Raw genomic sequence first — 144179 nt, forward strand, 5'->3', positions numbered from 1 at the left:
TACACAAAATGGTCAAAACCTTAAAGACTTTGGGATTGTTAGAAGCGAATACTTCCCACACATGTCCTCTAGAAAAGATTAGTTTCCCATGAGTGCCTAAAGAATAGACAATCAATAATTTCTTTTTCAACAAAGGGAGTCATTCATATTCCTATAGCCCTTTTTATTTAACTTTCCCTTGATACACCCACACCATTTGCTATGCTCACATGACACCTCATTGGGATTGATTTGAGGACTTTACTACCAGGTCATGCACTATCGCCTTGGGTGATTCTTCTTTTATGCCAGTTCATGGACGTGGCACCATTCCCATCTTTCTCTCCTCCGTTGACAAGAGGTAATTTTTTGATGTTTTTTACATTCTGGATTTAGCATTTAACCTTTTGTTGGTGAGTTGCCCTTACAGCTAAGGGTGCGAAGGTGATCTTCTCTCACAACAATTGATTACTATTCTGATAAGGAGACTGGTAACATCTTGGCTCAGGGAGTCCAGGATTGTGGCTTATATAAATCGACCACTTTTATTTCTCATGGTTCTTCTTCAACTCTTTGGCATGCTTGGTTTGGCCATTTGAGCTATCAACTTCTTCACAAGCTTCAAAGGATGGGTTGTGGTTGAGGGTTTTCCAACCATCACGGTTCCAGATTCTGTCTATTCCTCTTGCTTATGAGGAAAGCAACACCAAGCTGCCTTATCAAAGGAGGCAACACATAGATCTTCGCCATCACTTGCTCTTGTTCATGCAAACTTGTGTGGTCCAATAAGTATCACGTCATTGAGTAAGGCATTGTACATGCTTTTGATGGTGGAGGACTTCTCCATATCTACTTGGGTTTTCTTCTTGAAGACCAAGGATGAGGTCTTCTAGCGCTTTCGTGATTGGAGGAGGTGAAGAAAGAGACTAGTTCTTCGGTCAAGTCTCTCAGGAAGACTGATAGAGGGGGTGAGTTTACATCCCAAGAGTTTTAGCAATATTACAAGGATCGGGACATTTGGAGACAAGGGGGGTGAGTTTACATCCCAAGATTTTTAGCAACATTAGAAGGATCATGACACTTGGACACAACTAACCACAACATACTCTCCATCACAGAATGGAGTTGCAGAGCACTCCTCTTTACCTCGACGTTGTTGGGTAAAGGCAGCTTCTACTACTGATTCAGAATAGGTCTCTTATAGCGACTCTTCTATTGCTGTCTATATTCAAAATAGGTCTCCTACATCTACTCTTCAAGATAAAACTCCATATGAGGCTTTCCATGGTGAGAAGCTCTCTATTGTTTATTTGTGGGTGTTTGGTTGTTCAGTGTATGTACATGTGCCTAACGAGCATCGCTCTAAGTTGGACCCGATGTCTCAGCATGTGACTTTTCTTGGATATAGTTATGTGTCCAAAGCATATCACCTTTATGATTAGTAAGCCAAAAAAGTTGTTGTAACTTGTGATCATTGATGTGGTGTTCACGAGATGAGACTCCTACATCTTCAGAGGGGGTGACGAGACTCCTACTCCTCCAACATGGCAGCACCATTGCACAACTGATGTGCTCGAGGTTCCATACCTACATATAAGAGGTCAATAACAGTTTGGAGAGGCAAAGGTAGAGGTAAAGACTCAAGCTAGACCTGCAGCAGTGACATTTCAAAGAACTCTAAGGTCTCACAGCAGAAAGCCAAAGCTAGGGTTTCAAAGAGATTGGGATTGATTTCGAGCAAGCACCAAAAGGAGGTCTTCAACAAATTTATGGCACTACACCATGGGGAGCAGAGGTATACATGCCCTAGTATTATGGCACTCCAATAGCAATACAAGGTTTGATGAAACCATATCGGTATGGCTTGATAACAGGGACTTCTTAACACTCATATACATTGCGAAAGAGTAGAAACTTCTTAACAAGGGTCCTTAAGGAGCACCATACCATTGAGTGCAAGGATTGATTACATTTCTTAGATGTCAGATGCTATAGGGATGCAACTTAGACCATCAAAGTATGGATTCTTATCAGACCAAATTAACACATGCATAGAAACTAAGATAAACAAATATGTTGTAGTGTTTTAAAACAATTCTAAATAAGGCTTCGGATAGGGAAGCTTCTTGCATGTTAATCGAGTATGGAGAGAGGCATGAGATGAATGTCCAAAAACTAGTGCAGGCATTTAAGCAGATGTAAGAAAGGGTGAAGGTACATGTGACGCTCCACCATATACAAGCATTACAGGCACATAAGTTTTCTCCTCCTCATTGTCTTCTACATCCCATAAAAACAAAGCATAGGATGCCATAATGTAACAGTCGTTTGTTGGGGAAGCTTGCTTGATCATAGTAAGTCTTTGTGTAATCTTGATCTCTATGCACATCCCATTGCAACTTAGCATACAAGAGAGAACGTCTCTAGTTGGCCTACTTTAACATCAATATAACGAGGTGGGAGTGTTACTTTTGAGCATCATTGTATCATCAATGTAGATCCAAAAAAACCAACAAAGCTAGCATACAATGCATCATTCACAAGCATAGGCGTAACAATGTCGTCGTCATCTATAGGCTTCGCTTGAACCTTCTTGGGTAGTTTCATAGGTTCATGTTAGTTTTGAGCATGCATCAGGCCTACCATCACTATCAACACTCTGGTCATGCTTACAAAGGAATTCTCATGGTGTGGTGATGGTGGTTAGCAGCGCTATTAAAGAAAAAAAGAGAAAGCTATTTTACAGGGCATTGCATCAATGCGAGCAATTTTGGTAAAATACATACTTCTTGGAAAGATCCATGTGGCTATAAGAATCCACTAACCTTGTTTATGGTCACAAAGTTTACAGTGTTTTCCTCATTGTGCCTAAGCAAGGCAAAGGAGCAGCAGCAAAAGGGAGCAACAACAAACATTATTAAGCAAGACAAACAAGCACCATCACTAGCATGGAGCAAGCAGCCAGCCTCACACACTCTCACTGCTAAGTCTACACACTAAGATTTATTGATTTCTACACTTAATCTTGTGAACTTTACAATTCTTCACCAAGAAACTTGTAAACTGCTCTTTGCACATCACATTCTACATAGTCTTCAATAGATTTATAAACTTGTAAACTGCTCTTTGCACATCACATTCTACATAGTCTTCAATAGATTTATAAACTTGACCACTCTGTGATAAATCTACAAGAGAATGAAAATCTTCAATCTGCACACTTTCTTGATATAGCTTTGAACTCTACACATCAATGATGGTGCACAACAATCTTTGAACAATTTTTGTAATAGTTTTAAAATCTGCACCACTTTTTTGATGAAATTTTTACCAAAACTTGCATAAAACCTTAAATCTCTCTCTAAAGTGCACATGATCCTAAGGATCTAAGCAATGGTAGATAAATATCTAGTAGGTTTAGTGAAAGAACCTCCAATCTTGAAAGATTTCAATAAATTTTTTTAAAAATCAAGAAACATCGATCAAGAAGATTATTAAGAAACTGTGTAGATTAGGGTTTCTAAAAATGATTAAGCATTAATCCCACTATTAATCCTCTTAAAATAAAGAAAATCAAAATCTAAAAACTATGTAAAAGCATTAATCTAAAAATATATTAAGCCTTAATCACTCCCTAATCAAAACATTAAGATCCAAGACAAGAGCTATGATCCCAATGCAATGAAGGGATCATAACCAAGATGAGTGCAGGCAAGCCGCATTTGGCATACATACTGACTAAGGCACTGCCGACAAAAACGTCTGTTTCCAACAGGCCTCTTCTGGAAACTTCAGCATGTACCCTGCGGCCTCTCGTGATATCTTTTTGCTTAGCACAAACCTTAAGTAGGGCCACAAAATACTGACCAATACCCTCTTGGGTTTTCCAGTTTTTGCTGTTAATCTCCTCTATTTTTGTGCATTCCTTTCCTGTTCTTCATCACTGCACAAAAAGGCTCCTCCTCAAATTGCTACCCCTTCTCCTCTACTTGTCATGTTAGTAGTCCTCTTCTTTGTAGCAGGTTTTGAACCGAGCTCGAAGTGTTTTGACCATTGATCCATAGAGAATTCTTGGTGAATTTATGCATATTCATATACTCTCATATCTAACTATAATTTTTATTGAATAAATATAATTAAATTCTCAAGAAAGTTCACTCACATAACAGATATGATAGACATCTTGTCCTTTGGGACTATAAAAGGCACCAGCCCTATGACTATTAATATCTTCTTGATCATTTGATATGATAGACATCTTGTCTTCTTAGGGTTCATGGTACTTCCACCCTTGGGCTTTTGTGGGAGCTAGCCTATGATTTTTCATGTGTGGGTTAACACATGGCTTCTCATGGATAGCATTTTTATGCTAGTTAAACATAGACCAAGGGTAAAGTAGTCTATGGATAATGTATCACTATGGTTACACATGGTTGCCATGCTAGCGAGCGAGTTGTAACTTGCAATCCAAGACTAAGTTTGTAAGATTAATTCTCCTTACATGGTGGCATCTCTTTGTCACGTCCATTGTCAAGACATCTCTTTGTCACGTCTATTGTCAAGATATCTCTTTGTCATGGCCTAGGATGTAAGGAGCATGCTGACTTTACATTACCCTACCTCCCTATGACCTTTCGTTTAAGGTTTCAGACTTACTGGCAACTTAAACACGAGGGTTGTAGTTCCACAAGAGCTCCCATGTAGGTCGCTCATACATTTAATCTTGCCCTTCCATCTGCTTGCCTGTCACCATGGGCGGGCAATGTTATGTGATCTAGGGTTACTTCTTCTAATTATTATTAGGTTTTTAGAGAGAAAAATTTTATAGGATCTAGGGCTACTTTTTAAACAAATTTGGTTTACAAAGGTGAACATTATTGAGACTTTTTTACACACAACGAAAGAGAGGTAAAGGGCAGAGGTTTTAGCCATGGCGACTGCTCTGGCTTCGCAGCTGCAGGCTTTGGCAACCTCTGATAACGAGAGATTGTCCAGGAAAAACACGCGGCCATCCATCCTATTCGATGCTCGCCAGGCGGCAGACATCGACATAGCTACCATTTTCTCCCTCGCATTATCAGGTTGGAAATAATGTTTTTGTTTTCTTTTCTCTCGCTTTTCCTGGTCCATATTTCATAAACAATCAGGTATTTTTATTATAATCTGTGAGATTGGGCACCTGCTTTGAGCCTTGAATACAATTAAACACATACATATTTTTTTCTTCTTCTATTCAGTTTTGAATTGCTAAACAACCAAATGAATTGACTAATGCATTCATACAAGCATTAAATAATTATGTCCATTCATATAATAAAGAATAAGTTTGCTACTACAACACTATGTAATACTCTATTCCAAGAGGCACCATGCCATATTTTCACTATAATATGAAAGCTTTTTCTGAATTTGTCATACATTTGGGCTAAGGTCTACATTGGCCTTGGATCAATCAAAAGCTAACCAGAGACCAATAATGGCTAGAAGTTAATAATGAAAGCATTTGGTCAACAATAGCTAGGTTATTACTATATAAATAAGTCTTTGACTCACTTATGATTATTATCTGGAATCCGTGCGGTGGAGACGCCTACCAAAGGCGAGAGAAGGGTAGCTACAGGTGGGTAGGCGGTTTGGTGGTATGGGGCGTCAAGATGTGACGTTGGTGCTTTTTTTGACTCATAACAATTTGGACCTCATGCTGGGGGTGCTCGGGAACAGGACCTATGGTTGGGAGGATAGTGGCTAGCCAAATTCTATCGCGATATGATGCGAGCATTTTAACCCTAATAGGATTTCCAGGTATGTGGACCTAACATTGGTATTAGCGCTAGACCTGATGGTATGGAACTTCTGAAGGAGGGAGGAGTGATTATGTCGCCAAGAGCTTTTGATCTAGCAAAGGGTCTGTTTCTTGGAGCTTCCAAGATCCATGGGGTTGTGGTGATGTGCTGAGGTTGGAAGGGGAAAAGCTTGGCTGGAGAGGGGGAAGATGGTGCTGCTGAATCTAGTATGTTTTGTGCATGTTTTCTATGATTAGTTGCGGTGTGTTTTTTGCGTGATGCAGACAGGTGTGGTCGCTCTCATGACCTAGAACACAAGCATGCGCTAGTAGCCATAGCTCTTGGGTGTTGCCTTAGCAACTGTATGGACCGGTGAACTGGCTGTACTGAGTGTACGGTAGCCTTAAGAGGGCTGTACACAGGCTCTACGGATCTGCACTAGTGGTCATGTGCTAGAGGGGCAGCATGTGCAAAGCGATTTGTGGCTAGGCTACAGCATAGGCATGTGCTACGCACTCTCAGCATGAAGGTAAGGCCATGTGAACTGCTGCACTGTATTGACCCTCCTGATAAGAGTACGGGTAGGCTCCTGCACAGAGTATGGGCAGGTGGTTGTGAGGCTTCTCATGCTTGGGCACAACTCTGGAGCATGGTTTAGGTGGCCAACACTTGAGCGACCAGCTCAAACTGAAAAAAGCAAGGGGAGAGGAAGGTGCATGTGGTTTCCTCTATTTTTGGAGGTTAAAACAACTATTTGTGCTAGTATTGCTATGTTGGGGTTAAAATTGTGCTCTTGAGGACTAGCCTTGGGCACCCAAGGCAAGTCTTATGTGGTGTATTGTTAACATGCTTTGCTTTTTCTGGTATGCATCTCTGACAGCCCACTATTTGAGTAATAAAAGTGGCAAAAGGTCTATCATAAGGAAGGGATTTGGACCATGAAAGCAAGGAGGAGAGCTTGCTGTTTTGATAGCTAACTTGTACTATAGACTTTCCTCTTTCAACATTCCTCTTTATTGCATTAGATTCTAGAATTTTTACCCTTAGCTCCAAATAATTTCTCTAACTCATACCATGCATCCTTTGATGTGTGTCAACTTCCGGCAAAATAGCATTCTGACAAAACTTGAAACTCGCATTCGGGTCCCCTCTGGTTAGCTTCAAACGAGAAAAAGCAGGTTCACCACATGGCGTTGACACCTAAGTAAGTTGCTCACCTTGAGTGTATGGCGTCAACTAATCACTCAATGATCAGCCCCAAACCAGTGCACACTGCACACAGCTTTTAAGATTGTTGCCTTCTGTAAACCACAAGGCCTATTGGATCAAGGTTTCTCTACTCACCTAAATTACATGAAGAGTTTGATGCAACAACTTGCATCAATTGGAGCACCATTGAAGAGGAGGATGCCATTGCTGTCCTACTCAAAAGGGTACCTAATGAGCCATATGGGACCGTGGTCTCCACCTAAAAAAATCTCCCTAAGCTAACCTTTGAAGGAGTTGCTGCTGTTGCCCTCTTGGAAGAGTAAAGGAGGATCAAGGAAAAGGCAACACCTGTACTACCAGATCAAGCCTACTTCAACAAGGGTGCCTACAAGGGACCATCATCAAATGCAAAGGGCAAAACAAAGTGTAACTACTGTGGAAATACCAATCACTTGGAGAAGGATTGCCATTTCAAAAAGAAAGCACAAACTTAAGCTAACTTTGCAGATGAAGAAGAGAAAGGTGAGAAGGTCTCTAGCACAGTAGAAGAGGCTAACATTGTCCGTGAAAATTGGGCTTTCTAAAGCATCAAGGGTCATATGGTCACCCCTAATCTGTACCTCGTGTAAAACATCACCCAAAGTAAAGTGGTGAAAATCTATGGAATAGAATAGATTAAATCCATTACTAGAAGGATGGATAACACTTGAGGGGGAGTGTGTTGGAAGTATCAAGCATTATCCATCCATTGAGGAGCCATTTAAGCCCAATGATGTAAAGCCTAAAGCCGTAGAGTAAATCTGGATGTTGTAACTGAGCAATGTAAGAAGTCAAAAGCCCTAGAATCTACCTAGAACAAGGTGCCTAGCTCAAGTGGGGTTAGGAGGATTCCAATCACCATAAAGAGAGCCCAAATTGTAGGAGAGGTGCCGAGATTCTAGGATCATAGGGTGAAGATGAGGGACGATTAATCCACCACTAGGTAGTAATGTCTTGGGCTAAGCACATATACTCATGCCTATTTAAAGGCCTCTAATTGATGGAGATCAAAGTGTGCGCCATTATCATCATCTTATCCCCATTATCTTAATTTTTGTGTCAATAGTGTTAATCACCTCACATTTGTGTAGCTCACAATGTTTAGTGTGCTTGTCATGCAAAAACATCATGTCTAAGCACCACTTCTATCCACCCTAAGCTATCCAAACATCATAATCAATAGTGTTGTCTCTCTTTCTAACATAGTATCAATGAAACGCGTTTCTTTCATGAAAGAAACTTGGAAACGTTTCCTTCATAGGAAACACGTTTCTTTCAAGCTTTAAAAAAAATCATATCTTTGTCCCAAATTTCAATGAATGAAATGTCCGCACACTTTTTGATAAGTGTTTCTATGTTTCCATTCGTGGCTCTTCTTCAGTAGCAACATCGAATTGTTATGTCAATGACAATTGTGTCACCGTGTACTATGTTACATGTAGGCATGTGGGGCTCAGGCAACGGTAGCCGGTTAAATTCTAAATTGATTTTTCCATGAATTATGTAGGCTTCAAATTGATTCACCGATCTTTTTACATATTTTAAACGTTATATATCTGATTTTTTTAACATGAAAAAACTTGTAGGTAGGAAACCTGTGGGAAACTTTGGCCTGATTTTACGAAACCCGTCTGAAACGCGCTTGAAATGTTTAGGAAATGCGTTTCAAACAACCCCTTGACTACTACGCTCTCTAAACTGTAGCACAAAGGCATGAGTGTTTTGTAGATATTCTTGCTCGCTCAAGTATAGGTATTCTTTGCAAGTGGTTTTGGAGCTTGAGTGACCTTGGTGTAGGCTTGCCTACTTGCTGGTTTTGGATTTGAACCTTGGCTGTGGCTAAAAGATCTATAAACCAAGATTAAAATGAAAAGGTATGTCTATGAAAAATTACAAGGAGGTTAGGAGGCTCATTTTTGAGAGTGGTGTGACACCCGTTTGATAAGTTACTGTCTGAATACTCAGTGGAAATATGAGACAACTACTGTAGAGAACAAAACCCAGAAGAGAGAGAGTGAGAAGCTGTATAAACTCCTCTCTATATACAAGATTCGGTACAATGAGGTGTGGGGGACCATGGGTGGTATTTATACCACACAGCTATGTTGGTTGGCCAGCCATAAGAGAGCCGACAGCAGCCCTTGCTGTCCATGATTGGAAAAACAGCCAGTCGGCCAGTAAAGCCAAGTCGGCCAGAACATCATTAGTTGGCTAGAAGAGAACTGCCCCACGACCAGGAGGAAACGGGGAAAAATGGAGAAATACCTAAATGGGCGGGCACACCCACAACAATGGCCCTGGTGTGTACTGTACAAACATGAGATGACTGCTAACACCCCCTCTCAGCTCTTGGATGTGGAACCAACCCCAGTGAGCTGGAGTGTTGCTGGAGCATAGCCTAAGGTAGAGACTTCGTGAAGAGGTCTGTCGCATTGTCCTCCGTTGAACAATAAACAAGCAAGATGTCACCATCCAAAATCTTCTTGCGAACAAAGTGATATTGTATCTCTATGTGCTTGGTCCAGGCATGGAAGACCGGGTTTCAAGCAATAGTTATATAGCTCTGGTTATGGCACTGGATGATCGTGGGTTCCTTCTGTGGAAACCCAATCTCGCCAAGCAACCTCCGCAGCCACACAACCTCGCAAGTAGCACCACAAGTAGCTTGGTACTCTGCCTCTGTAGATGACAAGGCAATAGGTGGCTGCCTCTTGCAGCTCCATGAAATAGCTCCTGAGCCAAGGGTAAATCCATAGCCTGATGTAGATCTCCTCATGTCTAGATCTCCTCCCCAATCTGAGTCACTCCAACCTTGGAGTTTGATTCCATCCATCGTTCCCCCTCTAGTGTCATAGAAGAGTCCAAGATCCTTCGTACCCTGTAGATATCGCAAGATCGGCAATCCTGCATCCCAATGAGTCTTCAAAGGCGCCTGCATGAATGAGCTCAACAGCCCCGCGGGAAAGCTCAAGTCCAATTTGGAGTTTTAGCAACCAAATCAATGAACCAACGAGCTTCCGATACAGAGGGGCATCGACCTGCTCACAAGGATCATTCACTGTAATCTTGGTGTTCGGGTCCATCGATGAAGTGATAGGTATTGGGCTTGCTGTTCTCTATCCCAAAGGCCTCGAACAACTCATGAACATACTGCTGTTGTTGAGAGACAAAGAACCCCTTCTGGGTCTACTAAATCTCCAATCCCAAGAAGAAATGGAGTAAGCCTACGTCGGTCATCTCAAACTCCTTTGACAAGGTAGCCTTCGTCAATTGCCATGTGCTCCACATGACCGCCAGTGAGAATGAGATCATCCACATAAAGGATAATCAACGTGACCAAACCGCGTTCCTGAAAGAGATACGAGTTAGGATCTGCAATCGATCTCTGAAATCTTGTCCGTAGAAAGAAGGAATCAATCTTCTGATTCCAAGCCTTGGGAGCCTGCTTAAGACCATACAAGGCCTTCCGCAACCTGTAAACCATCCCCTTTGATCCCGGAACCTCAAAGCCTGGAGGTTGCTTAACATACACCTCCTCCTGCAAGTCACCATTAAGGAACATGGATTTTACATCCATCTGATATACGGGCCACCGCTGAGAAGAGGCAAGGGCAAGACGGTCCGAATCGTGGTGGTCATCCTTGCTATCGGTGCAAAGGTATCCTCATAGTTGATGCCAGGCTGCTGAGCATAACCCTTAGCCACAAGTCTGGCTTTGTGCTTGTCCATCGATCCATCAGACGTATACTTGGTCTTAAAGACCCACTTGACACCAATGACTGACCGTTTTGACGGCCTCGGAACCAACTCCCAAGTTTTATTCTTCTCTGTGGCATCCAGTTCCACTTGCATGGCTTTCCTCCAAGTCTTATGAGAAAGAGCTTCCTTCACAGAAGTGCACAGCAGCCGCTTTTGAGGGAGCAGTGAAAGGTCGGTCATGCAACTGCAGCAATGGCTAGACATGCCAAACTAGTGCACCATTCACGACAATCTCTATCAACTTAATCAAAAAAACTAGCCGAGGAAGAAGGGTGGAAAGTGTCATGTGCATCAGCAATGCCATGGACCTTCTCAAGGCTAGATCCAGAAGAGGCAGACAGATAAAAGGGGATAAACCAGATAGAGTCAGATTTGGAGCACAAGGTGCAGAAGTGGCCAGGTTGGACTTGGAGAAGCACCAGGGGGGGCAGTCGGCTGAGTACAGAAGCTGTCGGCTGACGTCAGCAAGGTGTAGGCAGCATGCGCCCCAAGATCAAGGAGGAATATCAAGTCGGCTGAATTAATAGATCATTTAATGTATTAATACTGGCCGACCAGCAGTCGGCCAGCTCCTACCTTGTCCAAGAAGCCTATAAAAGGCATCAAGTGCTCATAGCATTGATCATTCACTCCCACTAGGGGTGAGTCACTTAGAGGTCCCATAGGGGACCAGCAATGCCATGGACCTTCTCAAGGCTAGATCCAGAAGAGGCAGACAGATAAAAGGGGATGAACCAGATAGAGTCAGATTTGGAGCACAAGGTGCAGAAGTGGCCAGGTTGGACTTGGAGAAGCACCAGGGGGGGCAGTCGGCTAAGTACAGAAGCTGTCGGCTGACGTCAGCAAGGTGTAGGCAGCATGCGCCCCAAGATCAAGGAGGAATATCCAGTCGGCTGAATTAATAGATCATTTAATGTATTAATACTGGCCGACCAGCAGTCGGCCAGCTCCTACCTTGTCCAAGAAGCCTATAAAAGGCATCAAGTGCTCATAGCATTGATCATTCACTCCCACTAGGGGTGTGAGTCACTTAGAGGTCCCATAGGGGACAGTTTTAGGGTTAACAACCTTTTTTATGAAGGCAGCCCATGGCTGTAAAGACATGTACCCTTTTTGTACAATAGATATACTGAAATTCCAGCACTTCTCACTCTCTCTCTCTACTCTCTCTCTACCTGCGTTTTTGCATCAGATGGTGCGTTTTGCATCAGAAGGTTTTCAAGAGTGTTTAGGGCTGAAAGAAGACTACCCAGAGCTTCCGCGCGTTACATTGGTATCAGAGCATCAGGCTCAGCAAAGCTAAACACTGATTCAGTCCCAGATGATGGTGTACAGGTCCAAGGTACAGGAAAGTACACGGATTCGAAGCCCAAGGCAGGAACACAGATCGGGAAGAACTCCCAGGAGGTTTGTTGGTGGTGTTCCACAGTGCCAGATGGGGATGGCAGTTCCGTGAGCCAGATAGGTTCTAAGGGAACGGTCCCAAGGGAGGTTGATCCTCCAAGGGTGATGTGAGAGTGCCAGACTCAGTTCCAGGAACGAAGACCAAGACGGTGTTCAGAGTCAGGGCAGGAGTGGATTGTGGACTAGAGGAAGACCAGATGCATAGATCTTCATCAGAGACAGAGTGGTTTGGAGAACAGAACGGATTTTCAGAGAAAAAGGTTTGCCAGGGATGGATGATGACAGAGGGACTTCGGGACAGGATTGGGATGATGACAGTCATCCAAGAGCAGGTTGGATTCCCGTCATCAAGTTTAGCAGAGGGGGATGTCATGTGCATCAGCAATGCCATGGACCTTCTCAAGGCTAGATCCAGAAGAGGCAGACAGATAAAAGGGGATGAACCAGATAGAGTCAGATTTGGAGCACAAGGTGCAGAAGTGGCCAGGTTGGACTTGGAGAAGCACCAGGGGGGGCAGTCGGCTGAGTACAGAAGCTGTCGGCTGGACGTCAGCAAGGTGTAGGCAGCATGCGCCCCAAGATCAAGGAGGAATATCCAGTCGGCTGAATTAATAGATCATTTAATGTATTAATACTGGCCGACCAGCAGTCGGCCAGCTCCTACCTTGTCCAAGAAGCCTATAAAAGGCATCAAGTGCTCATAGCATTGATCATTCACTCCCACTAGGGGTGTGAGTCACTTAGAGGTCCCATAGGGGACAGTTTTAGGGTTAACAACCTTTTTTATGAAGGCAGCCCATGGCTGTAAAGACGTGTACCCTTTTTGTACAATAGATATACTGAAATTCCAGCACTTCTCACTCTCTCTCTCTCTACTCTCTCTCTACCTGCGTTTTTGCATCAGATGGTGCGTTTTGCATCAGAAGGTTTTCAAGAGTGTTTAGGGCTGAAAGAAGACTACCCAGAGCTTCCGCGCGTTACAGAAAGGGCTTCTTAGGCAGTTCAACCTCGAGAAAGACACAATTTCTGTGTATATGCATAGCCTTTTTGCACCATGATCTGTGCGATCTTCGAGGTTCGTCCTTTGTGGTCCACTCGGAGGGAAGCTTCGTAACACCCGACTCCCGAAGGGTGTCTAACAACCACTTTGGTACTCGAACAGAACGCGGAGTCTCCTACTGCTGTTGGGACTCATCTCCAGCCTCGGGCTCAACCTCTACAATTGACTGAGGCTGTCTAGCTGGAACAATAGACTGGGAATCATCCTCAGACTCATGTGGTTCACCAAGAAGTGGTGGCTCATCAATAGTGGAAGTTGGAACATGCTCATCAAAGACAACATCTTTGCTGCCAACAACCTCGTTCCGCTCCGGGTCATACAACCTGTAGCCTTTGGAAAGAGAGTTATATCCCACAAATACAAGCTTCTGGGACTTCGAGTCAAGCTTCCCCCTTTGCTTCTTTGGAATGTGAACATAGGCATCACTCCCAAACACACAGAAATGGGAGACATTTGGTTTTCTGCCAAAATAAGTCTCAAATGGAGTCATCTTTGGTACTGAAGTTGTCGGAGATCGGTTGAGGATATGGACAGGCATAGCCACAGCCTCTCCCCAAAGTGGATGAGGAAGATCACGATGCTCCAGCATCGTCCTCGCCATCTCCACCATAGTTTGGTTCTTTCGCTCAACCACTCCATTCTCAGAAGGCGAACCTGTTTTGGCCAGCTCCCGCTTGATGCCACTCCTTGAACCGAGTAAAAGCTTGGTCCTTCTAGGAAAGGAAATAAACCCATGTAAATCTGCTACAATCATCAAGCAGCAGCATAAAGTACAAAGAACTTCCCAAGGATGGGGTCTGCATAGGTCCACACAAGTCAATGTGTACCAACTCCAAAGGTTTTGAAGTCCGCCTAGTAGCTTGCTTCGGAAAAGATTCTCTGTGCTGCTTACCACGGATGCAAGAACTATAGCGTCCTTGCATGCTGCCAACATTGGGCAAGCCATTCACCATTTGGTCCCGAAAAGCTCACCGCAACGCTTCCACATTCAAGTGGCCAAAACGGAGTGCCACAAGTCACTGATCTGAGTGCCTGTCAGAGAAGAGAGTGCTGAGAGTTTGTAGATACCATTCTCCACTCCGCCTTCCCATACAACCTGGCCTGTTTCTTTGTCCCGTAGAGCAATAGAATGCTTCTCAAACTCCACCCGGAAGCCAGTCTTTCAAACCTCATGCACTGACAATAGATAAAAACCAAGTGTTGGGATGTAAAGAACATGAGAGGAATGCTTCCCCTCTTTGCCATCGGAAATAATCTCCATCTTGTGCTCACTATGAATCGGTATAGTGGGATTTTCGCCAATGGAAATGCGACCTAATTGTCACTTAAGATCCTGTAATAACTCTCGGGAAGGAGTCATGTGCTTGGAAGCACCACTATCGAGAATCCACTCCCGAGTATCCCTGGTAGTGAAACCAACTGTCTCCCTGTTCGAAGAAGATGAAGCATCCGTGTCCAAAATCTCCAAGTGTACAAAAGCTTGAGTCTTGGCAGCTGAAGCTGAAGAATTAGCATTCTACTCGGTACTCCGCTTAGGACATTTCCTCCAATAGTGGCCTTCCTCGCCACAATTGTTACAGGTCCGCTGTGCCTTCACATTATCATGCTTTGAATCCTCGGCCTTCACATTATCACGCTCTGAATCAGGCTTCTTCTCAGAAGACTTCTCCAACGAAGACTTCCCTTTGCCCTTATTGTTGTTGTTACGGCGTTTTGACCGCTAGCTTGTCAAGGCCTTAGAATTTCCGCCCTGTGGAGGGTTCGTAAAACGCTCTTCCTGGTCTAAGACCATAGGCACAAGCTCCTTCCATGTGATGGTGTTGAGCTTGCCACTGGTGATCAAAGAGGAGTAGAAAGCTGAGTATTGAGAGGTCAGATAAGATAGCAAAGTGATGGCCATGTCCTTTGAAGATACCTCCTTCCCAGCTTGAAGAGCCTCCTGCTAAAGAGCCTGCAACTTGTTGATGTGCTCCCGCATCGTCGAAGACTTATGAGTATTCATCACCTGCATTTACACTTCCAAGGAGATCCGCTTCATGGGTGATTCATGGGTGATACCTTGTTATACAGAGAAGCCAAATGCTGCCAAATCCCTCTGGCCAGTGTCATATGTTTGATATGATCAATCACATGTGGTGTGCAATTAAGGAAGATGAAAGAACGTGTTGGAAATTATTTCATCCCCAGATGGACTTTCCCATGCATATTCATACTTGTATCTGGCTCCATATGAAGCCCTGCATTGGCACATCTTAGCAGAGATTATTCAACATTTTTTCTACCATTTTTTGGTATTTTTAAAGGCATTTTATAGCATTTTTTTGCTACAGCCATGCTGTCGGCCTGCTATAGCTGGCCGACCAGCATCCTGAGGTAGTATATAAGGGCTAGCTCCCTTTTCCCTCAGATCATCTCTCTTTTCAGCTTCTGCAGGGATAGGCAACATCTACGGGACCTCCCTCATGCTGCTCCACATGATGTACTACCTTTTCTGGTGATATTCAGCATCGTTTATGCTTGCTGTCCATATACAGCGTTGTACAGTTCTTGCAGCATTTCTTTGTGGGTATCACAGCATAGTACCCATTCTCTCATGGTATCAGAGCGGGTAACATCTACAGGGACCTGCGTTTTCTATTCCCATGCTGCTGTTTACTGTTTACAGCATACAGGAGCTGTTCACTTGCTGCGTTTTCTTCATCTCAGTAACTTGTGTTTTCATGTGGAGCTGCGTTTTCACCTGGGACTGCCTCAAGTGTTGCAATTTCTTTCCTACTGTAGGCTGCGTTTTCTGCATAGCTTCTGCATTTTTATTGTTATTAGCTGAAATCCTCTTCATAGGTGCTGAGAGGATAGGACCCTGAGATAGTCTGCTTCTTCTATTTTCAGATTCCCACGCACACGGGCATTGACACGATCCCACAATTGTGCTTGAGCCTCTCGTTCTTTCTGAGTAGAGGGTAACAGCTCCCCGTCCTCTAACTCCGGACATGGAACAACCACAATGAAATCAGCCAAGTCATAAGACTCCAAGACAGACTCCATTATTACCTTCCATATGCCGTAGTTGGTCCTGTCCAATTGTCGATCCACCGAGAATGTGGGGAGAGCAGGGATCGTCACAGCCATCTCAAGTAAGTCTGCCATCTCAAGGGTTCACAAAGGTCTTGTGAAGGGAGGGTGGGTGGGGAAAAAATGAAGAAGAGGCTGCAAATAATATGCATGCAAGGTGGCTGTTCAACGGTGATGGCCGCCTTCTACCCGATCTCCAAGTCCCGAACAGCCCAAGCAATCTCCAATCAGCACCACAAATCAGCAAGCCCTCAAGCTCCCACTGTCTCCAAGCTTCAAGCCACCAGGGGCTTTGATACCATGTCAGAATGCACAACGGAAATATGAGACAACTGTTGTAGAGAACAAAACGCAGAAGAGAGAGAGTGAGAAGCTGTATAATTTCTGTTCTATATACAAGATCCAGTACAATGAGGTGTGGGGGACCATGGGTGGTATTTATACCACCCACCTATGTTGGTCGGCCAGCCAAAAGACAGCCGATAGCAGCCCTTGCTTTCCACGACTGGAAAAACAGCTAGTCGGCTAGTAAAGCCAAGTTGGCCAGGACAGCATTAGTCGGCCAGAAGAGAATTGTCCCATGACCAGGAGGAATTTGAGAAAATACATGGAAAAATGGAGAAACACCTAAATGGGCGGACACACCCACAACAATGGCCCTAGTGTGTACTGTACAGACAGGAGATGACTGCCAATAGTTACAACTTATAAAATTGGTGTAGGCATATGCTCACTTATGGTAGTGCTATGTGTGAACAAAGGGCACTTTTTTCCATGTGGTTTTTCCCCTTGGATATCAAGTGTGAAAGGACACACATGCAAGAGTTGACTTGCATTTTGTGGCTACCACACTTTTGGCTCTCTCTCTCTCTCTCTCTCTCTCTCTCTCTCTCTCTCTCTCTCATTTCTGTGTGAGCTTCTCCCACCCAACCCTAATGTGCAGGTTTGTGTGTGTGTGAGTCCAACACCAACAATTGGTATTAGAGCACTGGAGGTTCTGAGAATTTGGAAATTCTGTCTCTGCAGTTTCCTCTGTGAATTTCTGTCGACTGTGAAATTCCGTCGACCAGCTTCGTCGCCTCTATGTAATTCCGTTCGTCGGTTGGCTCTTTCCGCCCAGCCGAGCCGCCCAAAACCTGTGGCAATAGTGTGGAGAGGACCGCCGCTACTCAGCTCGTGGGCCGCCGGCGCCTCCCACCCAGCCGGCCGCGTTACTGGCCAGCGAACCGCCTCCGTCGGCGGCGCCCTGTTCGCGCCCCGCGTTACTGGCACCCCGTCGGCACGGTCCCGACGGCGCTTGCAGATCCGCGCGCCCGTCGTAGGCTCCATCCAGGCGTGGTGGTCGCTTTGCCCACCACTGTACTTGGACCCCGCCGGCTCATCTGTCTCCCGTACCTGCACCACGTCGGCTCACCTGTCCCCCGTACCTACGTCGGCTAGTTCCTCGCCACGTCACCTTTACATTCAGTACTTGCGCGTGCCTCTGTAGCTTTTGTACCTGCACCCGTCGCTTGCCAGGGTTGTGCCCGCCTGTACCTGCTGTCTTCACAATACCTGCACGTGGCCATCTGTACCTCATGCCACTTCTGACCCTGCGAGGTACTCTGATTTTTGGAATTTAACATTAGTTCTGTAATTGGACACTAAAGTGTCCTGAGGACACTTTAGTGTCCTGTTTCTTACCAAAACTTTGGAATTTTTCGAGGAACCTAGAAACAACATTTCTACACCTTGTTTCAACCATAGGTCGGTTAAAAGTCAAAAAATAAAGGGGATTTTTCATGATGTCAAAACACAAGCTATATTAAAAATTTGACAAAAAACTCTAACTTGAAATTTTCATTGAAATTTGAAGCTGTTTCGTCAAAAATCCCATAAAATGCCTATAACTTCTTGAATAAATCATGTTTTTCATGTTTGTAAAAGTCAATTGGTAGAACTTGGGGTTTCAAAACAACACAATCTTCTTCAGGTCCTAGTTCCTAAGCTACTTGTGAACTATAACAAAAATCTCATAATTACCAAGATGCTGAAAAAGAGGAAAATTTTGGCCTTCCAAAGGTACTTCCATAAAACTAGGGTTATGTTAGTGCAAATTGGCAATCGGAAATGATTATATAGTTTAAAACCAAGTTAATACATATTTTTTGGGGTCCCAAGCTCAAGTAAATCTTGCTACTTGAGCGCTATCTTAGTTTTTCAATCATGCTACATTTTTCAAAATTTCTAAATTCTCTCTCAACAACCATGAAACAAAGGTTTTAGGTGCCCAAATTATGTTTGTACAATGTACCTTAGCGGAATTATTCTATACAGACAAAATGTCAATTAATATTTGTAGCTTACTAAGGGGCTTTTAATATAACTTTAAGATCTCAATGGATAGAGTAAGCATTGTATCACCTTAAAAAACTTGCAAACACATTAAAACCATGTATTGGTTTGGATACAAATGGATGCTAAAAAGTGGTGTATCAAACACACACAACTTCCTACTATTTTAGACACTCTCAATTGAATTTTATTTCATGTGAAACTTGGCAAAATCTTTGACACAAATATGAAATAATTACTTGGAATTTTTCACGGGACTCAGTGATTTTTTTCTCTAAGCTTATAAGGGGGTTTTCTCAAACCTGAGTTGCAGTCTCATGCAAGTCCTATTTATGGGTGTAATTCCTTATCGTGCCAGCATCCAAATTGCAAGGTAACATTTTTTAAAGACACACTAGGTCACATATTCAAACTCCTCAAGAGGGATTTTGAATATGTCTTTCCTAGCGCAAGTAGCATTTTATTTGCATTGTCCGAAAAAGGACACTTAAGTGTCCTTTTTTGGTACCAAACTAGTGTTAAGAAGAAAAAAAATAAAAATAAAAATTTACAGCCATTTCAAGGCAGGTCAGGTTCAGAAATTTCTAGGGGTTTGCCAAAAATTCCCCTTTGCTAGAAAAATTGCAGGTGGTGCCATTCATGCTGTTTGGGTTGGAATTTGGAGGTTTTCCAAATTGAGGTCAAAATCAGCAAATTGAGCCTCTTTCAGTTGCAAAAATTTGGGGCTTTTGTGAAAATTGGCCAATTAACTGCACATTGAAGCGATTGGAGTGCATAAAAATTGAGGCTTTTCAGATTGGAGCATGTAATTGGGCATTACAACTGTGATTTGTCGCATATGTAAACACATTGTGTGTAATTGGACAATTTGGTGCAGGTTTACACTTGCTTCAATTTGCAGGCAAACATTTGCACAGGACATTTGGTTGCGTGGCAGTGCACATTGGTGCTTGGTTTGCTTGCAGGTATATTTTGTTGACATGGCTCAAAATGCTACAGATGTATTTGGTATGCTCACCCAGGAGGACAAGTTGGATGGATCTAACTACTCCCTCTGGAGTTTCATGATCCGTAATTTGTTGGTAGCCAAAGGGCTTTGGGGCATCGTGTGTGGTGATGACACACGCCCACTTACCATACAGCTAGCCACGCCTCAAAGGGGAGGTGCTCAAAGAGCTCCTGAGGTAGAACCTGCTCCCACACAAGAGCAGAAGAGATGGGACTCTAGGGATGCACATGCCATGTCATTGATACCCTTTCAGTGAAAAGGACTATTATTCCACACATTCGTTCTTGCAAGACATCGAAGCTTGCATGGGACACATTGGAAGCAATGTATCAGGTACGCAACGAGACAAGAGTTGCCTACTTGAAGAGGCAATTGGATCTTCTTTCTATGGATGAGGGTGACTCCATGGCAGATCATCTCACCAAAGTGAAAGATTTGCAGGAACAATTGCTCAACATTGATGAGGTTATCCAAGACAGACAGCCGGTCACCAACACTCTTCATTCTTTAGCACCTTCCTACTTGGGCTTTCACATCTCTCTCAACCTCTCTATGAGAGGAGGTGGTGATCCCGTCACTTTTGAAGAGCTGGTGGGTTTACTCTTGCAGAAAGAGCAAACAAGAGCAAACTTATCGAGCAACCGTGGTGGAGACAAGCATTTACAGCCAAGGATAAGGGTAAAGCAAAGAGCTTTAAGCATGGGGGACAACAGTCTAGCAAGGCTGGTCATGGACAACCCTCTTCTGGTGGTGAAAAGTCTGACAAAGGGGATGCAAACAAGCCCAAAAAGAAGGGCATATCTCACTATTGCCATAAGCTTGGACACTACATCAGTGAACGTAGAAAGCGGATTGCAAAAGAGAAAAGGAAAGAAGCAGGCAATGCAGTAGCAGACTCTTCTGATGATAAAGCACAACAATCAGCTAATGTAATTCAGGAAGAGTACACTTTTTTGGTCACATGCACTAGTGACACACCAAGTGCTTCAGACAATGATATGTCTTGCATTGCATCTGACAAATAGGATGTATCATGGTATTTTGATAGTGGTGCTTCGAGCCACATCACTTCATGCAAAGATGTATTTCAGCACTTGGTTTATGCTTCAAATGGCCGCACTGTATCATGTGCAGATCATACCACATATCCAGTAAAGGGAATTGGCAATGTCATACTTATTGCAGCCAATGGTGCCAATATATGTATGAAAAATGTATTGTATGTTCCAGGGATAAAGAAAAATCTGCTCTCCGTTTCAGCCATAAACGACCAAGGTTTAAAGGTTGAATTTGAAGATGGGAGGTGTTTGGTAAAAGACCCATCAAAGGGTTATGAAATAGTCACTTCTGGAACACGATACAAAGGCTTGTATAAGCTGGACAGCTATGACAAGCGTACTTATGATGCAAATATAGTGGCTGCCCACACTCTTGCTATGCATGATGCAGAGCTATGGCATGCTCGTTTTGGGCATGTAAATTTTTGAAGTTTGATGCTTTTGCAGAAGCATCATATGGTTGATAATATGCCGCCTCTTGAGTCTCCAACAAGACATGTATGTGAGGGGTGTATTTTGGGAAAGATGCAACGAAAACCATTCCCCAAAGATGGAGCTGTTAGAGTTGAAAGTAAATTACAGCTCATACATAGTGATGTATGTGGTCCAATGTGGACACCATCCATAAGGGGACATCTTTACTTTGTCACATTCATTGATGACTACTCCAGGTTTGCTTGGGTTTACCCTTTGAAAGCGAAAGCAGAGGTGTTTACATGCTTTCGACACTTTGTAGCAATGGCTGAAAATGTGTGTGGATGTAAAGTCCAAACACTCCGCTCGGATAGAGGTGGAGAATACATGTCAAATGCATTCAAGGATTATATGCTTCAAAAGGGCATCAAACACCAATGTACTGTGCCTTATACACCGCAGCAGAATGGTGTAGCTGAGAGGAAAAATAGATCTCTCATGGAGATGGCAAGATGCATAGTGAAAACACAAAAGTTGCCTCACAATTTTTGGATGGAAGCTATAATGTGTGCAACTCATGTGTTGAACAGGTGTCCAACAAAAGCTTTGAAAACCATAACACCATTTGAGGCTTGGTATAGCCGAAAGCCAACAGTGGATTATATGCGTACATTTGGGTGTTTGGCATATGCACATGTGCCAGAACAACTTCGAACAAAACTAGATGACAAAGCAATCAAATGCATTTTTGTAGGCTACAGCAATGACAACAAAGGATACCGTCTTTATAATCCAACAACACGAAGGATTTTTGTTAGTAGAGATGTGGTATTTGCTGAAAATTCAGACCAGCCCATGTACAGCTTGTATAAAAGCAATGATACAGGCATACAGGACATATTTGATGGACTATTACCCATTGCAGTTAGGAGGGATTCAGATCAGCTAGCCCCTACACAAGAAAATCCTCATGTAGAACATGTGGAACAGCCAGCCATTCAGCCCTCTTCTATGGAAGAAGTGGTAGATCTTGTTAGGGAAGAGCAAACAGCCATAGACACAGCCAAGTCAGTGCCAAGATGGTTGCTGAAAACTTTGCAAGAAAGCAAATTTGCAGCTCCATTCACAGGTAGAACAAGGGCTAGTTCCAGCCATGCATTGAATATGCATCGTGGGGAGTCTGCATTAGCCATGGGTGGTCTCTTTGATTCAGAAGAGCCTTCTTCTTATGAAGAAGCACATGAGAATGAGCATTGGGTGCAGGCTATGCAAGCTGAAATCTCTTCTATCATGAAGAACAATACTTGGGATCTTGTGGAATTGCCTAAAGGCAAGCATGTCATTGGGACAAAGTGGGTGTACAAAGTCAAGGAAGTCTGATGGTACTATTGACAGGTACAAAGCAAGACTAGTGGCTAAAGGCAACTTTCAGAAAAAGGGAATAGATTATGAGGAGACTTTTGCTCCTACTTCGAGAATGACCACAATAAGATCAGTGATTGCATTGGCTGCACATAAAGGATGGAAAGTGCATCAATTGGACATCAAAACTGCATTCTTAAATGGGGATTTACAGGAGGAAGTATATGTAAATTAGCCCATTGGTTTTGTAGTTCCTGGTGAGGAACATAAAGTATGCAGGTTACACAAAGCATTATATGGGTTAAAGCAAGCTCCAAGAGCTTGGTATGATAAAATACATGCTCATCTAACCAGCCAAGGTTATGTGAATAGTCCAACTGACAGCACATTGTATGTGAAGAAAACCGGTGCCGATATTCTCATAGTCATCTTGTATGTAGATGACATGCTCATTACAGGTACTAGCAAAGCACAGATTTCAGATTTGAAAGCTGATTTGAAAGCTGAATTTGATATGTCAGATTTGGGGCCTTTACACTACTATCTCGGCATACAGTTTATGCATACAGATGATGGCATTGTTATGCAGCAAACTAAGTACATAAAAAGTTTGCTAAAAAGGTTTCACATGGATGAATGTAAGCCCATTTCTACTCCAGGAGAACCAGGTGTACGGCTTACTATGCATGATATTGGAGAGTCTTTTGAGGCCGGCATTTACAGCCCGGCAGTGGGATGTCTGATTTACTTGTGTAACACGAGGCCAGACATATCTTTTGGGGTGTCTGTTGAGCAAATTCATGCACAGCCCAGGCATAAAGCATTGGCAAGCAGTCAAACGCATTTTTCGTTATCTTCAGGGTACCCTTGATCTTGGTTTGTTCTATCCGAGGGGGGGCAGCTTGCAACTTTATGCATAGAGTGATTCAGATTGGGCTGGTGATTATGATACCAAGCAATCCACCAGTGGAAATTGTTTTTTTCTTGGCAGTTCATGCATATCTTGGTTGAGCAAAAAGCAACCCACTGTTGCCACATCTACTTGTGAGGCTGAGTATAGGGTAGTCTTCATAGCTACAGTAGATTGTGTATGGTTGAGGAGATTATTGGCTGATCTTCGTGAGTGTCAGCAGACACCCACCACCATTCTCACTGATAGCCAGAGTGCTATGGCTGTGGCACGAAATCCAGTATTTCATGCACGTACCAAGCACATTGAGATTCATTATCACGATGTTAGAGAGAGGTTACATGCAGGGGAGATCAATTTATCTTACTGTCCTACATTGGATAATGTTGTAGATCTATTCACAAAGGCTTTACCTCGAGGAAAGTTTGAAGCTTTCTGCAAAGCTTTGGGCTTACTCTCATACAGAGAGTGATCTGCTACCTTGTACAGGTTCACACTTCCACTAAGGGGGGATTTGTAGGCATATGCTCACTTATGGTAGTGCTATGTGTGAACAGGGCTTAACCAAGGGCACTTTTTCCCATGTGGTTTTTCCCCTTGGATATCAAGTGTGAAAGGACACCCTACATATAATATTTTGTACTTCTAAATTATATGGATGTGACACACATGCAAGAGTTGACTTGCATTTTGTGGCTACCACACTTTTGGCTCTCTCTCTCTCTCTCTCTCTCATTTCTGTGTGAGCTTCTCCATCCTGCACCCAACCCTAATGTGCAGGTTTGTGTGTGTGTGAGTGTGTGAGTCCAACACCAACAATAGGTGTTTACACTCTTTTCTCTTTGTGCCTACCAACAACGTTTGTAGGATAACCAAAATTTTAAGCTGTCTTGCTCTGGCGTGGCCCAAGTGTAAGCTACACATGCTCTGATTGACTTTTTGTTAAATGCCATCTAGGCAATCCTGGGAGACAGTTGATTACCTGAGAGAGCTGCGAGAATGACGGGATTTCTGATTGCGTTTCTGTTTGGAAATTTTGTGCAGGCCTGGAGGAGCTTGCCACAGCAAATCCTCATTTCACATCATTCAAGAAAACATTGTTCAGTCTGGAAAGCTGCCAAATGCAGAGAGAGTTACAGGGGCTAGAATTCAACGCAAAATTGAATGAATCTATCCACACCTACATGTGCTTAGTTTCAGATTTTCTTCTTCTGAGCCCTGCTCATCAGACACTGGAATATCTGATACGGAGATACAAGTTGGTCCCTTTTTTCCTTTTCTTTTTGGGAGGTGTGCATTGTTTCTAGGGAGAGACACATTTTTTTTTGCAAATAATTTAATGACTACTTTTAGAAGTGTCTTTAACTTTTTTTCTGGGTCATGTAATCAGGATTCATATCTTCAATGTGGATGATCTCATTAGATTTACACTTCCGTATCATGAGACGAGCCTTTTTGTTCGAGTTGTGCAACTTTCAAATATCGAGTATGTTACAATTAAGCCTCCATTGTCTAGAAAACGTTCTCCTTTCCCTGTTTTCCTTTTTCTCTTAGCATCTAGAACTTGTGAAGATGTTTTTTAAAAACAAAAAATATGCAAAGATGAAGAAAATGGTGTCAAATAGAGAAATCATGTCACTATAGATAAATGGTGATGATGTACATTTGGATTCTTTAATTCAGAATAATGGTTGAATTGGTGATGAATCTTGTATTTTGTAACTCATTGTTATTGAAGTGTTTTGAGGAAGAATAATGACAAATAATGAATAATGGATGAATTGTTGATGAATCTTTGTGGTTTCATGGCTTGTTCAAGTGTTATGGGGCAGAAAAGGACTTGTTTTGCATGTACCGGGGGTCTTGCCAACAACCTGACCCTGTACTGCCATCCCCTCTCCCCCTTCTTTTCTCCCTCCATGGCATTCTTGGAAGAATAAATATAGGTGAAGGACAGGAGTAGGCAAAGAGCCCTGATGAGATCTTGAGATACTCAAAGCTTAAGGGCATACCTGCGCTTGCTGTTCACTCAGGATAACAGTGAGCAGTTTTGCCTGTATCTTTGGGGCCCAGGCGCAACGGGCAAATCAACTATGGTTCAGCTGTTGGAGCTATAGCGTATAGTTTTTTTTTTGATGTTGAAGCTGATGGTTGGAAGAAAAGACTCTCATAATGGTTTCTAGAAAAAAGGGTGGTTAATATCCTCCTAACTACCACTCTTTAACAAAAAGGAGAAGAAAATTGAGGTCTTCAGAGGCTGCATTTATGCAATTTTGATATGCAATGATGTAGGCTTGCACTTGTGTATGCACTTGTATATTTGCGCCTGTACTTTGTCCAATCAAAAATTTTAACTTGCGTCGCATGCTTTTAGGAAGACAAGATGGCACTTTCTTGAAGGTGTAAAGAAGTCTGGTGCAGCTCCCCCTCGAGAATTGCTGGTGCAACAGTGCCTTCGGGATATGGCAGTTTTGGAAGGGATTTGTGAGTCAGTATGTGTCTTTTTTTTCTTCAAGTTGTGTTGAGATTGTGCCTACTGCACTCACACGCCTCACACCCATCCACCCATCCACCCAAATTAACTTTTGCTAGTAATATATCATAGAATGAAAGGGAGCAGCTTCTTCTAACTTTGAATAATAGGGGGGTTTCTCCATCAGCATGCAGATGTGAGATGAGAAGTGGAGCTGTATGCCCTTGTGTAAAAGCAATGGGGCTATAGGCTCTAACTGCTGAAGGCTAGAGGATGCTCAAACACTGCCCTTTTCTTTCCTTTTCTGCTATATTTTCTCTACTAAATGGGAGTGAAAGAATCAAGAAATGCTGAAAGTGATTGTAAGCAAAACATCACTGTGAGCTTAGAAACAGGGTTGAGAACATAGCACAAACTATATGAGGTTTTCTTCTGCTAACTCAGCATCAAGCTGATTTTGTTAAGGACTCACTACATCGTGTCGCAAAACCAGGGAAGGAGTAGCAAAATGTGACAAAAACTTGAATTTAAAAATTTGAGTGTGTATTTTTACAATTGAGTTTGTCTTGCATATCAGAAATACTTATGGTTTCACAGAAACTGTTAATCATACTTTATTTTGTAGCTGTTTGAAATAATGGTTTCAGAACAAAGCATGCTTCTTTCATTAATAACTTGTTTTGTAGTTGAGTTCTTTTTCAAAAATTTTATGGTGGTGAGTAGCTGGTATGTGGGGTCTTAGGGTTCCTCCTGGTCTTGTTGTCAGGGTCACACTTCACTAATAGGTGGCAAGATTCCAAGATCAAGGACAACGTACTCATTTAGTGCTGCCATAGTCATGGAGGTTCTGGCTGCAGTACAAGAAGTCGATTCAAAATTAGTTAATAGAGTTCTTCCATACATTGTACAAAGCTTTGAGAAGGGATCCTTTGAAGAATCTGAGGTACATAATTTTTTTTATTTAGTAATTTTTAATGCCTTGAAGGGAATATAGGCTAAAAGGAGGGAAATATATTCCGTGTTCAAATGGGTGTTTATTTTTTGAGAGAATGCATTGTCGCACGTAGTGCTTTTTATTACATTATAGTGCTTCTTTTCGCATCCCGAGTGTGAATTTCATTTGTACCATGATGTACCTTTCTCCCTTGGAGTTGCGTGTCTCCTTCATGGAAGGATATGAATGCTTTTGGAACCATTGGAATGGTTCTGCTTATATGATACTTCAGTATGCTTGCAAGTATGGCCGTTTAGAACGGCTCTTTGCACACACACCAACCCAACCACCCCCCCCCCCCTTGTGTGATTATATGGTTCATTCTTGTTCTCTTAATCCAATTCTCACGTTTCTTATGTTTGCAAAAGAGAATTCCTCCCCAAGTGCAGATATGATTATCCTTGATATGTTTTTTAGCAACATAATGGAAGTGCTTGTTTCTCCATTACCTTCCACTCATGCCACGGTGGTCCAAGTCAAGGAACATTAGCTATTTTTTAATGGTGTATCTTTTTGGTCGTTGTGCAGGTTGGAGGCTTGATGATCATAGGAACATTAACTAATAAGACAAAGCTGTCTGAAGATACAACTGCATTATTTTTTGATTTGATCACTAAAGTGCTCAATAACGAAGTGCGGCAGGTGGAAGGCGGCAAGCTAGTTCAGATGGCTGTGATGATCATGGTTCAAATCATGCAGGTTTGCTACAGTTACCAACTTCAGATAGTTGTCAAGTTATGGCAGGCTTGTACTACAAACTTGATCTTGTTCTTCTCTCAGACTCAGTCGCTAAGCAGCTTTCCTGAAAAAGCTTTCAGGCTTACGGTGAAAGTAAGGTATGATTGGATCATGACATTCTTCTCTTTCTTGAGTTTTTGTGAACCTGGACTGCCAACACTGCTTGAAATGTGTCTGATCTTTGAATCGTTTCGGCACTACAGGGAGCTTCCTGACATCTTGTCTAGGATAAGCACTGCTTTCAACGCCGAGAAGGCTTTATCGCTTCTCATCAAAAGCCTTGTTAGACACTGGTAAATGGGGGACTTTGATTCTTCTCATACAGACATGGGCACGGCTATTTCAACTCTCATTATATTTCTGTGTGATTGCAGTCTGGTGAGCCCTCATTATGGGCAGGTGCTCCAAGAGCTTATTAGTACAGTGCCACTTAGAGGCCATGCAGAATCAATGGTGCTGGATCTTCTGGAACTAAGTGCTGAGTCTATTGAATCGCAAGATGCAATGGATGAAGGCTCCAGAGCATGTAAGAATGTTATCTGAGGTGCCTTCGTGCTGATGTGTGAAGAAAGCATTTGTAACCTTTTGTAATGCTCAAAGCATTGGTCTGGTTTTTAAAAAGGATATAAGTTTTTTTAAAAAAAAAATTTCTGGGAAGAAGATCCTTCTATTAGTTAATGAAAAAACAGCCACAAAGGGCTAGATACAACCACCATGGGCTAAAAACGAACTCGCCTCTTTAGAGGGGAAGAGACACTTCTCCTCTGCTTGGTCACTCTGTGAGGAGAAGGCTATCTCATATGGGGGGGGGGGGGGGGGGGAGGGGGGCAACCACACAGGTGGTTTGTAATGCCAAATGGGGACACCGCCTCTATCTGTGAGGAATGGGCCAGGCCTCCAAAGACTCAAGAAAGCTTCCTGCCGCTCCCGCATGCAGTCAGAACCTCCGTGTAACTTCCCCCACTGACCGCGACCGTAGAGGGAGTGAATGATATCGAGCCATATGCTCCTGATGGACTCAGCCGGCAGAGTGTGGGGACCCTCGATGGCCTCGCTCTACATCAAGCATGCCAAATGTGCCAGGCTGCTGTGCTATTGCAAATCTCCCATCTCTAGCATGAGCTTGGCCGCTTGTTGCCTGTAGGTGGGGCTGGTATTGCTGCAATACGATGGTGAGAGACCTGAAGGGCTAGCCCTCCCCCATCCTCCTCATAAGCCCTGACCACTCCAGCCTCTGTGGCCCAAGCGACAGTGCCCATGTAATGATTCGGGATGATGACCTGTCCATAGCGAATATGCGGAGAATCCGCTGCCAAATCTGCCGAGCCTTCGGGCAATCCCAAAGACAATGTCTCTGAGATTCCTGAGGGTGGCCGCACCGTGGGCAAGCTGCTGGCCGACCTCCAACTGCCAGCCAAGCCAAACTCATGTGTGCCATCAACCAAAGAAAGAGGGTGATCTTTCGAGGCCAAAAGCTGTTCCAAAGTCTCTTCTAGAAATCTGAAAGGAAGCGCTGTGATGGGCCTTGAGACTGCCAATGTGCTGCTGCCACCAGTGTGCCATCTATCTCAGGCATCTGGATCCTGCAGCCTAGCCGTGCTGTATATGCAAAGAAGGGGGCATCCAGAGTCTCTTCTTGATCCGCGGGAGCATGCCAAGTCCAGGCGTGTGAGAGGTCGGCACTCCCATATCCATAGCCGCCAGAATCTCTCCCTGGCCACCTTGGCCTATGTGCCACTCTTGTGTCCGAAAACCAATCACCCTCACCCTCTGCAAGGTGCAACCACTGAAATCCTTAGATCTCTCTAGTTTGCCATGACATCCAACGGAAAAAGTGAGCAGATCATTGTCCTCATCTGCTCCGTCGACCGCCATGAGGATATCGTGTCTGGTAAACATGCCTAGCCACACTGGGGGGGTCGGGTTTGGGATAGGAGTCAGCTACTCCTGTGGGATACCGGAGTCAATGTCAAGGCTGAGCAACCTATCCCTACCTTGGATCCCTGTCAGGCCTCTCTCTTGCACCATGTTGAAAGGTGAATGGTGATTGTACTCCCTGCATTGCAGTTTACTTAGAGTGCGATTCCCAACATTCAACACCGTTTTAATTCGGTGCGCTTTGATGAGCAATGCCACCCAATGTTTAGTATTTACACGCTACCCTAGAAAAACCTAAATCATGGCTGGCTGTCCAAATTTTTAAGTTGCAAAAAAAGTCAAGTTTGCAAGGTGTTGCAAACGTGAGAATGCAGCGAACGTTTGCTAACCTATGCAAACGAAAATGTTTGCAATTGAGGTGCGATCCAATCTCCAAGTGACGTGGCTGGAGCCTGGTCCCATGCTCAAGGCACCCCAAGATACATGCGGTTGGGCCCCTATCATGGCCACTGGGTAAACAGATCAAGGGGTTCCAGACCAACTGTCGAAGCCGCTCCTCTGAGGCAACTGGAGCTATCTGTCTGAGGGTTGGCCTGAGATGATCCCAAGCACGAAGTAAACTGGCTGCAAATCTGTCCTCAAAAGCTGGGCTAAAACCATGGACTCGCATCTTTGTGAAGATCCATCTGGTAGTTTGCGGCCAAGGGCCCCCAAGGTTCGGAGTGCGGGCTGAAATCCGGGCCAATAGAAAATCCTTTCAGGGCTCAACACCGGGAAGGAGTCCTTGCATGCCCAACAGGGCACGACTCTGGGTAGCTGGGTCAATGAGGCCTAGCCCCCCTCTGCGATGTGGCTCAATGATCACTCTCCATGCCACCTTGGCCTTGGTTGGCCTCCCATCACTGCCGGCCCATAAGAAGTTCCGGATCAATTGCTAAACTTGGCCAATACATGCCCGAGAAAAGGCCGAGCACGAAGTGATGTACCACATGGTGGCTAAAAGTACCTGGTTTGCCACCACCACTCTGCCTGCTAGGGAGAGTCTCGCCAAGCTCCAACATAAAACTTCTTCTGAATACTCAGAAGAAGCGGGGCGAGTTGCTGCTCGGGAGAGATATCAATGCCAATCTGGCAACCAAGATAACGAACTGGAGTGCCCCTCGGGATCCATTGGAAAGCCTCCTAATGCGCGGCAGAAAATCTCAATCGCCTCCGCGAATCTTTGGAGATTCCCCACATCTCTTGCAAGGAAAGCTGCTGTGTCGTCTGCAACAAACTCCGAGTCCAGCAGCTCCTCCTACGTGCGGAGGGGAAGACGTAGTCCTTGAAGCCTGGTCTCCTGGGCGGAGAGAAAACTACTCATGGCCTCGGCGACATATAGGAAGAGGTACGATGCCAGAGGATAGCTCTGTCTAACAGAGCGGGAAAGGGGGAATTTGTCGCCACGGGCTCCCTGAATAAGAACCTAGTTTTGTGAGGCTGAGTAAAGTCCCGAGACTCCATGAATCAACTCCATGGGGAATCCCATCCTGCTCATCGTGTCCTCGAGAAAGCTACAATCCAAAGTCTAGGAGTAGCACATCCTGCTGCCGCAACCTTGCTGAAGCCGTCGCCTCCCAGAAGGTAAAGATGTTCTCTAGAATGCTCCGATCCTGAACAAAGCTAGTTTGAGTGTCGTGGATCAAGTCTGGGAGAAAAGGCTGAAGTCTCATGCTGATGGCCTTGGCCAAGATCTTATAGGCTGTCCCTAGAAGAGTGATGGGTCTCCACTGCCAAATCTCCAATCTGTCACCACCCTCCTTGGGAATCAAGTGAATCAAGCTCTCTGAGAGGTAGCTCGAAGGCCATCTTCCATGAGGTCCCAATGACGAAAAAAGAAACAATAGCTCCATCTTGGCCACACAACTTGCGAATGCCGTCTCTCCTCTTGTGGGGGCCAACTATCTCAAAGAAATTCCCTGACTATGTTGCCGGCCTGAGTCTAGAAAGAGGCCCTGGCATGATACCTGTACTCCACCCTCCTCTCCTCGATGGATCTTATCTCCGTTCAAGCGGCAACAAGTTGACTCTCAATCCATTGACTATTGGGGGACCTCTCTTGAAGCCGATGTAAAGAGGCTAGACTCCTCCTCAGACTCCTCTCCTGCTCTTGGAAGCCCTCTAATCGGCTCTAGGCTGCCTCCTGCAAGAAATTGTTGATCTCTCCTAAGCTGTGCACGTAGTAGAGCTTGAAATAAAGTCCATTTCCGCCCATATCTACTCTATCCTGTTGCATATCTCGGGGTCTTGAATGAGGCTGTTCGGAATCCTCGAGCTCGCATGCCGGTTGTTCCTCTTGGGGTCCTCTAAGAACAAAATAACCAGGGCGTGATTAGAAAAGGAAGTGCCTGCTAGAATACCAATCATGCCACCTCGGCTGCAAGCCCACTCATCAACATAAAACCTGTCTAATCTAGAGAGGTTGGGGCTCCTATCCGATCTTGAGAAGCAAAGGCTCCCAGGGCTACGCCCAAACTCTTGAAGATGCCAAGGGTCCTGTCCCCTGAGTGCGAAAATCAACTCCTCCCAAGCCAAATACTCTGCTCCTTAGATTGTGGCCGGGCCACCTCCAAGTCTGTCCTCTGCTGCCTCTATCATGTTAAAGTCACCGCCCAAGCACCGATAGTCGGCTTGAGGGAGGGCGTGCCGGACTGTGCTCCAAAAGTCTTGCAGCGGCGTTTGAAGAATAAACATTCAGGAAGCGAACGCTATCCTCTCCTATCAAAATGGTAATCCACTCTGCACGCCTCGGAACTATGACTCGTGAGCCAGTCTCACTGCTGCCAAAAGCTGCTCACTGACAAAAATACACACACCTCCTTGCATCCCAGAGGGGCCGAAGGATGGAAACCAGAAAGTGTGACTCTTGCCTAGAAGAATCTTCCCGCATTGGCGGGTGCGCCCCTCTGAAAGGTGATGCTCCTGGAGCAAGGTTGCATTTAAAACCTGTTTTTAATTATTTAATACTTTTTGAACTGCCGAACGTTTCCAAACGTTTCAAACTTAAAAAACGTTTGTGTTTTGGTTTCTTCCCTTGTGTCCTTTTTCTATTTATTATGTTTGGCGATCGCTTTGTATAGCCCATTTGCGCTCATGACATCAGACATATGTGACATTGTCATTTGATTTTGATTTATCAATTGTTTCTACTATCTACTTGAATTGTCAAATTCCAATCATGGTGTATTTGGGTATGTCTAGACATTGTTTATGCTGTGAGTGCTAATTTTGAAATTCTTAGATAGGCTAAAATGCTAGAATGTGACATGTGTTGACACATCACTCCTTGTCTATCAAAGAATGTTAGATATAGACTTCGAGCTTTCTTGACCAATCTCTCTCACACAGAGACACACACATATATATGATTTTAACCTTGTAAAGTACGTAATGTTTTTGACGTACTTTATCGGTCGGGAACGTTCTATACCACGTACTAAACTTGTGCGGTTTTGTACATTTCATACGTTTGAAACTACCTTGTCTTGGAGGAATAAGATGTCTATGCGTCCCCCAACTATGGCTCTCTGAAGCTTGCCTCTGAGGACGCCTTGTCTTTGAAAGCACTGAGGCCCCCCTAAATCCTGAATGTTCCACGAAACAATCCGCATATCAATTTCCATGTGATGCGGCACTAGGAGAACTGTCCTCCACTCGAAGAGTCTTGGGCGAGGGTTTGGACGGGGAATAGTCACAATCCGTGTGGGGACGAAGGCGCGCCAGGTGGGCACTAATCTTGTCCTCCATGTGACGTCACTCTGTCCGAGCACGAGCGTATGCATACTCCGGACTCCATCGGTCACAATGGAGGTATCTGTAAGAAGGGGGAAGAGGTACCGCGGCAGAAGTATGCATGAATACAAACATCAACACCTCCAGGCTGGAGGCTACCATCTCCCCGTCCTAGCCTCCATGGGCTGAACCTCCAAGCTCCATCCTAGCCAAAGGCAAAAAATGGGTGAGAATGTCAGTGATGAAGATCGTGGAGATGGTGGGAGAGCTCGACTGCCTGTCCTTGGATGACAGCTGCCACCAACTCAAGATCCCACTCCGTCCCCGAGGCTGCACTGAAGGGGAAAGAGAAGATCATCGCGTTGTTATTTGGCATAGAGGGCTTGAAGTGGTGAAAAACCACACATACTTGAATAGGGGCTATTGTCTCCTCAAACATGTCAGTCCCTTCCCTCGGCAGACATCAGAAGAAACTATAGTCCACAAGTTGCCCCAAGATCTTGGGGGGCCCCACCTGGGGACTCTGAGGGAGAGCCCTCACCGGGGAGGTGGCAATGGTCATCTCATCCGGCTCGAAAAATCGGTGAATCAAGTGGCAGGCAAAACCCGCCGGCTGCCTCTGTTCTGGGTCTAGGGCTGCTGGGGGGCAACGAGAGTGCTCTGGAGAGGCAAGTGGGGGAGGAGGGAGGGCTCGGATGATGAGGGTGGGGCATAGTGAATTGCTGCGGGTAGAGTCGGTATTGAGGATGGGAGAGGAGAGGGGGGAGTAGGCGGGGGAGGCAACAAGGGAGGGCAGAGGGGTGGCGAGGCCGGGGAGGGGTGCTGCTGTGAGAGATCCATTGGAGAGGAAAGCTGCTGGGAAGGGCCCGTCGGGGGCTTAGAGAGGTAGCTGGCCTCGCAGAACACTGGGGTTCCGGGGGGGACTCCACGAGGGATCGGCTGCCATACTGGTGGGGCCTGAGGGGCCCGCTCCGTGATTGGAGAGGGTGTGCTACCAACGGGAAAGTGCTGAGGTAAATGCTCATCACGGTTCTCTGATAGAACTGAATCCTCTTGAGCTCTGCCAGCTTGGTGCGCGTGGTGGCGGCGCTCGGCTCTGGTGGTCGTCTGGCGGCCCGGGCACGGGCCAACTGTCCGCAACTCCCCATCAGCTGGGTTGTCTGTAGTCGTGGCCTGGTGCTCCGCTGCCTGAGGGCCTGCCTCTCTCCTTGCCCCTTGGTGAGGGTCAACACGAGAAATGGGGGAGGAACCACCGGAGGCGGTCTCGTGGACTGCCGTCGAGGGCAAGCTTTGGCTAAATGACCCATCTGCCTGCAAATGAAGCATTGACTTGGAAGGTTGGAATACTCCACGCGTTGCTGTATGGGGTTGCCTTGGAGGCTAGGAATAGATATACAGTGCGGCACAGACTCTAGCGAGGCTACACAGATGCGGAGGGATGGAATCCCAGTTGTTGAGAGGGCCGAGGCACCGGCGGGGGGGGGGGGGGGGGGGGGGACTCATCACTCTCTTGATGGCACCACCAATCATCGAGAGAAGAGGAAGGTACTCCTTCCATAGGCCTGGAAAACAAATTGTCACTAGGAAGTTGGAAACGCTAGCCAGAGGGTTAGACGTTGGATCGAAGCCGTGTTGTCTTCGAGCAAAGGAGTCCTGCGCTGTATGAATGCAAGGGGACTCGGTCTTTCGGCGTTGGCGAGTCGAACTCCACCGAGTAGTATCCGCGTCCCAGAGGGTGAATTTCAATGATCTTTGCAGGTTTGCGACTGGAGGAAGGGGGGGCCTGAAACGAAGGAAGGGGGGGGGGTTTGGGGGGGCGCTGAAACATGTAGGGAGGGGGGGCAGTTGTGCGACGGAAGGGAGAGGGGGGCGGGTTGAGGTGCGCAACTGGGAAGAAGGGAGGGGGGGCAGGCAAGTGAGGGAGCTCAGAAGCTCTCACGACTGTTGAGTTGATCAAAGGATATAAGTTTTATGATGGATATTTTAAATTTTCTTTCTCCTATAATCTGTTGTGGACAAAATGTAGCCCACCACATTCAGTCACACATGTAGGCCTGCACTTGCCGGTGCACATGCATGTATGCATCACACAAACACAAGGCATCCACTTGCCCTCCTCTCCATTGGCTACCTCTTTTGCACTTTTGGGCTACTTACTTTTGAGCTACCTACTTTTGGGCTACATGCTTCAGTTGATAGTGGCATTCACTTCATAGTCACCAAAAATGAGAAACAGGAATGAGGAATGGAAACAAGGAAACGAGGTATTTAGGGGTGGAAATGGCTGTTTCCTATGACAATATCATTTGGGAAACAAGAAATGGCCATGGAAACGGATGGGGTCCTAAAACGGAGAAACGCGTTTCTAGGGATTGAAACGGCCGTTTTTTGTGACTATGATCCATTTGCCCTTCTCTCCACAGGCTACCTACTTCTGCACTTTTACTGGGATCAGTGGCACATTCCAAGGACTTGCGCGTGGATAGTCCCACCATATTGGCAATTAGTGGCAAGTTTAGCGGCAAGTGCGCAATAATCACGCCTCACTCATTGTGGAATGGTGCACCTACCGTGGAATGATCACTTGTGTAAACATGTAACTTTGGGATTTCGAGGGAGAGACTTCTAATGAATCAAAGTGTAAGTGTTTCACTCTCATGTTCTGTGCCCATCATGGATGTTCACTACGAGAGGACACTGTAGGGTGTGGCCTGGTGGTATGGGACACTAGGTCTTGTTTTGGTGAAGCTTCTCCAAGGATGTAGCTATGGCCTTTAGCTCTGGGGAGAGTTCGGAGGATTCTATGGCTGGGAGGTGAGCCTTAAGCCTCGCTCCTATATTGTTTCTTGTTAGATAGTTCCAGGGTTGGGTCAAGGGGGACCTTACATTGGTATCAGAGCCTATATCTGACGCAAAAGGTGGTCATGGGCATGGCTAGGAAGCGATGGGTTCTCCAGGGGAGGGAGAAAGTAAACCCTAACATGGTCATTGATTACCTTTTGTGCATGAACTGCACATGAGAGAGGGAGTGTCTGGCTCATGGCGGTAACATGTGTAGTGCTGCTGTGATTTACGCATTGACTAGACAGCCAAAATGCTAAGGCAAGGCCTTAGGGTTAGTGTATGGGCTTGCAAAGCCAGCCATGGTGGTGGCTGTGCAGGGCGGCCAGGTTTAGGCCTGCCATACTTGGCTGCGTGTGCGCCCAAGCTAGCCATGCCTGGCTGTGCTGTGGTGGCACCCTTGTTCACACAGGGCAGCCAAAATACTGGACCGTCTATGCTTACAGCCAGGTATACAGAAGAGATGTGGCGGCCTGGTTCATGCGCAAGGATGTCAAGTGCAAGCACAAGGCAAAGCGCAGGGTGTTGCCAATAGGGCAGCCGGCTGGATAGCATGGGAACAGTGGGAACAGACTGGTACAGGGCAGGGAACAGGGTACTGGCAGAGTACAGGGATTGGGTGTGTATAAAAAGCGAAGAGAGGGTGCGGAATTTAGTGGGAGGCATGTAGTTTTTTTTAACAAAAAGCCAGTTAGCTTTTTCTTGTGCTTAAAGTGGGGGGCTTTTATTTTAAGCCTTGGCTTTTTGGAAAAGCACAAAATTAAAGCACTCTTTTAAACTTCATCCACTATAAATTCAGCCTTACTCTTTTGATTTGTTTATACTTGCAAGATTTGTGTGCTTGATGTGCACTGTCTTTACGCCCTGCGTAACCCAAAAGGTGCATACGTCGCCTTAGCCCTCTCATCCACCCTTATATCTTCTCTTTACCCTTTCACTTCCTTACTATGGAGGACCAACCAGCCACTATCACCGCCGGAAGCCCACAAATTGATGCTCAAGGTAATGATCCCACATAAATTCCTTTTACGGTCAAGCGAAGTAAAATCACTGTGGGCTGTTGGAAGAAGCATCTATAGTGTCGGATCGGGAAGAGGGAAAGAAAATAGGAAAACCGCTTTTTGGATTTGGGAAGTGGTTTTCTTGAAGGTGCTGAAGAAGAGCTTTACCCAATGGTCCAAAACTCCTTTGCTTTTGTCCAAAAGTCCCCAAAATCATGTAAATTGACCTTTCCAATTCACATGTACATTTGACAGTGCCTTACAACCTTTTGCGGCTTCCTGTGCAATTATCTCTTGATTTGTTTAGGCTTTAAAAGTCTCCAAAATTAGTTTCCATGGTCTCCTTTGCTCCAAAAGCTTTCATAAAAATTTTGTTTTGAATTTTTCAAATTCTTCTCCTTGAGTTGTCCCCAAAGCTTTGATACCACTATCAGGATCTTTATGACACTTGGAGAAGAATTATTTTTCTCAAACACAAAAATTAGAGCAAACCATAGACTTGAAACAAATTAAAAGCATCAACCTTATGTAAACAAATTTCTACCAAAGTAAATAAACATGAAAGCTTGAAAATATGAGAGAGATCATTGTCGACACAAGATTGGGTTCAATCTCACTTGGTTGAGTGTGGCTTCTCGTACCACCTATCCATATTTAAATACATTAAAGTTTACTTTTCAAAAAGACCAACTCCAAAAATAAAGCTTAAGAGCTTTTTGAGTTCTTGAGCATACAAGCTCTTCTAAAAATATAGTAAGCTAAAAAAAATTCAAGTCTTGGGCCTACCAAAAATATAAATACTAATTGGTATGTACAAAGGTTTGAGGCCTTAGCCTTCCAAAAAATATAAATGCCAAAATATGTAACCATAATAGGTGTTCACATGTCTCTAAGATATCTCATTGTGGTTTAACACATGTTCCACCTGCGACTAACAAATAGTCCGCCGCCCAATCATCGCCTACATCAAAATAGTATTAGTTAGCGCATACAGATGATTAAACACATTAATCATGACTAGCACACATAGTTGATTAAATACATTAATCCTGGAAAATGATATAAATAAAAGCGTATCCCACACATAAAATATCCTCGATAAACATGTCACATATATGAAATTAAATAATGGCATCACCCACATTCCCATGTGTAAGTAATGATTGCATAGATGTCCTTACTTGGCCACAGAGGTTATGACTAATAATGTCGTAATATGAGAGCTTAAGACCGTCGTAATCACAACCTTAGTCTAACTAAACTGCACTTAATGATGTTTAAGAGATAGACAAATATGTGTCAATGCAATGCAGCTATATTAGATGATGAATGCGGTTACAATGAGATCCAAATGGATCTATACTGCTGAATATGCTGCCTATATGCTGAATATACTGATATGCTGAATGAATTGCTGTCCACTATCTTTCCCTTGTCTCCTTGGAAGGAAATGCTGAAGGGATGCTTTGGAACAGATGCGATGCTGAAACGCAGATGTACTCCTGTTACCTGGGAAGGAAACGCTGAGGAGAATAGATGCGTTTGCTGAAGATGAAGTACTGAATGCTGATGATGATGCGTTGGCTGGATATGCTGCTCCCAAAGCTTCCTGGAGGAGATGCGTTGGAGAACACCCTGCTGAATGCTGCTATGATGAGCTTTACTTGCTAAATGGAGAGGCGCCTGTATATATATGCAGGAATGCTGCTGGTTGGCCAGCATAACTGCTGTCGGCTAGCTGCAATGTCCACGACTGCTGGTCGGCTGCCCCATAAATGCCTGTAAAATTGCATAAATGCCTGAAAAATACCTGATAACTCCTGATGATGCTAATGATGCTAAAATGATGCCATGTCACTGCACACCTGAATGGTGTGCACGTGACAAGAAAGCACTGGTTGTCCATAGTGTTGGTATTGGAGGTCACTCTCGGGCACTAGTTTACACAATGGAGGGAACGAGTCGTGTGCGCCAACGTGTCATCCTTGAGCCACCTGGGGCTAGTCCCACAAACTTACCTTAAGTGTTTGTGGGTGCTCCCATCTTCCCTACACACATAAACCTACAAGAGGGGCAACCATAAAATCTGGCACAAATTCTAAACCTTGAATAACCAGTTAAGCACCTTGAGCTTTAAATTTGATGCTCATTGTCATGCCTGTGCTAAACCCCTCTATCTTCTTGTCTACCGAAGTTAGCAGGGAGGCTCAAGCCACAAAAGATTGCACTGCCCAAACAGTGGCTCGATTTTTGTACTCTCCGTTTTGGAGGAGACAAGGGCAAGAGCCTCTCAAGCACTTCAGGCGGAGCAAAATAGAAGAAAAGCATGGCATGACTGTCACTTGCGCCGGCCACACTTTGCCACAGGTGATCTAGTACTAGTGTATCAGGCACGGTACCTCAAAAGGGTAAAAAAGTTAGAACATGAGAACGGTGAATCGATTAGTGGTGCACAATTTGTAGCCACCCTGGCTCCCCACTCCTCCGGCCACCTTGGACCGAACAAAACTGCCAGCTATCTTGGACCGGTTTAACTCATCACTTTTGGACCGGACAAAAGTGCCAGCTACCTTGGACCGGTCCAGCTCATTGCATTGACACCTAGGCCAGTTGCACCACTTGCACTAACACTACAACGATGCACCACTTGTCTCTTGTGCTCACTTGATGAACACCACGCTCCTCCGCAGTGACAACAGGGCCACTTGATGGTCACCCTTCGACCAATCCAAAGGCCAAGCGGCATTATACAAAAGGATATGGGATTGTGTGATGGGAATCATTCTAGCAATACTAGTCTCATCTATTTTCGTGTTCTGGTGTTGTCGCCACTCTGACTGCTCTTGCTCATTTGCATGCTCTTGCTCCTCTATGTTCTTGTTCATTTGTGTTCTTGCTCATGTGTGTGTTCTCTGTGCTAGTGAGCTATGCATGCAACCTTTAGCTCACGTCTCTACTAGCTTGTGACGACTCCTGAGGGCATACTGTCCTAGAGGGAACCCTGTGTTCACTGTGGTGTACACTGTTTTAGGCGTGCCCGTGCAAAGAGGTATGCTACAGGTATATGTGTTTGTATTGTTGTATGAGAATGTAATGGACTGACCTTAGGGCTGTAAACCCTGTTTTCATGGTGAGCCCAACTCCCACACAGACACCTGCGGGGTCGCCTCTAGTTCTTCGGACCCCAGCTCTTTGGTTGGTGTAATCATTAGCCGAGAGCTCAACGATAAGCAGAGGGGTGACCAAGACTAGGAGTATGAGCGCAATGAATTGCTCAAGACGTTTGGCTACAGTTGCATAATTTGTGGCCACTAGAAGGCACTGCCCTCTACAAAGCCGTCGATACAGGTGAGCCTATTCCCATCCTAGCATGCCAAGATCCAGTCAGGGAATATAATCTTGGTACTTCAGAAGATCCTCGTCCTATCTTGCTAGCATCGTCGTTGTGGGATCACCCTGCCCTCTTGGACCAAGCCACCTCTTTCTTTCATTCTTTCAAAGATGTGTTTGCCTAGACCTACAAAGATCTAGATGGTGTGCCGACAGACATTGGGGTTCACACCATTCCCCTCCAAGAGGGTACCAAGCCAATTAGGGGGCATTCTTACAAGCTCAATCCAAAATATGCGGAGGTGGTCAAAGTGGAGTTGGGAAAATGGAATGTACCAAAATAATCTCTCCAGTGCAACACTCAGAGTGGCTCTCCCCAATGGTCATCACGCCCAAAAAGAAAACAAATAAGATTCGGGTATGTGTTGATTTCCGTTCTCTCAATAAAGCCACAATCAAAGATGGGTTTCCTCTCCCTTTCATGGACCCGGTTCTTGAGGATGTGGCCAGTCACAATCTCTACAGCTTCATGGATGGGTTTAGCTGCTACAACCAAGTGGCAATCCACCTAGCTGATCGGGCTAAAACAACCTTTGTTACCCAATGGGGCACATACTTCTACAATAAGATGCCCTTCGGCTTGTGCGATGCGCCGGCCACATTTCAACGCCTTGTCGCTAACATCTTTAGGGAATTTCTCCTCACTTTCCTCTTTGCTTTCATTGATGATTGATGATTTCTCCAATTTCACTGGTACTCACTTATCTACCTGTATAGAAGCCTTTGCTGAACACCTATATCAATTATCCTTAGGTCCTCCAAGCTGCGCCTTAACCCTTTCAAGTGTCATTTTCTAGTAGTGCAAGGTACCCTCCTTGGTCATATAATCTCTGCACAAGGCCTTGCACCTAACCCCGACTTGTCAGTCCCTCCACTCCCTTTCAATGGTCCACCACAAAATCCAATGCTTTTGCTTACCTCAAAAAATGGCTAATTGAGGTCCTCATTCTCATTCCACCTGATTGGTCCATCATCTTCCATGTCCATACAGACGCCAGCCAAATTGCCGTTGGTGCAATATTGGCCCATCCAAGCTAGGAACATCAAGTGGACCGGCCAATCTACTATGCCAGTCGCTTACTCAACTAGGCAGAAAGGAATTACAGCACCACTGAGCCGGAAGGTCTGGCAATTATCTATGCGTGTCAAAAATTTAGGCATTATCTTTTGGGTGTTCATTTCAATTTCATCACTGACCATCATGCATTGAAATACCTTCTCAACAAACCCAAAGATGGAGGAAGTTCTGAGATTTCCACCATGTAGCATGTGAGCTCCTAGGCAGCTTCCAACTAGTCCAATAAATTTGACTCTTCACCATAAGGTACTATACCCTCTTTAGGCTCAATGAGGGTTGGGATGGATAATGTGGATGTGATTGTGGCCCCTTGCACGCCTTGGGCTGGTCCCTCCTCCATCTTGAATTCCGTGGAGTCCTGTTGTTGAAGGTATAATTTCTCTCCCCCCCAATCATGTAGCACACCTGCACCTCTTAACCAAGCTCAGCCAATGAGTAAGGAGTAAGCACCTTTCACAGTTGGAAGCCTGATAACCACAAAATCAAGTAAGAAGAGTATCCTGAATTTGTACTGTGACTCCTTCCACCAATCCAAGGGGTTGCACCTCACGTTGGTCCGCCATGCGGACACAAAAGTTGGCCAGACGAGTGTCTGAAGTCCCATTGCACGGAGTGTAGATTCAGGCATCAAGTTGACACCAGATCCACCATCCACTATTGCGCCAGGCAGAGGTTCGCCATTAATTTGCATAGTGAGCCGAGGACTTTAGCATTTTGTGATAGAGGTATTGGATGCTCCCATGCACCTTGTGATCTACTTACCTTTGTCTTGCCTTTGCCCACCACTATGAGATTCCTCTGAGGATTCTTGCTCCATTTGGTGGAGAAGGGATCCCAGTTGCTGTGTAGCAATATGGCTGATGCCCAGCAATTGGTACAGGGACACCCCAGCTTGTGTTGTTTGAAGGAGGGTCTTCATGGAGAAAGCTGATGTAGTGGTGCCGGGCAAAGGTGGGACTCTTGGCACCAGTGTATCTACCATTGGGGAAGCCTGTTGTAGCTCTTTGAAGGCTTCCAAAAATGCGTGATCCGCCAAGTTATGATGAATAGGTGAAGAGGTTTCTTCTTGTTCTTTGACTAATAGTTCTATGCTCCCCATGGCCTTGGATTGAGCACTAGTGACAGCTGGAGTGGTGAGGTGCTGAGTTGGTGTTGAGGAGAGTGGGGAAGGGGTTATACCCAAGGATGAGGATGGGATGGTAAGAGAGTATGGTGCTTCATTTTCGACTGAGATTAGATGCACAACAAGTGGGGTTGGAAACGTGAAGGCGATGGAGGTTGATGCCCGTAGTTTTGGACAGTGATTCTTGTCCTCTGGGCAGTGTCGGCAAGGAGGTGTACCTTCTGGACTTTGGTAATGGCCATACTCCCCACACCTGTAACAGAGGATTGGACGATTATGGGGAGCTGGTGGGGACAAGGTGGCCGTGGAGGAGTGTAGCTGGTGTCGGGGTAGCAGCAAAAGTGATGGGAAGAGTAGGTGGGATAGGGATGAGAGGTGGAAGGTATGATGTTGGTGGAGCGGGGTTATGTGGATAGGAAGGAGTGGTAGGTGCATAGGCTTATGTGGAAGGAGTAGGAGATTGGTGGTACACTGGTGGGGAAGAAGGGGCATAAGTTGTAGTGTGGTGAACAGTGGCTTGGGCAGGTGCAAGTTGTTGTTGTTGTTGGTGAAGTTGGCGGACACCTTTGAGATAGTAGCGATCCTTGTCTTCATGACCACTTTTGGCACAGAACGTGCAATATCTTCTTTTGAAACATTCTTGTGGAGTATGGCCCGACGTTTGGCAAATGGCACACCATACCCCTTGCTTTGCTTCTTGCTGGCCTTTTAGTGCTCCAATCTCCCTCTTTAGCTGAGCCAAGGTGCCATCCTCTCCTTGTGTCTTCTGAATCTTCAAAGCTTCCAGCTTCCTTTTGAGGATAGCCACTTGATCTTCCAGTGAGGTTGCAGCACTTGAGGTTGAGCCTTTGAACATTTGCCTTGCATTTTCTAGCTGGGAAGCTAGCTCTTGAAACTCTAGCAAGGTGGTGGCCGGCTTACTCTCCCAGATCTTTTGTTGGGTGGTCCGAGGCAAGGCTTGCAACACCCATTGTCGCACCATGAAATCACTAGGGTAGGCCGACAGGTGGGCCACCAACAGTATGGTTTTTGTCATGAGTTTAGATACTGTCTCTCCATGACGTAATTGTAGAGTTCCCAGTTCTTGGAGAATGCGGTCCTTATAGTTGCTTGGCTTAAAGGTTTGGACTAAGGTTCCCTCAAAGTGGCCCAGTCTGCAAATTGATCAGCTGGGAATTTGCCGAACCACTTATCTGCAGAACTTTCAAGTGTGGACGGAAAGAGAAAACATCTCCAAGACAACCTTTTGTATTATACGGGCTCAGTGCGAGTTCGTGGTTACGCCCTCTGGGTTGACTAATGCCCCGGCCACATGTAACAGAATGATGATGCTCATTTTCAAGCTCTCAATAGTCAAATGTGTCTTCATATTTTTGGATAACATAGTGGTTTTTAGCTATCATAGAGAAACATGAGCATAGTGTGGAGCAAGTTTTGAAGTTGTTGGAAAACAATGAGCTTTGTATCAATGATAAAAAGTCCGAACTTTTCTATTTGAGGTTCATTACCTCGGTTGGACCCCGCAAAGGTCGCTGAAATACCCAACTGGGAGGTCCTAGTGACAACCTGCGATGTCCGTTCATTTGTGGGTATATGTTTACGAATCTGCAAGTCTTTGGTCATAACAAAATAGGGTTTACACCCCTAAGGTCATCCCTTTACATGCTCACACAACAATACACACAAATAGATCGACGGGTGGGGGCCCTTCTGAGGTTTGTTGGGACCCAATCCTGCGCCACAGAGAGACACTGCTACGGACTCATACCACAGGGAGAGGTGGGCGACAGCTCCAGCTCACTGATTTCTTCCAGAGATCTATCCCAGTGCCTATTCTGACACAGGAGGGGGTTACATTTCAGCGCGCTGCGGACCTCCGAGCTAGACGGAGACCGAGAGCACCAGGCTACCAGACTCCCAGACTACATCAGAGGGAGATCACAGAGATACGGGCTCGACATCAGCACCATATCCAGGAGCGGCTAGCTCACTTACACTCACACCCGGAGATCATGCTCCGAGGTATTTTTGCCTGGCCATCGCCTATGTATCACATATTACACCCCCATAATGGTACTGGTTGGAGCTAGACAGATCTGCATTGCATTCTTGTATACCCTGCGCATATAGGTTGCATACCGAGCCTCTAGCAGTAGTGCTCCATCCATCACACCCCCCCACTAGCTCAGTACTTTCATAGTTTACTTCATGTTCATTTTGTCCTTTTTTTTTTTTGGACATCCAAAAGACATTGACAGTTGTACATTGATTTGTCTCATAGGTCGAGTTCGGCCTCTAGTAGACGTTAATACATCTTTCTTTCTTTTTTCTTTCTCTCTCTTCTCTGTCGCTCTCTTTCTTGCTCTTTGGCCAATCCCTTCCTTGTCCTTCCGGCTTCTTCCTGAGTTTTGTTCTTTTTCTTAGCCTTTTAACCAGTCTCTCCTTTCTTGATCGCTACTTCTTGGGCTCTTCTGGTCCTTGTCTTCTTGTTCCTAGCCCTTCTGCCAGGCACTTCGTCTTGGGATCTTCACGTGGACTTCTTTTCCTCGGCTCTTTGGCATCTCTCTCTTTCCTGGGCTCTTCTAGCCCTGTCTTCTTGGGCTATTTGTGCCTCTTCTCTTGAGGTTTCTTAACCTGTGTTGCCATCTCTTTGGGGTCTTTTGGCGTTCTCCTTTCTTGCATGTGGCCTCCAGTTAAGTCAATCATTCAGACTTAAAACACATGACCATCTTGTCCTAGCTGTGCTAGTCCTCATTCATTCTCAATCTCTCGGGTGATTCTTGATTGCCATCTGACCTGCGCTGCTTTTGAGCACTCAGACAATTCTAGTGCTACTACTTAGATTCTCTTGTCATTCCTCTTCCTAGACAAAGTTTCTATGCTTGCCAGTGCTTTCTTATAAGTTTCGTGGTCTTTTGTCTTAGGCTGATTTTATTCCTCCGTAATCCCTAGGCTAACACCCAGGGTGATTTTTTGCCCATTCCTTCCTTGCCTCTTCTTAGACCAGGGCACTCTGTCTTTGTATGGCCAATCTCATCGTATGCAAAACACCTTGGTGATTCCCCTCTTCCTCTTAGTGGTGCGTATGTTTACTCCAGATCCTCTATTTCTAGGATAAGTGATTGTAGGAGCTTCATCCGCTCCTGCGTAAGCAAGGGCATTTACTGCTGAAACCTTTGGCTTGTACTTGCAATCTTGGGTGAAATGGCCTGCTTTGTTGCAATGCACATAATATTTCTCTTGGTAGTCACCTGCTGCAATATTTATGTCTTGCATCTGGCACATTGCAAAACCCAGTTATGATCTCTGCATATTTAAACATGTAAAAGGTTCCTCTAAGCTTCCACATGTAGCACAGGTACTGGAAGGGGGGGGGGGAGGCATGTATGTATGTGTATATGTATGTGTGTGTGTGTGTGTGTGTGTTATGTATGTGTGTATGTTATGTTTATTCACAATGTACATTTGTATCGTATGTATGCTTTCTGAACTTGGGTAAAGTGAAATTTGCTGAATATGAGGTAAACTTGTGTGTGTGTGCAGGTGAAATAAAGAAGCTGCTTTTGGCTATTAAGAACCTTTTTCCAAAAGAACTAGACAAAGCAGTTAACAGATTCCTTGCGGTATGTATGCTTTTTTGTGACTATAAACTGAGTCGAATCATAGTTTTAACGACCTTTTAAAATCCAAGACTTGAAATAATTGAGTGCTTTTATGCTGCAGTCCCCCACGAGAGCAACATCCAATACCAAAGATGGGGTTTTGTTGCTTTTGAACCTCAGCTTTGAGGGAAGCTTACACACTGTTCTGCCTGAGTCGAATCGGAGTATCTACAGGTCCTTGGAGCATCCAGAGGTATTGATTCTAAAGAAGTGACGGTTGGCAGAGTTGACTCTTATGAAAACTCGTGCAGAGATATTGTGTAAGTTTGTAAGGTTTACGTGTACAACACTTTGCTTGAGCCTCTGTGTTTAAGAGAAGGCAGACATGTGGCCTCCAGGAAGCTCCCACCTGTTCAAGGAGGTTTGGGGACACGGGGCCCGTGTAGTTGGCCAGCTGTTCCAGAAAATTATTGTTTGCGTGTCGGATTGGTAGCCGCTTTTTGGTCTTCCTTGTTAAAGGAATGCCTTAGACATATTCTAGTCATTTGGCCTGGCTCAAAATAGGAAGATATGAAATCCATTTTTAAAACTTTTGTATGGTTGGTCACAATTTTTTATCATGCTGTAACACTACCATCCTTTAAAATTTATGAAGAATACGTGACCCTAAAGTTTTGGCGTAGAAGTATTCTAGTATTTTTGCCTCTTGCTCAAAATAGGAAGATATGAAATCCAATTCAAACTTCTGTATGGTTGTCCACAATTTGTTACCATGCTGTAGCTCTTCCATCCCTTTTAATTTATGAAGAACACGTGACCCACCCTAAAGGGCTTAGAAGTATTCTAGTCTTTTGGCCTAGCTCAAATCAGGAAGATATGAAATCCGCCACAATTTGTTACCATGCTGTAACACTACCATCCTGTTTAAATTTATGAACAACATGGGACCCTAATGTTCTGGTTTTGTATAGAACTACCTTTAAACAACTGTTTTGTGGAGAAGCCAGTTTGAGCAATTAGAAGAAGGCTCTGGAAGGCTGGAAAGGAGGAGTGTCTATGTAAGTGCCAAATTGAACACACAGTTGGCTCGTTGCAAGGACAGCACGCTGGACAACATAGACACGTGTCTGAAATTGGCTTGGCAGCAACCAGACAGGGTAAAGCTGCTTTCTAAGATCAGCAGGGGCCCGATATGGGCTTTTTAGAAGTGCCAGACAGGTGCTGCCTATTGGTGGGGAGGCTAGATTATTCTGTTTTCTGGTTTATAGAGCAATCTCCAGCTTGAAGGTATAATCAGCTCTGATCTTGGCCTCTCTTTGGTTGTACAATGGGCAGCAGCCCATTCTCCTCCTTCATCACATGCGAAACTGTGCCCCCATCTTAAGCAGCTTGCTTGTGACTCCAAAACTTTGCAGCCATCTGCTATACATTATGAAGCTTGTGGGGATGAGATGCATGTTAGTTTCTGAGAAATTTCACTATTTATGAGTTTGAGCGTGCATATGTAAATGAGATTTTAGAGGACTTATCTGTTATTTTCCTTTTATAAACAGGCTCGTGTCCGCGGGCTAGCACTCCAACAGGTGGCCGCTGTTTCCAAGAGTAATCCCAAGGTTGTGTCTTCAAGCTTTTTCAAAAACATCAGCACATTTGTTTTGTTTTGGCCTGCTTGGGTAGGACTAAGCATGCACTTAAGTGAACTATTTAGTCTCGATTGTCAAGGGAGACTATTAATTAAAGGTTCTCTGCATGGTTTTCTACACCTACATTAAGGGCTTTTCTATTGCAGCTTTGTCCCCTTGTCTCGCCCTCCACCATGACACCTACACTAAATCCTCCTTTGTCACTTATAAAAGAAGTTTCCTTAGGTTTTGATGACTTTTTTTTTGGTCAAAACATGCATATTCTTCATTTTTTTTCGTCTTATATTTGGGTAGACTAAATCCTTCATTTTTTTGAAAATCAATTATTTCTTTGAAAACTATAATTGTTCTTTCTTATTGTGTGTTGTCATCCTTTAAGAAGTAGTATCATACATAGGGCCGGGCCAAGCTCTTCTCATCTGTGGACTAATTCCATATGGTGCATGCTATGCTAACAGATGAAGATAATTTGTTCAGAGGCGTTGTTGGTGGGACTTCATGATGCTGATCTTTCTGTGGTTAGATCAGTTCTGTGTGTGGATGGCCTGGAAATGCTTATAGACTCTGGCGAGCTCTTCATGAGTCAAGCCTCAGTTTTAGTGCGGTGTGTTGAGTTGCTCGAGAAAGGTAACACCTTGTTAAAAAAAAAAATAAAAAATCTTTAGCATTACAAGAAAACCTTTCAGATTTAAATATTTTTAATGACCGCTTTTTCCTCCAAAAGTAGGCCCCAAAATCGTGAAAATCAAGTATTTGATGGTGGTCGAAATGTTGGTCAAGTCAGTCTTAATCCAAGTAAAATGGCTAGTCAATGTGGGCCAAAACAGCAGCAGGGCTTGTGCAGGGCTAAATCAGTCAGGTGAAGAGGGGCACAGGTTGCGGGGATGCAGAGAGAGAGAGAGAGAGAGAGAGAGAGAGAGAGAGAGAGAGAGAGAGAGAAATGAAATGAAATGTTATATTACGTCTTCAAAAGGCCAAAGTGACCTATGAGACCAAAGTTACAACCATGTGACATCTGATATACTGTCTGGAAAAGAAAAGAAAGAACTGAAGGTAAGTATCTAGCCCCACAATACATCAGTAGGGGGCATCCGCCGGAAGCAGCAACTAGGGAGAGTGGGAAGCTAATGCTACTAGTCAAAATGGGGTACATGAGTACATGGATACATGAATACATGAATATGGGGGAGTACAAAAGTGACGGTGAGTACAACAGTATATGGCTGGAGTCGTAATCATCCTAGGAGCTCTAGCATGGGTCTCTGCCGGATGGCTTGGATATCTGCCATAGTGAGATGCCTGGTTGGACCAGCCCGATGCCTGGTTGGATGAGACCGATGCCTCGCAATGATGCTGTGAATCCTCCGGTGTAGGCACCGTTTCCAATGTGAGGATCCGCGAACCCTCGGGTGTCTTGTCCTCCTGGGTAGTCCCTCTAAAGAAGTCAATAATCTGTCTCTGTGTGGACTCCCTGCCAGTCTGCTCTTGATAATGGACTCTCTGAGCCTGCGGATCTCTAGGAGATAAAAACCCAAGCATCGTTGATCACAATAGTCCATGACTCTAGCCAGTGGTCCAAATCCCTCTCTGAAAAGGCAATGGTAGCGCCCTCGAATCTCATAATATGCTGTGCAGCGAGACAGATGTAGTGCTCCTCCGTCTCTGGCTCTATCCAACAAATCTGACAAATCCTGTCCCCTGGAGGTATGCCTCTAAATCTGCCTGTCTCTATCTCTAACTGATGTGAGGAGGTGCGGAACTGCCCAATGGTGCACCTCAATCCATGAGACAGATGGGTATCCATGTAGCTCGGTCTAAGTATAAAGCCATCCTCAGTGGTGCGGAGAAGATGGTCTCTATAGAAAGCCATCTTCATCCCCAACTCCTGTGAGGGCTCTAGCTATGTCCTCCTAGTGTCCAACTGAATGAGGTCCTGTCTGATGACTCTTACTAATCTCAGAATGTGTCAAGGTGAGAGAGGGTGCCTCCAGAGAGTACTGGAAGGGTGGAAATTTGTCTAAACTGAACCCGTGGAGCTCAAACCAGGATGCTATCTGCGCATACCAACATGAAGTGTCTCCCTCCATGGCTAGCTGATGAGAGGACTCTAAAGCAAGTCGTGCATACCGGTGTCGGGGAAGCTCCCAGGTGCTATGAATGGACACTGATCTGGCAAGAGCCTCGACTACGATTGGTGGTGCTCCCATCTCGGCTCTAATAATCTCATGTGGTACCGGGGCACTGTGTCAAAGGCCTTGCGGAAATCCACAAAGCCATAGTAGATCCTCCTCCCATGTGCTCTGCCCTCCTCAGTGATAGCCCTAAGGGTAAAGATATGATCCAAAGTAGAGAATCTCCTCTTGAAACCGGCTTGTCCGTGAGCTCGGACCCCTTGTCTCTTTGCCCATCTGCTCAACTCTTGCTCAAGAATAGAGGCATATAGCTTGGCCAGCGAGTGACCAATCATAATGGTGCGGTAGTTAGTCGGCAGGCTCGGATCTCCAGACTTGAGTACCGGCACAATCGTGGAAGTACTCCAAGTCCCAGGAAACCCCTCACACATGGCTCTATTAAACATGAGAGCTAGCAATTCTACAATCATATCTCTAGCATGTATGACATGCTCGGCTACAATGCCCTCATGATCCTGTGCCCTCCCTATATGCAATTTGTTGATGGCCCTCCTCACCATCTCTGCTGTGAAGAAGGTAGAAGTGGGTGGACAAGGCTCTGGAGGGTTCGGTAGTGGTGGCTGCTCTGATACTGTGTAGAGGGAGGCTGCATACTCGCCCCATGTATCTGGAGAGGTAATGGTCGGAGGTGGGGGGGGTGCTCTCTAAGCATTCTCCAGGCCTCCCCAGAATCCTGACTAAAAAACAACTGATAGATGTCTCTCTCCAGCCGAGCTAAGAATGCTCTCTTCTTCCGCCGAATGAGGGATCGAAAGATGATGCGTGATTGTCTATATGTAGTAACACCTGTGGCCACCTCTCTCTGTAGCCGGGCTTTGAGCTCCCTACAGTCATCATCATACCAACTATTCTGGGGCATGCTCCCAAGACGTGGTCGTACTGTGGGCTACGTGTGTGGGAAGGCCGTTGAGAGAGAGAGAGAGAGAGAGAGAGAGAGAGAGAGAGAGAGAGAGAGAGAGAGAGAGAGAGAGAGAGAGAGAGAGAGAGAGAGAGAGAGAGATTTTATTAACGTCTTCCAAAAGACCGAACTCGGCCTATGAGACAAATCGGAGTACCTGTATGGGGTACCCTCTATCATCCCAACAAAATGAAAAAGTGCTGAACTAAAAAGCTGAATCTGGGTGTGCAATAAGTACAATGAGTGGTGAAGGGGATGGAGCTCTACTACTAGGAGAATGCAAAGCTAAATGCATGGAGTATGCAATCATGATATGCGACCTAGCTAGCTCCATCCTGTACCATACTGGGGGGATACGTCAGTGAAGGGGGTGTCCACAGCTCCCTGAAGGACATGCCTGGGTGTGCTCTGAAGCGAGCCAGTCGCTCCGCACCCTCTCTGTAAAACTGAGCTCTGATCTGTGTCATCTCTCTCTGGTATAGGCGTGGTGTCCGAAAGCCAGGTGTCCTCTGTCTCGTGCGGGCTCTAAGTGTCTCTTCTCTTTGGAGAGTAATTCCCTGCCGTGTAGGGGTTGGGAGGGGGATGGATCTGTGAAAAAATGTAGTAATCTGTGTCTGTCGCCCCCCCTCTGGAGCTGTCTGAGCATGTAATAATGTCTCTCTGTGGCGCTGTATGTCTAGAATGAATCTCCCCAGTATGCGCTGGTCTGTGCCTCAAAGATCTGGCGTAGGGAATGTGGCTCTCTGAATAAAATGGGGTCTCTCTCTCTGATGGCTGTATATGCTCTGCATCTGCATACATAATGCTCCTCACTCTCCACCTCCTCTCTGCACAATCTGCATACCCTCTCCTCTCGGGGGATCCGTGCTGCTCTGCCAGTCTCAATCTCCAATCGGTGTGATGAAACTCTAAGCTGACCAATAGCCACTCAGGAGCCGTGTGGTAAAAAGCCCTCCATGTATCTAGGCCTCTCTATAAATTCATCATCAATGATACTCATGAAGTGATCTCTGTAGTATAGTATCTTCGGTGGAAGAGGCTGTGTAGGCGATATCCATGTCTCTCATGTATAGAGCTGCCATAGATCTTGTCTCAATACTCTGTTCCTCTCACTATGAGAGAGACGGATATGTGGTGCATCCTTGTCATACTGGAATGGTGGTAGATTATCCATGTCTAGGCCATGCTGCGAGAACCAATGTGTGACCTGTGCATACCATGATCCTCTGTCTCCTGCCTCAGCCAGCTGTCTAGATGCCTCAAAAGCTATGTATGACAATCTGTCCTGTGGCATCTCTCTGAATCTGTCTAGCAGGCATATAGTCTGAAATATGGCCTCTACCATCATAGGAGGCGCAACAAACTCTGCTCGGATAATGTCATGAGGTACTGACGGTTTGTTGCGTATCATGCGTGCCATCATGAGGGCCTGTGGTCTCTCTATCTGTGTCCACCAATGGGTAGCAAGGCCTGGCGCCCATACCGTTGCTCCATACATCAATGCCGGTGTGACTAATGTGTCAAATAGCCACCCCTTCGTCCGGGGCTCCTGAAAATGCGCCTGGTGGCACTGTCTCTCTAGCATAGCCAATGCTGCATATCCTCGTGTCAATCTAGCTCTGGTTGCTGAACCCATGGTGAAGCATGTGGCTGCTGCAGAGAAGGTAACCCCTAGGTACACATATGATGTCACCACCTCCACCTGGCGTCCTGCGAGAGTGAATGTCAGTGACTCCTGCCCTGTCTCGATGTATGAAAGACCATAACCTTGGTTTTCCCAAGGTTCACAGTAAGACCCCCCTGTGTGCAGAAATCATCGAGTGCATGTAGATGCTGCTGTAGACCACGTGGAGACTCAGACACTAATACAATATCAAGATAGAGCATAATATGTACTGAGGTACCTGCTAAATCAACTCCATCTCCGCCTCCCCGTGTAATGAAGTCAGCCACCTCATCAATGTATAACCCAAATAGCATGGGGGAACGGCGGCCCGTCCATGCTGTAGGTGGCGGATAGCTTCCTGTACCATCGAGTGGGTAAAGAAGCTAGCTGTGGTAGGTCGAGGCTCCTGTGACTGAGGTATAGGTGGCTGCTGTGGGGCATGGTATAGGCTCTCTGCATATGTGTGCCATGTTTGTGGGTCTGCAATAGGTGTCGGTGTCCGGGGCTCTCTGAAGTGCCGCCATGAGACAGGGCTATCTCTACTCATGAAGAAATGAAAGATCTCTAGCTCCTGTATCTCTGCGAAGGTCCGCCTTTTGCGGCGAGTAAGTCTCCTCATCTCTCTCCTCGACTCCTGCTCTGTGATGGCTCCCAAGGCTCTCTGTATGTGGAGCGGTGAGTATAGGGCTCTGCACTCGTCATCACACCATCTGTTCTGGGGCATAGTCCCAGGTCTCGCAGGCTCTCCTGAGAGTACACGATGTGGGAAGCTCTGTAATGCAGCCGTGTGTAGGAGTGATGCCAGCTGGGCTGTAATGGTATCCATAGGTGCCAGGGGATCCATGAGTAGGAGCCCATCCTCTACTCTGCCAGTGTATATGTCTGCCATGTCATGTGTGAAGTAGATGGTAGTGTGTGGCGTCGGTATGTGGGGGGCTGGTGATACTGGTGATCCGGCTAGTGAAAATGCCAAGTATGTATGATCTGCCCCAATAGGACAAGGTGGAATGGAGAATGAGGTGACAAGCTGTGATGCCTCCAAAGACCCCATAATGTAGTCTACCACCGTGCCTCCGGTCCGTGTATGACCCCCATGTGGGAAGCATGTCAGCCCTCCTGATCCCGGCCACTGTAGCATCCCGTTATAAATAACGAGACGATGCCTGGCTCCTAACTCTAGTAAGTGGTCCCCATAATGTCCTCTGTCTGGTCGAGTGTCCTCTGATGCCCGACTAGCCCCTATCTCCTCTGGATCCACAGGGTGGAGGATCTCCATGTCATCATAGTCATACACCTCACACTGTCTGCTCTGTGTGTGGGTATTGAAGTCACCCGTAAGAAATGCTTCCCCTAGTGTAGAATAATGCATAATCTCCTTTGACAGACAAGTGTATGGCGAGGCTCCCGTCTCCTCCTCCCACGGCATGTCCTCTGTAATGACATAGGAGGATCCTGATGGAGAGAGAGAGAGAGATATGAAATGAAATCTGTATTAACATCTTCGAAATGCCAAAATGACCTATGAGACCAAAAGTTACAAATAATCTGGTCAGATGAAGTACAAATGTCAGTGGTGTGTAACAGAAAAAAGTTAGAAAAAATCTAAAGATCTATAGATCTAGAGATCAAGAGTAACATGGGAAGATGGGAAACTTGGGAAGCTACTAACAGGGGATGAAACGTGAGGCTCATGAATGTGTGAGGGAATAGACGGGCCCTCAGTGGATGAAATCCCTCATAGGTCGCTGAAGCATGAAGACAAGCTCCTCTGGGGTGAACTGCCTGGAGGGTATCTGCTGGTGATTTGCGATGATCTCTCTAATCTTCCCATGCCATCTGGATGTGCTACGGATACCCCGAGGTCTAGGGCGTCTGTCCTGATGTAGCTGAGAGGCGCGCTCAAGAGTGACCCCTCTGGATGTGGATGCAGCGGCTGTGTCCTGACCCTGCCTCTGCTGTGCTGAAGTGGTGCTGAAGAGAGAGGGAGAGAGAGAGCAGGTCGTGGGTGCTTGAAAGAAGTAAACGCGTGGCTTAAAAAAAAAGTAGCAAGCAAGCTTTTTTAAAGGGGTGCCAGCTTTTTGATATAAAAAAGGAGCAAGCAAGCTTTTTAATAGATAAAGTGGGGCAAGTGTGCTTTTGTTAAATAAGAGAAGGCTACTTTGAGAGTTTTACAATAAAAGCTTTGCTTTTTTTTTTGGAAACACTAAAAGACGGACATCTTTGTCCTTGCTTTTAATTCCCATAGTTTCTCTATTGGTTGTAGTTTAAATTTTTTGAAAATTGTCTTTTTTCCTTGAATTTTTCTGCAAAACCTTTTCTAGTGTTTTCCTTGTTTATGTGCAATTATCCTCTCAATAGTTGGGATATATTCCAATCTTTGTGGGTGCTTTTGCAGGATCCCGATCAATGAAAGCAGAAGCTAACTCAGTCGGAAGACATTGTATACAATTCTTGTCATCTGTCTATGTAGAAGCTAATCCTAGCTACACAGAAAGGGTGGGCCATATTCTTCTAAGTAACATGCTACTGCTCCCAAAGGTGACCGATGCAATGCTGTCATGTAGGTTCAGACATAAAGGAGGCTTTATCTAAATTTTAATTGTTTTTGTTTGATGTTTTTCTTCTTGTGCAGACATGGAAATTGAACCTGGCTGCATTAAAGGTGGCCAAGAATGTGAAATGGAGTTTTTTTAGAGGATTGTCCACAGTGAAAGAGGAAAGTTTGAAGCCTGATGATAGAAATGATAAGGTACCATGCACCATGGTTTTTTTTTGACCTTGTGAAGTATTTGTGATTGGGTTTGGTAGGATCTTAGCTTTATTGAGGGTTTTTTCAAATGTAAGCAAATTTGTCTTTAAAGAGAGTTTTACATATTTCCAGTTGAAATTGTGTAGGAATCAAGGAAAATTTGGCTACATGGTATCAATACAAAGGTGATTGAATCACTAGCCAATGGCTTGTGGGAGGATTCGGACCCCCTTTCATCACAGTTTACTGCCTGTGCAACTAATCATGAACGTGCAAAGCCCTTAATTGTGCTAGTTCTTTTGCAAAGCTTGATAAGAGCTGGCGAAGGTAAAGCATCATGCAAATCGTATTGTCTGCTGGCTCCGGCAGTCTTTGTGAATCGCAAAAGAATTTTACTAGGTGTTTACAGGTCTTCTTCATATATCTTGAGGCTTTCAGTAAAAAATCATTGTGGTTTTCAAATCTAGGTCGAGGTTTTACTTAGCTATATCTATGGGTAGTAGTAACTTGCATGCACTCTCAAGTCAAATTCCGTGCCTTCTCATGCATTGTTAGTGATATAAAATGCATCTCTACCAAAAGACTTGAAAAAATACCATTGATATCCTATAAAGTATCTTTGTGTTGTCCCTTAGGGCTTGGCCTAGTGGTTTGAGCTGCTGCCTTCATCTTGGGAGGTCGGGAGTTAACATCCTTGGGCATCCGCCATCCCCTGTGTGAAGCAGGAGCTGCCTGCACATGGTATGCTCTGTCACCACACCCCTCTCTTTGCATCAATCATGGGATGTGCTTCAAGTTGGGGCAATGTTTTGTACTCAACCTCCAATCCTTCTATGTGAACCAATATCTCTTACCTTGCTCTGAAAAGCCATTTTAGGTAGAGATGCATTGAGCATCTTAGCTGTTTCTGTGATCCTGACCACTTTGTAGTATGATTCAAACAGGATGAGCTAGCCGAATACCCCGCTATGGGAGTGGTTTCACTGAGAATGTGTGGAAAACAACTTTGCTCGGGAAATCTTTGGGGTTTTTTTCTAAACTTCCAAGGAAGTCGTTTTGTTAGCCAAGGCTTGATTGGCAAGCTCCTGATTTCTTTCATCATTTTAGGCACTGCTAATAGGCAGCCTCCTAGGCTTCCAGATTACCCAAGGAGAAAATATCGTGTACAAGCTTTGAGGGCCTTACTCTCCCCACGGGAGATGCCGGATTATCCATATACAAATACCATAACACAATCCAACATGAGGCAACCATAAAATTCAGCGAGTACACAGGCTGTAGAAATACCGAGCCAATAATATAATCCATATACCTCTGTGTGGGTAGTGATTCTTCCCCAAAAACCACGGGTTTTCATGCAATAGAGCTGGTATAACAGGTACATCTCTCCATTGAGCTGGTACAGCAAGAACATGGGCTGGTATTACATGTACAAAATTCGAAACAAGTACAACCCTTCATTCAGTCGGTACATCAAAAGTACATGGATTGGTACAATAGATACAACTCTCAAATCAGTCGGTACATGGATTGGTACAATAGATACAACTCTCAAATCAGCCGGTACATCAAGTACATGGGTTGTTACAAAAGATACGGATACAACTCTCAAAACAGCGGCCGCTACAGCCTCTATTCAATCGGTACAATACATAAATCAGCCGTTATAGGGATGGTGTAGCCATCAAGAGGGTAAAAAAATAAAGAAACCTTCTGTTGAGGGGAGTGAAGGAGTGTAGGAACTATCCACAAGTAGTAGTTGACGAGAATGCGAGCAACCAACATGATAGAGGCTAGTGTGTAGCAAGTGAGCCTCCTCCAAATGAAAAGAGAGGGCTTCAATTTATAGATTTGGGCCTCCCCTGAGCTAAAATGGCAAGAGAAGGCTATAATGACAAGTGGAGAGGCACACGATAGTTGAAGTGACAAGGGTGAAGCCACTTGTCTCACTTTGATCCACTTTCTAACAAGTGTGAGAATGTAACTTTTGGAGGGCCCAGGGGTTTTGCAAAAGACTCGACCATTAATGCAATTAAACACTGAAACTGGTCATAGCCTTAAGCATATGCCACTTAATAGAGATGTGCACAATTGATACTGCATAGAGGCCGGAATGATCCGACCACCCCCCCTCCCCCCCCGCCCTTGGAGTATTTTATTACACAAGGAGAAAATATCATGTACAAGCTTTGATGGCCTTACTCTCCCCATGGGAGATGTTGGATTATCCTTATACAAATGCCATAACACATCCCAACATGAGGCAACTATAAATTCAAGTGGTACACAGGCCGCAGACATGCCGAGCCAACAATATAATCCATATACCTCGGTGTGGATACTGATTCTTCCTCAAAAACCATGGGTCGTCATGCAATAGAGTCGGTACATGAGATACATCTCTCCATTCAGCCAGTATAGCAATAACATGGGTTGGTACAACAAATACAAAATTTTAAATAGCAGGTACAATCCTCCATTCAGTTCAGTACAAGTACATGGGCAGTACAACCATCAAGAGGCTAAAGAAATAAAGAAACCTTCTGTTGAGATCTTTTTCTCTAAAAATATCCCAACTGGTAGCCTATTTGTCATAGGTACTTTGGCAACTCTTGGTATTTGCTCAATTCTAGAAGTAACGACGCAAACAGAATTTCCATCGAACTCGGGCCAAAAATAGTAATTCTCCTAAATTTTAGGAGTGCGATTCTTTGTATTCTAGGATAATTTCTCATTCCCAAAGCTTGTACTTTCCAAATATCAAAGAATCTAGGATAATCCCCCGTTCCCAAAGCTTGTACTTTCCAAATATTTAGACGGTCTCGAGTCCACTAGATCTCTTTCATACTGGGAAATGTCCATGCTGGTGACATCGGGTCTTGGGATTCATGATCTTCTTGGTCTGCCCCTCTAGCTTTCGAGTTCTACCAGCTTTGGGCGTCTGAAACCGATCACGTCAAGTGGGAATAGACTCCGTTGGACACCCACACGCGAAATAGCACAACTTAATATCACAATTTGAAATGGACAACTTAATAACAACTGAAATTTGAAATGAAATAGATGGACACTAGCACTGGGGCCGGAACGGGCCGACCCCCCCCTCCTCAATAGATGATATATTATTGGGAGTATTTAACAAATACAATGCTCCATGGGTTCAAAGAACCAGATGATGTCCATGTACAAATGAATACAGTACCAAACAAGAGGCTTGAAGTAGATGTTCGAAGTAGAACGACCACTTGAGTGGTCCAGTCTCTACGGTCCTATGCCTTCACTGGAATCCGCGGAGAGCGCCCCACGGGTGTTCCAAGACCACGCACAAACAGGCGCTCCCGTACTAACGCCTGGCTCTCCCGATCTCGGCACCTTTGGACCGTAGAGATGCCGCCTATGTAAAGGAGGTGCAACCGCCTGCAAAGGAGAACAATCACCTGCTGTGCAGGACAGCCACCTTCTGTGGAGGAGAAGGAAGAGGAGTAGCTGCCAATCTGAAGAGGAGCCGCCTGGCTGCAGAGTATAACCTGCTGGAGAGGACACACAGTGGAGGAGCAGCCTGTATGGTCGCCTGGCTGTAGTGGAGAAGAGGCAGACGTCTGCTGGAGGGGACAGCCACCTGCTGGAGGAGGCAGCGTAGCCTGTGCAGCTTGTTTAGCCTGCTGATGATGGCACACAGCCGCCTGCAAAAGAGGCAGCGCAGCCTGTGCAGTACAGACACCGCCTGGTTATGCAGAAACGCAGCAGCCTGAGAAGGATAATCACCGCCTGTATGCAGAAACGCAGGTTGATGTGCAGCCGCCTGGGAGCAGAAGTGCAGGTTGATGTGCAGCCTGAAGTGGAGGGAGCGCACCAAAACGTGTGTGTTATTGGGGTGGTCGTGGTGCTTTTTTTGTAGAGGATGGAGAGAAGTAAACAACCACAGCTGGCCGGCTCCCCACGTTTGCATGGGGGCGGCCAGCTTCATGGTGGTGTGGGTAGGTGACCATGCACCCACCCCCACACACACAAAGGTTAAGTGTGGCTCCCCACCTTGGCCCCTATGTGGGTGCCCATAGTGGGTGCCCACTTTTAAGTGAATGTGAATATACAACCTTATAAAACAAAAGGTTAGAATTAAAACTATTACACCAACAAGTGCAATACACTTACCACCTGTTCACATGCAACAAAACTCGTCAGAAGACAGAGCAAACTTCACGACTCACTGGCAGGCATCCCTGCTCAAGAAGTGACACGTCAAGCAGGCAAACACAAAAATACAAGTCATGCGAAAACAGTTTAAAACATGCAAAACATGAGTGCATGTGCAAACAGTATCATGGACATATCTCTCGTTCATGGAACAAGTACAAAATATCTGCCGGGCACAAAAATGGCACGACATAAAACATAAATCCTGGTCTTCCTATGGAGTGACAGTCCCATAGGTAAAACAGAGTTCCAGGCACGGGCCTCCCTATGGAGTGACAGTCCCATAGGTAAGACACGGCACAAATACTGGCTCTTCCATGGCGTGACAATCCCATGGATAGAACATAGTCTAGGTCATACACGGGTGGCACCAGTCTGGCTCCCGTCCATACGACACCATCCTGCTAACACACGGGTGGCACCAGTCTGGCTCCCGTCCATGTTAAGCAAAATACTGGCCTCTTCACATGAGACACCGGCCTGGCCTCAAGTGAACGAGACACAAAATTGGAGATGGACCAAATGGTCGGCCAATTGGTGACAGCTTCATGGTCTTCTTGTGCTTGTGGGTCTTGGGCTTCACGGTCTTTTTGGGCCTGCCAATCTCGTTCTTATGATTCTTTTTGGGATGGTCTCGTTCTTTGCCAAGACGGCTTCTCTATCTAGCAAGTCTTACTGGTCTCTTGATGCATCTAGCTCACTAGCTCACCTTTTGTCTCTATGGAGCTATCATCGGTTGTGTCACGTGCAGAAGTCGTGCCTGCAATGTACCGGAGGCTAACCTGGGGTTTAAATTGTTAACATGGAGGTTAGGCTAGCTAATCCGAGGATTAGGGGGCCCAAAAAATTAGCAAATGCAAGCTGATTATAAGGATGAAGGCACAAAAGTGACTACGAGTTACTTAATCCCAAGTATAGCTTTTATGCTTTTATTGGAAAAAGTTATATAAGTGAGGGTTATGTGATGAGTGGATTGTTTTATTATGTGACCAGATGGTCTGTGCCTAGACCATGGGTGTAATCCACCACCCCCCCTCCCCCCCCACCCCCTCTTCTGTACATGCTTATATCTGAGTGCCAACACAACAAAATGAAACAAATACATTGAACAAACATTACTTTGTTGTTGTTGAAGATCCATGGGTTCCCAAATCTCTCTTCAAGAGTGTTGCAAGGTGATCAAGAGACCCTCAGGGCAGCAATACATTCTGCAACCAGTCCTCACACCTCTAGAAGGCTTGATAGAGATTTTTTGCATCCTTGTCCTTCTCTAAAAAGTCCTTTGTTGTTGTTATTGTTGAAGATCCATCTCTCTTCAAGAGCATTCCAAGGTGGCCGAAAGACCCTCCAAGAATACCTCCTTCCCATGGAAACTAATGAGCATTGGCTTCGGTACATTGAAGATATAGATGTACACGGAGACTTCTGCTGACTATGAAAGAATGAGCTCAAAGAGATCCCTACTCTTGCCAAATCCATGACCATTGAAGGGGAACAATACTCCTGATATCTGTCCTCATACATTCTAGAAGTCTTGATCTAGAGCCATATCAACAAGCCTACCCACCCTTTTAGCATCTTCTCTTCAGCCTGGATAACTTAAGTCTCCAAAATTTTTGATTGAAGAATTTGTTGGGCAACTCTAGGCAACTTCCAAGAAGCCCAAAGCCCAATGGTTCAGGCTTCAAGTCCTTCAAAAGGTCTTCAAGGCGAAGCTTCTACAAGTCTTCAAAGGGATTCCATGATCTTCCCATTCCCAAACTATTGTTATACTGGATGTGATCTTTGTAAAATGATCATTTACCTATGAGATTTTTATTACGCCCCCAACCCCCCTTCTTCTTGGATTAAAAAAAGATCCATGAATGATTGGATGGAGATTAAATTGGAAGGCTTTGTGGATGCTGAATGGGCAAGTGATATCAATGATAGGAGATCTACTATAGGTTTTGTTTTCAGATTTGGAAATGATAATGCTGTAATAGCTTGGAGTTCCAAGAAAGAACTAACTATTGAATCTTCATCGACTCAAGTTAAGTATAGGGCCAGGACTGAAAATACATGTGAAGCTCTTTGATTTTATTTGAGCAGCCTGTAGATATCTTCATCGAAGTCTTATCAAGCGACAAATTTGAAAGGTTTAGATGCATGTTTGGATTACAAGAAATCCATGTGAGGAGTGTCGTGGATGATGAGCATGGCTAGCAATCTCAAATTAATAAGCAATTCCCCCCCCCCCCCCCCCCCACGGGTAAAAGAGATCCTTCTATTAGTAAAAAATCAAACAGCCATAGGCTAAATGTACATGCTCCCTCCAAAGACACAAAGTACGAACCATGCTTACTAGCCTTTGAGTCTATAAGAGAGAACATGTCCTAGATGGAGCATCAGAGTGTAGTGTTGAGCCCAAATCACAATGGCTATTGAACGTCTATCTCGGGACATCTCCACCTTTGCTCCAAAGGGGGTTTGTTGGGTATTTCGGAGTCTTTGCGTGTGTACCCATTGTGTATGTGTACCTCTCTCTTTGTGTACCCTCTTATGTCAGTGTGCGAACAACCCTCGTTTGTGTGTGTGAACACTCACTTATGTGAGTGAGTGAGTGAGCACATGTGAACCAACCTTATAACCACTGAAGTGTTTATGTGTGTAAGCAGTGATGTCACTAGTGTCACTGGCCTAGTGAGTAGAGTGTTGAGAAAGATAAGGCATTCTGCCTATAAAAGCATTGTACCGTGCAATACTCTCTCTCACACACACTCACACACACACACCAGAGTCATGGACATCTTCCATCCCCCTTAGGCCTGTGAACCTATAACCCGAAAACAACAAGGAGAGCCATATAGGTGGCCTGTAATGCCAAGTGATCCATATGGAATGGATGGACTCACTAGGAGGGGTGAGAGTGCCCTTGATGGCGTCGCTCCAACAGGTCCGCTATATATGCCATGCTACAATGTTGCTGATGACCTCCCAACTCTGACTAGTCTCTGGAAACCAAAGCTTTGAAGATCTATCGAGAGTGGGAACAGTATCATCCGTGCAATAAGAGAGTTGGAGAGCCTGGTCTCTGATAGGAACTAAAATGAAAAGCTAAAGCTGTTGATGATCTCCCAACTGTGACTAGTCTGTGGAAACCAAAGCTTTAAAGATTTATCGGGAGTGGGAATAGTATCTCTCCCCACGGGAGATGTCAGATTATCCATATACAAATGCCATAACACAAGGGCCTATGAGACCAAAAGTGGATATATTGAGCCATGGAAAACTGAAAGAAAAAGTAAAATAAAAACATTTGACAATATATGTGATCAATAGATGATACTGTGTAGAGAGAGAGAGAGAGAGAGAGAGAGAGAGAGAGAGAGCGGTGAAGTGGTTGGTTTGCATCTCCCTCATGGCAAGCAATTGGTTACTCAAGCCCTTGCGGATGACACTTTTATGTTTCTCAGGGCCGAAAAAGCCAATATAGATCGAGCAATGGAAGCTTGGAATAATTTTGCATTGGCTTCTGGACTGAAAATAAATTCAACAAAATCAGCCCTCATTGTATGCACGGAATTTGATCTTGAGGCATTAGGGTGGCAAGGCCGTGTGGTGCATACAGGAGACATTGTTCGTCATCTTGGGTATCCGGTGGGTGTGGATGTGGACCCCCGAGCGCTTCTTGCTTGGATTTATGCTCGGATCTCGGATAAATTTATGTATTGGAAAGCTCAAGGGTGGCCTATGCACGTGAGGGTTAAGGTAGCTCAGGTTATTATGCTTAGCATGATTTCCTATTTTTTGCCTTTGCTACCTTGGACGCACAAATCTCTTCTCCGTTTGGTTGCTCCCATTCGGTTTATGCTGTGGAAGAGGCAAGGAAATATTATGGGTCAAACATGGATAGCTTGGAATCACATTACGACGCCCAAAAGAATGGGTGGGGTTGCTTTACTGGATGTCCGCTTGCATATGGTGGCACGTAGGTGGGCGCTTTTTCAGGATATGTGTTTGCAGGAGCAGCCTTGGGTATTCATGGCTCGTGACTTGATTGAGTTGGAGGGATTGTCACATGGACGGACACGTGTGCAGGCTTCATGGTGGGACATTGTGAATGCGGCTCATCCTGTCCGTATTTGCTCATCTCACATTTTATCGCATATTCTCCTTTCTTGGCATGAAGTTCTACTATTGGCTCGGTGGGATCCTGGTCATGAAAGACTACTTTTGAACTCTTTGCAGTTCGAAACATTTGTGGAGTCGCGTGTCATTGTTTGGCCAGACAGAGATGCTTCACGCATACGACTCAACCGCATGGTTAGGTTAGGCTTGGTTAGAATCCGAGATGCTGTGATACCTGGTCGTGACAGGCCATATTCGTTTCGTCGTATTCGGCAGCACTTTAGGGTTCCTCGGACATTTCAGCCACTATGGGGTGACATCATGCATGCAGTTGAGCCTTTTACTCCATTGCCTCGGCCATCTGCAGATCAGCCTTGGCTTGATTGGGCACTATGTAAATCTGGTGACTTGATATCACTTTCAGCTAACCAGGTCTATCATAAGCTCGTATCAGAGAAAGATTGGGTTTCAGCCAAGGCCAATAAGGTGTGGGGATTGCACAAGTCTAAATCATGGTGGCAGAAAACTCTTATGCGTGGTTGGCGGTCTAAACTCTCTTACCAAGGTAAGGTTTTCATTTGGAGGATGTTGGTGGGAGGGTTACCTACACGGGATCAGCTCAGCCGTTGTAAAATTACATTGGCCTCTTGCTTTTTTTGCACGACATGCACTGAAACAGTTATGCATCTGTTCATGAGTTGTCTAGTGGCCCGTCAGATTTGGTCTTTTGTCTCTCGCATTTGGGAGGCAGTAGAGAGGTCTACTGTTTCGGCTCATCAGTGGATATTTGGGATTTGTCCTCAAGTCATTACTTCGGACAGTCACCTTGTGATATTCCATTTCCTTAGATGGACAGGACTTTGGCATATTTGGACTACACGAAATGGGTTCATCTTTGATTCCTTGTCTGGAATACATGGGCACATTCTACGTATCCGCGGTTTGCTGCTTTGGCAGTTTTCTTCTCTTCTCTTAGCTCAGCTACTACTGGATGCAGATGTTATTTCATTATGGTCTACGGCGGCTCGGCTTGCTCATCTTTGATGCTTTTATCTGGGATGCTTATTTGGCTAGGAGGCTTTCTTATTAGTGTACAAGTTTGCATGGTCATGATCCTTTAGAGGATCTTTTGTGGGGGGTTTTTTGGGCCATAGGTTCTGTGTGAGCCATGTGGCTGATGTACATTTTTACATATAATATAAAACACCATTTCACGAAAAAGCGAGAGAGAGAGAGAGAGAGAGAGAGCGCTTTTTGATTGTCTTTGCAAATCAATTGCATCATAGTTTTTTTTTTTTGGAAAAACGATCCTTCTATTAGTTAATGAGAAAACGCCATAAGGCTACAAAGCTCACCTCGCAAGGAGGGATAAAAACACAGTGAACACCTGAGCTCCACCCCCGTGGCTGGCCGCTTTCTGGGGGGGGGGGGGGGCTACCTAGTAGTACATGTGGGAGGTGAGAAAAGCAAAACTGGAGGCCTATAGTGCCAAGTGACATCCTCGCCCCTCGCGGTGAGGAAAGGGCCAGGCTGCCAAGTGCGGAGGAAAGCCTTGCGGCGCCCTCTCATGCGATCTGAGTCGCCCTGGAGTTTCCCCAGTGTCCTCTCAAGGTGTGAATGATGTCCACCCAGAGGGCCTGTATGACCTCCGTCGGTGGAGTCGCCTGGCGGTCAATGGCCTCCCTGCATCGGGCTCTCCATATGTGCCAAGCCGTCATGCTGCTGATCATCTCCCATCTGTGCCCGACCCCCTTCTGAGGGGCTGCCGAAGAGAAGTCTGGCGTCGGAACCACCGCCATCGCCCTGTCAGAGACCTGGATGGTCGCACTGCCAGGGACGTCCTCATATCCAAGGGCCAGGCCGCTGTCTGTGGCCCAAGCCACCGCACCCCACGTCACCAGCATCTCACCTGGTGAGCCTGCAAAAACCATCCTGAGAGCGCGCTGCCAGACCTGCTGTGCCTGTGGGCAATCCCATAAGCAGTGCCGCTGCGACTCCTGTGCATGGCCGCACCGAGGCAGGACGCTGGGTGTCTGCCAAAAGCTAGCCAAGCCCCCACAGCCTGTCCTCTATGCGCTGTGCGCCAGAGAAAAAGCGTCACCTTCCGGGGCTGGAAGCTGGCCCAAAGGCGCTGCCAAAAGTCCCTAAGAAAGGCAGGGGAGATCCCCTGTCGCCGCCAATGCTCGGCCGCCGCCGGGGTGCTCGCTATCCTGTGCCTCTGAATCCGCCGCCCCAGCCTCGCTGTGTACTGAAAAAAGGGGATGCCTGGGCTGGTAGGGGCCGAGTAGGGATCTCGCCAAAACCACTCACTTGGATCCCACTGAAGGCGAATAAGAGGCCTGCTGTCCCAAGCCCATAATCTCCAAGAACAGTCCTCCCCTATCGAGGCCGGTGAGGGGTCTACATGCCACTGTCTCTGATGAAAGCCGACCACCCGCACCCTCTGAAGAATACAACCCTGGAGCCCATCCAAATCTAGTCGTGTCCTCTGAAGCTGGCCACCCTCTCCCACCTCGAAAGTGAGTGGGGCGACTCTCTCCGCTGTGCCGCAGACCGCTAGAAGGATCTCATGCCGAGTAAAGACACCCATCCACTGTGGAGGTGGAGGGTCCTGTACTGGGGTCCGCCACTCCCGGGGGATGGCTGCCTCAATGTCCTGTCTCATCAACTCTCTGCCCCTCATCCCACTGAGTCTCCTCTCCTGAGCCTCTAGAGGCAGCTCCTGAAAACATATCCAGTTGTCTAGGGACTGGGCTGGGCCGGAGCTCAACGGGCCCCACGACACGTGAGACCGCGATCCAACCATATGGCCACTGGGAAGTCGAATCAAGGGGTTCCAGATCAATGGCTGCCTCAGGCGCTCCTCATCGGTGCCCGGGGGAGTCTGGAAGAGTGACGGCCTCAGATGCGCCCAGGCCCTCAGAAGGCTAGCTGCAAAACGCTCCTCGAAGCCAAGGCCCACTCCTCTGGATCGTTGCTCTGTAAAGATCCACCTGATGCTGGGGGTCCAGGGGCCGCTAAGAGAAGGAGTGCGGCTGAGCATCCTGGAAACAAGAAACTCCTTCCACGGCTCAGCGCGCCTGGCAGGAGGCCACGAACTACCAACTTGCCAAGCAAAGCTCGGCTTTGGCAAATAGGATCAACAATGCCCAAGCCGCCTCTCTCCCTCGGCTGAGTGATCACAGCCCATGCCACCTTGGCCCTGGCGGGCCGCCCGTCGCCACCGGACCAAAGAAAGTTCCTGATGAGCCTCTGCACCTGGCCAATGCACGCTCGAGAGAAGGCCCAGCAAGAAGTGATGTACCACATGGTAGCAAGCAGAACCTGGTTGGCCACAACTACTCGGCCAGCCAGAGATAAACGAGCGGTACTCCAATACAGAAGCTTCTTCCGAATGCTCAGAAGAAGGGGGGCTATCTGCTGCTCCGGAGATATGTCAATGTCCACATAGCATCCCAAATAACGCACTGTAGTGCCGGGGGGCAGCCACTGAAAACCATCAACTGGCCTCCAAGTCGGGGGGGGGGGGGGGGGGCATAGAACTGACCCACAACCCACACGACTTGTGCCAGTTGATCAAAGCGCCCGAAGCTCTGCAAAACCTGTCCATGGCTGAGGCGAAGCGGCGGAGGTTCTCCTCACCTCCCTGAAGATAGACAGCAGTGTCATCCGCAAACTCCGAGTCTAGGAGCTCCTCCAAGGTGCGGATGGGAAGCTGGAGGCCCCGCAAACCTGTATCCTGTGCCGTCAAAAAAGTGCTCATGGCCTCCGCCACAAAAAGAAAAAGAAAGGGCGCCAAGGGCACCCCTGCCGCACCGAGCGCGAGAGCTGGAACCTCTCTCCGCGCACGCCCTGTATCAGCACCTGACTATGAGCCGAAGTGTAGAGTGCAGAGACCCCACGGATCCACTGAGGGGGGAAGCCCATCCTCTCCATAGTGCCTTCCAAGAAGGCCCAGTCCACCCGATCATATGCCTTCTCGAAGTCGAGAAGGAGCACTGCCAGATCCTCCTGCCGAAATCTAGCCAAAGCCGTAGCCTCCCAGAAAGAGAAGATGTTATCCAGAATGCTCCTATCCTGGATGAAGCCTGTCTGCGTGGAGTGGATGATGTCCGGAAGGTGAGGCTGAAGCCGCCTGCTGATCGCCTTAGCTAGGACCTTGTAGGCCGTGCCTAGCAAGGTGATCGGTCTCCACTGTCTAATCTCCAGTCTGTCTCCTCCCTCTTTGGGGATCAAGTGAATCAACCCCTCTGCCATGCTGTCCGGCATGACTCCCGACTCCATAATCTCCTGGAATGCCAATCTGAAGCCCCTATGTAAGAGGCCCTAGTACCTCTGGAAGAAAGCCACTGAGAGACCGTCCTCTCCTGGGCATTTGCCCCGAGGTAATGCCTGAAGAGCCTCCTCCAGTTCCGTATCCGAGAAGGGGGAGAGAAGGGAGTGCTGCAAATGGGCCGGCACAACCGGTCTCGTGAAGCTCCAGATTGCCTCCCGAGCCTCTCTCACCCTGTCATCTGCTGGCTCAGCAGAGAGAAGATCCCTGTAGAAATCTGTGGCTATCGCCCGAACCCTGGGGGGATCCACCACAACCTGGCCATCAGCCTGCCGAAGACGCCTGCGACCCTCTCGTCTGAAGCGAGGCCCTGTCGCCTCAAAGAAATCTTGAGTCACTCTGTCTCCAGCCTGTGTCCAAAAAGAAGCCCGAGCATGGAAACGGAACTCCACCCTCCTCTCCTCGATGGATCTGATCTCAGTGCGAGCTGACTCCATCTGCTCTGAGATCCAAGGGCTCGTAGGATCCCTCTTCTGGAGTCTCTGGAGGGATGCTAGACTCCTCCGTAGGCTCCTCTCCTGCTCTCTGAAGGCCTCCAGACGGTCCAAGGCAGCCTGTCTGAGCATCCGACTGATCTCCTGCAAGCCACTGGCAAGATCGCTGGCTGCCGATCCTCTCCTGAACTGCAGCTCCTGCCAGACCTGCTCAACTCTGATCGCAATCTCAGGCTCGTCTATGAGACAATCTGGAATCCGGACGCTCTGGCCCCGCTCTCCTCTTGTAGGGTCCTCGATCTGGAGAAGCACTGGAAAGTGGTCTGAAAACGAGGAGCCTGCAAGTATGCCCACAGTGCCGCCTCTATCACAAGCCCACTCATCAATGTAAAACCTGTCGATGCGGGAAAGGTTAACTCCTGTGGCCCGTCTATCCGAGCGCGAGAAAGATAGACTCCCCTGCAACCTGCCAAACTCCGGGAGAGTCCACGGATCCTAGCCTCTCACCTGCAGCACTAGTTCCTCCCAGGCAGCGAGCTCCGGCCCATGAATGGTCTCCTGGCTGCCCCCCATCCTATCCTCTGCATCCTCCAGCATGTAGCAATCCCCTCCTAGGCACCCTTGGTCTGCCAAGGGGAGGGACTGCCTAATGGTGCTCCAGAACTCGGCTCTCCCGGTTGCCCCATTAGGGGCGTAGAAGTTGAGGAAGCCAATGCGGTCTTCCCCAACCCGAAGAATGATCCACTGCGCTCGACCCTGGACCAGAGTGCCAGAGTCCACAACCTCGGATAGAAGCTGCTCGCTGACTGAGATGCATACTCCACCCTGGTTCCCCTGGGAGCCATATGCCGGTGACCAAAAAGTGTGACTCCTGCCTGGCAAGATCTTCCCGCAGGTGCGGGTACGCCCGGCAGAAAGGTGGTGCTCCTGGATGAAAAGGATATCTATGGGTCCTCCAACGAGAGCCCTCTGGATCTCCTGGCGAAGTCTGCCCCGACCAATGTAGCAGCGATGTCCACCGAGACCCTGCATGTTCCATGAGAGGATCCTCATGGATGAGCTATGGCAAGTGAAGCAGCCGCCACTGGCTCACCCCTCTCAGCCGGCCCGAATGATCTGCCCTCCACTCTGTGAGTCTTGGGCGCCGGCTTGGAGGGAGAATGGTCACTGTCTGTCCTGGTGCGGAGTCTCTCCAAAAAGAGGGTGACCTGTCTTTGTGTCCAGCCCCACTCCGCCTTCGCCCTGTCCAGGGCATAGGCGTGAGACCAATCCTCTGCATATATGTATCTAAAGGTAGGCTGCACCCTCGGGGCGGCATGGAGGAGAATCAATAGCACCGCCTCAACTGAGGTGTGGACCGGATCCGCCCGCCAATCTCCTATACCAAACAAGCTCATGCGGGCTGAGTGTAATCGGGTCTGCAAAAGGTCCGTGAGCCCCAAGTCACTGAAGTGGTGAGAAAACTCCAGTATCTGATCACGCAAAACTTCCTCTACAGAGTTGCAATCCCATGCTGTGTCTGGGGCAACACTGAGAGGAAAGGAGAAGGCCACCATGCTTGCTCACCACGGAAGGAGAACGAGAGGGATGGCACACCACGCAAACTCGCAAGGGCACGACGAGTGTCTCGAACGGGCCAGCATCCAGCTGGAGGCACCTGAAAAAACCGTAATCCACTGGTAGCCCCATCACTCGCGGGGGCCCCCCAGGGAGGCCCCCGCGAGAGAACTCTGTGGCGGGCGAAGCTAGATCTCCACCGGCCCGGAGTGGCGGTGGAACAGCCGCTGGACTGAACTCTGGCCTACCCAGCTGCGCTGTCCCGGGGCAGTGGGTGGTCTGGCGGAGTATCCTGGAGAGGCCGAGGGAGGGATGGGGGCTCGCGGCGAGGAGGGGGGAAAGCGAGGAGAGGATGGAGAGGCATCTGCCAGAGGATGGTGTCAGGGGGGGCCGTCGGGGGAGGCAGGAGGGGGGGGCTGGGGGGGAGAGGGGGGGTGGAAGGAGTGCTCTCTGGGTGGGGAAGGGGAGCCGGGGGTCGCAGAGTGCGGCCCGGGATCCTCAGGAATTTGCTCCAAGGAGGGGGCGGGGCCCCCCGCGGGGGGAGGCGGGAGCGGGGTCTCCACGTGGGAGGCTCCACCAGCGGCCTCAACGGGCACTGAGTCTGAATCCTTGTCCATCGGGGTGGGACCTGCTGGCCGCCTATCCCTGACTGGAGCATAAGTGCGGGTAGGTGCCTGTACGCCAGCCGGAGTCGCGTGTCCGCCAGCCTGTGCTGCCTGCTGACGTCTGCGACGGTCCCTACGGGCCAGGCGTTTCCGCCGGCGAACCTCCTGCCATCCGCCAGCCTCTGGGTCTGCGCGGCATCCTCCGCCGGGGCCTACTCGTCAGATGATGGCGCCTGCTGTGGGCGAGCCAGGGATGTCCGGTCTCTGAGGTGGATGGCCACCCCTCGGGTCTCCTGCAGGGGGCCTAGAGGCGGCATAGCGTGAAGGATGAGCCCCCTTGCGGGGACAGGCGCGTGCGAGATGGCCCATCTCCCGACATGTGTAACACTGGCCGGGGAGGCCCGAATACTCCACGCGCTGTATCAGATGTCCTCCAGAAAGACAAGGGAGGAGGATCGTCTTCGGGAGGGACTCCGGTGACGGAACCACAACACGAATGGCCGGGAGTCCTGCTGCCCGAGCAATCACTGAAGCCGCTGTCTGAGGCGTCTCCACCACCTGCCCGAACGCCTTGCCAATGGATGACAAGAGGGGCAAGTACTCCCTACGGAGTCCAGGAAAGCAGATAGTGGCGAGGAAACGTGTCGCGCCTGCTAGCGGGTCAGAAGCGGGGTCGAAACCATGAGTCCATGCGCGCCAGGAACGCCCGGGATGAGCGGAGGGCAATGGGGGCTCCGAGCCAGCACCATCTGAGCTGCCTGGGGGGGACTCGAAATCCACCTGGTAGTAGCCATGTCCCAAAAAATCTATGCTGACGATCTTGGCGGGCACGCCAACAAGGCTGCCTTGCAGAAGGTCGCGAAGCTCTCTCCGCATCGGACGGCTACCCACTATCTTGCAGACCAAGGAGGAGGCCTCAAGAGCGGATACTGTGGAAACAAACAACTGAAGATCTTCAGCTGTGAACTCCAGACGGAGACCGGAATCGGCAGGGGTAGTCGGAGCGGCTTCCATGGAGTCCTCCAGAGGGAAAAGGCCAGAAACCGGGGTCACCAACGGGAGGGACACAGCCTTGCGAGGAAAAGGAGAGGCGGAGGGCTACAGGATAGCGGGGGCGGGGTTTTGGGGGGGGAGGGGGGAGCTAGCGGTGGGGGGAGGGGCAAGACGGAAGGGGAGGAGAGGGAGAAGGCGGAGGGGAAGAGACGCGCTGCGGAGGAGAAGGCGGAGGGGGGAGAGGTGGCGGGGGAGAGAAGAGAGGCGGAGGAGGAGGCGGCGAGGGGGGTAGAGAGGCGGGGGAAGGAAGCAAGCGGGGGGGAGGGGGGGGGGGGATGGCGGGGGAGGCAGTGTGGAAGGAGGCGGAGGAGGAGAAGGCGGGGGGGAAGAAGGCGGGGGAGGAAATGAAGAAGGAGGCGGGGGGGCGATGGCGGGGGAGGATGCGAGGCGGAAGGCGGGGGAGAGATGGCGAGTAAGGGCGCAATGAAGGAGGCATGAAGGAGGCGGGGAGAGATGGCGAGTAAGGGCGCAATGAAGGAGGCGGGGGAGAGGACGGAGGAGAAAGCGGGGACTGGCGGGGGGGGAGGGGGGCGCGACGGCGAGAAGCAGCCGGGGGGGGGGGGGGGGGGGGGGGGGGGGGGGGAGAGGCGGGGCTCGCAGGCGAAGTCGTCAGTCGGCAGCCTTAGCTATGGTAAATGGAAAATGGAAAATGGAAAGAGAAGTGAAATGGAAACTGTATTTTTGAGGGGGCTAAAACAGGGAATACCCTATTTTTCTTGAGATCGATGTTGGAGTCGTTCTTGAAACTACTCTGCTCCTTATATTCCCACCTGGCTTACACAAGAATTTTAGTGAAGGGGTCGCTAACAAGGTCACCACCCAACAATAGCTCTAGAGCCCAATATCCAAGTGTTTGGCTGGAACTTGGTCCTAGACTCCTGGACATAACAGTATTGAGAGTGGGAATAGTATCTCTCCCCATGGGAGATACCGGATTATCCATGGTACCATTGTATTACTTTTGGTCTCATAGGCCCTTGTGTTATGGAATTTGTATAGTGGGAACAATATCTTTCCCACGGGAGATGCTGGATTATCCATATACAAATGCCATAACACAAGGGCCTATGAGACCAAAAGTAATACAATGGTACCATGGATATACTGAGCCCTGGAAAACTGAAAAAAAAAGTAAAATGAAAACATGTGACAGGACATGTGATCAACAGTTGATGAGAGAGAGAGAGAGAGAGAGAAAGTCATATTAACGTCCACGGAATGCCTTGAAGGCATTATGGGACCAAAAATCGGTACCTCACAGTCATTACAATCCACTTCGGGGTGCACTTAGGCACAAGCAAAAGATTAATGAAAACCCTAGGATGATAAACAACTATCTGTGATATAGAAAATGCCGATGGCACATTAGAATGCTAGTCAATTGGGTCTAGGCTTACGGAAGTCCTTGATTATTGCCCTTCCGTCATGGTAGACTGCCCACTTTCCAGCTTGGCGGGCTGCTCGGACTTTGGCGTGTTCTACACTTTTGTTTTTAAGCTGTAGGGGAGTGAGTTCATCAGCTAACCAGAGCCTTGTGCCCTGTAATGATTTGGAGTGTCGGAGAACTTGGATCTTGTCTTGTTTATTGTGACATTTCTCAATGGCATGCTTCCCTTTCTTGACAATGGTCCATGGGTTGCCTATATCAATGAGGGGGAGGGCCTTACTGAGGTGCCTCCATAATCTCCATGTCTGAGATGCATTCATCTTCATCAATTTCCATTTGCTCTCTGACTCCTTGCTCGTCCCAACCCTCCGGGAGTCCACCTACTCGGAGGTGCTTAGCAATGCTTTCTCGCAGTTCTTCTTCCTTGATGGTTGACATGATTTCTGCGGTAAGATGCTGCTCCATACCTTCTGTAGCTTCAATGAACTCTGCTTTGGCTGCATGAATCTGCTCGTGAACTGCCTGAGCTGGGTCAGGCTTGCCCTCAAGGGAGGCCAGCCGGGTTTCAATTTCAGTGAGCTGATCCTTCAGCTTGCCATTCTCCTCTTCTTGCAGCTTATTGATTTCTGTTAGGAGGAACACCTCCCATGAGCTCGAGCTATGACTGGTTAGGTTGAACTACTTTGCCCATAAGGGGAGGAGCCACTAGCTAAACTGGGCAATGGTGGAGCTGCAGACACTAGTGCCACTCGGGGTTAGCGGCGTAAATAACAAGTAGACACCACATGTGATCTAGGCACACAAAAGGGTGACATGTAGTAACACACGCATAGAGGTGGCACAGAAGACGACAAGATTGGAGCATGCAGGTTCATGAGTAGCAATGTTAGAGAGTTCAGCACAATAGGGAAATAGGCTTTGATACCATTTGTTGGATCAGAAGATGGGAAAGAGTAGTGTAGAGATTGGTGTTGCCAGGGCATGAGCGTGCGACTTCTTTGGCATCGTGGATCGCTGGTAGGGCTAGGTCGTCTGTACCACGTGCATCTGTATCATCAGCTATGACAAGGCGGGCTCCCTATCTGAGGTAACCGCCATGGCCTGGTAGTGCCTTGCACTAGGCCTGGCGTAAATGAGCAGAGGCGAGAGGCAAGAAGCGAGAGAGAGAGAGAGAGAGAGAGAGAGAGAGAGAGAGAGAGAGAGAGAGAGAGACGCAATGGCGGCAAGCAAAGGATTATACTTGGAGTGCTTGGAGAGCATGCTTGCCAGGAGGGCGAACGCGCAAGTATCTACTAAGGGAAGGCAGACGCCATCGACTCAAGAGAGAGAGAGAGAGAGAGAGAGAGAGAGAGAGAGAGAGAAATGAAATGATATATTAACGTCTTTAGAAGGCCAAAATGACCTATGAGACCAAAAAGGTTACAACAATTGGTGGATCTGATACAATGTCTACGGAAGACCGCAAGGGTCTATGAGACCAAAAGTAATACACTGGTACCATGGATATACTGAGCCATGGAAAACTGAAAGAAAAAGTAAAATGAAAACATCTGACAGTACATGTGATCAACAGATGATCCTGTGTAGAGTGAGATATGCTGTGATTAGCAATGACAATACCCGCCTCGGCCAAAACCGATCTGATGGTGGAGTGAATGTCAGGCCTTTGTGATGGGAACATGTCATGTCGGCAGAGAACCTTACGAATCCGTCTTTGTGTGGTGGAGGCCCGAGGGTCCTGATACTTTGGGTCGGGGACGTGTGGCTCGTAGAATGAACGTCTTTGCAAATCAATCGCATCATAGTTATGATAAAAGGGAAATGGAAAATGGAAAGAGAAGTGAAAATGGAAACTGCATTTTTGAGGGTGCTAAAACCGGGAACACCCTATTTTTCTTGAGACCGATGTTAGAGTCGTTCTTGACACTACTCTACTTCTTATATTCCCACCTGGCTTACACAAGAATTTTAGTGAAGGGGTCGCTAGCAAGGTCACGACCTAACAATAGCTCCATAGCCCAATATTCAAGTGTTCGGCTGGAACTTGGTCCTAGACTCCTGGCCTGATCAAGGTCTTGATCAGCAGGCCAGGAGTCTTGATCTCCTGGGAATCCTCCCAATTAGAGTTACTGAGTTATGAGCAATCTATATGTAGACCTTGATTCAGTAATAAAAGCAATTGCTATTCAAAGCACTCTCAAGTCACTATAAGCCTAACTTCATTAAAAACAGCATGGTAATGGCAGTGGGGGACTTAACATGCTCCTTCAATAATTAGCAACACATCTAGCATTTGTACAAATAAGGCAATAGGTCGTAGGCTGAAGTGCCATGTCTACTGCTTCCTTGTCAAGAGGGTAACTATGGTTGTGTTTGTGCTTGTAGGATTGACATGGGAGCTAGCGAAAATTTATTTGGGGTTCTTGAAGCAAGAGTGGATAGCAATGGAATCTAGTGAGGAGTTTTCAACATTTAAGGTATATCTCAATGGCACAGACCATGCATGTTCATTAGACTTTCTCTATATGCAGTCACTAGACTAGCATGATCGTTTTTCTAATGATTTTTTGAATGTAGAAGAAGTCATGATTTTGCTAAGTGAACTTGATTTGAACCATGAGGCTTACCTTTTATCAGTTCGAGTGTGCTCCATGAACTACACAATGATAGATCTTGGTATGTCGGCTTGTCCTAATATTGTGGTGTGTGTTGGAAAATTGTGTGTTTTTGCAGATAAATAACGATGATATCTTAAGGGAGAGCATTTTTTCTTTCGAGTTCTTCAAGACACTGCAACAAGAACCAAAGCTTGCATTTACATCACTGCTGATGTCATGCTTTTATAAAATACTGCTGGGCTTACCTGCTCTAGACAGGGGCAGTAAGAAGGTGACATTGCCTTTGAAAATAGTGTGAAGTGTAGATTGGATGGTGGACATTGCTCACCCCATCAGGTCGTAGGTTTTGACTTTGGTGCATCTTCCTGTCTTGTTTGTCTCATCCAGGAGTATGAGAATGCAATGCTTAGTGTGCTGGAGGATTTGTTTGTGGTTTTCTCGTCACCTCGTTCGAGGTTGATCTTCCACGAACACTTAAAGCTTCTCCTGAAAAAAATCCCGACGTCGCCTCTCCTCTTTCTTTCCAAGTTTTTCAATGCAGAAGGTTCTTACTCTTAATCTCTGCTTTCAATTATGTGGGCATCATGATGTTACCAGCTCTAATGTCTGATCTAGGTCCACTTACTGTCTGAAAAAATTTAATAGGCTAGGCATTGTATGTGTATCTCTATGTCTGCATCCTTTTTCAGTTTAAGTTCTCATTTATGGACCTTTTTTGCCATTGATCATTATGTACAAGGTAGTCTTGGTAGTTCTGGAAGCACTTGTCTTCTTGTTATCTCTGATTTTCAAAGCACCTATAGCTCTCAAGAAACCCAGAAAATCACTTTTGCTGCAAGTTCTTGGCAGCTCTCTAACTCTGATGTGCTGTTTATCCAAGCCATCACGATTCTTTGATAATCCAAGCAAAAAGGGCCAAAATTCTTTTGGTGCTTTATGAGTTTCCACGAAGCCATTGGGGCAGTCCCACTAGCTTGACAGTTCAGTAGATTGAGGCAGCTTCAGGTAGAAAAGCTAATAATTTGCACCACTATGACAGTACACGACCAAGTTGCTGATAAAGTGGAGGTACACACAGAGAAGCACTATATTCCATTACGCTTTCTGAAGTCTATGTAGGTTGTCTGCTGATTTTAATGGAGTTTTAGGAAGGGATGGCTTGACACTGACAGGACAGTAGGCTTGGGCCTTGTTATGCAACTGTAGTACTTTCATCACAATCTGGAGATTTTGATACCTTAGCAAAGTTTTGCTAGGACAGGATCTTAGAGTTCACCTTGGGAAAACTTATGGTTATGAACATCCACACAAGCCGAGGTTTATTGAGATGCCTGAATACATAAGCATTCACTTATGCCATACATTTGAGGATTTCATTTGGGCAGCTTTGTGTGTCATCACGCAGGCTGCACCTAAAGACATATCAAAAGGTGGATGTTGCAACTGAGGCCAACATGCTCAAGTTATGCATGGTTATTAACAGATAGGAGGTGGAGAAGAGGAAAACACTTCTCTCTAGTATCAAGGATTCGATTGCACATCCCTGATCCTGATGCTCCATGAGGACGAAACCCTCTTTGTCTCACAATGATGGTGTGGCTATGATATTTACAGGCATAGAGAGTTACTCAAGTGAAAATGCTGTTGTAGGCTGATGATCACTTTCAGGACACTCCTTTCTTTTCAGGCATCAGATCGACCAGTGTAAAGTGTCAAAACACATGACAGTAGCCCACAAAGCAGGCCCAGTTAGAGCGCGAATTGCGGTCCATCCACAGGGACCTTGTCTCACGAGATCTTCAATATCTTTTTTTCACACGAACGTGAGAGAGCGCTGGTTCTTCAAGGGGCCAATGCTAAGGTGTCAGGGCTACCTCCTAGTCAGCAAAGGCTAGTAATTATGTTTGATCTTACCTTTTATTCTATGGGTTGTTGATTCAGGTGGTACTGTTCCGGTGAGTGTACAGATTCACAGTCTTAGTGTCCTCTTATCTCATTGGAGTGATACAAGTGTTATTCAAAAGTCAGAGATGCAAGCTGCAGCTCCTCATTTCCTTGTTGCACTTGCAAATCCTGTGAAGGTATTGCATCAGTACCTCTAGGAAGCCTGCTGCTTGCCCTCTTTAACCTGTTGAGATACTTAGATAACTGTATGAATCTAAGAGTCCTGTGACTAAATTCAATTATCTGCTCATAAACAGGCGATAAGAAGAGCTGCATTTGAGTGCTTGAGCAAGCTTCATGAGCTTTGGAGAGAGAGTGCTGGGCTGTCTTTTGTGCCAAATGGTATGCTGCTAAGAGGACACCGTGTGGTTTCTTGTTTTTGTCTGATATTTGTCTTGTAAAAGACAAACGGATGGTTGATGATGATATAGAAAGTGTTATTTTTGCAGGTTCTCAGATTCAGAAAAATTTGCTGGATTCTGACACTTTTGAGAAGTTTCTGGAATTTCTTTTGGAGTTTGAAAGTTCATTTGTGTCAAACGGGGACTTTCTACCGACATTTCTCACCCGTTCATTGCACTCTTTCAATGGAAATAAAACGAGAGAGACTGCTGAAAAGGAGGCAACGATGAGGTGATAATCCATTTACTATTGAGCTATCATGACTAGATAAGAATTGTCTGTTGCAATTGTCCGTGAAGGCTGCCTATTGTTGTGGTAACCCCCATCCCCCATCCCCCATCCCCCCTCCCTTTTTCTTTTTCTTCTTCCCAAAATGAAAAGCCCATTTTCCCCCAACAGCATCAATAGCTGCAAAGGAGTTTTATTTCTATAATTATGGACTAGCTGCCAATGTGCTAACTCCTTGTCATTGGTTCATGTTGTTACTCTTCAACTTTTCTCAGGCCCAAGAAGTCTGCTCAAATGTCCACTTTTCTATATCTTTTACGCAGTGCCTTTAGTATGCCCATGTATGCACAGGTACATGAATGTGCAAATATTGATTATCTGGGGTTTCGAAATAATGTTGTTAAGGGGCCTAATGATTTACCGACTTTTGCTGAAATGATGTTGATACCCATTCTGCAGTATACTCTGATCGTTGCTTTAAAGGGAGCTGGTTGCATGCAAGATCAAGCACTAGAAACAAAGAGGACACTGGACTCCTTATTGAGTAGGTGGAGGGAATGGAAGCTGGATGGGTCAAATGAGAGAGGCCTTTCAAAGCTTGAGGTTCAGCTTTTCAGGCATCTTTTACAGGTTAAAAAAAATTGCATTGCAGTCTTGCTGCTCAAAATCAAGCTTACAACTTTTGTAACTTCTGTCAGTAAGCTCTACTTGTATCCAATCTTGCCACCATGATGGGGCTGAGCATATATTTTTAACTAAAAAGGTTACAGCAAAGTTGAACTGGATTCATTTCTTTGTTGCTTGTACTCAACTCTTGATCCTAATGATGCTCTGTTGTCCTTCAATAAAGGTACACTTGCACTATGAGGGAATGTTCTCAGTTGTACAAGGAAATCGAAATGGCAAGAGTATTTTGTTTCAAACCCTAATGACAGTCCTGAGTGTAAGTGTCCGACCTTGCTGGTTGTCCAGATAAGGTTTATACAAGTTAAAGTGCCACCCTAAGTTTGAGTCTTTTTTTTTGTGTGTGTGCCAGATAGATCAAGATGGCGGGAACATTGATTCAGATGCGATCGAGACTTTTTGCATTGTGTTAAGCTGTCTGGAGGATAGGATTTTCAACAACCTAGATGGTAACTCCAAGGTATGAAAGTTGCACAAAATGATGTTCAAACACCCCAAACACCCCCCCCCCCCCCCCCCCCCCCCGCCACTCCCTCCCCCCTCTTCCCCTTAAAAAGAAACACGCATGTGCAATTACCACCTCCTACTCCTCTTCCCCCTCCTTCCCCACAAAAAAGAAAAACACATTCCTCCCTTTTCTCGACACTACAAATGTCACCAAGGGCCTAAAGAGGCTGCATAATGGGAGGCCAAGAGATCATTAGGATTTACAAGTGGAGCACTTTGCACATGGCTGTTGAAATTAGAGCAATGTGATGAGCTATGGTTGATCAAATACTAGAATCAACATCATTAATAAAGTGATTAGCAAATAATTAAGACGTAATTAGTGAGTAATTAGCAAATAGCTTAATGTAGGCATGGATAATAAAAAACAAGCAAATTCTCATTAGGCCAATGCCTCAATTTATAGAGTTTACATCCAAGCATCTAATCACACTGATTTCTCCTTGATTCACTCCACCTCTCCCAGAATATCTCCACCTCTTTTGCTTGATTCTCTCCACCTCTTCACTTTTCTCAGAATATCTCCACACTTCCCAGAATATCTCCACACTTCCTAAATCTTCTCATGCTACCCTTTATTCTCTCTCAGTAGATTCTTTTCACCTTTTCACAAGTCCTTTCACATTTACACGTTCTCTTTTACAGCCTCTAACCAAGGGCTTATTCTCGCACACACCCTATTCACTTGTATATTTCAACACCTCCCCTCAAGTGAATACTCTCTAGCACACTTGGATCCTATACCAAGTTTCCCTCTTACTTGATAGTCTGCGACTAGTGTCTAGCATACCTCCCCTCAAGTTATCTTAGCACACCTGGACCCTATACCAAGTTTCTCTCTTACTTGATAGCGTGCGACCAGTGCCTCAGGTCCCTAAACTCATAGTCCTTGACACTCTCTTTCTCTATGTGTCCAAGGCTTACTATAGTTGCCCGCGACCTTGACTAAAGTGCTCACACATATATCTATCTACCACGTGGCCTACATCATCGGTGGCTCAGAGGTGGTTTTACTTTGTTGGGGCAGGTTACATTGGGTTGTGGGGTCTCTCTCTCTCTCTCTCTCTCTCTCTCTCTCTCTCAGATTTTCACATGGCTCCTCACTCTTTGGAGCCTTACATCTTCTCGTCTTCAGTCTTCTTGCCACGCGTTCGTCTCTTCTTTTAGTCTTCTTGGGACAGCTTCTCTTCTCGTGTTGAAACGAGACCCAAGCAGGGGTCACCCCTTCCTGGACTCACCTCATCATTAGTTGCTGATTCTGGTTGTACAGCAGGTACAGCAGGTACACCAGCAGGTACAGCAGGTACAGCAGGTACAGTACCTTCATTAATTGCTGATTCTGGTTGTACAGCAGGTACAGCAGGTACACCAGCAGGTACAGCAGGTACAGCAGGTACAGTACCATCATTAGTTGCTGATTCTGGTTGTACAGCAGGTACAGCAGGTACAGCAGCAGGTACAGCAGGTACAGCAGGTACAGTACCTTCATTAATTGCTGATTCTGGTTGTACAGCAGGTACAGCAGGTACACCAGCAGGTACAGCAGGTACAGCAGGTACAGTACCTTCATTAATTGCTGATTCTGGTCGTACAGCAGGTACATCAGGTACAACAGCAGGTACGGTGGCTCCAGAAGATTTTCATCGCGAAGAATGAGGAATTCTCCTGCTCTCCTATGTCTGGACTCCTCTTCCATTCACCGAGTCAACTCCGTGAGGGTGCCCCATCGCTAGGACTGGCACGGCGTGATCCGTAGTGCCAGGGACGGGTGGATTGCACGCGAAGTGTGACTCTGGAAGGTGCTATGGACGGGGCAGCCCTTGGTGACTTCAGACTCGGCATCAACAAACATGTTTGGGTTTGATACTTTGTTTTCATTGTGCATTGCTTATTGGAAATCTGGCCTTGGGCCCGTGTACTTGTAACAAATTCTCCCAAGTAATAATATCATTTCCTTGGGGGGGGGCCGGCCGTTCCGGCCTCAGTGTGGTGTCATCTATCTATGCTCAGAGTTGTTAATTACTTTTTGCTATTTTGTCTTGTGCTATTGTCTTTTAAGAGTGTATAATAGAGTGCTAACTGGAGAGGTGAGTCCAGGAAGGGGTGACCCCTGCTTGGGTCTCGTTTCAGTGGTATCAGAGCACGGATCTTCCTTTTTCTACATTGGGAGACGATCCAAAGGCTTCCTGACCACTCTCCATTAGTGACTTTACTCTTATTATGGCTAGCCAAGCAAGTAGCAGGGAAGTGCCAAATTCAAAGGGGCACTCCAGTGGAACACAAGCAAGTGGACGGATGCCTTATGCCCGTGATCATGTATGGTTGGGACAGCCGTCCCGTGGCAAGGAGAAAATGCAGGAGGAAGAGCAAGAGCCAAGTGCCATGAATGCAGAAATTCAGCACATGCTTCACGTCCACGTATGCCACCTAAGTATGCAGGAGCATCTATGGATGCCAGGGCTGATCCACATGAACGTGGAATCAAGAGGACGCATGGGGATTATGAGCATCATATTCATAAGCAAAAGGAATTCAAAGCCGGGGACAAATCCGTCAAGTTCGAGACATATCATGGTGAGTTTGATGCTTCCAAGGTTATGTCATTTGTTTCCCAATTTGACATTGCTTTTAGTGATGAGGATTTTTCAGAAAAGTCCAAGGTGAGGCATGCCAGCATGTTCTTGAAGGGCACGGCCGCTCATTGGTGGCTTGCAGAAAAGCTCTCAGGCACTCCCGTGGACACTTGGGCTGAATTTAAAACTAGATTCTATGTCCAATTCTTACCCCCTAATGCCAAGAAGAACATCCGCAAGAAGTGGGATTGGGTTAAGCAGAATGAAGGTGAGTCAGTTCATGCTTATGTATCCAAGTTTTGGAAAACTCTCTTGGAAGTTTCCCCTATTATGCAGGTAAATGATGAGGAACGCAAGAGAAAGTTTGAATCGGGACTCCAACCGGTTTATCAATCGGGCTTGGAGTTGTACCCAAACCACACTCTACAACAGCTCATTTCAGCTGCTTTGGCCACCGAACAATTGGAGCAAAAGCTGAAGCAAAATTATAGAGATGGACATGCTCAAAAGGGGAAGGACAAGGCTGTCCCAAATCTGCATAAGGGTGGACAGCCACCAAAAAAGGACTCCAATGAAGTTAAGGGAGCTCCAAAAGCTGAAAGTACCTCAGAGAAGAAGCGTCCCAACAAAAGGCCTAACTATCGACTTACTCCGGAACAAAGGGTGCAATATATACGTGACGGTAAGTGCTTTTCTTGTGGTAGTAAAGATCACATGGTCCGGCAATGCCCAAAGAAAGCAGGCAAAGAGGATGCAAAGGAAACCAAGGTTAATGTGCATATGGTGCCCGATGTACAAGGGGGGACAGCCCATGATGCTTTGGATAGAATGGTATGCAAGGCATGGGGACAGCTCAAAGATCAACCCGCATTATTTATGTTTGATGATTGTGCCACGGACAACTTCATATCATTGGAAATGGCTACAGCATTGGGCATTAGTGTGGATGACATGGGACCGGAGATTGAGGCCGGAAGTGCATTTATTGGCAAGCAAGTCAAGGTCACACCCCTTATTGGCAAGCTTCGCATGCATATTCAGGGATATTTGGACCATGAGAACTTCCTCATTGCACCATTAAATGGGTGTGATGTATTGCTTGGAAAGCCTTGGCACTCCCGTCTTGATCCTCGCAAGGCTTACAAGACCAACCGGATCACATTTATGCATAGGGGCAAAGAGCATGTTATTGATGCCGGTGTGGAAGGGAATTCTATCCCTATTGTATCCCACATACAAATAAATAAAGCCATGAGAAAGGGTCTTTGCTCGTACATGATTTTTGTTCGTGATAGAGTAGACCATGTTGATCATTCTCTTGATTCTCTCACATGTGATAGGCTGGAATTTTTGAAACAATATGAAGATTGCTTTACAGATTCACTTCCAGGGGAACTACCACCACCACGGCCGGAGGATCATCGTATAGACCTTGTGCCTGGCAGTTCTCCACCAAATAGGCCGGCATACCGTGTGAGTGCATCACAGCAGGAGGAGATCATGAAGCAAGTCAATGAGCTCATGCAAAAAGGTTTGATCCGCCCTAGCTCTTCACCGTATTGCTCTCCCGTACTTCTAGTGCAGAAGAAGGATCTCTCTTATCGTATGTGTGTGGATTATCGGGCTCTAAATAAGCTAACCATCAAGAATAGGTTTCCTATTCCTCGCATTGATGATATTTTGGATAGATTGGATGGCTCGGCATATTTCAGCCGGATTGATTTGAAGAGTGGATATCATCAAGTACGGGTAGTACCAGAGGATGTGCATAAGACCGCTTTCAGGACAGCATTTGGTTTGTATGAGTATCTTGTTATGCCTTTCGGTCTTACAAATGCTCCTGCCACTTTTAACCGTATGATGGACAGGATTTTTAGAGATCATCGATCTTTCACTGGAGTTTTCTTCGATGACATCTTGGTTTATTCCAAGAGTGAAGAAGAGCACAGAAAGCATTTGGCCATAGTCTTTGAAGAACTCCGAAAGCATAGACTTCACATCAATGCTAAGAAGAGTGAGTTCTTCCTCTCCGAAATTCATTATCTTGGGCATATTGTTTCCCAGGATGGCATACGAATGGATCCCGCAAAGATTGAGGCTGTCAGGAATTGGCCTGAACTCAAGTCAGTTCATGAGGTTCGTAGTTTTCTTGGGTTATGCTCATACTACAGACGGTTTATATGGCATTTTGCTTTGATTGCTGCCCCTCTTCATCAGCTGACAAAGAAGAAAGTCCCCTTTCAGTGGACTTCATTGGAAAGCAAAGCTTTCTTTTCACTAAAAGATGCAATCATATCTGGGCCTGTGTTGATCGTTCCTGATTTACACAAACCATTCTTTGTGGAATGTGATGCATGTGGGGATTGTTTAGGTGCTGTCCTAAATCAGGAAGGACATCCCGTGGCATTTGAGAGCCGTCGTTTGCGTGATACGGAGCTCTCTTTGGGGATCTATGAGAAGGAGCTATTGGCAGTGGTTCATGCATTGACCATATGGAAGCACTATCTTCTTGGTGCAGAGTTTATGGTGAAAACCGACAACCAAAGCTTGCGGTATTTTCTCACACAAACTAAGCTATCAGAGAAGCATATGAGGATGGCAAACTTCCTTTCTATGTTTCATTTTCAGATTGTGCATACACCAGGAAAGAAGAATGTGGTGGCCGATGCATTGTCTCGAAGGCCGTATATAGCTTCTATCTCTATTGCCTCTCATGGAGACTTGTCATCTATGCAAAACAAGTACCATACAGATGCTGATTTTTCAGATTTATGGGCTGATTTAGTGGCTGGTCATACTCATGCATCATATGTGATCAAAGATGGGTACCTTCTTAAAGATAATTGCCTTTGTGTGCTCACTGATTTGAGGCAAAAAGTGTTGGAAGAATGCCATGCTCCACCGTATGCAGGACATAGAGGTATTCTACCTACTACTCATATGGTTGAACGCTATTTCTTTTGGCCAGGGATGAGGAAGGACATTGAGGCTTATGTACGTGCTTGCCTTACTTGCCAAAAGGTCAAGTTTGATCGTCAGAAGTCTCCTGGATTGCTTCTACCATTGCCTATTCCCTCGCAGCCATGGGAGAGCATAGCTATGGATTTCATCATGGATTTGCCTCGCACTCAGCAAGGTAATGATGCTATATGGACTATCGTAGACCGGTTTAGCAAGCAAGCTCATTTCTTGCCGGTCAAGAAGACGATCAAGGCAGATCATATGGCAAAAGTTTTCATGTCACAGGTATTCAAGCATCATGGTATGCCTAAATCTATTGTGGGTGACCGTGATCCTCGAACTACCAGTCTCTTTTGGAGAGCACTTTTTGACAATATGGGCACAAAGCTGAATTTTTCATCCGCCTTTCATCCTCAATCGGATGGTCAAAGTGAAGCAGCAAATTCAGCCGTATTGGACCTTCTCAAATGCTATGTAGCTGATCAAAAGACTTTGTGGGAAAAGTATTTGCCACTTGTGGAGTTTGCATACAATAACACGGTGCATGCTTCTACTGGGAAGGCTCCCTTTGAGATAGTTTATGGCAAAGTGGTATTGCCTCCCATCCTACGTACTAAGGATGAGATTTTTGCTGCTGATGACTTTGTCAGGGACTTGGATATTGCCTTTGCACAGGTTCGGACAGCCATAGCCCGTTCTCAAGAGAAGCATAAGAAGGCTGCAGACAAGCATAGAAAGCATTTGGATGTCAAGGTAAATGATTGGGTATTGCTGAAATTCGAAAAAGCTAGACTCCGTAAGAGATCTGGTAAGGAGGGGATGTTTCCCAAGCTCTCATCCAGGTATTATGGACCTTTCAAGGTTATTGAGCAGATCAATGAGGTTGCTTTTCGTCTAGCATTGCCATCCCATTGGAAGATACACAATGCTTTCCATGTTAGCCTCTTACGAAGGTATGTGGGTCCAGAACCAAGTCTTCCTATCATTGAAGATCCACCCGAAGTGGATGAGTTGGAAGAGGTTTTGCAACCGGAGCAGATTGTGTTCCATAAAGAGCGTAAGCTACCTGCAGGTAAGCTTGCAAGACGCTATTTGGTGAAGTTTAAGAATTATCTACCTATTGATGCTAAATGGGTTGATGAGGACTACTTCAAAGATTATCCGCAGCTTCTCCATGACTATTTGGAAGCTTTTCAGTTGCGGACAACTGTTTAGAAGACGGGGAGATGTCACCATTGAGCTATCTAATGGTCCTCTTATCTTCTTGTGTGAGCTTTGGGCTCTGGATGAGCATACTCCGAAGTGGTGCTCCATCGCTAGGACTGGCACGGCGTGATTCGTAGTGCCAGGGACGGGTGGATTGCACACGGTGTATGTTTCTGGATTACCACCGCTAGGACTGGCACGGCGTGATTCGTAGTGCCAGGGACGGGTGGATTGTACACTGTGTGTGTACCTGGAATTGACTTTCCGGTGGGCCTGTTTGTGCCCGGAAATGTCAAGTATTGTGCAAGTACATGAACGGAGATTATCCTTTAACAATGTTGCATTGTGCACTCATGTTTGCCTGTTTTTGAAATGTTTTCGCGTGAACTGGTTTCGTTTGCATGCCTGACATGTGTGTCTAGCTCAGGGGTCGGGGACGCCCTCCCGTGAGCCGTGGAATGCCTTGCTTTCTGACAGGTTTTGTGGCGTGTGAACAGGTGGGAAATTCTCATTTTAATAAGAGTTTTGAGTTATAAACCTTATAACTTATAGGTTTCAGACTTCATTAAAAGTAGGTGGACATTTTATTAGTGTGGGCACTTTCTTTTGGCCTGGGCACCCTTTTATAGCATGTGGGGTGGGGGTTGGCCACCTACCCCACCTACCACACCAAATTTCATGCATGGAGCTAGGCGCCTCATCTTCAGCCCTTCCCCTCTTGCATTCGTGTGGAGAAAAGACTCTTCTTTTGCTGGAATTTACACAAAACAGGTTGTACAGCAGGTACAGCAGGTACACCAGCAGGTACAGCAGGTACAGCAGGTACAGTACCTTCATTAATTGCTGATTCTGGTTGTACAGCAGGTACAGCAGGTACACCAGCAGGTACAGCAGGTACAGCAGGTACAGTACCATCATTAGTTGCTGATTCTGGTTGTACAGCAGGTACAGCAGGTACACCAGCAGGTACAGCAGGTACAGCAGGTACAGTACCTTCATTAATTGCTGATTCTGGTTGTACAGCAGGTACAGCAGGTACACCAGCAGGTACAGCAGGTACAGCAGGTACAGTACCATCATTAGTTGCTGATTCTGGTTGTACAGCAGGTACAGCAGGTACAGCAGCAGGTACAGCAGGTACAGCAGGTACAGTACCTTCATTAATTGCTGATTCTGGTTGTACAGCAGGTACAGCAGGTACACCAGCAGGTACAGCAGGTACAGCAGGTACAGTACCTTCATTAATTGCTGATTCTGGTCGTACAGCAGGTACATCAGGTACAACAGCAGGTACGGTGGCTCCAGAAGATTTTCATCGCGAAGAATGAGGAATTCTCCTGCTCTCCTATGTCTGGACTCCTCTTCCATTCACCGAGTCAACTCCGTGAGGGTGCCCCATCGCTAGGACTGGCACGGCGTGATCCGTAGTGCCAGGGACGGGTGGATTGCACGCGAAGTGTGACTCTGGAAGGTGCTATGGACGGGGCAGCCCTTGGTGACTTCAGACTCGGCATCAACAAACATGTTTGGGTTTGATACTTTGTTTTCATTGTGCATTGCTTATTGGAAATCTGGCCTTGGGCCCGTGTACTTGTAACAAATTCTCCCAAGTAATAATATCATTTCCTTGGGGGGGGGCCGGCCGTTCCGGCCTCAGTGTGGTGTCATCTATCTATGCTCAGAGTTGTTAATTACTTTTTGCTATTTTGTCTTGTGCTATTGTCTTTTAAGAGTGTATAATAGAGTGCTAACTGGAGAGGTGAGTCCAGGAAGGGGTGACCCCTGCTTGGGTCTCGTTTCACGTGTCCATGTCTTCCTTTAGATCTTCTTGGAAAGAGATATTCTTCTTCTTTCATGGCTGGGGCCATGAGCTTGTCCGTCAGGTCTTCTTGCTCCATGTGAGCAACATGTTTAAATGTTTTGCTGACAGTTCTTTTGGGCTTTTGATGTTTATCTTGTGTCATTATGCAATGCAAACCCAAATCTATGCGGGAGGTCTTACCTCTTGCCTTATTCTGGATAAGGGCAGTGTCTGATCCCATTTTTACACTGATGCAATGTGCCCAATACATAATGCGTATAGCATTCATTCTTATGCACATTCCCAAATGCAACTCTGGCTGTGAATAATCTTGAATTTGAGTGAGATTTACAGGCATTAACCAAGGGTTAAATGCAAAATGATGATTATCACAAATTTATCAGCACAATTTTATCAGAAATTACATTAAATCAAGGGTAACCAATTTGTACGGAATGGTTGGAGTATCAAACCAACTCCAAATTGCAATCTGAAGTTATAGAGATCTGTATCAGATACCTAATGGTTAATTTGAACCCTCAATTGTACCAAAATACAGTAATTAGCACTGATTAATCATTGATTAGCAAATTAATCCACTGTTTTGTGTGCAAAAAACAGAGTATGCGGGGAGTCCAGATCTGGTGTCTTAGACTTCAAATGAGCTCAAATGCTTTCAAGGCCATCAATAGCAATGAGTCTAGTAGAGGATTAAGTCAATAAACATAAGATTTGATCAAATATTGAATGCTTAATCTCTATTTTACCAAAGTCATCTGCAGATTTGATGAAGAGCTTGGATCTCACTGTAGACTTGATCAAATTGAATTCTGTCTTCACTAGCTTGTAGAGCATGCTTGAAAACCCTTGGAGCTATGAGGAATTGGAGCAATTGCAACTGAGCAAGAAGAAATCTCAAATCCACTTCTGAAAAACGGCGCCTGCAAATCGGGCTGCCACCGACGTTCTGCGCTGATTCACTTCAATTCCTTTGAGAGGAGTGTAGATTGCAAGTCTACATCGGCAACCACTTGTTTGCAATACTGTTTTCATATGCATTGGTTCAGAAATCTGGTCAGAAATGCCCATGACACTATGTACTTGATTCTCCCAAGATCAATATACTCTATTTGAAGGAGGGGTCGGCTGTTTCGGCTCATTGTGTGTCTCTTGTCAATTCAGCAATTTACTTGTTGTATTTGAGCAACTGTCCATCAAATCTTAGTGTATTTAAGTGTATTGATTAGCATTGTGTTCAACCAAGTTACATTGGTATCAAAGCATACGGTTCTCTTCACTTCTATCGTGAGAGACGATCACTGTGAACACTAGCTATCTCTACACTTAGAACATTATGGACAGCCATACAATGAATGTTGGAGATGCTAACACGAGATAGGGACAATGAAATGCATGCTTTGAATGCTTTACAGTAGGGAACATGAATATGTGGGACAGCTGTCCCGTGGCAAAGAGAAGATGTAGGAAGAAGAATCCATAGTCTTGAGGGCTGAACTTACTCATATGCAGGCTCTTCTCCATGCACAAGAAGAAGAATTGAGTCTCTTCCGCCGCGAGGATCCATTGGTACACCGTTTGAAGGCCAAGAAAGCTGAATCTTATATAGATCATGCAGTGGCAATGATTGCTCAAGAACTGCACAAGCAACGGAGGGATGCAACACGTGCATACTTTGCTCGTACCGAGGATGCCTATGCAGAAAAGGCAACCATCCCACATGCATTGGAATCCCCACAGGTGCCCGAATAAGAACTTATGCCTAAAAGGATGAATCTCCATGCTATGGGAGAGGAGCAATCAATGACTTTACGCCATGCACGAATACCTTATGTATCCCGTGAAGGATACAATGTTTATGGTAGTGGTCAAAATGTATGTCAAATGCCATTGCCGGTTGAAAATGTGCATGCACAACACATGCAACATGGGCTGCAGTTTTGTGTTGGTGCCGGTATTCCGCGTATCACTCATGCCACTCATGCCTTTGAGTGTGCTCGTGAGGGAGAACCTTTGGCTGAAAATGTATCGAGGACTTTAGCTATTGTTACCAAGGACTCTTGCCTCTCACTTTCATGGCATACAGACTAGTTGTTACCAAGGAATCTTGCCTCTCACTTAATGAACATAAATGCTACTTCTTTTCTCCTATGTAACTATAAATGTCGTCTTTTGACATCATAGCACCCATTGATTCCCAAACTAACTTTATATAAATTATCTTATTTTTGCTAGTATGTTACCCATCACGTGTTTCCTAAATTATTATTTTGTATTACTGATTTGGTGGTTTCTTATTTTGTACTAAGCTTGCTAAATTAGTAATGATTGGTACAATATCCGGTGTATATGTGTTAATGAAGGTTTGAGAAATTTGATGTCTAGTTTTGCATTACAATTTGCATGTTGTGGATAGTGGAATAAGGAGGTGATGGAAATGGGATGAAATAGTAGGGGACGTACTAGAAAAAAATGTAGCGACTTTATTGAAGAGTTTAAGAACTATCTTCCCATTGATGCTAAATGGGTAGATGAAGAGTTCTTCAGAGATTGCCTGCATGTGCTTCAGACATCCTTGGATGCTTTTGAGTTGCGGATAACTGTTTAGAAGCCGAGGGGGATGTCACCATTTGGCCACCCAATTGGTCCACCCGTGCTTTCTCATCATGTATGTACATTGGACTGGTGTCCATGGCAGTTGCATATGCCGGGGATTGATTCCACTCATGTGATACTGTGGACTCGGTTTTCTGTTGGGACTTGTGCCTCCGTGTACATGCCCGGAAATGCTTGGTGGATTGGTGGTCCATTGGGTTTGGTATCTCGTGTACTTGCTTGGATCACGTCTATTTTGGTATAGTCTCATGAATGGGGATTGTCCATACCAATACTGCATTGCATAGTATCTTTATGTGCTTACTTGCAATTGAAATTGCATGCTGTTTTCATGCTTGCTTGACTAATGTGTAGTTCCGGGTAAGGGGACGCCCACTCGTGAACCGTGCGTGTGAAACTGTCTGCTGACATGGTTATGTGGCATGTGACAGGTGGTAAGTATTGGTCATTAACCTGGCCTTGGGAGCTAACACTAATTTATAAGTGAGTGTGTACACACTTCATTAAGTTTTGGGTGACCAAAACTCACCTATAAATTATGACCAGCCCGGTGTTCACACACACTGATGTCTCGAGGTGGACATAACCCAATGTCCACCGCCCAGACGTTATCCCCTTAGTACAAAGCGAGTAATCAGCCATGTGTCCACTCTAGCTTGCTCCACAAAGCACCTGCCTGCCACCTACACTAGACAATTCACCACCTCACTCCTCCTCTCTCTAGAAATTGGTGTCTCCTTCATGAGGGCTGTTGGGCTGCATTTTCTGTACATTCTCCTTCCCAACTCCATTTCCAAGCTTGCTAAGGTGTTTTTCAAGCTTCCAAGAGTGTTTCCGGATGCTAATCACTCTCCTACACACTCCCAATGACTGAAATTCGACAAAACAGCTCTCTTTATTGCTGTAATTTCTGGTCTTTTTGCTGAAAACCCTAATTTCAGCCCTCCTTTGTCAAGTTGAACCATAGGGAAAGGTTTCCCAAGGTTCCCTTTATCCTCTTGAAGACTTTTGTCTCGAAGAAATGCGACAAATTGAAGATCTCAACACTCCAAGGACTTTCATCGCGAAGACTTCCGCTGTCATCGAATCTACTTGCTATTGGTAAGCTTTTATGCTTAAATATGGGAGCAAGTAGCAGGAGGGAGGAACCGTATTACAAGATCACATACCCTGTGTAGTGTTCTCTTGTCCTACGTGATCTCTTGCAGATTGTTGCTACCATGTGTTGGTGGAACAATAGAGAGCAGATGGTAGGGAACATGGGCACTTGAGAGGGTAGCGTGGATTGCAAGTCTACATCGGCAACCACTTGTTTGCAATACTATATTCATATGCATTGGTATGGAAATCTGGTCAGAAATGCCCATGACACTATGTACTTGATTCTCCCAAGATCAATATACTTTATTTGAGGGAGGGGTCGGCCGTTCCGGCTCATTGTGTGTCTCTTGTCAATTCTGTAATTTGCTTCTTGTATTTGAGCAAGTGTCCATAAAATCTTAGTGTATTTAAGTGTATTGATTAGCATTGTGTTCAACCAAGCTACACTTAGTATCGTTGTACGATTCATGGTCTCATATGCCCTTCGGGTCTTTTGTAGATGTTGATAGATCTTTCTTTCTCCCTTCAGCCACTTTTGTAGACACTTACTGTTTCCAAATGCAGCCTCTTGTGCACCATCTTCTAGCTTCTACTCCAGAAATAATTAGAATTATCTCAAGGCTCTGGCTCTTAACAAGGAGTTGGTGTGGATATTGTAGACTTGTTGGTTCTTTGGAAGATGGTTTCAGTACACTGAAGTCAAGGTTTCTTACGTCTTCTTTTAGCTGCGACATTTTGAGCACCTTAAGTACCTTGACAAGACTTCTCCCATGATAGCATCTTTTTGTTCTTTTCACCAAGAAGGAATCAGTGTACTTGAATGTGCTCCAAGGATTTTGAAACGCCAATGTTGGTCCTCTTGGTAGTACCTTCACAAGGCTTCTCCCATGATAGAACCTTTTTGTTCTCTTCACCAAGAAAGAATCAGTGTACTTGAACGTGCTCTAAAGATTTTGAAACGCCAATGTTGTTCCTCTAGGTGAAATATGTGGTTAATGTCCAGTGTTTAGAAGAAGTCTTGGGGATTCTGCAGAATTTTTAAACAGCTGAGGCTAAATGTTCAATTTGGTTGTATGATTAATCAGGCATGATCATTTAGTATCAACCACATTGAGCAAACCATGGTTTTCTGCTCCTGGCAAAGGGCCCAGTCTGTTCAATCCTCTCTCCATGACAAATACAATTAGACATTTACTTTAGAATAGATTAGTTAAATTGGATAGTTTTATGGAAAGCTAAGCCATTTTTTCAGGCCAATGTTTCAAGTGTAGACTTTATAGCATTAACAACTATTGTTTTAAAAATCAGTGAGCTACTTGCTTTGATGAGGGAGTTTTTGTCTAAGAGCTACTGTCCTGTGCAGTGACCCCAAACGATTTTGTATCTCTTCTTGTGTTGGTAGTTGGTAACTTTCTTTTAAATGAAGTCTGTTTTTTGGCTCTACTCTTTCTGTTGACCAATGAGGTTTTTTTAAATGCAGGATGTCATTTTCAAAAAATTGATCCAGCTCAGTATGTTCAAGCCTGAGCCTGTGCGATCGGCTTCACGCATCTCATTACAGCAGCTGTGTGTATGAGTCCAACCATCTGCGGAGAAGTCACCAATTAAATTTTTCATTTGGTTTCCAGGATATCTTCAGGCTTGTTGGGTCATTGTGTTCACGTAGCATAGGGAATGCCTGCAGAAGTCTTTCTTGTAGCAGGATTGTGTTCGTGACATGCTAGGTTGTAACATTAAGAGTATTCATGTATGTTGTTTATCATGATATAGAATATAGTTTTGTAGTATCACACGTGTGATAGTACTGTCAATAATTCAGTGACTTGCTTGCACACAGATTCATCCCTCAGTTGTGGTGAAGTATATCAATGGGCTTCTTGATAGACTGCATGTCGATGAGGGAGAAAGTATGTTTCTTGACGAGGATGCGATGGACGTAATCAAGTCTTCAACTGCAGTATTGGAGTTTTATATGCTAAAAGATGATATCAGTGACATGTAAGGCCTATTGCTGGTGAATGTGAGTTGATCTTTGTTTTTGATGATAAGGTTATCTCTTGTAAACTAAGAGAAGTAATTGAGTAGTTGGAAAAACATTTAAGGCTACGTTTTATAATGGTGCAGGCTTGAACTGATCCCTTCTTTATTTGGATTACTCCGCAAGCTAACCAAGATAGATGCAGTCAGTAACAGACATGGAGCTGATGCAATAAACCTTGAGAGCACCGAGGAGGCAGAAGGTCTTCATATAAGTTATGTGCAGCAACTTGTCTTGGAAGTGATAGAAAAGATTGCGAATTCTACTCAGGCTGGAGTTGAGAAGGTAATAATCCATGCATTTCGCCCTATGCACCTTGAAGTTAGCGTTTGGTACCACTTTTGGAAATAGTTTGTAACAGGCTATATGATCATAGGATACGATGGACAAGCGGTATGATGTGGACTTCCTTGTGGAGTTCATACATGAAATGACAGATGTGGCCACTCTGAATCAGTCACTGAGTCTATTGACAACACTGGGAAGAGTGTCTCCAAAGCTTGTTCTAAAGCATGTCATTACGGTGTTTTCTGTTCTGGGTGAAACCACTCTGATTCAGGTATGTTGCCTACAACAAGATTTATGCTGGTTTTGCAAACGCTTGTTCGAAGACGTTAGTTAAACCTCAGTGTCTTTGAAGGTTTTCTTTTGGCTGTGGCTAGCAAAAGCTGGAAACGTATCATGAAAGGATCAGGGTTTTTGACTGTATATATTCTACACAAGAAGGGTCGCTCAACCAGCATTAGCGTGCAAATTTTAAACAATTGTTAGCTCATTGGATGCTCTTGGAGGGACTGGCTAGCTCACTACTTAGCCATAGCTCTGTCAGGAGAAGGCCTGAGCTTGATCAACACCAGGCATGACTCCTTACCCAAGCACTCGTGTCTCGTAACCAAATCTACCTTCCCTGTGCTGGGCTTGTGCCAGATTAAGGCCTGATCTGGGTCTTGAATCTTGATTCCCAAGGTCTCCATCCTCTCTGGAATGCTCATTAACGAGCCTTATCCTCACTTATATAGACAGTTGGTGGGAGTGTCCTTCACTTTAAGGTCATTTTACTCATCAATATTGCCAATCTACTTATGGGGACATAGCTATGCTTCTCGAAGAGTTGGGTAGTAGTGTCAATAAAAAGAAATTTAAAGACAGATAATTTATATTTTACCTACATTTCAAAATTGCAGAATCTTAAGAAAACTACTCGGTTCTCTTAGTTGTGTAGCTCGCCACTCGTTCAGTTTGGAGTGTGTATCTTCATCCCTCTTGTAACTGATGAATATATTTTCGGAAGTGTTTTACAGGATGACAGCCACTCTTATCTTGTCACGGAGAAGCTTATATCTGCAGTTGTTCCCAGCTGGCTCCAAAAGATGAAAAACCCCAGGTTGCTTTTACAGGTGACGCTTGAGTGAATTCTCATTTATTTGATATTCAGAAAAAGTTAGGAGTGTTCATGTTATATCTTTCTGAAAACACCGACAATATTGTTCAACAGATATTTGTGAAGGCGTTACCTCAAATTCCAAGTCACCGTAGAACTCCTTTGCTAAAGACAACACTAAGGTTAGTTTGTAGACACCTAAATATGAAGAAATTTAGCTATCTCTAAGGTTGTTTTATCTTGGATTTGTATGTTGATGAATCGCATGTTTTCTGTTCTGTCTATGGTTGGTGTTTAGTACTGATTCTCTATTGTTCCTTATTTACTTTTTGCCCTCTTTTTTAAATGCGTCGTTATAAGTGACACAGCATGCTGTAATAATCAAATTGCAAAGCTATGTGTGAAAGGCTTCCACATTTTCTTGTCAGGCAAAGTGTACTCTATGTATGGGAAATATGTGCCCTTCACGTGCTGCACCCCTCATGTAAGGGGGAGAGGAGGGAGGGAAGAAGAGACACAGAGGGGACTGGGCTTTGCATATGTGTGGGGGCTGCGGACAAGCCTGCTGAAGACTATGCTAAGGATGAGCACTGCCAATTGATTAATACATTCCCAAGCTTTCCATTGAATGTGTGCAGGTGCATGTGTGTATACGTACATACATACATAGTCGTGCGCACACACGCTTGCTCACATACTGAAACTTTTCAACCGAAATGTTGGTGACATTATTTTTGATCTTTACAAAGCAATGTCTTCCCATGCTTGTCCGTAACTCTTTGCATTGCACTATTTGATTTTGATGCCTTGAACTTTGACTCTTTCGTGTTGTGAAGATTTGTTTACCCTGATAGAATGCAGTTTTCATTTTCTTCTTGGATGAATCAGGATGAAATCATGACTTTTTGCTTGAAATTTATTGCTAATTCTCTTAAATTTTAGATGATGGGCAGTAGATTTTATTACTTTGAAGGTTTTTAAAAAAGATTTTCTTGTCAGATTGATGCAGGAATCCACAAGCTTGCACATTCTACTACTGCTGCTTTTGGAAAGCAGTCTATCATCTTCAAGACATGCAAACAAGTCACTGCCAAAAAGGATGAGAAACAGCAAGAGAAAGTCTGTAGATGATTTAGATGTACAAAAATGGTCGGAAGCTTTTAGTACCAGTGTTTGTGAAGAATATGCGCTATCTATTCGCTTGCCTGCACTTTTAAATTTGTTGAAAGCCACACAAGAAGAAGTGTTGGCTGTTGAAAGACAAGGTGAATTTGACAAGGTCGGGCAAGCTGAAAGTGCTTGGGAGGTCCAAGATAAGGTGGTTCAATTCATTTCTACTCAGTTGCGGAAGATTGAACTCTCTCAAGAGTTGCGAAGCAAAGAAAATGAGGCAGTTGTTAGGGTATGAAATAGCTTCCTTCTCTTAGTTCCATTATATTTTTAAAAAGTAAATCAAGTAGTAAATTTCCAAGTTTTGAAATGTAGTGTCTTAAGATTAACGAGAAACACTTCGGACTTTGCCTGCTGAAGATGCACTTAATAACATTATCTTTCTAGGTGTGTGCATATCCCTTGGCTAATCGTCTTGCCTATACTGATGGTTTCATAAGGAATTTTAGGCTTGAGAATACCACATCCAAGTATGTGCAATCCTTATTATACCCCAGTACAAGGCTCTGTATGTAGCCCCCTAGTTTCAAATAGTAGACATGAATGTGTCTTTCTAAGGTCAGTTGCAAAGAAGGGAACAAAGCCTACTGCCCTATAAAAAGGTTAACGGTCTGGGGGATGGAGCAACTCTGTTTGACTCCAGTTGTATTATGTACCAGTTCTGATAGTACATGCTCACTGCCCGTGCTGCTGTGAACGTCTACGAAAGAGCAAAGGGTCGTCTATGAGACCAAAAATTTTACAATGTGTCCATGAAGTGACAAAGTCATGTAAAAAAAAAACATGGAAAAAAACCAGCTAGAGCTGAGATAAGAAACAACAGCCCTGTAAGTGCCTCTGGTACAGTGCTACAATGCTACAATTTGAGAGGGTCCAAGAGGGTTCTCGACATCTGTGATTGTATAGAGGCTCTCCACATCGACTACCTATAAAGGGGCACTTGTGTATATCTGGAGGATCTCTCGGATCTGAAGCTGTTGGGTGGAGCATCTAGTGGGTCTCGGCCGTCCAGCTCGGTGCCCCTGAAAGGGAGACACCTTTTAGGCGGGGTGGCATCTGTGGCACATGTGCTGTCAGAGAGCGCTGCATGGTCAGTCGAGTAGGGGCATCGGGGTCAGGGCTATCTCGTTGTTGTCCACGAGGGCCTCCATCCTGGGTCGGATGGAAGAAACTCGTGATTGTGTGCTGTGAGGTATGTGGGGTCCACCTCTGTGTCTCTTTCCATAGCCGATCTCTGTGGCTGCACAGCTGGATTAGGTTGAGTCCCAAGCATCGCTGGTATGGGAAATCAATGACCCAAGACAGTGACGCAAATCCCTCCCTAAAGAGGCAATGAAACCTCGCTTGTATCTCATAGTACACTGGGCAGTCATCTACAAAGATAGTGCTTCTCTGTCTTGACCTCTAGTGAACATGAATGACAGATCCTGTTCTTTGTGATGGGACTCTCTGCTCGCCCAGTCTTCACCCTTAGGTGATGTGATGAGGCTCTGATCTGGCCAATCACAATCCTCATGGCATGTGACATGTGTCTATAAAGATAGACAGGCTTCTGAATGAAACCATCCTCTGTAAGCCTTATTAGGTGATCCCGGTAAAATTGCATCTTTGTAGGAAGCTGCAGTGGATCCAACCATGTGACAAGGGTCTCGAGTCTGGAGAGGTTTGCTCCGATAAGTCGGTTAATGTGCTGGCAGGTGAGAGGTAATAGTGGTGCATCGAAACTCTAGTGGAATGGGGGCAAGCGATCCATACGAAGCGTGTGTGTGTGTGTGTGTGTGTGTGAGAGAGAGAGAGAGAGAGAGACGTCTACGAAAAACCTCAAGGATTGTTAACCTAGGGTTTCCAAGATCAAAGAAGACAGCTTTGGTGGATGAAATCGCTCACGTGGAGGAGAAAGAAAGAAAGATATATTAAGCGTCTACGAAAGACCCAATGGGCCTATGAGACCAAAGTGATACAATAATGTCCATGGCATATCTCATCATGGAATGGAAAATAAAACAGAAAGAAAACATGAACATAGCTATCTCACTGGGGTGATACAAAAGTGTCCATGGAAACTCATCATGGAATACGAAGAACATAGAAACATGAGAGCAACATCAGCTCCGAGTAGATGGTATACCACTCTCCAAAATAGAAAGAGAGAGACTCAACAGTAGAGAGAGAGAGAGAGAGAGAGAGAGAGAGAGAGAGAGAGAGAGAGAGAGAAGTTTCATGACAAGGGTAATGATTAGATGAATTGATATAAAATGAAGTACAAGCCCATGTATATAATGCCTTTACCAATACCAAACCATTTGACCTTATTTAATGCATGCTTATCCATTTCCTAAGAGGTGGTTCACACACAACTACACACAAACACACTAACAACCTTTTATGGGGCTGTTCACACATGGTTTACACACATACAAGCTCCTACTTATCCCTACAATCCCCCCTTTGGAGTGAAGATGGTGAGACCCGAACACAAAAGAAAGATACTACCTTCTAACCCCATCACATATTGTGTCAGGGTCAACTCAACATGCACACCTCCCGTGTCATGATAGCCCTCCAATCACATAATGCGACTGAGGTAGCTAGGCCTGCACTTTAGTCACCCCCTGGCTCCTAATAGGGATAAATAAGAAAAGGAGCCTTTTATAGCCTCAAGGCTTTACAAACATAGATACAATCAGATTTTCGAGGGACTTCTGGGGGAAGAAAACCCTTATTGACACGCACAAGATCATTTTTCAGATTTTGGGGGACATCCCGGGCAGAGAACCCACGACTCTTACACACACAAAAACATAAATATTTGGAAAGTTTAATAACTCCTGCAGTTGGAATGTCGATGAAGATGCCTTTTGCGGTGCCGGCGCCAAGCAATGGATGCCTGGCCAGTCATTTTAGGCCTGTGAGCCGCGGCAGAAAACCCCTGTGACTCTCAATGTGAAGTATCAAGCTTTAATTGGTCAAATTTTCCCAAAAATCAGAAAAGCCCCAATTTGTATTGATTGAAGAGGCTTTGATGTGGTTAATTGTTCAAATTTATTGAAAGCCCCAATTTTTATGGGTGTTGTAGACCTTAATTAGGCTAGTTTGCCCTTATTAATGAAAAACCCCAAATTGATTTTGATGCAACAGCTTCAATTTAACTGATTTTGACGTAATTTATGTGAAAAGCCCCAATTTGTTTTCATAAATTAGAACTCCCCAATTTTGAATGCTACTCTGCAGGTACAGTCGTGATGATGGTGATGCTATCGATGCACTGGAGCTGCAGGCGAGAATCGACGGCAAAAGGTTGCCCAACCGCGGAGACGTGTGTGCACGTGCAGAACACAAAACTGAGGGGGGCGACAGGAAGCTGCGGCAGCATGCCAGCCAATGGGCGACGACCGGAGGTTGCCCACCCAAGCAAATGTGCCTGCATTAGTCGATGTAGGCTGCTGTCAAGGGTGAGTTCAGCATGCAAAATGGCTGGAGAGGCTTCAAAGGCAAGGTCGGGTGCTCCAAGAGGGGCAAAGTGGGTGACATGGCAAACGTCGGCAGCTGCTGGTACAGGCGGCGAGGACAGGTCGAGACACCCACGAGGCAGCAAGTGGCGACTCCTGTGCAACAGGTGGAGGTGCTGCCCGGCTGAGGCGCGAAGGCAGCTGCAAGTGGACGTAGGCTTTGATAAGGCTAAAAGCCTACAACTTCTGGTGTTGATGAGGCGGCCAGAACATAGTAGCAGGGGAACGCCGTTTCCACCCATTGGGAATGGTGGAACGCATTCCCCCAAGGCTAAGATGCCTAAACCGGGTGGAACGTGCATGGGGGAACGAATTGGAAGGGGAACGTGGGGGAATGTGGGGGAATGGTTACATGGAATGTTTGGCTACCGTTCCCCCTTTGGGGAATGTTTTTTATGTTTGGCCAAGAAAGAAAAGAAAAAAAGTGTACCTGCTAGCGCAAGCCGCCTGCAGATATCCTTGAAAGGTGTACCCTGTTGCCGCCTGCCCGCGTACTTCCTAGGTCCGTGCGGCGTGCGTGCTTGACAGCTCTGAGTCACGAGTGGGCTCCTCTCTCGAGTCTCTTCACACTTCGACTCCTACTTTCCAAGGCAAGGCAGCAAGGCTACTCACTTTTCCTTGTCTCTTTCTCTCTTGTTCCTCCTTACTGTTCCCCCACGTTCCCGTTCCCCTTGTGGCCCCTTCTCATCCCCTGATGCGGCTTTTGTTCCGTTCCCGTTAACATTCCCGTTTTGTTGCTACTATGGGCCAGAAGGTGGCTGTTGCAGCAGCATTGGGAGCAAAAGCGACAGTAGCGCTGTTGCTGCAGCTGTGAACAGTGGAGAAAGCGATGGAGCCAACAATGAAGGCGACGAACAGCAGCTGGCGGAAATAGAAAATGTAGAAAATCCAATTTCTTAAGGGAAAAAGAAGAGGAATCCTAATAGTTAGTGATGATACCAATTGTTAACCTAGGGCTTCCAGGATCAAAGAAGACAGCTACGGTGGATGAAATTGCTCCATGGTGGGTGTAGTGCAGAGAGACGTGGAAATGATTAGATTAATTGATATAAAACGAAGAACAAGCCTATGTATATAAAGGCCTTTTCCGATACCAAACCATTTGACCTTATTTAATGCATGCTTAACTACACACAAACACACTAACAGCCTTTTATGGGGCTGTTCACACATGGTTTACACACATACAAGCTTGGACTTGTCCCAACAACGATCTGTGAGACCAAAAACTTGTTTTATGAGAAGAAAGAGAGGAAGATCTATTAACGTCTACAAAAGACCCAATGGGCCTATGAGATCAAAGTGATACAATAATGTCCATGACATATCTCATTATGGAATGGAAAAATAGAAACAAAACAAAATTGGATCTATTGGATGGGGCATGTTCATTGGGGTGGACAGATACAAAGGGTGGAAAAGAGGTGAATTTGCTCGTTGTGATTGGGAACTTCATTGTGCTGGGATTTACTCTCTTACGAGGAGCAATGTGATTTTGTTTTGAGTAATGTTTGGGATTTCTTCTTTTGTTATTTGGGTAGTTGTTCATGGGTCCTTTGATTGGAATGATGAGATGTTAGTGCTCTTCAGAGCTTCTTGTGTAGGACTTAGCTGTGGTAACAGTACTCAGAGACTGTTTAGCCATTTATGGCTATGCTCCGTACCAGTGAGTAGCTACGGGCACAATGTTTGTTTGGGTATTGACATAGTTTGTCATTTTTTGAGTGTTAAGCACTTTTGGTAGTCCCAGGATTGAAGGAGGTCTTAGGAAATGTTGTATTGGCAGATTGATGTGGGGGTCTAACTTGAAAGTGGCCGACATTCAGTAGGAGTTTGGTTGTCTCAAGAGAAGGTCTCGGAAGGAATTGATCACTCTAACCTTGATTCATGGGTCTAAATGAGGTTTTGTATGGGGTATATCTTGGTGGTATGGGATGCTAGGACATGCTACATATAGGATTTCTGGATGCATCCATATTTGTGTTTGGGTGGTAGTTGACCGAAGGTGAGACGTGTTGATCTTTAAATCAATTACATGGAAGAGAGAAAATGGATTTGGGATTGCGGATGATTGGAGTGCTGTTGCGGATTGATTGCATGTATGATTGGATCTAGGATTAGGGTGGTGAAACTCTATGTTTCGGCACTGGTATGGTAAAGCTGTTATGTTTTGCCTCTTCGGAGTGTGTTGGGAAACCATTTGGGTTACCAATCGATCTTGAGGTGCGTGCATATATTATGCAGAGATCCATACTAAGAGAGTGCATCAGTGATGGTCTTTCAGTGGATTTCATGGATAGATTTATTCTTCTGTGAAGGGTTAGTTTGTGTGCCGAGCATAGCTATCAATTTAAATATTCGGGGTATGCAGACGAGTGAGTGATGGATTTGTAAAACGTATATGGGGCATATCTTGGTGGTATGGGATGCTAGGGTCTACTTCATCTGCGGTTTTCGGGTTTTCAATGAGGTAGATGTTTTAATGTCGGATGTGATCTAGAACTCGTGATTGTTGGATGGTAAAACTAATGTTTTATTTACCTTTGTTCATGAGGTATGAGCTCTGTCCTCTAATGTGGCAAATATCCAGTTATTGGATTTGGTATCTGGGATTGTGTGGTAGAGTGTTGGTGGAGGGTTGAGTTCTTGCTCATGATGATTTTCCTCGGTTTGTTAGGCAAGAGACAGGATATATCATATTTTGGTGGAATGTTCGGCACCAAGAGACCATATGATTTGGTCAAATTTGCCTAAGATGATGCTGAACATAGGACTCCTGGCGACAACTAGGTTATGTTTAGTGTGGGTTTCGATAGCCCAGGTTTCCCCGAGACTTTAGAACTTGAAGGTATATAACTCTAGGAGCAGTTAACCCTAGAAAACGGCGGATGGTTTGTAGTCATTGCATGGATTTGCACTGACGGATATTAACTTGCACTATTGGGTTTTTATCGGTGGTGTTTTGGTTTGAACATGGTGTCGATGACTTATATCAGTGGTGTTTTGGATTGAACACAGTCCTGATAAGAGCATTCTCTAAGGCTCTACTTATGATGAGAGTGGAGAGATACTTGATAGTTATACGATTCTCCGATAGGGAAGTATTTGTTTCATCCTTGGTCTATAGAGCTAACAGGAGGGTGCATCAAGTTTTGGAGGATATGCTCTATGTATACATCTCTAGGTGACCATTTGTTTGGGAGAGGTACATCCCTATGGTCGGTTTTGTATATGTTGTACTAGCATTCGAATACTGATTATAGTTTGAGTATGGTGGTGTCTATGAGTACCACCATTCAGATACTGATTATGGTCTGAGTATGTTAGAGTATATTGTACTAGCATTCGGATACAGGCAGGCGAAAATGGCCAAGCCTGGGCTGACTTTACAGGCTGATATGTAGCAGTTGAGGGATTAGGTGTCACTCTTACAGAGGGCAATTCATAGATCAGCCCCTATGCCAAGTACGGTTGTAGTTGCGCCATCTTTCAGGCCTCTTTCACACTTGATGCTTTTGTGGGCAAGAAGAAAGAGATGACATAGGAGGTTGTAGACTCTTGGCTGAATCGGTGGAATCTGCACTTTGAGTTTCGCCCTTTTCAAGACGCCCAGAAGATTCAAATGGTGAGGGGTCTCTTAAAGGGAAAGGCTCTTACTTGGTGGAGAGAACTTAGAGATAAACCTACTATTTGGGCAAATTTTGAGGCAGAGTTTCGCAAGACGAGTTTCTCCATATTGAGGATGAGTTTGATGTTGTGTCCAAGTTTGTAGACTTGGATATGCGCAGCATGTCATTTGATGGGTATTTGTAGAGATTTAGGGAATTGCAGTCTTGTGCAGGGAACATGGATGCTACTATATGCAGATTTTTTATCTGTGGTCTTGCTTGAGATCATAAACTCCAAGTGAGAAATAACCATTGTAGGATGCTTGAGGATGCCCTCAAGTATGCTAGAATTTATGAGGAGACTATGGCTAGCCAGAAACGGGCCTTTCAGAAATCTCACACTCCATGCAATTCCGAGCAAGGTTTCCACCGTAAATGTAAGTTTAGGTTTGGGAAGGCTTCATAGAATAAAATCAACCCTAGGCTTTGGGTTTCCTTTTGGGCTCAAGAATGCTCCTGCTACGTTTCAACAGACGATGAATGATCTCTTTCGAGATTATTCAAGGAAATTCGTTGTGGTGTTCTTAGATGAGATTTTAGTTTATAGTTGTACCCTCCGGGATTATCTTGAGCATCTCAGGGTAGTCTTTGGGATTTTGAGACGAGCACGATTGTATACTAAACTTTTGAAGTGTGAGTTTTTTTTAAAGGAGCTCACATACCTAGGTCATCGAATTTCTTGGGATGGTATGAGCATTGATCTTGAGCAGATCCAAAAGGTGTTGGATTGGTCAATTCGTTGGACAGTGAGACAACTTTAAGCATTCTTGGGATTCATCGTCTTTCTGAAAGGATCATTTGAATCTTGACTATTTCTTTTATGTACCTTGTCAGAAGACAGGGATGTAAGTCCAATAGTCCTATTACTTGGAATGAGAGGCTCGACGAGGGTTTCTAGACTCTCCAGCTTAAGGTGAAAGAGGAAGGTATTTTAGCCTTACAAGGTCCCAGCCAACCACTTGTGATTATGCAGTTGAGACTGATGCCAGTGATTATGCGATTGGGGTTGTCTTATTCCAAGGGGGACGACCTGTGGCTTTTGAAAGCAAGAAGCTTGGTATACTCGGGAAAAAGAGTTGTATGCGGTGACAGACCCATTGAAAATTTGGAGACATTATTTATATGGGTCCAAATTTGTTGTCTTGATCGACCATGAGTTGATCAAGTATATTTGTGATACCTTGAGTTGAGAGGGAGGAAGGCACGGTGGGTAGAGCTTATGCAGGACTTTGATATGGAGATTCAATATAGGAATGGTAGTTTGAACAGGGTTGCAGATGCTTTGAGTCGGATTGTAGAGGTGAATCTTTTGAGTTTTTTCAAGACTAGTGTTGACTTGTATGATTCCTTGAGAGGGCTATGTCGGACTGATGGGCATTTTAGTCGGTATGGTAGGAGGTTCAGGCAGGGAGCTCCATTGTTTCAGAGGGGTCGTACAATCTGGTAGGGTGGCTAGTAGTTAGTATTTGATCCGGAACGGATTATTGTTCCGGGATCATAGAGTCTGTGCCGCGGATTGTGCCAAGATTAGGAGGAAGATTATTCAAGAATGTCGTGACTCTCCTATAGCAAGATCGAACCCCTCTGAAAAGGGGTTCTCTGAGAGAGAGAGAGAGAGAGAGAGAGAGAGAGAGAGAGATTTAATGTCTACTAAAGATGCAATGGGCCTATGAGACCAAACTGATACAATAATGTCCATAGCAAATCACATTAGGGAACGGAAAATAAAATAGAAACAAAACAAAACTATCTCATTGGAGTGATACAAAACTGTCCATGGAAATCGCATCATGGCATGAAACATGAGAGGAGCATCAACCCTCAATAGATGGTATACAACTCTCCAAAATATTAAGCATGGGGCTAATGAGTATGGCTCCCTCAGCTACGTCACGTGGGAAGGTAGCTTGATGGTGATGGAGCATGTCCTAGATTTGGAGTTGATGATGGGATCATGGCCGATGTTCAGGTGGTTGGGGGCATCGGGCATGCTGGAATGCGGAGGCCGGTCTGAGGTAACTCCTTTCGGGCAAGGTGGGTCCGAAGCAGCCCGAGGTGTGTCCACGGGATCCATTGTATGGGTGTCCTCTTGTTGGGTCTGGAAGAGGCTGGTGATGGTTGGCTGGCGAGGGAGGGGTCGGGGTGCTTGGGGCTGAAGCTCTCTCAAGAAAGTGTCCGTGTGTCTGCGGAGTCTCACCTTGTAAGGAGTCATCAACTCCTTCAAAGTCATCAACTCCTTCGAAGAGGAAGAAAAGACGTACAAATCAAAGCCAAGAGGAGGAGACAACTCCTCCTACACCAAAAAGAACTTGAAAGGTAAAAGATAATCTATGGTGGAAATAAAGTTTGTTATGCTAAAAACCCTTGTAAGCATTGTGGTAAAAATAACCACAATGAGAAAAACTGCCTTCACAAGAAAGCACAAGCCAATATCTCAAAGGAAGAAGCATAAACTTGCAAAGAAGATGCAAACTTTGTAGAGTATGAAGACGCATGGGCTTTTTAAAGGTCTACTATAAAGATGGTTTGACTACCATCTACTCTATCCCAAGGACAAAACCAGACAACTTCTAAGTGATTTTTCAAATGAAGTATGTACTAGGATAACGCTTGAGAGAGAGTGTTGGAGAACAAGCCTTATTATTAAATGTTGAGGGGGAGTGTTGGAGAAAAAGCATAAAGGCACATGCACACACTCTTGTCAAAAGAGGAGATAAAACCATAAAGTAACCACAAGGAAAAGTCAAAAGAATATGCCATAATGTTTCTATTCAAGCTACCATATTCCCTATGTCAGCATTGATAAATAACAAAATGGTCTATGAGACCAAAAAAAATTACAATATATGCAGCATCTTACTAAATTATGGGAAAAACATAAAAAATGAACTAGAACTGATATAGTGATATAATCTGATGGGATTAATGTCGGCTCTCGGCATCAGTAGAGAGAGAGAGAGAGAGAGAGATAGAGAGAGAGGTTTTAATACAACCTCATTTTTACGTTTCAGGACACGTTTGTAAATATGTTGGAAGAGGTACTTTCGCTTTTGCAGAAAATCAGCATTGCGTCCCTTGATAAAAAAATGTTAATCCGTAGTGATAAAAGATCCCTCCAGGAAAGAGCAGGCCACCTGCTTGAATGCATCACAAATCTAATGTCACCAAGCTCATTTGCAGAAGGCATAGTTCACCTGCTTAGATCTGGCAATAAGGACATGAAAATAAGGGTAAGTTGAGCCTTAAACCCTTGACTTTATTTTATACCTTGCTCATTACAAGTAGCCAATATGGGATTCTTTTCCACTGCTGTGAATGCAGGCACTTCGACTTATAACGGCAAAGATGAAATTGAGGGAACTTCAATATGAGACCTTAAAGGGGAAGAAAAATGTTAATACTGAAGCTAAAGATAAAGAGGCATTCTCCAAGGACACTTTAAGTGCTTATGAAAGATTAGTTGAAGGTGTTGGAGTATTGCTTGTTCAGTGGCAAGAAGCAGACTCATTAGACATGTTTTTGGCAGCAGTTTCAGCATTATACAGCTGTAGTCAAAGGCTCGCTAAGAGTATACCTTCAGTTTTTGTATCAAACGTGCATGTATTGATTGAAAACGCTCAGCAGAGCACTCCTTCTGCACCTGCATCGTTACAATGCATTGCTTCAATAATTTCTGAAGCTGGCCTGAATTCATTGCCCGTGTTGAACGAACTCATTATGGGAGTTATGGCCACAGCCAAGCAGTGTTCCTTGTTTTCACACACAGATGAAGCCAAGAAAAGGGCTCAATCAACAGAGTCAACCAAGGAAGCAGACTTGCATCTGGCAATCCTTAGTGTTTTAGAAGCCGTGGTGCAAAGATTGGGAAGCTTTTTGAGCCCTTATCTTGATGAAATTCTGAATTTGTTGGTGCTAGAGCCGTGTTTCTTATCCAGTACCTTTAAGAACCTGGATAAGAAAGCAGAATCAGTGCGGCAACTTCTTCCCAAAATGATTCCGGTAAGACGGACGCAATTCAATGTTTGTCGATTGGTTGTGAGTATACCAGAGACTTATCTGATCTGTGTTTTCTTTAGGTACGCCTTCTTCTTGATCCACTTATAAGTGTGTACGATCGGTCTCTTCAGAGAGGAGATACCTCCATACTTGCCTGCATTGAGACGCTTTCTCTGGTGGTCACCTCATTCGATAGGCCTTCTGTGGTAACACATTATAAGAGAGTTTTTGAGCTATGCTTGGGTGCCTTTGACCTTCGAAGGAGACCTCCAAACTCTCTCACTTCTGTTGCAGTGGTAGAGACAAGTATTATCTCTTTGTTTACTGGACTTGTGTTAAAGCTCAGCGAGAACACTTTCAAGCCTCTATTTGTAAAAGTACTGGAGTGGGCAGACTTGGAACTAACTGATGATGAAGGTGATGGAAACAAAAAGAATGTTCATCGTAATATTGTCTTCTTCAAGGTGGTCAATCAGCTAGCTGATAAACTAAGGTAATATTGTGACTTCTGCTTTGTTAAATGGTGGCAGACATATCACAACTTGCAGAGGGCCTAGTGGTTAGTGCATAACTTTCTATTGGCCCAAGTCTGGGTTTGGAAATCCTGCTGGGTTCCATTGCTGAATCTTTGGGGTGTCCGTGCATGACCTTGCTGTACAGGCCAGACGAAAAAGGTGCAATTGTCTGCTAGTTGTAGCTCCTCTCAGTGAGCATGGGCACAGATCGTTTGAAGATATAGTCTTGGTAGACAGACTAGTCTGCAAATTGTTTTCAGCCTTCTTACCTTTTGACCCTTTTCATTGGATGTGCCTGAAGCCACTAAGTCACACAATTTTTGCATAGCTGCCAGGCTTTGTTTTACTGAACTTGCTCTATTTTTTTTTTCCCGACTAGCCATAGGCCCAAGATCCTCCCATAGTTACCATTGTTCACTGCCCGTAGGCATCTGCCTGTCCGTTGTTGCATTTTTATCCGCCCTTAGGCGATGCCGCCAAGGAAGCATCATAACCCAGGACCTCGTGGTCCTAGTCAAACATCTTTAGCACTTGAGCTATCACCTCATTGGCTGCATTTTCTCTATTTTGCAGGTCTGTCTTTGTGCCCTACTTTCAGTACTTGCTCAAGGGATGTGTGCAACAGTTAACAGATGGCCAAGACAGAGAGACTATGAAACCTAGAAAGAAATCAAAGGTCTCAGCAGAAATAATGCAAAGAAAACCAAAATGTGTTGGTCTAACAAGTGCTGACTGGCACCTTCGCTATCTTATCATTTCTGCTCTTCACAAATGCTTCCTATATGACAATGTCGGCTTTCTTGATGCACAGAAGTTTCAGGTAAGGTTCCTTTTTTTAATCCTTCTATTAGTTAGAGCGAAATTCGCCAAGAGGCACAATACAACCCTGTCCATGACAGTAAGAAAACTGAAAAAATGAAGGGGGGGCTCCCTCCATGGCTGGCTGCTTTTGGAGGGACGCTACATCATAGAGGGGGTAGGAGGGGGGGAAGCCAAATAGGTGGCTGCCAGATGACCGTGCCCTTCTTCCTAATCAAGAAGGGTCCGGTATGAGCTGCAGAAGAAAGCTGCCCGCTGTCACTACATACACAGTGAGCCCCCCTGCCATTTGGACATCGTCCGTCTTGTGCTGCTGGTTCATCCCGACACTTTTAGAGATCCAGTTGGGGACATAGCCACCTGCTGCCACCAATCCAGGTTGATGAAGTAGAACCTATGGCAGAGAAGTGTCAGTGGTGAAGACGTTGATTTTGGAAGAATTCTAGCAGACAGAGAAGAAGCACTAGAGGGTGTGGATGTGATTAACCCATATAGCTGGCAGCATCTCTTCAGGGGGAATGGACTCGCCTGCAATCGTCTCACCACACCGTGCTTGCAAAATGTGCCAGGGGGATAGGCATGTGTCAGGCTCCGTGTAAAAAGTTGGACAGGGGGGGCCATGGCCACTCTTTCCAAAAAGATGCAGATGTGCCAGAGCATGAGAGCTAGGCCTCCTCCATCAACCTCATAGAAGAGTGCTGGGTAGCTGGCCAGGCACATATTTATTGATGATCTTTATTTCTTATCTACAACTGACACTGGTTATTCATTGAATGTACAGATGATGTTGGGGCCACTCGTTGAGCAAATCACTGTGGAGAAGCCCTCTTCAGAGAAGGCTGCATCTAACACCACTGAATGGGTTCCTAGCAGTCAGGATATGGATGATGTTTTAGTAGCGTGCTTGGGTCAGATGGCCATTACAGCAGGCACAGATTTATTGTGGAAGCCATTAAATCATGAGGTACTACCATGAACTTGTTAGTTTTGAAGGCTGGTTTAAAAGTTGAATCTTGGTGGAAAAAGGGTTCTGTCGCATCTTAATTTTCATCCTTGGTGCTCTTTTTGCAGGTATTGCTGTGTACTCGAAGTGAGGTTGTCCGTGTTAGAATTTTAAGCTTGGATATTGTAAAGTTTCTGGTCGAACATTTGAAGGAGGATTACCTAGCACTTCTGCCAGAAACTATTCCTTTCCTTGCGGAGCTTCTAGAAGACCATGAGCTCACAGTAGTTGCTAAAAGCCAGGAAATTATCAAGCTTTTGGAAGAGTTAAGCGGTGAAAGTCTCTCTCAATACCTCTAGCAGGTTGGTACTGCTTCAGGTGGCTGCAGGTGTTTCTGGCAAAGCTTTGCATTGGTCCCTCCAGCCTCCTGAGACTGCATTGCTTTCTTAAAGGAACACAAGGATGTACAGCGAGTGTGTAATTGTGCTTGTCATTTGTGGTGTTTTTCCATGCCTGCTTTCAGTTGGGGTGAGCTAGCCCTTGTGTGTCAAATGTGTCTGAGTAATCAGGTGGTGATTCAATTTAATTAATAGAGATAGCCCATTGAGGACTCAGAAAAATGTTTGACTTCAGAAACCCTACCATTTTGAGAAACCCATTTGTGTAACTTGAAAAATTGCCAAATTTTGAATAAACGATAGTTAGCCTTTTATACTTTGAATTATGAAACATGATCCAAAACATTCCACTATGATGGGAAACCCATGGCAAAGCCATAGTCCATTTGTGTCACTTGGAAAAACGCCAAAATTTGGAAAAAATACCAGGTAGCTTTTTACACTTTGAATGAGTAGGAATTATGATGTTTTCGTTTTGAAAAATGAAAGATAGAGAGAGAGAGAGAGATAGAGAGAGAGGTTTTAATACAACCTCATTTTTACGTTTCAGGACACGTTTGTAAATATGTTGGAAGAGGTACTTTCGCTTTTGCAGAAAATCAGCATTGCGTCCCTTGATAAAAAAATGTTAATCCGTAGTGATAAAAGATCCCTCCAGGAAAGAGCAGGCCACCTGCTTGAATGCATCACAAATCTAATGTCACCAAGCTCATTTGCAGAAGGCATAGTTCACCTGCTTAGATCTGGCAATAAGGACATGAAAATAAGGGTAAGTTGAGCCTTAAACCCTTGACTTTATTTTATACCTTGCTCATTACAAGTAGCCAATATGGGATTCTTTTCCACTGCTGTGAATGCAGGCACTTCGACTTATAACGGCAAAGATGAAATTGAGGGAACTTCAATATGAGACCTTAAAGGGGAAGAAAAATGTTAATACTGAAGCTAAAGATAAAGAGGCATTCTCCAAGGACACTTTAAGTGCTTATGAAAGATTAGTTGAAGGTGTTGGAGTATTGCTTGTTCAGTGGCAAGAAGCAGACTCATTAGACATGTTTTTGGCAGCAGTTTCAGCATTATACAGCTGTAGTCAAAGGCTCACTAAGAGTATACCTTCAGTTTTTGTATCAAACGTGCATGTATTGATTGAAAACGCTCAGCAGAGCACTCCTTCTGCACCTGCATCATTACAATGCATTACACAACTCCTCTGTGGAAGGGGGAAGGTTGGACTCCATGTCTCCGAACAAAAACGGTCGTATTGCCTTATCTTCCAGATTATTCTCCCCACCTTTATTTTTCTTAACTTTCGTTCAAGAATTAGAGCAATGTTTATACTCTTTTGGAGTCCTCTGATAGGGGCATACAACGAGTGAAAAAAGAAATTGTATTAATTAGTTGCGGGGAACTTGCAATAAAGTAACCGCAAAACCTTTGAATTAACAAGTTATTTTCAACATTTTTTATAATTTGCGTTTTGATTTCCAACGGTTGCGGTTTGCGGCGGTCGTGATCTCTTCATTATTGCTCACGATGGGGCTGCTAGAGAGTTTGTGGGTGTGATTGGCGGCTGTAAGCGAGATCTTTTTAAACGATTTGCTGATGTTGCTGTTGGCGTGGGCGAGATCTGCTGATGACGAATAGGGCATTTAGTTGCATTTGCTACCTAAGTACTTAGCCATTCAAAGATGGCTTTGACTTTAATCAAACCAATTTGTATGGGAAGAGAAAAATGAAAGATAAATTTGTATGGTTGTAAATAAGTTATAGATTAAAAGGATGTTGAAGAGAGTAGGGGAGAGAGAGAGAGAGAGAGAGAGAGTCAAGAGTCAGATTTCGAAATAGCCCATGAGACCTAGTACACATTACATGGACTTTCAAGGTATGTGTTTGGGCATTCACAAGAAAAATCTTCGAATGCTCACTTTGGTTAACCATATAGGCTTTTTGTTTTGATAGAGAGATATCTGATGAGAGAGGGCGAGAGATGTTTAATGAAGTTTCCGTTGTGTTTGCTGACATTTCACTGGGTAGAGTTTGTTGTTTTAGCTTGCAAGTGGTTTTTAAAAGCTTTGACCTTAGTCTCCTCCCAAAAGATTCCGTGCCTTTAATACGATACACCATTGGATTCATTGTACCACCCAAATGAAGGACATTGGACAAGAATACAAATGCATTAGCACTTTTTTGAATGTCAAACAATTTAGGCATAATGCAACAACTCACTATGGTGTGTTGCCTTTTGACATGAAAATACTTCCTTGCATAAGTAAACTTATGGCAATATTTAATTTTAGAAAAGTAGACCATCATATGTTAGCCAAGCAACGATTTCAAAATTATATGTCTAGGTAACCCTACCCATCAGATACGTTGGAACTTCTGTGCCCTTGCATGTCTCTACAAACACTATTTTCTACTTGAACTTTAATTTGCATGATTTGTCAGTGATGTTTGTGAAAGTTGTCGCCAATCATAAAACAATTGAAAAGTTATGTATCAATATTGCCCAAGGGTACTTAGTGTAAGAGTGAAGAGAAGTTAGCAACTCATGGGGCTGTGCTAGTTAATTATTCTCTCAGCAATGGCGCCAATAGGTCTTCTTGTTGCTTTTAAACTTCACCTCTACTTTTTGCACCCTTAGGCCTCATGGTATGGTGACAAGCTTGCTCCAAGGCTAGGTATTGCTTCTCACCATTCAGAAGTATTTAGAAGCATAATCCTTAGTAATACACAATTTTGAGCTCTAGGAGAGCTCATTAGAGAAAAATGTTCTCTATAGTTGAGAAGCGGGGACTTCAAATCGAATCGCATGGATGATTGGATGGCAATAAAAGCCTCATTAAGCATTAAAGTCTATTACTGTATGGATAATCCACAAAGCTTGTGCTTAAAAGAGTTTACACATAACTATACACAGTTCAACATTATAAGATTTGAGTGCAAATGTTGACACCCTTGTGCCTTGTCATGCAGTCGGAAGAGCCTCTTTTTAGGAAATTTTGACGCATGTGAAAGGAAGTCCTTGCAAGGTAAAACTGAATACGGGCAACCCTTTTATCAAATTTAAATATTTATTAGAATTTTTTTGGCTTTTCATATTAATACATGATTAAGTTTTTTTTTTGATCTTACCCCAATTGTTTTAAGAGGGCTGCAAACATCCCATTGGGTTTCAATCCACACAGATGAGTATTAAAGATTAGTTATGGATGTACCTTGACTCTTGACCCATGGTTTTTTGATTTGCATGGATCACCGAGAACTAGAGTTTACACCTCCTAGAGACCTAGTTGTTACCCCACTTAGGCTAGAGCCTTTGACCTTTAGTTTGTAATGTTGATGCATGCACCTTGTGACATGGAGATACTTGTTAGGATGAGCAAAACCAAAGATGGATTTCAGATATATACTCATGTTCACAACTATTTACTTGATTTGTGAAACTCTTGATTGAAACAAAAACATACAAGCATGCATTTAACATTATTGCAACAATGAAAACAAATTATGTTTTCATTAATTTGAAATTACGGTCTTTCCAAATTAGTGTACTACTATTACTTTGAAATTAGGGTCCTTCCAAATTAGTGTACTACTACTACTTTGAAATTGTGATCCTTTCAAACTTGTGTACTAAGTACATCTGCCAAACCTAATGATAATTCATGGGAAAATGGGATGTAACATTTTTTGTCATGCTAGGACAATTTGGTGTTGTGCTCTTTCCATTGTAAGTTGATTTAAAAGTACATGACGATGATTAAATAATTTCGAGTAACTCTTGATTTTTGAGAAGTTCCCACACACACACACACACACATCATTCAAAGATATTTCCATGGACCTAGTTTACACCATACTTGGTGTAAACAAGGCAAGTTAACACACACACACACACACACACACACACATCATTCAATGATATTTCTACTTACCTAGTTTACACCATACTTGGTGAAGTGAAATCTAATCCAACCTAGTAAATTTAGTCAAAACCTAGACAAGCCATGTATGTGAGGTCTCTAGTATAAAGAGAAACTTGGACACAATTTGTTGTGGTAGCTAGCATTGCCACCAATCCTAGTGTAGAGTAAATGTATACAATAGCCTTTGATCTTGGGATCTTCACTCGTTGTATTAATCAAGGTGAAGGTCCAACTGTACAACCTTGGATCCTTGTGCCAGCACAATAAAAGATGTAAATCCTTTCTTAGGGAAATCCTCAACATAAGGATTTACCATAACCGCCCATAAAATTCAAAAGGTCATCAACACAAAAGTGCAAGAGATTCAAAATCCAAAGGGTAATTCTTATGGAGATAAATTTGCATTTGCTTTTATACGTTGAGCTATGGAGGCACATAATGCATTTTGTTTCAATTGGGGAAATTAGTTACAAGCAATCTCTATTCTAATCAGATTAGTGGCCCCATCTTGTATCTTGCCTCATGCCTTTTGTGTCTCACCTCATGTTTTGGTTTTTGCCTTACACCACCCCCTTAAGCTACTAGTCTTCAACTCTTAAGTTAGGCCTACAGAGTTCAAATCTTAGATCATCCAAAGAGATGTGATCACTCATGCAGAAAGCCTCTAAGGATGCACTAGTTGTTGGTTAGGTTAGGTAGGTCGAGAAGAGTGAAGAGAGTGGAAGTAGGTAGCTTTGTGGTGTTATCACTGACCCCATTAGTATCCTTTCTTTGTGGTTTTATTGCCTATCTTTTCTTTGTGAGTTTTACTTCTATTATTTCCCTCTTGTGGATGCTTGAGAAGCTTCCATTGACTTCTCTTGATTTTTAAGCAACTCTTTAGCTGAAATCCTGAGAATGGTGAACATGTCAAGTGAGTAAAGCTAGGAAGAAAGAGATATAGGAAGAGAGCTAGGTGTGTTTGTGTTCTAAAGGAGGAAATACATTTTATTATGCTCTTTCGTGTAGCTTGGAGATGGAATATGCAAAACCAAGGTACTCGTTTGTGGAAGGAGAGAAGAGAATAGCATATGCCATAATATCTAGAAAAATAACGCCTTGCTTCTCATTCATGGAAGGAGGAGAGAAGAGAATAGAATAGTCCACACTTAATCTTTTCCAAAATAGCACAAAATTCACTGTCTTGGCTTGTGCATCACCTTCAGACTTTTCTTGTGCCTTGCCTCACATCTTGCGATGTGACATGCTTGATGGCTTGCCTCATGACCTAATTTGTGTCTTATATTTTGTGTTTTATCTTGCCTTGTGTTGCGTGCCGCCTTGTGACTTGTGTCTAAACTTTTATCTTCTCTCTTAACTTGTGCCTCATGTCTCACATTGTATCTCATTTTGTGAATCACAGTGTGAACTGTCTCATTTTGTGACTTGCAATGTGAATTGTCTTATGACTCAAATTGTGCCTTGCACTTGGTGTCTCCTCTCTTGCCATGTGTCTACTGCCTTGTGTCTCAGGCGGCTGATGCCTCGCCTTGTGCCTCATCTTGTCTATCATCTTGTGTCTTGCCTCATGTAGCACCAAAAACTTAAGCTATTAGTCAAGAGTCAAGTCTACATAACTTAGTTTTTCGGTCATCCAAAAGGATCGAAGCACTTGTGCAAAAAGACTTCAAGGAGAGACTAGCCATTGATTAGCTTATTCAGGTGGAGAAGAGGGAAGAGAGTGGAAATTAGAGTAGGAGTAAGAAGGTTATTTAGGTGGAGAAGAGGGAAGAGAGTGGAAGTTATAGTAGGAGTAAGTAGGTTTATGGTGGTGTCACCAACCTCGTTAGTCTATTCTTAGCTCTTCCAGGTGATAAACTAGAATAGGGAGGGACATGTAGGCCTTTTTGAGCCTAGCAAAATAGTTTATCTCTCATGTGGACACTGACCACAAAATGTAAAAATGCTATTTGCGCACTCATACAATTGTGAACAAAAATTTCGTGATACTATAGTGTGTAGCCAATTTGCTGCCAAGGCCTCGTAAAGTAGTTTACTAATTGCATTTTTACGAGATATTTAGCCTAATCAAGAGGTAACAAACCTCAACCACATGAAAAGGCATGCATGATGTTAAGTTATAGTGTGATAATTAGCTCTATGTGAACTTCAAGAGTAAACTTCGAGCCACTGGGTATAGCCCTTTAGAAGGCAAAATAGAGAAACTAGAAGGACTTCAAGAGTCAACCTAGAGTCCTTTAGAAGGTGAAACAGAGAAACTAGAAGGACTTCAACCACCCTCTAAGAGTTATCAAAATTAGTCATCTATGTGGCTACTTCGAGTTGAAGAAATTTGCAACACTAGGTTGAAGATTAATTTAGAAGAAGAGAACCAAATGGGAAAGGAATATGCCATAGTCATTGAGCATTGCTAAACACACAAAAAATATATGTAAGCATTGGTGGTGAGGTACTAAACATTAGTCTTAGAAAAAAAGAAAGAGGGAGATCATGCAAAGGATGCCTTGTGATAGTGATAAGGACCAATGAGATTGTAGCTTCCAACCAATAGGATTTTAAGACCAACTAGTTCTATAGTTATGAAAATTGGAACAAAAGGAAGAAAGGGGAAAGTCCAAGAGACCATGGCTTAAAGAAGTACTTTATAAGTTGGTCTCAACATAAGAATCTATCAGGAAGTGAAGAGAATGGAAGAAGTGGAGGTCCTAAAACGTTGGATGTTTGCTTCCATAGGACAACTACAATAGAAAATCGACTAGATTATGATGACAAGGATATAGATCAACTAGATTATGATGACAAGGATATAGATCGACTAGATTATGATGACGAAGACTTTTTCTCAACACTACAACCTACTAGCTATAAGAGGGTCCCAATGGAGTGTTATCCACAAGATTAAATGGATAAGGAAGCCAAGGAATTAGCATCAATGGAGTGTTATCCACAAGATTAAATGGATAAGGAAGCCAAGGAATTAGCATCAATGGTGTAAGAACAATTCATACCAACCCTACTTGAGTTACAACCTTAATAGGACTATGGGGTGTTCCAATTATAACAAAAACCATATAGCCAATTAATGACATTGCTCAAGATCTTAGAGAAACCATTGGTAGGTTTTTGAGTAATCATGATATGCAAAAATGCATGTATGGAGGAATATGGGAGCTTGAAACGTTGTATCAAGGGCTACAATGTGTTAAGATCCCTAACCCTTACAACTAGGGCCACAATGTGTTGTGGAAAGCTATTTTGGGCTTTGAGCTCGCTCTACGACGAGAGAAAGGTGTGTAAGGGCATGTATCCTACCTTGTGTCTCTATCATGTTCCCACAAAAGTGTAATATTTTCATGTTGTTATGTTGCTAGACAAGGTGTAGGAGAGGTCAAAATTGGGGTTAACTTGTCTAGTTTGCGTAAACCAACTTTTCTAGTCAACTTGTTAATAAAAGTGTAATATTTTCATGTCGTGTTGGCAAACAAGGTTTTAGAAGAGGAAAATATGGGACTCAACTTGTCTACTCTACTTAAACCAAGATGTTACTTAGCATATAGGGTACACGGGTAGGAAAAATTGAACCATATGCCAATTATGTTCATTCCAATAAAGAAACCATCACAAATGTTAACTATGATGCTCCACATGGAGCCTAAAAAAACCATGATTGGTCTCTACATGAGAGAAATTGGTCCCCTAGATTCTTGACACAATGTTAAGGTTAGTATGCTTAAGGAATGTAGACATGCCATGCAAACATATGAAAGTGGTTACATTGATGAAGATTGTGCCAATCCTGCAAAAGTTTATAAGGTCCAACTTGATGAATGCACAATCTTTGGTTTAAAATAAAATAAAGGAGCAATCACACTTTCAAGTGCACAACCCTTGTCACACCCATATGAACACCCTCTTGAGAAATAATTATTTACACTAAGGTTAGGGTCTCTAGACCTTATCTCTTTTGTCACTTCCTTCTTCAATGGCCTTTGCTGAGAAGCCTCTCTCCTCAGTTTATTGCTATGAGGAATCTCTTATCATATACACATATGAAGAAAGATGTCACTATTGTTGATGTAAAGATACAAAAGACATGCCATGTGTGAGTCATCTTTTTTGCTTATTGATGAAAGTATTAGCTAGCAATGTTGAGGCAAAGAGTACTAGAGTGGCAAATGACAACTATGATGTTATGTGTAGGCAAAGAGTACTAATTTGTTACTCTATATGTAATCCACGAGGAATTACTTCACTACTGCCATTGTGGGTTGCTAATCTCTTTGTGTGGTGCATTGCAAGTGGTGTCTTAGATGTGCTATAGAAGTGGAAATTGAGCTTCAAGTTGTAAATGCAAAAATAACAACTTGCTTTATGCATAGATCTACTGTTGTACTATATGAGCTACTAATTTCCTTTGTCTCTTGCTAAATTTAACTTCTATCAATATGGTTTGTTGAGTCATTGGATGAGGTATGCTACTTTTAGTGGTGAGAACTTGGCTTTGCTACTACCACACAATTGCAAGTGTGCAGCACAAGATGGCATTGTGTTGTTTTAACATTCCTCCTATGTTACGTACACACATTCTCTCTTGTGTGTAGCAAGGAAGGGAAATAATAATTTTATATATTTGCATAAAACTTTCTAATAATAAACTTTTAACTGCTCAATACAAAAGTCCACATAAATATCATATGTTTGAGAATCATCCAAAATACATCATCACAAAATGTTGCATCACTGTAAAAAACGATCAAGGAATATTCTCGCACCACGATTGTGATCCACAAATAGGGAAGGTATGCACCATTGAGCCCAATTACTCTAGGACCATTGCGTTGTGATCGTAGGAGCCCTCATATATCTCACATCTAACTCAAACACCTAGGTATCCATCCAAAAGGAGGTGATTTTCTACCTAGAAGCATAAACACTCCAAGAATCCACATTAGGAGCCACGCACAACTAACAATCACATCCACCAATCGTGCACCTTTCCAGGCACTTTAATCTTTTATTTCTCTATTCTTGATTTTTATCATGATACTTATTCTTCATTAAAAGTCAATGAATTTCTCCTTTTCAAGGCTCTCTAAATTTTTCTTTTGAGATATAACCCTACTCTTAAATGAGGTCCTCTCAATCTCTTGATTTAACAGTTAATTAAAACTTTCTCTCTAAGAATATATGGGTTAATCAAAACTTTCTCTCTCTAAATATCTTTTCTCTTGAGAGAGATCAAGAATTAATCTAACCATAATTGAATCAATGTGATTCTTAGAGTCAATTTTATAATTTTAACCTAATCTTACCCTTAATCTTGTGCTTGCTTAGAAGGTCACTTATCTTTCTCTCTCTATAAATCTCCTTGTTGTAAGTATTTATCTCTCTAGAATCTTTTAAGTTGAACTTACACAAACTCTAAAAGGAATTTTATTTTTCAATTTCTAATATTTTTATTCAATCTAGGGTATTTTCCTACACCATATTGATATTTTCTCTCTCTATAATCATAATTCCACTTTCTCTCTCTAGGTCTAGGGCTAGTCCTAAATTCACAATGTATTCCAAACCTTCTAATTACATCCCTTTACTCATAATTTTAACCTAAGAGCTAATTTAAACTTGGGTTTATATCAATTTAATGCATTTAGACAATTTTCTCTCTCTGGAAATAAAATTGATCTAAAGCTTCTTTCACAATTTGATAAATAAATAAATAAATCATACTAAGGTTGGAAGTAAAGTATCCACATCTATTTTTTAGGATTTTCTTAATGTTCAAAGGCTGTACTAAGGTATGGGTATAAATTAATGCAAACTAGATAAAGGCTAGACCTTAGTGGTCTCTTGACTAGTAAATTTTTTAGAAATAATTTAATTGTATTTTTCATTTTATTTATATCAAAAAATTATTTTTAATATAAAATAATAATAAAATACAATTTGTTAGCATTTGACCATTGTACTTATAGATAAATGCACTTGAGGGTGTGGCATTTATATGGTAGTGAGATGTGTGGATGTAGGCTAATAGTTCACAATTTATATTGCAAAGATAGACATTAATAAAGAAATTACGTAAAGTAGGTCTAGACTAAAAAATAAAATTAACTTGCCGCCTCTTTCACCACCACCACATTTCTTATTTAATGAAAAAATATAAGCAAAAATGCATTGTTTATGACATTTAAAGCATAACCTCTTAGCATAGACCTTAGGAGTTGGAGCAACACAACTAGATTGAGGATTTTTACTAAGAGACATCTTCTTTGATTAGTCAAGATGTGAGACTAGCTCACCAGGTCTTTGGGATGGTGTGCAATTGGGTGGTTTTTTTAATCCTTTAAATTTTTTTCCATCCACCCACTTTGTTGTCTTAAAGAACTAATTGTGTCCTTCTGAGTCAATATCATAATACATTCTTCCAAAGTTGATAATCCTCATAGGTCTTGATTGTGTTTTTCCTCACTTCAATTTGATCATTTTGGGGACGTGTTTATAAAAGAAAAGGTGAAGAAAACAATTATAGACATCAAAGAAATTTATGATCGGTTCTGCTACCTCCTAGATAAAGGCCTCAAAGGTCCTTTCATCCAACTAAATGGTCTGAAAATGATGGATGTCTATAGTCTCATCTAGCTCTTACACAAAAGCCTCCATGGACAAATCCTTAAAGGCTATCCAAGTCCGTGGAGCATGGGGATTTTTCTTTTGACTTCTTGCTACTCTACCTTGGAACATTTGAATAGTTATTATATGGTGTCCTTTTGGATACTGCATAATGGCAAAGTGAGATTCCCACACCTGCTCAATCAAGCTCTCAAATACTCTAGCTTTCTTCCTTCTTTTCTCCAAAAAAAGAGAACTACCTATGAATTAGTCCATCTCGTTGCTCACTAGCAAAACAACCCTAGCCTATAGATCCTAGTTTTAACTTTGGTCGATCAATGAGGATCATTTTTGGCTACTCGAAAAGGCAATCCTCTTCCACTCATTTGAGAGGTTGGGACAGGTATACCCAGAGGCTAGATGGAGTGGAGGCCTACATACTTTTTGTGATAAACTTGGCACAATTAGAGAACAAAGTCTCCATGTCCTATCAATTCAAAATAACTTTGATTTAGTATTGATTAGGAGATATTTTCCATTCAATTTTGACTCAAATTAACCGCTAATCTAGGCATCACATGTAATCACAAATGCACACTAAAAAAACTTTAAAATTTTACAAATACATGGATTTATGAAATCCCAACCAATGAAATTTCCTCACATAACATATAAAATTTAATGCAAAATTTCATCATATATTTGAAGCCCAATTTATCGTAGTTGGTCATTTAGATGCAATAACAAGCACACATCCTTACACTAATCACCAATGCAAAGAAACCCATCACACCATTACAAATGACTTCTATAACCCCCCCTTCCCAAAGAGAGCAAGAATAATATTTTTGAAATTTGTATTGCATTATCTAAGGACAAAAATATATTTCAAATGAATAAAATTAAATATGAATTTGTATTTTTTAAAGGCATACCTAGATTTTTAGAGGAATCCTTGATTGTATGGAAAATTTATGATTTTTTAAAAGAAAAAAACATCGATTTCATATATATATATATATATATATATATATATATATATATATAGAGAGAGAGAGAGAGAGAGAGAGAGAGAGAGAGAGAGAGAGAGAGAGAGAGAGAGAGAGAGAGAGAGAGAGAGAGAGAGAGAGAGAAGTGGTTTTATATTAGCCTTAGGATGCTTGATATGATTTTTTGGCTTTGAAAAGGATCCTATGTTTCTTGATAATTTTAAAGCCAAGAAATAAAGCTTCTAGCTCTGAAGGTTTCATAATTTAAGCCTTTGAGAAAAGAGAAATGCATCAAAAGGGACTGCACCGATGGTGGCCTTAGTAGCCTTAGAGTAAGGTCTAATCAAAGGTTTGTTTGGAGTTGAAAGACAATAGATTAGCAAAAAGGAAACCTCAAAATGACGGCTCTTTCCTCATGGCAGATTCTTATGTTTTTTTTTGGAAAATGGGGTAAAGCTTATTTTAGCCTTTAATTTTGTGGAGTCCCACGCTCACATGTATATAAGCATGGGGGACTATGGCTTGTGTCCATATGGACATGGCCTTTTCATTACTTAGAGGCCTTGATAAACCTAGAAGACACAAATGGTTTCAAAGATTGAAGCCTAGTGGTTCCCAACACAAAGGACATCAGACGCCTCTCTTGATTTCAATTTTTGAAATTCAAAAAATGAACACTTGAAAGTGTTGAGTACAAAGTACTCATAAGCATGTCATATAAATGTTCCAATGCACAAGAATATCAAGTAATAATGGAACACAGAGACCAATGTAGCTCCAGCAACTTTTGGTTTGTGAAGTTCAAAAAGTATCAGGTAAAAGTAGAATGTACATAGTACTTCAATAGACATATATACATTTGCACATTTACCTCCATACACTAGTAAAGCACTATCCCCAAGGAGCTTCACTATCAATTCCAAGGGAAGATACATGTGGATTTTCCAATACATAGCACTATCCCCAAGGAGCTTCACCATCAATTCCAAGGTAAGGTACTTGTGGATTTTCCAATGCATAAGGAAAATAAGTATGATGGAGCTTAGTAAAGTGTGATTCTCCACCTTTTTCCAAAGGTATAAACTTTATGATAGAACCATATAATAACATTTTTAAAGATCTTTATTTTTTGGGTTACTTTTCCTATCACCCCTCTCACTATCAATGAGGCCTATAGGGAAGGATTAGTAAAGCATTCATAGTAAGAATGGGACAGTTTTGCTTTTAGAAAACAACTAAACTATAGTGTTTGTCTATCATACTTTCTATCTGGCTAGTACATGTTCTTTTTCTCTATATGTGTGTGAAGAGAGAGAGATGCATATAAATTTTTTTTTGTGAGTATAAGTATTAATAAGGGGTAGTTATGCTCAATACCATAAATGTGTTTCTCTTTGTTTGTTTGCATGTGTGGCATGTGTGTATTGGTGTGGCATGTGTGTATTGGTGTGTGTGTGTGTGTGTGTGTGTGTGTGTGTGTGTGTGTGTGTGTGCACGTGCGAGTGCATGTGTGTGGATGCCTATGTATTCTTTCATGTGCTATACTTCAAATTTCCTCTAAAGTAATCATGAATGCATGTGGCATCAATTATTGACAAGATCTAACACATTATGGTCAAGTCACTTATCTTAAGATATGGGCATGTCATATTTGAAAGTAATAAAACATTGAAAAAAGTTCCTAGAGAGACAAGGAGCTCTAAAAATGACAAGATGGAAGTCAAAGCCATGGTTGAGCATGAAAAGGTAATGTTGGATGATGGAGCCATGAAGAAAATTTAATTGAAGAGAGGGGGACAGGGTAAGGAGTAAAATTGATATCACAAATTTCCAAAAGGAAGCAGTTATACTTGTATATATTCAAAAATTCACAAGGAGTTTGGAAAGAAGCATAGCCATGACCATCCTTGAATTTTATCATTTGATCTTATGGTCCACTTTTCTTCAAATGCATTGTCAGTGTGTCGAGATGAGGATTTTAAACAGCCCATCCTTCTTTATGAGTTGCAGAGGTCAAAACAACATGCTTCAAAGGCCCATATCTTTGGAGCATTATGGAGGGGTCGATAATTAGAGCGTGCTATCTTAGTGAATAGCTCCCATGCACTCCATCTCATTATGTTATTGAGGGATGCAACTTTTGAACAACAATTTATACTTCAAGGTAGTAAGATACTTTGAGAGGATCCATCCTTTTGGTCAAGATAATGCCATCTACTCACTATCTTCCTCTTTTGTCATGCCAGTGCATACTCTCCTAATTTAGATCAAAATACCTTTGAAGCTGTTGATTTCACCATTATACTTACATTATTATAATTTATGAAGTTTTACATTATTCAAAGAATGACTTTGTGTGTCTCTGTGTGTGTGTGTGAGAGAGAGAGAGAGAGAGAGAGAGAGAGAGAGAATTAGAGATATATTGGCAAATAATACAATGAGTTTTGTATTGAATTAGAGAATGATGGCTTGACCATCGAAAAATTATAGCTTTAAAAAAGAAGAAGTTGGAGGTATGCTTCATTGTGTTTAATAGTTATGAGTAAAGTCATGTGATGGATGCATAGTGGTTCGACCCTATACGAGGTAAGATAATTGTGAGTAGCTAGGTAGATGTTTTATGCTGGTCTTCCATGGATGAATGTATGAAATGTTTACCTTCTTTAAAAAGAATTGTCAGAAAATACATTAAAATGCAAAGATATACAACTACTTCCATGTCAAATCGAGGAGCAAGATTAAACGTGTGTGTGGAGGATGGTTATAACATCGTATATTCTATTACGCACATGTTTCCCGCTAGCCATGTGTCACTCTCTCTAGCACTTGCCCTAATCTCCTCTAAAACCATCTCCTCTCTTACTCCTCTAGCCACATGGTGAATTGTAATCTCCTCTAAAACCATCTCCTCTCTTCCTCCTCTAGCCACATGGTGCATTGTAATCTCCTCTAAAACCATCTCCTCTCTTCCTCCTTTAGCCAAGTGGCAGCATCGTGCCGCAACAGCGAGCGGGTGGAGGCAATAGCTTCACCAAGAGGAGGGGGGGAGGCAGGGAGGGGAGTGTGTGTGAATGGAATAAGGGGGGGGAAAGCACGTTATTGAAACCGACCACCTTATGAAAAAACTTGGCAAACCAAGGAGAGAGAGTAGTAACTAGGAAAGGTGACTAACGAGAAGTTGGGAACTAGGCACTGCGACGAGGTGTCTGATGAGATGATGATGAGGGCTCAAGTTTCAAACCCGCCACCTTGAGGCAGCTTGCTATAAAGTTTTTGCAGTAGTCAGTACAAATTCTGAGTGAAAAGCTTGTATTGAGATTCTCTCTCTCTCTCTCTCTCTCTCTCTGTGTGTGTGTGTGCGCGCGCGCGCGCGCGCGCGTGTGTGTCTGTCTCTGCTCGCATGATTATTGCCATTTGAACCGCCCCATTAAACCTTGCCAAGATTATTGCTTCTCTCTGGATGGTGGGTTCAGCACCAGCTTCAGCTGAACTTGCACCACCCGGCGCTCCATCCCTCCTCCTCTTAGAAACAGCAGAATTCAAGCAGTCAGCCACTATCACATGCCATTGCCAAATACAAATACACTGGCAATTCTCCCTCTCATACTCATTGCTAGATCTTAGCTAGCTTTCTAGTATACAAGATCGAAGTCCTCTGTATATATCAGCTCACATTTCACAGGCTATATATCACATGTAGGTGTGTATGAAATTGAATGGTATTTAGAATTTGCTTGCCTCTGAACAGGGAAGATTAAATTGCTTGATCATGGAGGCCATCGATGGAGAATTTGACCCCGAGATGGGGATGAGTCCTCCCCGGGTTGCTTATCCCAAATCAAAGTCAATCACAAAGGCAATTTGGCACTTTGTTGCGGCCCTCTTTGGAGGAGGTACAATTCTCTAACATTATACCGACTTTGTGTGTGTGTGTGTGTGTTATGCTCTGTATACAAGGGTATTCTCTCAAAGGTCATGCACATGTGTATGTTGCATGAGTTGATCTTTGCAGGTGTATCTTTCCTCAAACTTGAATGGGGAGGGGAAGCACAACTTCAAAGCATTCTCATGGAGAAAGCAACAATGAATGTGGATGCCTTAATGAAAAACATGGGCTCTTCAGTTAATGGTAAAATCATCTCTGCCCTTAATTGCAGCATCCAGGAGCTTGCTCTGGATCTATACAGCATGTGTGTTCTGTGCATCTGGAGGGCCTCACAATGGTATATGGCAGGCACATACGTATGTAAAGCGTATTTAAGTGCAGGTGACCTAATACATGATATGCATGTGTATTTTATGTGCACCTGAGAGAGAGAGAGAGAGAGAGAGAGAGAGAGAGAGAGAGAGAGGGTGATTCTCATTTTGAATGAATTCTCAATAGAGCTTTGCTAATTCTGGTTTGACCCTGCTTAGGCCTCACAACCCAGCAAGCAAATGAGCTGCTCACAAAATTTGGCCCTAATACACTTCCTGGTCAAAAAGGCAACCAATGGCAAAAAATTTTGTGGAATGCAACCTGGCATCCTTTCAACTTGATTCTGTTGACGCTCGCTATCATCTCTGGGGTCACTAGTGACATGGCAACATTCACTCTCATGTGTGCTATGATCATTCTAAGCGTGGGCTTACGTTTCCAGCAGGTAAAGCCTTGACCCTGTACACTGTTGGGAATGGTCCTCTAATCTCTAACCAAGCTGCATCTAAAAGATACATCCAAAGAAGTCATTCATGAGTTGCAAGAGTAGGGGTTTCCTTAAATTGGCTAGCCCGGAGGACATCCACAACCTTGAGATTTTGGGCTCTGGATGGATAGGCTAAATTATGGAACCTCCCACTTAAGCACTCTCATAGGTGACCACGACTCAGATGGGTGCCTAAACCAAGATTTTATGCTTCATAGTTCATGCTATCATGCCATTTCTCCGTCTTAGGCAATGCGCTTAATCATCAAGACTTTCAAAGCAGGCAAATAGGACATAAACTTACTCATGACATAAAATTCTGAAATCTACACAGAGTCAATTCTGTAGTTTTTAAGTGGTTCAACACCTTAAGCTACAAATAGCATACCTGATGATCGTGTGCAAGGCGCCTTTCTTGACATCAGCATCATTCCCACTTCCCATTTTTGCAGGAGTTCAAGACATCAAAAGAAGCATCAAAACTAGCACTTATGGTTGAAGCTCGAGCCACAGTGTTAAGGGATGACATCATCTTGGGAAAGAGTGTCAAGGTGGAAGTGAAGCAGAGTGAGGTTGTCCCAGGTGATATTGTTTTCCTCAGAATGGGGGACTTACTGCCGGGCGATGTTCGTATTTTGACATCGAAAGAGCTGTTTGTGAGGTGAATGTTCAGCATCACATGGACAACTCTCCTGTCTCGGGCTGACCTTGCCCCATAGTCCTCTCAGTTTCTTTCTAGCTTTTGCATTAGGATGAGATTTCAGGCACTTCAGATCAGTTTCTAGACCTTATGCCAGCTTTTGGAATTATGCAGCCAGTCTTCTTTGACAGGTGAGTCCATGCCAATTGAAAAGGTTTCCAGTGTGCCACATTTTGATGATGCAACCTTATTGGAGCTAAGGAACATCTGTTTCATGGTCAGTAATCTTCACTGATGTTACAGTATGGTGTTATCAAACTGATCCCTTACCGTGTATCACTTACCTGCTCTTGAGCTTACTTGATGCAAGGGTACAAGCATAGTCTCTGGAGAAGGCACTGGGGTAGTCCTGTCGACAGGGTCCAAGACCTACATTGGCACAGTTGCTGCTGTACTGAGAAGAGAAACGCCTACCAATGCTTTCCAGAAAGAAGTCCGGCGTGTGTCATTTTTGCTTGTCTGCTTCATGTTGGCGATGGTGCCCCTTGTCATTGTAATTAGTGGCCTCACCACAAAAAATTGGAGTGGAAGCTTTCTGTTTGGTATATCTGTAGCGGTGGGTCTTACCCCAGAGATGCTGCCCATGATTGTGAATGCCAATCTTGCCCGTGGTGCTTTGGAAATGGCTCGGAAGAAGTGTATTGTCAAAAGGGTGGATGCTGTCCAGAACATGGGAGCCATGTAAGTCCAAAAGTCATGCACATTTCCTAGAGTGCTTGTTTTTAGATGGCAGATATCAGTTCTGACTTGATCATGCTTTGTGACTAGGGACATTCTGTGCACAGACAAAACCGGCACTCTCACTGTAGACAATGTTGCCATGGTACAATACTTGGACAGATATGGTACTGCCAAGCGCCAAGTGTTTAAGTATGCTTACATGAACTCATTTTTCCAAACTTCCCTAAACAATCCCATTGATAAGGCTATCTTAGCCTTCAGTGAATCCCACCATGAATGCATAGATGTGTCAAAATGGGAAAAGATAGATGAGATCCCATTCGACTTTGAGCGCCGCATACTCTCCGTGCTATTGGGGGAGCGGAGTGACATGGCTCAAGAGGGAAAAGATTCAGGAATAGTCCATCTCCATTGCAAGAAGCTGTTGGTAACCAAAGGAGCATTGGAGGAGATGCTCAGCATATGTACAAGTGCCCAGGATGGTGAAGATGGAAATGATGTTACACCCATGACATCAGAACTACTTGACACCCTTCTGAAAATGGGCCAAGGCCTCAATTCAGATGGTCTGCGGGTACTGGTGGTGGCTACAAAACACATTGCAGTGCCACATCATACCGCAGGAATGGAACAAGCAGATGATGGCATGGTATGATGATGAATGTGTCCATGGCATTCCACTAACTTAGTGCAACTTGTAAATTCAAATTTGTGTGCCTGTTTTTTTTTCCTAACTAGCCTTAGGCTCAAGATCCTCCTGTAGTTATCGTTTTCAACTGCCTGTAGGCGCTTTTTATTCGCCCATAGGCGATGCCGGCTGAGGAAGCACCTTGTGGGTTTTGAACCCAGGACCTCCTGGTCCTAGACAAACACTTTTACCACATTTGTGTGCCTGTTTTGGACATGAAGTGGCTCAATTAAGGTGATTATCTTTATCTTTTGCAATTGCAGGCCCCTTCTGAGAAGAAGATCACGGTAAGTGAAGAGAAGGACATGGTGTTCCAGGGCTTTCTTGCTTTCTCAGACCCTCCCAAGGAGTCTGCTAAGGAGGCAATTCGCTCCCTGACAAAGGCAGGAGTAGCTATCAAGGTCTTGACTGGGGACAATCTCCCTGTTGCAGTCAAGATCTGCCGAGATATGGGTATATCAACAGATCATGTAGTCATTGGCTCAGAGCTGGCTGCTCAGACCAAAGATGCCTTTCATGCCACCGTGAAGAAGGCGACGATTTTGGCAAAGCTTACCCCAATTCAGAAGCTTGAAGTGGTGCAGGCACTGAAGGTTGGGAACCATACGGTGGGGTTCCTCGGTGATGGCTTGAATGATGTCTTGGCATTGAAAGGGGCTGACGTTGGCATGACTGTTGACTCTGCTACAAGTGTGGCCAAGGATGCTGCAGAGATCATCTTGCTCGAGAAAGACCTGAATGTGCTCGTGGTGGGCGTGATGCGCGGCCGCATCACACATGGCAACACCATCAAGTACATCAAGATGGCAGCCAGCTCCAACTTTGGCAATGTGTTCTCCATTTTGGTGGCATCTGCATGGCTGCCTTTCAATCCAATGAGACCGGTACAGATTCTGACTCAGAATCTGTTGTACGATATCAGTCAGGTATCGATACCGTGGGACAGGATGGACCACGGCTATACCGACAAGCCACGGCAGTGGTCAGCCAAGGGGATAGCTAGATTCATGATATGCATGGGTCCAGTGAGCTCGATAATTGATATTGCAACATTCAGCTTGATGTGGTGGTATTATGGGGTCCGTACAAAAGAGCAGCAGGCACAGTTGCAATCAGCGTGGTTTGTGGAGGGGTTGTTGTCTCAGACACTGGTCATTCACACACTGAGGACCGCCCGGGCGCCCTTTGTGCAAGAGATGGCCTCTAAGGTGGTAGTGATTGTCACCTCTCTTGTGGTAGTGGTGGGGGTGTGTGTGCCCTTCACCCCATTGGGAAGAGCAGAGAGGATGGTGCACCTTCCTGCTTCCTACTTTGGCTTCCTGGTTGCCATTCTTCTGAGCTACTGTTTTCTGGCTCAGCTTGCCAAAATGCTCTACATCAAGGTCTTCAAATCATGGCTGTAGGGCAACAAAGCCACAACATGTATGGATGCCGTGGCCTGGCCGCCTTCTTCTTCTTCGTCTGTCTGCTAATAACTGCCGCTTTCATGTGTGTAGAGTTTTTTTTAAAGGCCGTATGCATATACATATACATCTACACATGCACATTCACACACATGTATACATATGAAATAAACTTATTAGGGGAAGAACTCTACTAGTTAACTTGTTAACTTGGTCAATGCAAGTCAATCAATGGTCAACATAGGTTTAAGGGCTGCATTCAAAGCAAAGAAAGAAAGTGTACGAGGAATTACACGAATCAAGTTGTCATTTTCCAATATGAGGGAAGCTCAAATAATATGGCCTCATGGGTGGTTTATTCTTAGAGATCAACACATTCACGTGACTTTTTTTTGTGAGTAGTCATGTGATTCATGCATGATAAGACACAATCTAAGCATTGTTGCCATGGTAAAGTGCGCAGGATCGGTTGGATAACTGAGAGAGATGAAGAAAAATTACAGCTAACACAAATGCTAACCACACGAACACTTCATCGATACAATGTCCACACTCCATATGGAAAATAGCATATTCTATAATTTTTTTTCATCTTTTTAATGTTGCAAGAGCTCTTAAGACGCTCCCAAGCCGTGTACTTTGAGGGCGAATCACATGTGGGAAATGTGGCTTATAAGGCTAAATGCTTGTAAAAGCCTACTCTCGAGCAGACTAGTGAGAAATGGTTTAAATTATAGAGACCATTTTTTCAAGCTTATCCTCAGTAAAAACATCCCAAATACATCACTACCTACCATTCAGTAATTGCTGACACACAATGTAAATACCTTAACTATCTCCAGGTGCTGTCAATGCTGCCCATTGAATGTAACTGAGATGGTTGCTAGTAAATCATTGAGGACGAAGGAAACCTGCAAAATGTCTCAAAAATTACAAAGTGTAGAGTGTGGAAATAATACTTAGCATAAATGCAAAAATCAATAGTAATGTTGACGATGCACTTGAAGCTATTGAAGATGAGCTCGGAGATGCAATGCCAAAGATATCAAATGTTATACTTGCAGTGCAAAAAATCCGAAATCAAACAAAAGCAGTTCAAACTAACACTCCCTCGGGATGTCTATGGAAACCTTATAGCATGTGAACGAGCCCTGAAACGTACCCAAAATGATCGTAATGCATAAAAATATTGTTAATGTAGTTAACTGTTGGAATTAGGGTTGCAGGAATGCACACACAACTTCAAGAAGATGAGGAAGCTTGAGCACAACACAGTAGTGTATTATGAGTGCCAAAAATGAAAGATAACAAGCCCTAGAAGATAATGGGCGTATATACAATGCACGGGGGAAAAAACCTCCTAGTGAGGGAAAAAGTGCCCCGGCGGTCCTAAGTGTGTTCACACACATCACTACTATAATATGGTAACAAATCCCCCCTGGAGTGATGCGGTGAACAAGAGCTAGCACTCATGTATAGGGAAGTGTCTAGCTATTTGGACGAATCCACAAAAGGGAGTAAGCCCAAAGCTTTGCGAAAAGCTTCGAACTTCTCACGAGGCAGAGCCTTTGTGAAAAGGTCTGCAAGGTTATCCTGTGTTGGCACATAAGCTAAACTGATCTCTCCTGCAGAGAGTCTCTCCCTGACATAATGGTAGTGCACCTCAATGTGCTTCGTACGAGCATGGAACACTGGGTTCCGCGCAACTGCCAATGCGCTCTGACTGTCAGTGAAGATGGTGGTGGCAGATGGCTGCCCAACACCCAAATCAGCCATAAGGCGTCTGAGCCACACACACTCAACCGTAGCTGTGAAAGCTGCCCTGTACTCAGCTTCACAACTAGAAGTGGCCACAGTAGGCTGCTTCTTGCTCAACCATGATATGCATGAGCTTCCAAGCATGAAGCAAAAACCACTCGTGGACACGCGTGTGTCATAACAACCAGCCCAGTCAGAATCTGAAAAAACATGTAAATCTGGCGGCAATGATCCCCCCTTGGGATAAAACAACCCAAGATGCCGAGTACCACTCAAATAGCGAAAGATACGCTTCACTGCCTGCCAATGCTTAATGCCTGGGCTATGCATAAATCTGCTCACCTGTGAGACTGCAAACTGAATGTCTGGCCTCGTAATGCATACATAAATGAGGCAACCAACAGCTGTCTGATAGAGTGTGACATCAAAGTGATCTCCAGCATCATGAAGACTCAACTTCAAACCTGTCTCCATTGGAGTAGCAATAGGCTTGCAGTCTTCAAGGCCAAATCTCCGCAACAATGTTTCAATATACTTTGTCTGACACAAAGCAATACCTCCATCACACTGCTTAAATTGTATCCCCAAATAATGATGCAAATGCCCCAAATCTGACATCTCAAAAGAGGCATTCAAATCAGCCTTAAAATCAGCAATATGACTCTCATTTGGTCTTGTGAGCAGCATGTCATCGACATAGAGAGCAATGATTAGATGTACACCATCCACACGTTTAACATACAAAGTGCTTTCTGTTGGACTATTCTGAAACCCATGTGCAGTCAAATATGCATGTATTTTTTCATACCAAGCTCGTGGAGCTTGCTTTAAACCATATAAAGCCTTTTTTAACCTGCACACTTTGTTTTCCTGCCCTCTTTGAACAAAACCACGAGGCTGCGATACATACACCTCCTCATGCAAATCTCCATTTAAGAACGCAGTCTTTATGTCCAGCTGATGTACATTCCAACCATTATGAGCTGCTAATGCACAGATTCTACGAACAGTGGTCATACGACATGTGGGAGCAAAAGTCTCATCAAAATCAATGCCCTTCTCTTGAGCATAACCTTTTGCAACAAGCCTAGCCTTATGGCGATCCACTGTGCCATCAGGCTTACGCTTCAATTTGTATACCCACTTAGTGCCAATGGCCTTCTTGCCAGGGGGCAAGTCACATAAAGACCATGTACTATTCTTCATAATAGCATCGTATTCTGCTTGCATAGCAGCCATCCAATTTTCTGAACTTTGTGCCTCATCAAATGAAACAGGCTCACTTTCATCGCACATACTAGAAACAGCCAATGCATAACAATCTGACGCATAAGAGGCACCATGAGAGCCAGAACGAGTGCGACTAGACAAAGGGGCATCCAACTTGCTGTCACGCAAAGTCTGCACCAGCCATCTAGGCATGTTCCTAGAGCCCTCAATCTCTTGTCTCTCATCCTCAAGTGCATCATGCACATCTGCATCAGATATAGGCTGATCTGTGCCATCATTTAAAACCTGCATAGGCTGAAAAACTGCCTCATGAGGTATTACACTTGACTGTGCACCACTGAAAAGAGGCAACAATGTATCATAGACATCACGTGAGCTGATATCTGTCTCCTTAGTACATGAAACCAAGGGCTGAACTGCATCTTCCACAAATACAACATCACGGCTAACCAAAATGCGCTTTGTCTGTGGATGATACAAACGATAGCCTTTGCTCTCAGCACTATATCCAACAAAAATACATTTGACAGCTTTGTCATCCAATTTTCTGCGATGTTGCACAGGCACTAATGCATATGCCAGGCAACCAAAAACACGTAAATGGCCAACAGATGGCTTGCGGCTATGCCAAGCCTCATATGGAGTGACAACCTGTAATGCTTTGGTGGGACACCTGTTTAGTACATAAGTGGCACACATGACAGCCTCAAGCCAAAAACCATGTGGTAGACTTTGACTCTTAACCATACATCTTGCCATTTCCATGAGAGACCTGTTTTTTCTCTCAGCCACACCATTTTGCTGTGGTGTATACGGCACTGTACATTGGTGTTTTATCCCACGCTCAGCCAGAAATGCATTAAATTCTGAAGACATATACTCCCCCCCTCGATCTGAACGGAGGGTGCCCATCTTACTTTCTGACACATTTTCAGCCATAACCAAAAACTGTTTGAAGCACAAAAACACTTCGGACTTTGCCTTCAAAGGATATACCCATGCATGCCTGGTAAAATCATCAATGAAAGTCACGAAGTAAAGGTAGTTTCCAAATGATGGAGTTTGCATGGGACCACAAACATCACTGTGAACAAGCTGCAATCTGCGTTCAGCTCTCACTGATCCATCTTTGGGAAAGGAAGCACGCTGCATTTTACCCAATATGCAGCCCTCACAAACATGCTTGACAGGTGCCTCAAGCTTAGGCAAAGAAGACACCATTTCAGATTTCTGCAGGCGCAGCAAACTTGCAAAATTCAGATGACCAAAACGTGCATGCCACAGTTTTGCATTTGAAATAGCCTGCGTATCCATAATAGCACATGCTGAATCCTCTACACATTTGCCATCCATATTGAGCTTATACAGCCCTCGACATAGTGAACCAGATGCTACAATGATGTCACCACAAGAGAGATCATGAACAGTACATCTGTCATCCACAAATTTTACAACCAAACCTGTTTTGGCAAATGCGGAGACTGACAGCAGATTCTTTTTGATCCCTGGCACATACAATGCATCAAAAAGTGTAAAGGTGTTGCAATTTGCAACATTCAGCACAATCTGTCCAACTCCTTTAACGGGATAAGAGGAGTTATTGGCACAAGTGACAGTATTCCCTGTGGGAGCAGACTCAAGGAAAGTGAATAAACTGCGCTGCGAGGTGATATGCTTAGTGGCACCACTGTCAAAGTACCATACATCTGAATCTACTGCAGACATACATGTGTCATGCAAAGATGGGTCATAACTGCACTGCGCATTGAATGCCCATTCTGTATCTTGAACAACATTAGCAGATTCATTGTTAGAAGGAGAGGCATCTGCAACAGCCATACCAGCCTCTTTCTTCTTAGCCTCTTTCGCAGCCAGCTTAGGACACGCTTTGATGACATGATCATTTCCCTTACAGTACTTGCAAAATGTCTTCTGTTTGTCACCCTTCTTCTCATCTTTGTCTTCCTTCTTTGGTTGCGCAGCATTTGCAGATTTCTGCTTACTAGAAGAAAAGCCAGCTTTACCTTTCCCGCTTCTCTGACTAGCAACGAAAGCTTGATCTGCGACACGCATAATATTCCTGTTTTGCCTTGACTGGTCTTCTTGCAGCAAAACAGAAACTAACTCCTCAAATGATAAGGCATTGGGATTGCCTTTCATCATCAAGCGAAGAGTGGAAGCAAAACCCTGATAAGAATCTGGTAGACCATTCAAAACAGTCTGCACAAGTGAACTGTCTGACAGGATTTCATCTGCAGAAATGAGCTGCTCTTTGAAATCCTTGATCTTTGTCAAAAAGCTATCCATAGAATCACCTTCGTTCATATGCTCACTCTCCAACTGTTTTCGGAGGTAAGCAACACGAGCCTCATTTCTTGCCTGATACAATGTGGCAAGTACATCCCAAGCATCCTTAGAAGTCCTGCAGGAGCGAATATGTGGGATAATGGTACGTTTGACAGACAGCGCAATCAAGGCATGAGCCTGCGCATCTCTACCATCCCAACGAATCTGCTCTGCTGAAAGTGGTGGTTCTCGAACAGCTGCTATAGCACTTGTGCCTGCACCATCATCAACAGTACCTGTTTCTGATGTGTTTGCAGCATTCCCAGCCACAATAGGACGTGCATCAATACCCTGCACAATGTTCCATAACCCCTTTGCTACCAATACATGTCGCATCATATATGCCCACAATGGATAGTTGGTGCCATCCAACTTATCCTCAGCAGCCAACATGCGGAATACATCATTGTTGTCAGCCATGGCCAATGACTGTACTACTAGATGTAAATGCTGTCTGTAAGAGGTAAACCTATATAAAATCGACCTGTGCTATGTAGCACAGCCCAAAACAGACGAATGGGCACCTGTCCTGCAGATTTTAATCTTGACAGAAAATCTGCACAGTAGGACGATTTTGCCTGCGCAGTACTTGGAATGCAAAAACGGAGGGCGAAATGACTTCAGATCAAAATTCTGAAACGAACAAGCCCTACGGGCTTGCCCACGGCATATACTAACCTGCAGACGCTCGTGAAACCTCGTCGCAATCGGAGGAGATGAAGCGGCAGGTGCCAGTGATGCTGCCCGGGAGGAGGAAGCCTGCTCTGATACCAATTGTTGGAATTAGGGTTGCAGGAATGCACACACAACTTCAAGAAGATGAGGAAGCTTGAGCACAACACAGTAGTGTATTATGAGTGCCAAAAATGAAAGATAACAAGCCCTAGAAGATAATGGGCGTATATACAATGCACGGGGGAAAAAACCTCCTAGTGAGGGAAAAAGTGCCCCGGCGGTCCTAAGTGTGTTCACACACATCACTACTATAATATGGTAACATTAACAACACACTATAAGATATACCTTCTCCACCTAAGGTGATAGCTCAATCTAAGACAATCAAAAGAGCAGCTTGAGGAGAAGATGAGAAGGGAGTGAGGGCCAAGACAACCTAGGAGAGATAGATGGAAGCATAACACTCAAAGTAGATTGATAAAAATGAGTGAAGTACAAGCCAACTGACATGATAAGGTCAATTAAACACACTTATAAGAGTGTACATATGCTCCGGGAAAACAACCTCCTAAAGAGGAAAAAAGTGCACGGGCCCATTATTAGCATATACCCACATCACTACCATATAAATGGCTACATGGTACTCATTCACACCAATGTGGTTCTTCCTTCAATGGATTATGCGACTGCTCTTTGCATAAATCTTGGAGTGGTAATCCTCACAAGACATTGTTCCTATGCCTTGCCTATTTTTTGAGAGAGTGAGAATAGAGAAGAGAAAAATGAGAAAAGAAGAAGATAAGCCAGAATAGCATGTGTGTGAAATTATTAAAGCAAGCACATGCATTGGTGGCACTTTCCTAAAACTACCAAACAAGCTTGGGATATGCTTCCTACACTTTACCAGGTGCATAACTAAGCAGGAGTGGTCCACTTATGCAAGCAGTTAGAGTCCGAGCATATGAATGAGGGAGATTTAATGGATGAGTTCATCACAAGGATTAAAGATCTCAAAGAGCAGCTTGCATGTATTGAGGAGGCCTATCCAGATAGTTCATTGTTGGTGTCTATTACTCTCACATCTTTACTAGATTCATACTAGGGTTTTGCATCCATACTTCAGCTCATGATGATGAAGAGTAACCCCAATTCCCTTAGGTTTGATGAGTTGGTTGTAGTGCTGTTGGTTGCAAGAAGAGAAATCTTGGCAAAATCGAACTAATATGCGTGTGGGTGATCATGCATTTGCTACCAGTCAAAAAGGTAAAGGCAAAGCCTTTTCTTAAAATCCAAAGGCAAAATCAACCTAGTCTTTTGGAAAGGATGCCGAGGAGAGGGGTGATAAGACTAAGAAGAAAGGAAAATGGAACTACTATTAGAAGCCAAGCTATTATATCAATCAATACAAAAAAGGCATGGTTGTGGATAATGCATCAGCACCAAGTGTTGAAAAGAAAAAGTCAGCGAATTATACACAGGATGATTAGGCATTTGTGCACTATAGTTATGATCCTAATGTCCATGATGTATGTAGGTCAGTGACATATTAGCATGTCTGGTACTTTAATAGTGGTGTTAGCAAGCACATTACTTCTTAACATGATTTATTTTACTCCCTTAAGACTACTCCTTAAGAAGGAATAGTCATATATGCAAACATCCAGTGAAAGGAGTTGATAAGGTTGTTCTCATTGCTTCAAATGGTGTGATAATCACTCTGTCAAAAGTCTTTTTTATGTCAGGCATTAAAAAGAACTCGTTGTTGTTAGTCTTGCCATTGATAAGGTAGGCCCAGTGGGGTGAGATTTGTAGATAACAAGATGAGCAGAGTGATGGAGACATCATTGTGGTATCCGGTAAGCTGTGGGCTTAGAGGGGCTTTGAAGGTTGGATAGGTATGAGAGATTGGCATTAAAAAGAACCAATCTCTACCATTGCTAGGGTGTTGAAAATACAAGTGAATAGGGTGTGTGTGGGAACAAGCTCTTGGTTAGAGGCTGTAAAAGAGGAGATGTAATTGTGAAAGAACCTGTGAAAAGGTGAGAAGAATCTACTGGGAGAGAATAATGGGTAGCATGAGGGAATTTAGGAGTGTGGAGATATTCTGGGAGATATTCAGGGAAAAGAGAAGAGGTGGAGAGAATCAGGCAAGAGGTGGAGATATTCAGGGAGTGAATCATGGAGAAATCAATGGGATTTGATGCTTGATGTAAACTCTATAAATTGAGGCATAGCCCTAATGAGAATTTGCTGGTTTTTGAGTATCCATGCCTACATTAATCTATTTGCTAATTATTCACTAATTACGTCTTAATTATTTCTTAATCACTTTGTTAATGATGTTGATTCTAGTGTTTGATCCACCATAGCTCATCATTATGCTCAAATTTCAACATGGTATCAGAGCCATGCCTAGAATCAACCAGGTTTATGAGCCCATTAGTTAATTAATTAGGATTAGTAGGTAATTAGCAAAAAAAATCAATTTGTAGTGAGTTTTTCATCTTCCCCTTCACCCCCAGCCAGTGGAGGATCTCTAGCATCTTGCAGAGTCAAAATTAGCCCTAGTGCTTCTAACACAAGCTAGCTAACCTACTTGGCTTCAAGCCCATCTACTCCATGCATCAAACCGCCGACGGCAGCAGCCGATTTTCGCAGATTTTTGGGCGTCGTTTTTCTGAAGCATTTTGAAGATTTCTCCTTGTGCAAGTCAAATTGATTCAATTCCTCCTAGCCCAAGGTGTAATCAAGCATGCTCTACAAGCTGGTGAAGACAGAAATCAATTTCATCAAGTCTACATTGAGATCAAAGCTCTTCATCAAATCTGCAGGTGACTTTGGTAAAACAGAGATTAAGCTTTCATTATTTGGTCAAATCTTGTGTTTCTTGGCTTAATCCTCTACTAGACTCATTGCTATTCATTTTCATCTCATCAGATCTTTCCTCAATTTATCCTCATGAGATCTCATCTACTCTCATTTACCCATATCCACATCTCATCTCATCACATTCATTCACATCTCATCCATTCAGACCACATCACATTCACTCACATCTCATCCATTCAGACCACATCACATTCACTCAAATCACATCTCATTCATTTTACCTCACATCTCATTCATTCACATCTATCCTGATTCACATCCCATCGCATCACATTCATTCATATCCATCACATTCACTTTCATTCATATCCATCACATTCACTTTCATTCATATCCACCACATTCATTCTCATCACCATTATATCACATCACTTCTATCCACATCATATCTCATTCATACACATCTCATCTCATTCATCCACATCCATCCAATCGTTCACATCTCATCTTATTCATCCGCATCCATCCAATCGTTCACATGTACGACTACTCGCATCTATCCATACATTCATATCTATCACTTCACATCCACATATATTCATGTCACATCTCATCTCTTTACATCACATCACATTCTTTCACATACACATCTATATCCATTCTTTCACATACATCGACATCCATTCTTTCACATACTCATTCACATCCATTCTTCTCATACACATTCACATCCATTCTTCACATACACATTCTTATCCATTCTTTCACATACTCATTCACATCCATTCTTCACATACACATTCACTCACATCTCATATCATTCATTTACATTCTGATTCACATGAAATCACATCTCATCCATTCATTCACATTTATCTAATTCACATCACATCTCATCACATCTATTCACCTCACATCTCATCATCTCTATTCACATCACATCCATCCATCCATTCATTCCCATCTATCTGATTCACATCACATCTATTCACCTCACATTCTCATCATCTCTATTCATATCACATCCATCCATTCATTCATTCCCATCTATCTGATTCACATCACATCTCACATCTATTCACCTCACATCTTATCACCTCTATTCACATGACATCCATCCATCCATTCACATCACATCTATTTACCTCTCATCTCATCACCTCTATTCACATCACACCCATCCATCCATTCATTCACATCTATCTAATTCACATCAGATCCATCGATCTAATCATCATCTATCTGATTCACATCTTATCTCATCACATCTATTCACCTCATATTCTCATAACCTCTATTCACACCACATCCATCCATCAATTCTTCTCATCTATCTAATTTCCATCACATCTCATCACATCTAGTCACCTCATATTCTCATCACCTCTATTCACATCACATCCATCCATCCATTCGCATCTATCTAATTCACATCACATTCTCATCATCTCTATTCACATCACATCCATCCATTCAATCATCATCTATTCACATCTTATCTCATCACATCTATTCGTCTCATATTCTCATCACTTATATTCACAGAATTTAAACATAGAATTTAAGAAGATTTTAATTTTTGATAATTTTTGATAAAAATATTCTTTACGCGTCTATTTATGCATAATTCAATTTTAAGAAAAATAACACTTTTGAAATAAAATTAAATCCTTTATGCATCTTCTTATGCATAATTTCAATTTTAATGAGAATAACTCTTTTGAAATAAAAATAAATCTTTTATGCATCTTTCTATGCATAATTTCAATTTTAATGAGAATGACACTTTTGAAATAAAAATAAATCTTTTATGCATATATCTATGCATAAATTCAATTTTAATGAGAAGAACACTTTTGAAATAAAAAAAATCTTTTATGCATCTTTCTATGCATAAATTCAATTTTAATGAGAATGACACTTTTGAAATAAAAATAAATCTTTTATGCATCTTTCTATGCATAAATTCAATTTTAATGAGAATGACACTTTTGAAATAAAAATCAATCTTTTATGCATCTTCCTATGCATAAATTCACTTTTAATGAGAATGACACTTTTGAAATAAAAATAAATCTTTTATGCATCTTCCTATGCGTAAATTCACTTTTAATGAGAATGACACTTTTGAAATAAAAATAAATCTTTTATGCATCTTCCTATGCGTAAATTCAATTTTAATGAGAATGACACTTTTGAAATAAAAATAAATCTTTTATGCATCTTCCTATGCGTAAATTCAATTTTAATGAGAATGACACTTTTGAAATTGAGATGAGGCACAAGGCAAGATGTGAGATAGTTTTTTAAGGCAACCATCTCTTTATATCTCACTTTTTTAAATCATAGATAAGATTTTTACCTTTCATTTGCAAAAGTGAAGCCATTAACTTTTATTGTAAAGTGTTCACATTTTATTCTTCCCTATTTTAAGGTAGTCGTCTCTTTATTTCTTGCATTTTTTAAAATCATAGATAAGATTTTTACCTTTCATTTACAAAGTGAAGCCATTAACTTTTGTTGTAAAGTGCTCACATTTTATTCATCCCTATTTTTTATCAAAGTATGAAATGGAGCAAAAAGTGGATGAAAAGTTTAAGGGTATGGATGATGAGGCCACACATAAGGTCACAAGACAGGTAGTAGAGGTGTTTCAAAGTACGCAAGGCTTGTTGACCTCACAATGGTGAGTGTTATTGATGTGCTCTCCTTTCTTTGCCTTGGCATCAGTGAAGCAAACACATGCTCACATAAGAGAACAAGATCATGATTGGTGCTTCTTGTATAAAAGATGAAGATAAAGCCTTCCTTGTGGGGATTCTTGACAACTCTCAATTTAGTATATGCCTCCTTGGAGAATTTACCTAATGACAAAAGGAAGATACATGATTGGTTGCATATGTTTGTTTATTGGATTCATATTTTTAAATCAAGGGTCTTTTTTGTATGACATACATAATGTAGATAGAGTGAGGCTTCTTGTAGACAATGGTTTCATGGAGTATGTCATGAGTGACCAATCAAAGAAAGTACTTGAAAAAGGTTTTCAAGACTCATGCAAGAAGGAAGCATCATAATAAAAAATGGCATCAACCCATCAGCCTGGTTTTCAGAATGCTGAAAATGTGTTGTTTATAGGTGAGCTTCTTCTCTTACCTTTGCTTTTTAATGTCAAAAATTAATAACTCTAGACAACTATTATATAACCAGATGGCTTCTAAAGCTTGTGAGCTTGGGTTCACTTGAGAGCATGCATGCTCTTGCAATCACATATGATATCGCCATAATATATCTATGTAGACTTGTAGTTGGGAAGAGTAAGTGTGGCATCCTCAAAGTTTTTATAATTCTATGAGTGAATTTTTACGAGCAAAGGGAAAAGCCAAGGGAAACCCACTAAACAACCTCCGAAAAGAAGGAAATAGTTACACTTTCTAAACATACACATGCAAACATAACACTATAGCTAACATACAAATTGGAGCATTTAATTGAACAAATAACACCAACAATCACCTAGAAAAAAAACATGAAAACATTGGTTTCCTCATTCACTATTTAAACTCAGCCAAAGTGAATCTAAGTTTAGGTTTTGTAGTGCTAATCCAAAGTAAATTTTTATATTCCAAGGGTACAAGCATGCCTTTAATATCAAGCTCACCACAAGAAACTTCACCCCACAACCCAATAAAAGCATTCTTAAGCAGGCTACATGTGAGCAAATCTTTTTAGCACAAAATTCGAAGCTCACAACAAAAAGTTCCACCATATGTCGAGGTGCTATATTCCGGCCATCGAAAAGAAACACCAAAACATCCGCCCCTCACGCAAGCACATTGCATCTTCTGCCACTAAGAGCCTAAAACAACTCTACCTTAGTGAGTATTGCCTGGTGCATGAACTCATGGGCCAATGAATCCAAGACTAGAACCCGCAACAAGTACAAGAAGTATAAGTGCTTGCATGGCATGTATGCCTGCTGGCACCTGATCTCTTGTTTTTGAAACCCGTCACATGTGCATCATGAAAAGTCATCTATTGACACAAAGTAGTTCACACCCTTTGCTTTGGACCCTTTAGTATTAATGTAAAAAATGTGGGATTTATAATGGCCTCATGAATAACCTGTGCATCCAAGGCTCATACATAGCTTTTGCATTAAAGAAAGGGTTTAAAAAATATATAATCTCTACTAAGGAGTCTGGATAACAACAAGGTAATGTTTATAAAGCTTGATTTTGATCCCAGCACTTTCTCTAAGCTCTAGTTGAGATTTTGATTGGATGGATACAGGTGAGGTGGGTTGACCTTTGATGTTTACTTTCATGGCATTTGATATTGACAATCATGTAGTTATCCCCTATAAAATGGCATTGTATTCAACTACCTTGTTTTTTTTAATTGAAGCAATACTATGTAATGTTAGCCCCGTGCATAATTTTGTTCTTGGGTCAATATTGTAAATATCAAATGACATTTATGATTTATTCATAGTTAAGATTGTCAAACACACATGCACATATACACACACACACACACACAAATCACAAATTAGAGGGCTTATAATAAAAATAGGGCTAAAGATGATGGTGTTCCAAGATTTGAGTAACATGGCAACATACTAGTCTAAGTTAAATCTTATTCATAACTATATTATGAGATTGACATAATCCTAACACATTTATGATGTCATGATCGGATAACTGCAATGTACAAGTTCTAAAATAAGGCCTTGATTGAATTATATTTCCATACTTAAAGCCTAGGGGAAAGACCAATGAAAAAGTGTCCTTAGAATTGGCTTCCATACACATGTGACACTACATGTGCAGTTAAACATGCCTTTTCAATATTACATAGAGAAGCATAATATTTATAATCAGTTCCTTGTACAAAAACTTTACAAGACAATTTCTTTTTTCAAATTTAGAATAGTGGAAAGGAAACTTAATATATATTACTAGTTAACAAAGCATTTTTCTCTAAGATGTGACACTACATGTGCAGCTACACATGCCTTTTCAATATTACATAGAAAAGCATAATATTTCTAATCAGCTCCTTGCGTACAAAAACTTTACAAGATAATTTCTTTTTTCAAATTTAGAATAGTGGAAAGGAAACTTAATATATATTACTAGTTAACAAAGCATTTTTCTCTAAGATGATATAGAGATCTTTGTGCTTCATATTTCTTGAATGATTGCAGTATGTCCCAAATGCTATTGGAATTAGTCAACATCATTGCTAAATGAAACTCTTCCATTTGAAAAATCAAAAGCATTTTAAAGTGCGCTTTCAAGTAAATAATTACAAACACCTTTTTTATTTGGAAAGTATCAATTATATAAGAGCAATTTTATTTATAATACTTAGTGACATTTCAACAAAACTTTTCATGTAAGCCTTATTTTTTGGAATGTAGTCGTTATTGTTATCATGCACAAACACACACA

The 144179-nt window shown here is 44.0% G+C and overlaps 3 protein-coding genes across 5 annotated transcripts; all 3 read left to right on the top strand.

Moving 5' to 3' along the window:
* The first annotated feature begins 4845 nt into the window (after window positions 1–4845).
* On the top strand, window positions 4846–110845 carry LOC147632786 (ARM repeat superfamily protein). Of its 3 annotated transcripts, XM_086807657.1 has the most exons (40): window positions 4846–5060; window positions 24437–24650; window positions 24783–24878; window positions 25767–25884; window positions 26632–26808; window positions 27388–27558; window positions 27640–27695; window positions 27801–27890; window positions 27972–28123; window positions 46223–46302; window positions 46403–46534; window positions 47835–47894; window positions 48383–48551; window positions 55076–55218; window positions 55313–55429; window positions 55576–55756; window positions 75488–75579; window positions 75836–75991; window positions 76108–76264; window positions 77662–77801; window positions 77922–78006; window positions 78114–78297; window positions 78570–78645; window positions 78754–78924; window positions 79145–79237; window positions 79331–79438; window positions 93242–93331; window positions 93599–93759; window positions 93886–94084; window positions 94176–94358; window positions 95101–95196; window positions 95295–95362; window positions 96180–96582; window positions 106539–106757; window positions 106849–107526; window positions 107604–108016; window positions 108612–108858; window positions 109639–109821; window positions 109929–110162; window positions 110749–110845. In XM_086807657.1, exons 1-39 carry the CDS (start codon window positions 4910–4912, stop codon window positions 110157–110159), a joined length of 6540 nt encoding a protein of 2179 aa, XP_086663783.1. In that variant the 5' UTR covers window positions 4846–4909; the 3' UTR covers window positions 110160–110162; window positions 110749–110845. The 3 variants fall into 3 exon arrangements, with proteins under 3 accessions (XP_086663783.1, XP_086663782.1, XP_086663784.1); XM_086807656.1 differs by lacking the exon at window positions 110749–110845 and having other exon boundaries at window positions 109929–110512; XM_086807658.1 differs by lacking the exons at window positions 4846–5060; window positions 24437–24650; window positions 24783–24878; window positions 110749–110845 and having other exon boundaries at window positions 25781–25876; window positions 109929–110512.
* Window positions 110764–111618, top strand: LOC147632787 (uncharacterized). Its single transcript, XM_086807659.1, has 2 exons — window positions 110764–110967; window positions 111059–111618. Exons 1-2 carry the CDS (start codon window positions 110764–110766, stop codon window positions 111572–111574), a joined length of 720 nt encoding a protein of 239 aa, XP_086663785.1. The 3' UTR covers window positions 111575–111618.
* A 13557-nt stretch (window positions 111619–125175) lies between these two features.
* LOC147632788 (uncharacterized) lies at window positions 125176–130184 on the top strand. The gene is made up of 8 exons (XM_086807660.1): window positions 125176–125621; window positions 125741–125857; window positions 126145–126371; window positions 126866–127074; window positions 127228–127330; window positions 127424–127794; window positions 127882–128443; window positions 128746–130184. The coding sequence occupies exons 1-8, from the start codon at window positions 125498–125500 to the stop codon at window positions 129883–129885; spliced, it is 2853 nt and encodes a 950-aa protein (XP_086663786.1). The 5' UTR covers window positions 125176–125497; the 3' UTR covers window positions 129886–130184.
* The last annotated feature ends 13995 nt before the right edge of the window (window positions 130185–144179 follow it).

Source organism: Cibotium barometz, chromosome 13, assembly GCF_041138505.1.
Source record: "Cibotium barometz isolate CiBa-2024 chromosome 13, ASM4113850v1, whole genome shotgun sequence".
NCBI lineage: Eukaryota > Viridiplantae > Streptophyta > Polypodiopsida > Cyatheales > Cibotiaceae > Cibotium > Cibotium barometz.

Bases quoted from the DNA above. Each gene is read 5' to 3' on its own strand.
- LOC147632786 (XM_086807657.1), top strand. From the start codon at position 4,910: ATGGCGACTGCTCTGGCTTCGCAGCTGCAGGCTTTGGCAACCTCTGAT. The intron at 46,535-47,834 runs GTATTGATTCTA...TTTTATAAACAG, and splicing joins GGTCCTTGGAGCATCCAGAG to GCTCGTGTCCGCGGGCTAGC. The intron at 79,238-79,330 runs GTAAGTGTCCGA...TGTGTGTGCCAG, and splicing joins CCCTAATGACAGTCCTGAGT to ATAGATCAAGATGGCGGGAA.
- LOC147632787 (XM_086807659.1), top strand. From the start codon at position 110,764: ATGTTGGAAGAGGTACTTTCGCTTTTGCAGAAAATCAGCATTGCGTCC. The intron at 110,968-111,058 runs GTAAGTTGAGCC...CTGTGAATGCAG, and splicing joins ATAAGGACATGAAAATAAGG to GCACTTCGACTTATAACGGC.
- LOC147632788 (XM_086807660.1), top strand. From the start codon at position 125,498: ATGGAGGCCATCGATGGAGAATTTGACCCCGAGATGGGGATGAGTCCT. The intron at 127,331-127,423 runs GTCAGTAATCTT...ACTTGATGCAAG, and splicing joins TAAGGAACATCTGTTTCATG to GGTACAAGCATAGTCTCTGG. The intron at 128,444-128,745 runs GTATGATGATGA...TTGCAATTGCAG, and splicing joins AACAAGCAGATGATGGCATG to GCCCCTTCTGAGAAGAAGAT.